Below are 144,179 nucleotides of genomic sequence, written 5' to 3'. Positions count from 1 at the left end.
GGGACACTTAGGGGTTCATTTACTAAGCTACACTAAAAAGTGGCCAGCACTGCTGTCAGCATGTGGGTTTACTGTGTGCTGTGATCACTTTTAGCGAGGAAGTAAAATGGCGGCATTTACTATATTACCCATTAATGGTCATGCACTAATTTCCCAATTATCACGTGGCCATTACCACAGGAGCCCTTACTGCCACCTATTTACTTGGCTGTGAGGGCTCCCACACTATTCCCACGGTAATTGGGGAGCACACAGCAATGTGCTCCACTATCTAATTAGCACTAGGAAAACCCACTCTCCGCCCATGGACATGCTTCCCATGCTGAAAAAATAATATTTTCCAGGCAGGATTAGTACGTGCTGTGTGACACAGTACCATGGGATGCCTCAGCATGTCCCATGATAGTAGGTAGCCACGCGCTAGTGCTACTGTGGCTTAGTAAAAGGGTCCCTCATTTATTTATTTGGATTTATTAACTGCCTTTATAAAGAGATTCACCCAAGGCTCTGTACAGCAGATACAGTTTGACATAACACAATTTTATTAATGGCAGAACAATAGTAAAATGACCAAATATGAGCACAAATACAATCAGGGGCCCTTTTACAAAGGCATGAAAGGGCCTATGTACATCCAGCGTGCGCCAAATCGGCTTTACCGCCTGGCTACCACATGCCCTGGGCAGTAATTCTGAATTTGGCACGCACCGAAAACACGTGGTAGAAAATATTTTCTATTTTCTACTGTGGGGTGCATGAGACCTTACCACTAGGTCAATGAGTGGTGGTAAGGTCTCAGGTCGAAAATGGACGCTTGCTAGTTTCAATGTTAGTGCACGTCCATTTTCCAGCTCCTTAAAAAAAGGCTCTTTTTTCCTAGGCACAGTAAAAAATGGCCCAGCATATATCCAAAAGATGCATTTGCACTACTGCAGGCCACTTTTTACCATGGCTTAGTAAACGGACCCCTCAATGAGGGAAACATATAGATTAACACAGCACAGTAGAACAATCACATAACAGAAATATAATGTCAGCAGTGTACAATTGATATATTATAATAGTCAGCAAGGAGAAAAATTCAAATAACACAGCTATGATACTTATGTTGTTAGCACAGTACAAATGAAACACCATAGGTATGCGTTAGAGTATTCAAATTGCATAGATATTATAACTCACATTTTTTAAAAAATGATAATTTTACCTGGGAGGGGACCCGGGTGATAGGGGCCATCTTTGGACCATTTTTGGCCCATAAATTTCATTGGTGGCTAGTGCTCAGACCTGTTCTGGGTCTGGTGGGTGTCTGGGGGTCTTCAGACTCAGCCTCATTCTGACCAAGAATGAAGGCTGGCAGGCAGGGCAAAATAGGAAAATGGGCAGTTTTCGGCTGACTACTGGAGCTCCGGCGGATGCGCTCCAGTAGGCCCAAAATGAAGCCAGGGCCTAAATTTGTTTGTCGATGCTAAGTTCTACCGCAGCTGATCATGCGTAGCCCCTGCTGATGCTGGGAATTCTCCCGGACCAGATTTAAGGATGGGGGGCAGCCAGAAGAAGGTCCTCTGACCCAGTTAAGATGTCTCCTAGGTTGCTTTTGAGGGGTTTTAATTTTTTTTAGTTTGTTTTAGGTCCTTGGGTGCCAGGGTCTTGGAGGTTATTTTAAAATTTTTCTTTGTGGTGGTCAGAGTTTTAGATGTCTCAGTGAGATGGGCCGTGGGGATTTTGGTCCTGGATAGGTTAATTTTAAAGCTAAAAATTAGTAATTTGGTTGTGGAGGGCTAGCATCCTTAAAAATGTGTGCTGTAGTATTTCATCGTTTGTGCTCATGAGAGGGGAATTTATTTTAATTCTCCTTGTGAACATCAAGGGGTTTCATGGGACATCCAGTAAAATATTTATTTTTAAAATCTAAAATTACAGTGACTTTAATATGGGTCTGAATTGGTTTTAAGTTAAATTGTATGATGTTTGACAATTATTTCTGTGGTAAAATAGGACCAAGTTTATTTTTTCATTATAGTCTACGGGATTTAGTGGATCCAAAATGGAGATTAGCCCTGTAACAACTGTGTTCCATTTTTGAAAAAAAAAAAATCTGAATGTTCCACGTGGGATCAGCTGATTGGTTAGAGGAGGTCAGGTGTTGGAAGCAAGATCACTGTCTCCTTAGTAATGAATGGCTTTACTGGCAGTTAAACAGAAGAGCTGAAGCCCTGGAAGGAGGTGGATGCATGAGAGAGAGCTCTGATGTCTGATACTATAGTTAAGGAAAAAGTGTTGGTGTTAAAGTAGAAAATGCTTGGTAGTGGGTTTAATTAATAGCATTGTGAGACTGGAGAGGTTTGGGGGAAGAATGTATGTTTAAAATATATTTTGGGTACTGAGCTTGCATGATCGGTGATTAAGAACTTGTAAAATAGCTATGTGTGGTGTTCTGTGAGAGGACCGTGGATTTTCAAGTCCTTTCAATATTCTAGTGAAGGAAGTTGTGATTGAAGGGAGCCTGTTTAGTGTGGGCCTGAATTGAATTGATAGGTACAGAGTGTTTGTGTCCATTACTGAAAGCGAATTCACACAAGTGCTCTTCTTTAGCACATGGGCTTATCAGTCTTAGTATAGGTTTTATTAGTCAAGGAAATTGGTTTGATTATTTTTTAATATTTAGCTGCCCCAACAGTGTTTTGAAAAAATAATACCTCAGATAGTGCTCCTGATCCAACGCTATAGATAGGAAGTCAGGATTTTGCTTCCTTTTTATTTGGTTAAAGCCCAGAGTCAAGCAAGCAAGCCTGAAGCTAAATGAAAAACAGTACTACACAAAGGAAAAGAACAATAGAAGGGAACTTTGATTTTACAGAGAGGGGTATACTTGCATGAGCTCAGAGTCCAAGTCTTGCGCTTACTTGGGATTTGAGGTGTGGGTGACTCTGGAAAACACAATTGAGGACAAAGGATCAATTCTTTGAAAAGAAAAACAAGAGTAGTTTGTAGAAAAGTAAACAAAATTTAGGTAAAGCTCAAAACAATTTTCTGATAGTTGTTCTTGAAAAAAAGTTATTTGCTTGTAGGAAAACTGTCCTGTTTGACCATGAAATAATAAGAATTTATAAGAGTACAGCTGTATTCCATTTCTGAGGTATAACAGTTAAGTTTAACAGTGTTGAGACTTACCAAAGTGATTTGTTACAGAAATTCCTGTTTTACAGAAAACTAACCAAGACCAAGCCTACCTACAATGGATGCTGCTGCTTGCACAGCATTATGGACCTAACTCAGCAGTTTGCATTTTAAACTAATTAAAGCTATTTCATGTCTCTTATATAAAAGCCAGTGAATAATGTATTCCAATAAACTAGATGTCCACAAACTAGTGCATGAATAACCTTTTGAAGAACAGTTTGATCTAAAATAAATTTTATTCAGCATATTTGTTTTAACTTTAAAAAAAATATTTTTGCACTACAGCTAGAATGTATTCATCATCTAAAATGACCTCCAGGATTTTTATAGAGCTGAGCTGACTACACTAATATTTGTGCAAACACATGTAAGGGAAGCAGGTAAAGAGGGTCCTGGTGTCTTAGAGAAAATAACAGCATTTGTTTTATCAGCATTAATCTTCAACCTATGTGGATCTTTTTCTAAGATGCACTAACAGACTTAGCACACGCTAATGATAAGCATACTCTAAATGCTATGAAGCCCATAGATATAAAATGGGCTTCTTAGCAATTAATATGCACTAATCTTTGGCAAGCGCTAAATCCATTAGTGCATGTCAGTAAAAGGACCCCTATATCATACTATACAGTGAGGGTCCCCGCATATACATGAATAAGCTATAAATGTAGTATTGTTTATGTTCATGCTTATATTTATTTTGGTACTTAATATACCACTTTTCAGTATGGGAATCAAAGCAGTGTACAATTAAAACCACAGAAGAATGAAGTCATGAAAGGAACTCAAATCGATAGGAGATAAAGAGAGCAATAGGAAAGAACAGAAACTAGGGAAAGAAGGGGGACTGGAGAGGAAAAAGAATACAAAGTATGCTGATACCCAGAGTCACTGCCTACTTCCAAACCCTCGGAGAAGGACTGGGAGGATAGAAAAGGTTTGAGAAGGGTTCTGAAAGCGGGATAGGACACATCAACTCTCATTTCAGATGGTAGGGAATTCCAAAGAGAAGGGACAAGACAGAAAAAGGTAGAGTGGTGTGTAGTGTAACCCCAAGGGGTTAAAAATAGATTTTATTTTATTTGTGAATGTTGAGAATTTGGGTGATGGGATTTTAGTTTTGTTTTTTTTTGTGGTTTTGGGTTCTGGGAATTTTATCAATATTTTCCAGGGGGGTTAAAATTGTAAAATAAAATTTTAAATAGTAGTTTCACAGGGGGGGGGGGGCTAAAAAGGGGTCTTTTGGAGGGTTTAAAATTATAACTTCAACAGTACAGGTTCAGGATGGGTTAACTTAAGTTTTGATATTTGTTTTAATTTAATCCGGGATTTTAAAAGGGGTTTTCTGGGAGATAATTGTGGGGCGGTCATTAAAAATAATTAAATTTAAACAGTAAAGCCATAGTAAGGCGGGCATGCTAGAGCAGATTTGATTCAGTGAATTTGGTGTGTTTGGTGTAAGTTTGGCTTTAAAATTTCAGTAAATAGTTTCTTTTCATTAATTCCTATAGAAAAGGAATAAATAAAATGGAGTTTCAGTTGGGTAAGGTAAAATTCCATGATGCAGTGAAAAAAAAAGTAGGGATCTAAAAAAAGCATTTTCATTGGATAAGAGAGGGTCAGGTGTCCAAGTGGAGCGACGGTTGGCTTGGCAACGGCTAGAAGGTCAGTTGCTGAGAGGAGTTGAAGCTGCTGGGGTGAGAGAGTGAACAGGGCTGAATGGCAGTGATCAAATAGGGAAAAGTAAGATTAAAATCTATTGAATGAAAGTATTGGGGGTTGGAAGGAATGTGTGACTTTAAAGGTAGCATTCTGAAAAAGAAAAAAAAAGAAGAGTAACTTATTGCATGGTGTGAGGAAGTTACAGTGTGCCTTGGTGGAACTTAATTGAAAGGGAAACAGTGACAAACATAGTTTCAGACTTGTTACTAAAACAATTGTGAAAAAAAATAGTTACTTTAATTTCAGTGTTAGAGGGGAAACTGTATGCCTGCTAATATTAAAGAGGACAGGGCATAGATCATATGGGGTTCTGTGAGATGGAATGTTGGGTGAAGTGCTGTTTGTGAAAGGCTGAGTGAGAAACAGTGCAGCAGTGTGATGTCCTGTTCACTCCTGTGAAGATAGGGAAACTAAAGTAAGTGCAGGCCTGGAAGATAAAAAAAATTTTAATTAAAAAAAAATTTCAATAGTTGACTTGCCCACAGTTTTTTCTATTGATTAATTTTAAATGGCATATAGAATATTGATTCTATACAAATAGGGAGATAGGGTGTTGCCTCCTGTTTTATTTTGTTAAGTGAGGTGTAGGACGAAGACGAAACACCTGAGGAGCAGGCTTCAGAGAAGTTTCCTGGGCCCCCACACAAGAAAGGCTTCGTTCTTCGCTGTCTAAGGGACCGAATAAAATCTTCCACAGCTAAGTGATTTTTGATTAATAGGAAAGAGATACTAATCTGATGAGTCATTGGAATCCAAAACCTGTACAGTGAAGATCCTGCAAGAACACAATTGATTCACAAAGAATCAGTTTTTTTTTTAAGACAAAGGTTAAAAGTTCAATGAGAATATAATTATTGGTTGTTGCTAAAGAGAAATATACTTATCTGATGCCCCTAGGGCACCCTATTGCTGTCCTGGGATGTCAGGGGGACCAGTCTACTAAAAATGCTGGCTCCTCCTACATCCCAATGGCTTGATTTTGTGAGTTTTGCACTTGGACAGTTTTTTTTTAAATGGACCAAAAAACAAAATGTCCAAATCACAAAACATTGTTCGGAACTATATTTTCAAAAACAAAAGATAGACATTTTTCTCTTTCGAAAATGACCTTCTCAATTACCTTCTCTGCTATTCAGATTTTAGACGTTTTTTGCAAAACGTCCAAAGTCAGACTTAGACGTCATATCGAAAATGCCCCTCTACATCAAATGCTTTGGAAAGATCTAACAAGGTCAACAGCACTTGTCTTGTCTTGATCTACTTTTGAAAAAAATAAATGTATTTACACTCAACAGTGTGGCCTCTGTAGAATGATCATTATGGAATCCCATTTGGTGGGGATGTAGAAAATTGGTGTTGTATTACTTTCTTTATTTCCATCTAAAGGTTGATTATTTAGTTGTCCCAACCTAATCAAATGCCTCAGTAAACAAGGTATTTCCAGTCAGTTATATGAGGGTGTAAAACATTTCTCCTATAGACTAACAAGCAAACTCTGAGCAGCTGGCTGCCATACATTTCTCAGATGGATACTCTCCATGAGCATGTTGCCTCCTCTTTACATCCCCCCCCCCCCCCATCCAGCCCCACCAGACTCCTAGCCAGAACCAGGACTCTATCTCTCTGATGACATCCCAGTACTTTCTCTGCCTACTTCTGTATCATCTTTCTGTTTTTCTCCATTCTTCAATTTCCCAAATTACTTCCATCTGCCTCCTCAGACCGGATTCCCTTGAAACTACACCTCCCAATCTTCTTTTTGGATTCCAATAACTCTTCTAGAGCCCCCTCTAGTGGCCAACTGCCATACATTCATGAATGGCATGTATGTTTACAGTAAGTAATTTACCGGCTAATATTCAGCATGAGTTAACCAACCAGGATTGGCTGCCGACCGGTTCACTCCTGTCTTGGTGGATAACCGGTCATTTTCAGCAGCATTTAACTGGTTATTGGCACTGAAAATGCCCAGTTAACACAGAAAATAAAACCGGTGATGTTAGGGGCATTCCGGTGCTGTTCCTCGGGTATGACCTGTTAAGTTCCAATATTCAGAATTTAACCAGCCAGGCCTAATGGGCAAATACGACTGTTTAAATAGCAGTCCTATCTTTACCCATTACGCTATGGCCGGTTAAGTCTGAATATTGGCTTAACCAGCATGCACTAGCCAGCATTGCAACAACTGGATATTCAATGCTGGTCACTGAAAACGGCCCAGCATTGAATATCCAGGTTGAACGCTGGCGAAAATGGGTGTATTTCCTATTCAGATTTGGTACGTTTAGCGCAAAACATCCAAAGTCTGACTTAGATTCACTATCAAAATTGCACCTCCATATCACTTGAGATCCTTGATAGGTATATATTACTATTCAGTCAAAACTACTGGCCACGTTTTTGTTTCTAATGTAGGCAACTTTGATTTCCTGCCTGCAATAATGAAGAACAGGATATGCAATAGCTTGTTACTTACCACACTACTTTGACATGTAACTTGGATCTCAATAAAAGCCAGGAAATTAAAAAAAAATTTTCATTTTAAATCAAATCTTTCAATAAACATATGAATATCACATTTAAAAGTATTTCTCTTTCCAAGAAAGGATCATATTGAAACATGTGGCTATTTCTAAAACGACACATCATTTGGTAAAGAACTTATATAAAGCAGTGTCAAATCCCATATTGGACCCAGCTGCTTCCTCACTTTTTGATGTAAGATTAGCTTCCTGCAGATATACATCAAACTAAATTCTTCCTAGTTTTCACAATAGTCCTCTCAGCAGAAACACAGTACTCTAGATGTGTGCTGTATTTATCATTCTTTAATAGCTTTCTAGAGTAAATCCTCTAGCCTAAACTTAAAAAGATGTAGTAACAAATGCAAGGACATCCCTGGACATATGCAAGCTGATATTCAAAAGGACCAATATATTTGCCAGCAGCATTACCCTTAAAACCTATTTGTTTGGATTAGCTTTTAAAGATGGAGGAGGATAAAGTGAGCACTGGAAGGTAGTACATTATGTTCTGTACTGGATGATTGACTAGAACTTTTAATCTTTTACTGTTACAGCAGATCTATACCAAATAGCATATTTTACAATCCAGCCAAATATGAATAATGTGTGCATAACGTAAGGTATTCTATAAGTTAAGCACATAAATTGGTGCCATGCTCATGGCCTGCCCATGTTCCATCCATGTATATGCACCCAGTGCCGGCCCAAGGCAAGATGCCTCCTGAAGCAGAGCTAAGATGCCGCCCCCCACCCCTAAGGCTGTGATGCTGCCCTCTAGGCCAAGATGCCACTCCCCACCCCATGCTGACATCCCTCCCCTTCCCAGCCTGAGATGCTGCCCCACTTCCTACCTCCAACCCGTTTACAGCATGTAACTGTTTTGTCACGCTCCAAACCTGGCAGCAATTTCCATATGGTACCCTGCCGCCGGCACCCGCCTCTTCCCTTTACTACGGCTGCCTGAGCCTGTGATGAAACAGGAAGTTACATCACAGAGGCGGCTGCAGTAAAGGGAAGAGGCGGGTGCCGGCGGCACAGCAGCATATGGGAATCGCTGCCTCTGCCAGCTTTGGAAAAGATATGGCTGTGGTCTACAAAATCCTGAGTGGTGTAGAACAGGTAAAAGTGAATCAAATTTTTCACTCTTTCAACAAGTACAAAGACCAGGGGACACTCAATGAAATCACACGGAAATACTTTTAAAACATAGGGGAAAATATTTTTTTTACTCAAAGAATAGTTATGCTCTGGAACTCATTTGCCAGAGGATGTAGTAACAGTGGTTTTAAAAGGTTTGGACAAGTTTCTGGAGGAAAGATCCATAGTCTGTTATTGAGATGGACATGGGGGAAGCCACTGCTTGCCCTGGGATTGGTAATATGGAATGTTGCTACTAATTGGATTTCTGCCAGGTACTCTTGACCTGGATTGGCCACAGTTGGAAGCAGGATACTGGGCTAGATAGAGCATTGGTCTGACCCAGTATGACTATTCTTATGTTCCTATGAAGTAATCTTTATAGAATAGCTCTTAGAGCAGATTCTCACATCCAACTTTAAGTGCGAGGACTTACACTACTACTACTACTACTACTTAACATTTCTAAAGCGCTACTAGGGTTACACAGCGCTGTACAATCTAACATAGAGGGACAGTCCCTGCTCAAAGAGCGTACAATCTAATAGACAAGTGAACGGTCAGTCCGATAGGGGCAGTCAAATTGGGGCAGTCTGGATTTACTGAACGGTAAGTGTTAGGTGCCCAACGCAGCATTGAAGAGGTGTGCACAATTTTTAGTGACTTTTATAGAATTCAGGGGTCATTAGGTAAATCTATAAAGTAGGTACCAACATTACATGTTGATTATGCAAGTAAATGATTAGAATAATAGCATATATGTACATATATGTACTGGATCAGACCAATGCACTGATGCACCAGCCTCTTAAACCCCACATTCTCAACCACCTGTAGGAGCTGGTCATTCAGGGCATCCATTTCCCCATGCATTTGTCCCTACCTTTGATTTTATGTGCTACTTACCCTAGGACAGAGATGCCAAACATCACCCTCCTCCTTATGTAACCACTACTAGGTTGAGGACCCTTTCAGCATCTACTTTCAGCAAGCAGGAAGCACAGCTTCAGGGATGAAACACTGTGTGTGTGTATGTGTTCTGAATCAGTAATTTACTTATATTGAAGAGGGGTAGCAGAGATAAAATAAAAGGATCCACAAATCAACAGAATATACAAAAATATTTTTAAACCCCCAATAAAACATTAATTTCAAAGTATTGTCCTGCTTCATAAAGGGTTTACAATATCAAATCAATGCCCACTCACATAACTTCTGAGTAATTATTTTACTTTTCCTAAGGTTTTGAAGACTCATTTGTTTTCTCATTGTAGTTAAATGATTTTTTTTTTTTATAGTTTTTATCCTTGGGGAGTTAATTCTTATAATTGTTATTCTTGATGATTGTATCAGTATCTTTTTAGTTGTATCCTGCCTTGAATCTCAAATGAGGGCGTTGGCAGGTTATAAATCCCTTATAACATAAAATAACAACTATAAAAAAAACAGCACAGTTACCTCTCAAAACGTCATATTAATCATATTAATCACTCATATTAAACTCTCCTGCACCCTCCCCCCCTAAAAAAAATATATGCACACAAGCCTCCACACAAACCTTGAACTTACAGGATGCAAATCTATAACTCAGTTCCTCAAGTTAGGTGCCTTGATGGCATGGCATTTCTTTAATGGCATCTTAGCAGCAAAATTCTCTTATACAATACTAGCATAGGTCATCATCAACACACCTACATTTAGGCACATGCAACAATTATGCCAGGCCCATGGCTGTCATCAGTTTGCATACCTAAGTGCATCATGTAATGCAAAAGTATTCTAGAAGGTGTGCACATAAGGAGGAGACATGCCCATGTCCTACCCACATGTACAGCCCCCAAGCAGTTATGCACTATACTACTTATGAGCTCCTTTACAGAATAGCGCTTAGTACACTTGGGTGCATAAGTACACGTTAATGCACCACTTACATGCACAAAGTGTGCATAGTTCCATGCACCCACAAACAAATCAAGAGGAAAACTATAAGTATCACCCATCAAGGTCCCACACCAAGCATGTAAAAACTCCTTATATCAAAGGCTCAACAGTGCACATGTTTCAACGCAATGCTATAACAGGGCATCTATAATTAGTGATACCAGGTGCCCTCTAGGCATCTATATATAGATGTACAGTTATAGAATTACCTCCATTGTGCTAGATCACACAAACAGCATGGTAGGAGGATCATACAGTGGACCTCTTCAACTAGTGGGGCTTGGGCAGCTCCCCCAGTGATTCAACCAGTTCCAAAATTTTGGAGTGGGCTTAAGCTCAAAGTGGGGTGGAGGGCCAAGGCCTCCTCACGGTTATGTCCCTGGGGGTGCTGGGTAGGGGTGTAATAGAATGAACTGAAACACTCCCTCTTACCCATCTTTGCTGTCACTGGTTGGTGTAAGTAAAATATTTTCTAGAATGGCCTTGGGATTGAGGTATGCCAGGGAGCAAAGCCATGAGGTAGAGTGGGGTGGGGTGGGACTGGGAGTATGTACTAAAATCTCCCTTTCAAAAATTGGGACCCCTTAGCAGCTCTGTGAATGGGAGAGCAAAGACCCAAGCACACATCATCATACTTCACTCCTTCACACCAGTCACAACTTGCCAGATCAATGTGATAAATAGATCAGAAATCTTTGCAATGTTGCTGAAAAGTGAGGTGCTGATGCTCAGAAGCAAATGCGGGCACTAGAGGCCATTAGTGCTGGACTAGCACCCATATTTGCTACTGCTGAATGCTCACTGAGCTGAGCGAGTGAGTGAAACAATGAGCTCACTGGCTCTGAGCACAATGAGCATGCAAATGCATGCTAATCAGGTCTCTCCCTATTCCTCCCCAATGCTCAGTGGACAGCATGCCAAACAAGGGCATCTTTCCACTGTCAACCCTATGCCAACTCAGAGCTGGTGTTACGGTTATGAGCCATGGAGAGGAATGGGGAGACTGGGAAGAGAGAGACAAAAGCACTGCCACTTCACGTTCGGGTGCAAGTGTAGTCTCTCAGGCCAAGATGCACTAAAGACTCGTTAAAGCCCTTTCCTTACCGATTCCCTTAGTGAATCGATAAGGAACGGGCATGCATCAAGGAATAGGAATGCAAATGAGCTGCTCGTTGTAGCTCACTTGCATTCTCTATTCCATCATTAAACAGTCGGCCAGTCGGCCGGTTGAGCATGCGCAGAGCAGCCAAGCGTTATGCTGGCTGCTCTGCACATGCCAAGGACGTCCTTTATGGACGTCCTTCACTATATATATAAAAAAAGATGAGCTGTGCCTATGGACATCCTTTATGGATGTCCTTCGCCCCCCCCCCCCCCCCCCGAGATTGCTACTGCTCCCCTCCCCCCTGCATTGAAATGACAGCTTCCCGCAGCCCCGCCCCCGCCGACCCCCTTGAGGTCGTCACCGCCACCACTCCCCCCTCCACCCGCCTCCCTCCGTCTGCCACTGGGCCGGGCCTTCAGAGCACCTCTCACCTCCGTGTGAAGGCGCTGCAGCAAGCAACAGCTGATCGCTTCCCTTCGGACTTCCCTCCTTTCCTCCCTGGCCCGCCCTCGTCTGACGTCCATAGGCACAGCTCGTCTTTTTTTTATATATATATAGTGAAGGACGTCCATAAAGGACATTCCTGACGAGCACTTTTTTCCCCAATTTTTTTTTGTAATAGACGTTTTTCAATCCCGCGCAGCCCCAACGATAGGTACAGACCTCTCGTTAGATTTTCCAACGTTAAGGCAATCGGAAAAGGTTAGTGCATCTCATTACAATAGGGTTTCTACACAATTTGCTCATCTACATTCCATTTTCGTTAGCTGCTACCGTTGTCAGATAAAGGCTCGGAAAAGCCTTTAGTGCATGCCAAGGTTTACTACTTGCTCGTTAATGGCTCATTAAATGCTCGTTAAGTTTAGTGCATCTGGCCCTCAGATCAGGCTGCCATTTGTTTTGTTGAGGAAAAGGATTTTTGCCAGCTGCAGACACTCATCCATTATGCTTTCTCTGGTTCATTTCAAGAACCTGGAACTCGGCTGCCCCACACTGCATCTGATGTCCTTGGATTTTTCTGTCCCTGGTTTTCCTGCTCTATTCTATACAATAGGCTCCAAGGTCACTGGCACTGGAAGGAGGAGCTCCTGCATACACTCCTCTGTTCAACTAGGCTTGTGTGCATGTGCTAGACACCCCCCCCCCCCCAACTTTCCAATGTTCGGTGCTAAGAGCGCACATAAAATTTGCATCCATTAGCGGTGAGCATTGGGAAGTTCTTTTGCCTTGCTGTAATTGGTGGTATTTTCTGGTACTGTTTTGTACAGTACTGGAATTTTGAGCACCTGGGCCTGAGTGATGGCCTGGGATCACTGTGAGTTACAATTTGTTGTAAAGTGCAAAATCTTGCTGCAAGTCAAATGGAGACTGGCACATACTGTTATTACCCAGTGTCAGTTCAGGTTGTGGAGGATTTGTGAAGGATATCTACAGTGTGCAGCTATCTTTTCATTCCTAGACTGATACTAACTGCCTGAGTCCTGCAGCAGATTCCAGCCCCAGATAGTAATCTCAATTTTACTTTGATATAGGCTAGTAGCTGGAAATGGCATTATTTGAACTGATAACATTAAGAGGGGCTTGGTGACCACTGGGGGAGTAAGGGGAGATCTGGTCAGTTCGGGCACCTTTTTGAGGCTTGGTCATAACAAAACATGGACCAAGTAATGTCGCCCAAGTACTCGTCAGGGACGCCCTTCTTTTTTCCATTATCGGTCGAGGACACCCATGTGTTAGGCATGCCCCAGTCCTGCCTTCACTATGCTTCCAACACGTCCCCGTGAACTTTGGTCGTCCCCGTGATGGAAAGCAGTTGAGGATGCCCAAAACTGGCTTTTGATTATGACGATTTGGGTGACCCTGGGAGAAGGACGCCCATCTCCCGATTTGTGTCGAAAGATGGGTGCCCTTCTCTTTCGAAAATAAGCCTGAAAGTACCTCATGAAAGACTCCAGAGGAAACTGGAGAGTTATGGGATAGGAGGTAGTGTCCTATTGTGGATTAAAAACTGGTTAAAAGATAGAAAACAGAGAGTAGGGTTAAATGGTCAGTATTCTCAATGGAGAGGGGTAGATAGTGAGGTTCCCCAGGGGTCTGTGCTGGGACCTCTGCTTGTTAACATTTATAAATGATCTAGAGATGGGTGTAACTAGTGAGGTAATTAAATTTGTTGACAACACAAAGTTATTCAAAGTTGTTAAATCACAAGAGGATTGTGAAAAATTACAAGAGGACCTTACGATACTGGGAGACTGAGCCTCTAAATGGTAGATGTCATTTAATGTGAACAAGTGCAAAGTGATGCACGTGGAAAACAGGAACCCAAATTATAGCTACGTAATATAAGTTTTCACATCAGAAGTCATCAACCAGGAAAGGGATCTAAGCGTTGTCGTTGGTGATACGTTGAAACCCTCTGCTCAGTGTGCGGCAGCGGTGGCTAAGAAAGCAAATAGAATAATAGGTATTATTAGGAAAGGAATGGAAAATAAAAATGAGGATGCTATAATGTCTTTTTATCACTCCATGGTGCGACCGCACCTTGAATACTGTGTGCAATTCTGGTCACCACATCTTTAAAAAGATATAGTGGAATTAGAAAAGGTACAGAGAAGGGCGACAAAAATGATAAAAGGGATGGAAAAGCTAAAGCGGCTACAGTTCTTCAGCTTGGAGAAAATATGGCTGAGGGGAGATGTGATAGAAGGCTATAAAATAATGAGTGGAGTGAAACAGGTAGACATGAATCACTTGTTTACTCTTTCCAAGGACTAGGGGGGCACGCAATGAAGCTATAAAGTAATAAATTTAAAAGAAATCAGAGAAAAGTTTTCTTCACTTAATGTGTAATTAAACTCTAGAATTTGTTGCCAGAGAATGTAGTAAAAGCAGTTAACTCAGTGGGGTTTAAAAAAGGTTTGGGTGGCTTCCTAAAGGAAAAATCCATAGACCATTATTTATATGGACTTCGGGAAAATCACTGCTTATTTCTAGGATAAGCAGCATAAAATGTATTGTACTTTTTGGGGATCTTGCCAGGTACTTGTGACCCGGATTGGCCACTGTTTGAAACAGGATGCTGGGCTTGATAGACCTTCAGTCTGTCCCAGTATGGCAATATTATGTACTTATGCACGCCCATGCTCTGTCCATGCCCCTCCCAGATTCACAGCCCCTTGCAATTGTGCACTATAGATTTTGTGTGTGCAATTTGTAGAATAATGACTATAGGCAGTTACGCGCGCATAACTACAAATTAATTCCAATTAGCACCGATTAACATCAATTATAACCAATAATTGGTTGCAATGCCAATTAGAAGTTAATTCTTATATTAAATAGTGAATGCAACTGACAGTATTCTACAACTTGCATGGGCAACTTTGCATCCTAAGCGTAAAATTGTACACACAGGTTTAAATAGAATTAGGGATTAAATGCTGAAGTATTTCCTAACACCTGTATGCATTAGTCATCTCATATTCCAAAGAATGTGAAAAGGAGCCAAGTCTGCAAGCTCTCACATTACATAAAGTGGTGGGGTTGCCATATTACTCCACTTTAAAGGTGGAGTAATAATAATAATAATAATTATTATTATTATTACTTATACACATTAGATAATGAAGATAGTTGTAGTCAGTGTGTTTTACCACTAGATGGTGCAGTGGAATAAGATGTGAAACTCTTGCTAAAATTTTCTGTGAATACAATCAGAGAATTCTGCACTATAGCACACTGAAAAGTGTACTTTTTGTTACCTTGAATTCCATGAATATGGTATTTTGAAACACAATATTCTGTTGGAGAGTGTTTATTATACTAGTCCAGATCTGCTAAGACTGAGCATTAATGTTTGCCTTTTGATTCTATTTCATTTATTCCAAGATTGCTTATCATACAAATATTGTGATAGAAGGGTCATCAAAGTAAAAAGTAGTATTTGAATAGACAAAAGTAGGTAAACAGTGTATCTGTATATTAAGATGAAAGTTTTAGTAAATGAGCTATAAATCACCTTTCATTGTGCTGTGCTATGAGAAATAATCTCACTGGGGCCACGCATTCTCCCCATGGAATGGAGGAGTAGCCTAGTGGTTAGTGCAGCGGACTTTGATCCTGGGGAACTGGGCTCAATTCCCACTGCAGCTCCTTGTGACTCTGGGCAAGTCACTTAACCCTCCATTGTCCCAGGTACAAATAAGTACCTGTATATAATGTAAACCACTTTGAATGTAGTTGGACAAACCACAGAAAGGCAGTATATTAAGTCCCATTCCCTTTCTCCCTTTCCCTTTCCCATATACATGTCTATATATACTAATACTTAAATTGTCACTAAAAGAGTCTTATTTAGGAGACATTAAGAGTTCCTGCATTATGGACACACTAACTAGTTAGTGCGCTGGTGACACCATAGTGCACCAAATCAAAAAACTTTTTTGTCTATAGAGAGAGAGAAAGAGGGCACTGTTCTGATAACCAATATTTTAAATAGTCTTTAAATAAATGAGCTCAACTGCCCAAGGTTGTACTCAGGCTAACTGCCTGCACTGACTTTTAACAACCTTAACTGGACGCCTATCATAGGCTCAGTCAAGTGAGGTGCAAAAACCACAGTGATAAACAACTCTCCCCAAAAAATGTGGAGAGAAAAACTCACTGTTGAAAAAAGCTACCTCCTTGATTCAAAAGTAACAAACATATCATAATATACCATAACAGTGTCCTTTTTACTCAGTCTGAAAAATTACCAAAAGTACATATTTTATCAGTTCCAAGGATAGAAGGGCATGCCCAAGTTAAACTTATCCAACGGGAAATCTTCCAATTGTCCAAATGATTCATCCGATTTGTTGAAATGAAGAGCCACCACTTGGAAATCCTATACTCCGACAAGGGCCTCCCTTCTTTCGTATCCTGCTTTAGGAGGAGGAACTGTAGGGCATCCAGGCCCATTCTCTGCCCCTGACACACCCTCTGAAATAAACAAATACTGTGTGCTTAAATGCAAATTCTATATAGTGCAACTAGAGTTGTGAGTGCGAATCTGGGCGTATTCTGATTTGCGCATACAACTCAATTGGTTAACAAGCCAATCAGCGCAGATAATTGGATTTTAACAAGCAATTATCAGCACTAATTGGTACTAATTAGAATTTATGCACTCTACTCGCTAAGCATATCCTATAAAGTAATCCACATAAATTCTACTGCGTGAATCTCAAAAGTGGGCGTGTCCATGGAAGGCACATGTGTGGGTCATGGGCATTCCTAAACTTTATGTGCAGTGTTACAGGCTAATTCATTTTGCTCATTGGTGTAAATGGCTGGTCTTAAATTTTAGTCATGTGGACAGTGCCACATGTATTCTATAAACTGTGCCTAGGTGCATAGGTGGTGTGTTTTCCATCCGTGCCAATTTTTTTGGCACCAGATATAGAATCAGATCCTTAGTGTGCAACAAATGTCAAAATTAACATGTAGCACATCCAGTGTTAGGCCATTTTTGCTGTGTTATCATGTGCTAAGCTTTCGTAAAAGGGCTCTTAGATTGTGAGCCCTCCAGGGACAGAAAAATACTTACTGTACCTACATGTACTTCACCTTGAGTTACAACTGAAAAAGGCACGAGCTAAATTCCAAATAATTAGGCAAAAATAATCCTAAGTACAGATGCACAGTGCTGGCATGTTTAAAAAAGAATCTTGGCATGAAGTTTAGAGGCTGACCCTATTTCAATTTTTGTTGTGGCACTGAAAACCAGACCAAAATCAGGTTCGGGTTTTGGCCAAAAATGCTAGTGCATTTTTGGCTGAAACCACAAATTCTTCCTCCTGCCCTGGACCTTCCTTCTAAAAGCCCTGGTTTTCTAGTGACCTCTTTGGAGTAGGAGTGATCCAGAGTCACTCTTGCTCCTGCCCTCTGCATAGTAAAATTGGCAGCTATGACTTCCCACTGTAGCCTTGTGAGACTGCAGTGGGAGATCACTGCCGCCATTTGGGGATTGGATCTGGCATTGGCAGGAACAATCTCCAATAGCTCTGCTCATGCCATTTCCAGTCTTAAAATGGCAGCCGTGATCTCCCACAGCAGTCTCATAGGATGTCAGAGATGCCAGTCCACAGGGACCATCTGGTGCTATGGGGCCCAAGACAGCTGCCTTGCTTTCTCCCTTAACGCTGGCCCTGCTCCCCCCTCACCCACCATGATTATTAAAATGACCCTGGTGTTTATTGGGGTCCCCTGACCCCTTGTCCAAGCCTCCCAGAGCTGTACCTTAAACAAGGTAGGCACGATGCCCACTTGCTCCAGCTTTGGGCCATCATCTCCAAAATGGCAGCCCCACAGAAGCTTACCATACCATACCAGCACCAAATCTAAGAACTAAAAATGCACAAATCCTCCCAGCATTACATCTTCAGTTGGGAAAAGAGTATAAGCTAGACTGATACAGATTCCTACTCACAATCTACATGTTAACAGAATCATTTACCTCATTTACACATGGAAAGCATAGGCTATCACCTCGTAAATGTAATCAGTTGGGTTGGTCGTGAGCCCTTGGGCCCTGGCCGAGGCCAGCAGGGCGCCGACCCAGGCCAAGGGGAGACCGACCCACCACCGCACACCCCAGCTACACAATACCCCCTAAGCTACCCCTCCCTACAGTCCCTCAGGAAGAAGGGAAATAGGCATACAGGCGGGCCTCGCGGCCGAACCGGAACTCACGCAGACAGAGCCACTCGTGCGAGCCTCACGGCTGAACTGGAAACCAATCACACACAGGGAGGGGTGAAAGAACCCAGAGGGCCCCAAGAGGCCAGACACGCGCTGAACACCAGCAATAGAGCAGCGGGGGAAACACAGGACCAGAGCGGCCCACGCCCACGCAGGGGACTAGCGCAGGACAGGGGAACTAACACAGCAACCCCCCCCCCCCACCAGGGTAGGAGCCCAGGCAGAAGCCAGAGGAACCAAACACAAAAGGAAGGCAGAAAGCCCTTGCCTCAAACCCACTGTAGACAGAGGCACACAGAACACAAAGGGTTAAGCTTGTAGAGCCAGCAGAGAGAGAGTGCCATAAATCAACAATCAATCAGAGAGAACGCTTCCCCTCCCGAGAGGGAGTGGGGCCCATCCAACAAACACACTGGCAGAGGCAGGAATACAATACACACAGTACACAAAGGGTTAAACTCACTGAGCCAGCAAGCCGGGACACTGGGAAGAGAAATCCTTAAAACAAACAAACAAAGGAGAACGCTCTCACTCAGCCCAGAGTCCCGGAGGCTGAGCAATGCCCAGCCCCCACTAAACAACCGAGCAGCTGACCCTGATTACAGAGCTACGTACACACACACACACAGCAGCAGCTAACCCAGAGGGAAGGAAAAGAATACTCTAAATCAACACAGATCCCTGTCAGAACCTAGAGCACGTTCTGAGAGAAACCTATCAGGCTTTCCTGTTACTACCAAGAAGTAACGCAAAAGCAGAGAAACTCCTCAGCTGCAGGCTAAAGTACTATCCCCTGACGTCAGCACAACCCCTGGCAGCCAATCAGAAGAGACATCCCCCCTCCCCCTCAGCCAAACCGGCAGAATCATAACAGTAAAATTAACAAAGTGCAAATTAGAAACAAATATAGCCTGGGTCTCACCCAGTTCTAGCTCTTGTCCCAGGCCCATAAAACAGTCACTGCTCATTCAGGCCATGCTTACCACACTCAAGCCTTCAGTCAAATTCCAGTTGAGCTGAGAGTGGGTCAATGGTCCAGAATAGTGATCCGGAGGTTTGGGAGACATTCAACCAGGCAGGATTCTGCCCCATTCTTCAGGCCAGGAACCACTCTGTACTTTGGGAGATTTTATAAACAAGCTTAACTTTTATTGAACTTGGTTGCGATAGGCAGTTAGCAACTTGAACTTTCCTTCAGTACAATCCAGAAGTTTCCAACTTTCAAACAGTTTTAGTGTCAAGACTATTGATATCTGTGGAACTCCATGGACCCTGCTCCTTTCTACAGGAATTCTTAAATCAGTCTATTTGAATATAGACAAATATTCCTGTCCATGCCTATCCTGGTAGCCAGGTGTCAATTTACAAAGGCTATATTTCTCCTATTCCAAATCTCTCCTCTTCCATCAGGTACAGAACCCTTTAGGGCTGTCCTCCTTCGCGAGTGCACCTTGCTGGGTCACACCCCAGCCTTGAGAGCGGAAGAAAAATGGCCTCTGTGTTATCAGCTCTCTTCATAAGAACATAAGAATAAACCTTTTTTAAACACAGACATGCTAACTGCTGTTACCACATCCTCTGGCAGTGAGTTCCAAAACTTAACTATTCGTTGAGTGAAAAATTATTTCCTCTTATTCATTTTATAAGTATTACCATGTAACTTCATTGAGTGTTTTTTAGTCTTTGTACTTTTTGAAAGAGTAAAAAATTGATTCACTTCTGCTTGTCCTATACCATTCAGAATTTTGTAGACCTCAATCATATCTCCCCTCAGTTGTCTCTTTTCCCAAGCTGAAGAGCCCTAACCTCTTTAGCTGTTCCTCATATGAGAGGCGTTCCATGTCCTTTATCATTTTGGTTGCTCTTCTTTGAACCTATTCTAATTCCACTATATCTTTTTGAGATAAGGCAACCAGAACTGAACGCAATACTCAAGGTGAGATCGCACTATTGAGCAATACAGAGGCATTATAGTATTCTCAATCTAGTTTGCCATCCCTTTCCTAACAATTCCTAGCATCCTGTTTGCTATTTTGGCCACCATTACACATTAGGTAGAAGATTTCAACATATTGTCTACAACACCACCTAGATTTTTTTTCTTGGATGCTGACTCCAAAGGTGGACCCTAGCATCAGGTAACTATGATTCAGATTATTCTTCCTAATGTGCATCATTTTGCATTTGTCCACATTAAATTTCATCTGCAATGTGGATGCCCAGTCTTCGAGTTTCCTAAGGTCTTCCTGCAATTTTTCACAGTTCACATATGTTTTAACAACCTTGAATAGTTTTGTGTCATATGCAAATTTAATTACCTCACTTATTGTTATGATTTCCAGATTATTTATAACTACATTAAATTGCACTGATCCCAGTACACATCCTTGTAAAATTCCACTATTCACCCTCCTCTGTCTTTTAGGTTTACCAAGACTTCTTTCAGTTCCTCCACATCATCACCCTTGAAACCATTTCTGGTACAGATAGATCTCTTGCATCTTCTTCTGTAAAAGTTGAAGCAAAGAATTCATTCAGTTGCTCTGCTATGGCCTGATGTTACGTTCCTCACCTGATTCCAGGCCTGCGCGTCTGATTCGCTGGCGAGGTGCGGTCCGGCAGAGCTAGCCGGCTTTTTGATGTTTCTCCAGGATGGGTCGGTTTCAGTTTCCCAAGTCTGGCAGCCGTCATCCGGCTTAGAGCACAGGCAGCGGCCATCTTGGCTAGCTCAGGAGGGGGCGGCCATCTTGTATAAATGAGATCAGGAAGGAACTCCATATTTGGTCTTGGGAGGATCTCCTATGGGGGCAGCCATGTTGGCTTCACCTGAGTGTGGTTTGCTCTGATTTCCTCACTATTTAAAGCACTGCCTCCAGGCCTTCATTGCTTCGGCCTCATTTGTTCTGAGGAGTTGCTGTCGGAGTGCTTTTCACCGACTTCCTTCTGTTCCTGTTTTTCCTGTGTACCAGACCTTGGCTAGTTATCTCGGATTTCGCTTGTTTGCTGCCTGCCTTGACTCTGGACTGATTTGACTATTTCTTTGCCTGTTGGAGTACTGGTTCTGGACAGTGTCTGTTTCCTGCTATCCTGGTCAGCGGCTGTGCAACCCCGCCGGTTTCTGAAGTCCTGGTGGCCGCCTGCAGCTGGGGGCTCAACTCCCGGTGAACGGTGGTCGCTTCCCAGGTAAAGCTAGGGGTTGTCTGGCTGCCTGACCGAGTGCGGTGTCACTCCATCTCTGCCGTGCTCAGTCGGGGCACAGGGGCTCACCACTACCGGGTCATAACACCTGATACTCCCTGGGTGCCCCTTTTGATCCTTTATGATCTTCACCCACCCCCAGTATCCATCTCCCTAAACCAGCTCCTTTTGGTTCACTTCCTGATGACATCACTACTCCTGAAGCCTTTTCATCAGCCATTATCTGCTTGACTGCTACACATCAAGTACACTTGTGGTACCTGTATCTTTGCTCCACCATTTGTGAATATCATTGGTACAATCAAGGCAGAAGGAGTAATTGTGACTTCCGGGTTGCTTCCCGATGACATCACCCACCTGAATTTAAATACAGCCACTTCTGAGACCTTGCACCAAAAGGGCATGCCAAAGGGGCATACATGCCCCTTCATGTGCAACTGAGGCAGAGCTCAGGTCTATGGATTTCTGGTAGTTTCTATGGATTTCTGGTAGTTTTTGTTGTATCCCAGATTCTATTTTTAACTTGTATTTTAGAAATTTATTAACCATGTTTTGGTTTAGATTATTTTTAATTATATTGCTACTTGTTAGGGAGGGGGAATGGACTGATTTCACTATCTCATTTTTAAATTCTGCCTATTTTATTTTTGTGAACATTAGGCGGATGCTATCTCTCATTGACTACAAATTGGACTCCCAAAGAAAATATTCTCGATTGTGCATATTATATGCAGAGGGAGATTCCAGTAGTTACTAGGGCCCAAAAAATTTAGAAAGCCACTTTTTGTCAGACTTCATTCTAAGCAAAGTATTTGAGTTTAAAGTCCCAATTACAGACTTAACCTTAAATTCGTATACTCCAATTCCTTGGGCTTATGTCAAAGCTTGATCAGCTGCATATAAGACCAAGATACTTAGGGATCTAATACAGATAAATTGGCTTTTTGTTTTCTTTTCAGAAACTTGATTTCCCATCTCTGAGTATCCCAAGTTAAAACTGTTGTGTCCTTGAGGGCATAGAACTTTATATCTACATAGAGCTGGTCGCTGAGGAGGAGGTTTAGTGTTGACATATAAATTATTTTTTAAGGTTTGTCTTTTAGATTCTATTAAAACCCTCTCATTGGAAATCTTAGCATGTGAAATCATTGATAATTCATTTCAGGGTTCCCTGTGTTGTCCTTCCCCAAGGAAGTGGCATAATGCTGAGAATGAGTTTTTAGAATTTGTTGCAAAATATACTTTAAATTCTGCTTTCACCCTTCTAGTTGAGAATATTAATCTACATTTAGAGGACCTTGCGGATACTCAAGTGGATAATGTTTTTTTTTAATCCCTAGTGTTAGGCCTTTCCTCATTAGCCCTACTCATGAAAAGGAGCATCAACTTCATCTTTTGACATCTACAATTAATTTTGACTGTTGTTGTAATCTAATTTTTAATAGGGAAACTAGAGTACCTTGGTTGGACCACTTTTTGTTGGATTTCTCTCTATCCTGGAAAGTACAAACAAGGAAAAAAACAGTTGGTAGTACTATTTGTCAATATAAAGATATGATTGGTTCTGTCATTTTTTGGGAAAAGGTTGATCAACGTCTATCCTTTGATATTAGCATTGAAAATCTTGTGAATGGTTGGAAACAAATTGGTAAGGATATCTCGAATAAGGTGTCTCCTCTCAAACCAAAGACAGGATTCAGAGAAAAGTTGATAGATGATTTGACCTAGAGCTATTTATTTTAAAATAAGTTTGTAGAACATTGGAGAGAATTTGGAGGCATCATTCCTTTATAGAAAATAAAACTAATTGGTGTGAAAAAATTCATGCCTATAAATGACTGTTGGCCAGTAAGACATGAGAATATTGCTTTAAAATTGTGGTGTATGAACATCCTGATTTTAAAAGTTTGTTTTCTCTGTTAGATCAATTAACCAATCTAGATCATTTTACTAATAGAGTAGATTTCAATTTACCATCAGTCTCTGATTTGGCCTTGTATTTAGCAATCAGAGAAGAACTTTCACAGATTGATATTCTGCCTATCAATGGGAATACTCAATTCCCTGATATCCCAGCAGATAGACTCGCATCAATTTGATAGGATATGTTTATTAGACGCTAAATGTTTGTTTCTGAAATATGCTAAAACTTTCTGTAGCTTAGATGTATGTCCACCTTATTTGGCTAAAGTTGCCTCACCAAACGTTTTGCATTTCTTAACAGATCGACCTAATTTTTATTTGGACACAGGCATATTCCCTGTTTCTGGAGTGATACTGTTCTCACCCCAATTCCAAATAATCTAATGATAAGTTTATTGGAAGTGAATAATTACCGCCCTATTGCCTCCATTCCCCTCTTTATAAAGGTGATAGAGGTATTTGTTAAGGAACAAATGGAGATTTACCTAACCCAACATGATCTTCTTCATTTTACACAATCAAGATTTAGAAAAAATCATAGCACGGAAACCGTAGTAGGCTCCTGGGTGGCATATGGGAAACAGTTGTTGTGTAAAGGCCAGTGTGTGATAGTGCTACAGTTTGATCTTTCCAGTGCATTTGACCTGGTTGATTTGGAACTGAAGACAAAAATATTCTATCAGTTCGGTATTGATGGTCAGGTATTGAATTGACTCCAGGGCTTTTTTTCTAATCATTTTTATGCGGTGGGTACAATTTTGTCTGAAAAGTGGAAGGTGTTCTGTGGAGTCCCACAGGGCTCTCTCCTTTCATCTCTACTTTTGAATTTGCTTATGCAATCTCTTGGTATGGTATTGGACTAATATGGCCTAACAGATTTTATTTATGCAGATGACATTATTGTCATTTTACTTTTGTCTTCATGTTGGCCAGAAACTTTGGAACACATTCAAGAGTGCATGAAATTAATAGAAAGTTGGATAATGATTTACCAGCTTAAAATTAATAACAAGAACTGAGCATTTGGAATGTATAAAGGTTGAGGATCTAGGGAAATGACTTGAAAACAATTAACGAAATAACGAGCTTTCATAAATCGCTGAAAACCTACCTCTTCACCAAAGCTTACCATGAGAATCCATAACTAACCACAACACTTCACCACTCCTCCCTTACTATAACTGCCTTCTTTCCACAATTGCTTGATTAGATCGACTTGTTAGCCTTGTTACTCTTAATATATTTGTAACACCAATTGTATTTCTTTACCCTGAAATGGCGATGCCATAAGGTCTTTGTAAGCCACATTGAGCCTGCAAATAGGTGGGAAAATGTGGGTTACAAGTGCAATAAATAAATAAGTGTATCTTTATGGAGGAAGGGGTTCTTGGGAACCCTGGACTGTGATTATATTTTAATTCCATCACCCCCTTTACGATATGCTCCCTGAGATGAATTGGCCACACATTAGTGGCCCGATGCTCCCAAGAAGCAGAATAACACAGCTTATGAGGTAGATCACAAGTTGTGCTATTCCTTTACCACAGGATTCTCTAACCTGCATGCTATATTAAAGCAGATTAGTGATTCCTGTGGTAAACTAAGCTGCTGTAAAATTTGAGATTTACATAGCTTGGTAACTGCCCCCCTAAGTTTTGCATTAGAATAAATTAGAAGATATGTACCATTTCCAGTCATGCCTGATCAAAATCAAAGAGACTTCCAACAACAATTTGTTATAAATGGTACAACATCACATCATATGTTTAAAATTGCAGTGGGGATGTAGGAACAAAAGAAGCACAGATGAGGGAAAAATGTTTGCAGATTTCATTTAAAATCCATATCAATGTGCCATTTATACAGACAGGCGAACATGTTTATTTGCTGACTTACTGAGGACTGTAGCTGTGAAAGAGCAATCTTTTAAAATCTGTTTACCCTGATCATTTTAGATGAGGTCAGTTTAGGTTATGTTGCAAACCAGTCATGGGATTGAATAGTATGTTCTGTGAAATCATACAGTGAACTTGCCAGGAAAACTCCATCTCTCTTAAAGGGTCATTTTGAAAGCAATTTCTAGGGATAAAGCAAAGCAAAAAATTCTCAGTTCACTTTCAGTTCATTTGGAATTTTTTCCTGATTGTTAGACTTCTCTTCAGTTTAGTATAGTTTAGTTAGGTCTTTTCTTTTTAAGTTCAACAAACAACAACCAGATAGGATACAAGAAGACAATAAAAGGATTAAGGAGACACAAGAAAAGTACAACAGTTGTTACAGCAAGTGTTGCACTCTGCTAAAAACTGTCAAGAAGTAATGGAGAATGAGTTCCAAGCACAGGATCCATGGTAAAGTCCAGGACCAAAGACCAAATAGTGTGATAATTCTTTAGATTGTTACATTGTTCCACTCTCCGATGCTCATATTGTGCAATTGTACTAACATAGTTCCACCAATGAAACACTGATATGTTTGCAGTAGTCTTCCAATGAAGTAGCACAGATAAGTACATAAGTACTGCCACACTGGGACAGACCAAAGGTCCATCAAGCCCAGAATCCTGTTTCCAATAGTGGCCATTCCAGGTCACAAATACCTGGCAAGATCCCTGAAAAGCTCAATACATTTTATGATGCTTATTTCAGAAATAAGCAGTGGATTTTCCCAAGTCAATTTAATAATGGTCTTTGGACTTTTCCTTTAGGAAGCCGGCCAGACCCTTTTTAAACCCCGCTAAGCTAATCGACTTTACCAGATTCTCTGGCAACAAATTCCAGAGTTTAATTACACGTTGAGTAAAGAAAAATTTTCTCCAATTCGTATTAAATTTACTACTTTGTAGATTCATCGCATGCCCCCTAGTCCTAGTATTTTTGGAAAGAGCAAACGATTCACGTCTACCTGTTTCACTCCACTCATTATTTTATAGACCTCTATCATATCTCCCCTCTGCCGTCTCTTCTCCAAGCTGAAGAGCCCTAGATGCTTTAGCCTTTCCTCATAGGGAAGTTGTCCCATCCTCTTTATCATTTTCGTTGCCCTTCTCCGCACCTTTTCTAATTCCACTATATGTTTTTTGAGATGCAGCGACCAGAATTGAACACAATATTCGAGGTGCGGTCACACCATGGACTGATACAAAGGCATTATAACATCCTCACTTTGTTTTCCAGATTTAAGTGATAGCCATAAGAATGTCAAGCGGAGTTTGTTTTGCATCAGAGAGGATATCTATATGGAAAACAGAATGAAAAGTACAATGGAATATCAAGGCATAAAATCTAGCAGATTATAGCCCAAGTATCAATCAAAAAAAAGAGCATATAAGAGGACAAATAGCATATGTTAAAAAGTGCCTGGACTTTGATTACATCTCCAACAAAGAGTCGAAGAGGATCTTTTAGTTGCATGGTTTTTCAAATGTGTCCAGATAGCGCTATGAAGAATAAAGTATAGAGATTGAAGAATAAAAGCAGAGCAAACTTGCCTACTGCATTTCTTCCAGAGATGATCCCACTGAACAGCAGTAAGAGAGAGTCCGTCTCCCACAGCGACCGAATCAACAGTGGAGTTTTACAATGAGAGGAAACAAGATGTATATACATTTTAGATGCAAGATGGGATACCATGAGAGAACACAAACTTGGGGGAGAGGAGAGAGACATGGGAGGTAGCAAGAATGTATATGGGGGCGAGAGGAGGGAGAGTGATCAAGAGAAGGACAGCAAAGTATTGTGAGGTAAGAATAAGAATAATAATGGGGAAATGGGGTAGGGTGGGAAGGGAGAGAAAAGCAAGAGTGGGAAGAGAAGACAAAGCAAAATGGGGAGAGAGAGAAGGGGAGAGCAAAGATAGGATATGGTAAGGAGTTAGAGCCAGCTCTACTATTGATTAATTTTATTTTTCATACATAGCCCTGCTTTTCTGCAAAACCTTTCAGCCTTTCTTGACTTGTGCAATTGAGGCCCCACAATATATGTTTTTCTTTCTGCACGTGGTCCCACACACCCCACAGGTTGTTCGTGGAAGGAGTGTGTAGGAGATAAGGAAAAGAATCAAGTGAGAAGTGAAAGAAAGGACAAGGGTGGCGAGAGGAGCAAAATGATAGTGCAGGAGAAAAGAAATGATGTAAGGAAAGCAATTAGGAAAAATAGGAAGATGAGACAAGAAGTTAAAAGGAAAAAACGTGCAGGAGAAAATATTGAAGCATCCACTGCTGAAGAAGTGATAAAGGTGAAAGAGAGAGACTAAAGTTAGAAAAAAAGAAAAAAAAGGACATCAGCAAGAGAGAAAATGAAGGATCAGAGAAAGGGGAGCATTAAAAAAAAAAAGGGGGGGGGTTGAACCAGAAAATCAAGCCAGAGACATTGAGGACCGGAAACATTATATGTTACAGAACAGTAATTAACAAAAAAGTAGTTTCCTGTGAGAAAGGGCTGAAGGGAATGGGAAAATCTATGCTACTCAGCCCTGTTTCCTCCTCCCCCCCCCCCCCCCCTTCATCCTCCCCGTCTGAGTCATCTGCTGCCTGCTTTGTTAGTAGGCTGTATGGAAGGAGTAGTGAGCAGCTCCATCCCCCTCTCTCCTCTGTTTCTGCCCCCCCCCCCCCCCCCCCCCCACCAAACCATGTGAGTCACCATTTCCCATCCTCTAGCTCTTTTGAACATTAGCTTGTCAGGGAAAAGTCTACAGTGCAAATTAAGCACATGCTTTTGTTTGCACAAATTTGCTGGCTTTTCTTTCCCTCTCAGAGGTTACAGAAAATAAAATAAGTTAATAAGAGATGCATTTCAAATTGGGCTCAATACATTTCTTCAATCAACTTCCTCTAAGTGTGTCTAGTTCTTAAATCTGTCTGGCTATAATATCCAGTTAAATTGTCAGTTCCAACACCAATACAACCAGGGATTATTGTTTAAATTACTGTCCTAGAAGAAGTAGTGAATGGTACTTTTTTGAGGGTAATTTTAAATAGGTCATCAAAATTCATGAGAGAGCCTATAAAGCAGGTTATGTCGATATGTACTGACATGCTATAAAGGGCATGTGCTTGAGCATATACTTTATAAAATAGGCGGGTACGTGGGCACACGTATACACCAGTTGCATCAAGTACATGTACTTCCACATATGTGTGCACATGTCCATGATGTGTGTACTGACATGGCAGGTGAGGAGACATTCACAAAATGTCTGTCAAGAAGCTCTACTTTGGTCCCCAGGATACCCTTTTCCATGCCAAGATGATGTTAGGCTAAAGAATCGCCTCTTCCTGGTGCTTCTCAAACAATGAGATTTTCCTGATCAAAGAGTGATTTTGAACTTGCAGTGTGGACATTGTATAAAAAGAATGTTTTTTTTAAGTGAAGTCAATCACATCAAGTTAAATAAACCTGCATCAGATAAGAATGAGCTGTCTATCTTTGGTGCCTGTGAACTTATACAGACAGAGTGCAGTAATTATGGGGACATATTTGAAACCCAAAAAACAAAGGAGTTTCCCTTCTGAACTGTATAGGCTGAAAAGTTCACTCCACTCACTAGCCGCAAATTTGTGCATAGCTCCCCTAGTACATGTCAGTGTAGGTGAAAGGTTGCTACAAAAGGTCACTAGCATTTTATGCCTTAGAAGGTTCTCTCATGAAAAAAGTGATCACATTCAGCTCCCTGGTACAGAGGCTTTGATGAGCAAGAGGAGGGCCTAGAAAAGTGGGAAGCTGAGACTGAGATGCCAAGAGTCAGCCATCTCAAATAGTGAGATTTACCATGCCAAGGAATGAGATTGAAGGCCAAAGAGTGAGATTTTTCAGACAGTGCATCCAGGGTATAAATCAGAATGTTTTAATGGTAGCATTGCTTTGCAAATGAATCAAAGCAGCATTAACTAATAGTTACAAATATGTACATCGGTTTCAGAGTATATATACTTGCAGCAAAGGGAAAAGGGACAGGGCAAGGGGAAGCAGTAGGCAGGAAGGTGTGCTAGGATTTCTTCCTATTGGTTAGACGACTTGATTTATGTCTCTAAGGCTTCCCTTTCATGAAAGCAGTGATCAAGATCAGTGAACTGGTACTGAAGCTCTGATGAGTGAGAAATGGGCACAAAGAGTGTGAGAGTCAGACAGCTTTCGAATAAGTGTGACACACTCCTAAAGAGTGAGACTTGGAGGCATATTTTCAAAGCATGTAGACTTACAAAGTTACATAGTGGCTCTTTTTGAAAGCCCTTAGACTTACAAAGCTCCATAGGTTACTATGGAGCTTTGTAAGACTAAGTGCTTTGAAAGTGAGCCCCTTGGTATCTCTGGTGAGATAGGCTTCTAACCTGTTTTATACTCTTATGAGTGATATAGGCCATCTGATTGTGCAGGATAAAAATATTGTAAATAAATAAATGATTGGATTGTACCATGGATGTGCAGGAGAAGGTACATAAAAAGGTGGAGCAATGAGGGCACCTGGAACTTTAAACATGAAAGGGCCAACACCTGACGAGCCCAGCAGTGAATATATGGCTTTCAATGGCAGATGCACTTTGGTCCTCAAGCGGACATGCCATGATAAATTGATTAGTCTATAAGATGCAACCTGCCTCTGTCATTTTTTGTTATAGCAGACTAGCCTTTGAAAAATCATATTACATAACATCAACATACACACACAGCACATACCTTTTAAGTTACATAGAATACAGTTTGCAACATTATTGCACAATTATGCCTTGGCCCAATAAAATATCAGACATGTCAAGTCACATAGATTTGCCCCCCCCCCCTTCTCCAGCTCACACGCCATAGCCCCCTTCCTTTCCTCCAGCATTGGCTCTTCACTCTCGCAGTATCTGTCACTCACTTCCCTCCCCCCCCCCCCCGGGTTCAGCATTTCTCACTCCCCCCACTCCCTGGGGATCCTTTAAACATGCCCTCAGTTGTCAGCACCAACACCAGCAGCACTGAAAACAGATTGCCTGTGGGTGGTCTCCAGGGCCTTCCCTTCTTCCAATCCTACCCCTCAGAAAAGGTGGGACAAGCAGAAGGAAGGTCCTGTGGACTGGTCACATGCAGCATGTTTTCAGTGCTCCTGCTGCTGCCAGTGCCAGCAATTAAGGGCAAGTTTAAAGAACACCAGGGAAGAGGAAGGGGGAAAGTGAGTGAGATATGCTGAACCGAGGTAGAGGGGAGGAGGGAAATGAGCGAGAGATACCAAACCAAAAGACGGAGGAGGGAGGAAGCAAGTGAGTGAGAGATGCCAAAACAAGGGTGGGGGTGGGGCCAAGTGAAGAGAGAGCTGCCATACCTCTGGGAAGGGAAGGGAAGGGAAAGAGCTTCCACACCACTGGAGAGAAAGGAAGAGACAGTTAAATGATGTGGGATCTGCAGAGGAAGAGAGAAAGATACTGGACCTGCAGGGGAGGAGGGAGGGGAAATGATAATATGACCTGCAGGGGAAGGAAAAAGAGGGAGAGATAGTGGACCTGCAGGTGTGCGTGTGGGGGGGAGGGGTAGGAACATTTGCTGAATTCCTAGGGAGGAAGGCAGGAGGAAGGAAGAGAGGGAGAGATGCTGGACATGAGGAAGGATGGGGACACAGAGGCACGATGCCAGACAGGTAGGGGGTGGTTAGGGATACATAGGGGCAATGTTGGACCCATGGGTAGATAGGGACACTGAGCGCTGAGAAATGTCAAATGGATAATGAGACCCTAGCAAGAGAATTAAGAGAAGACAGAGGAAAGCAGATACCAGAGGCTGAGTCAAACACAATTAGAAAAATAAAATGACCAGACAACAAAAGGAGTTTTATTTTCTATATATTGATTAGAATATGTCACTTTTTGGAGTGTATATCTGCCACAACTGGTTTTAGTCATGGCATTTTTCAGCATAGTGGTGGTAAATCTCCAGCTTTGAGACAGGCACCATTAGAATCTCTGTGATGTGCGTTTGACACCCCCTGAAAGCATCACTAGGATATCCAACACCTAGACATGGTCTCAAGGGTAGCCTTGCCACTCATTCAGATTGCTTAATTACAGCCCTATAAAGATCACACCATCACTCTCTCTCTCTCTCTCTCTCTCTCTCTCTCTCTCTCAGATACCTGCACCTGTATGGGGCTGCCTGGTTAGAAGAGTCTGTAAGGAAATGCAAGATGAAGCAGATGTGTTCTAATCCCGTGCTAAAAGTGTGTGTTTTCCTTTGCCAATCTATGCATATGCAAGCAGTCTGCAGTCTATAAATGTCAGGACAGACCCAAATGTGCTACAAAACTAAGAGTGTTCATCCTGTATCCATGGCAACAATGTATAATAATGCAAATACACTAGTAAAGGTTGCTGGGGGAATGAAGGAGCATCTCCTCTCAGGCCAAAGCTGGACAATTGTCGTAGAATAGGACATTAAAAAAAAAAAAGAGTCCCTGCAAGATGAGTATAACACCTGCCTTTACTGGCCTTCCACTCCAAACATGAATATGAGCTAAAGCATCCTAACATATAAAAACTAACATACCAGCCACGTGACATGCAATGAACAATATCGAAATCAATCACAATTACTCACAGATATAGATGCAGTCCTTGGGCTGGCTACCTGCCTCTTTGAAAGTCCACTTTTCTCCTGCAGAACCTCCTTTAAGCTTTTGATGGAACTTTATGGGGCTTCAATCCTCCAATGACACATGCCAGGTGACAGCAGATCCTCACTCTTTCCTTCAGCCTTAACTTCTCCTCAGCTTCCCTTGGATTTCTACTCCCTAAATGCATCACTCTGCACTTCTTTGCATTGAATTTTAATTGCCAAACATTAAACCATTCTTCTAATTTTTGCAGATCCTTTTTCATGATTTCAACTGCCTCCAGGATGTCCACTCTGTTATAAATCTGGTATCATCTGCAAAAAGGCAAACCTTACCTTTTAACCCTTCGGTGATGTTGCTCACAAACATATCAAACAGAATCAGCCCCAGCACTGATCCCTGAGGCACTCCACTACTCACCTTTCCTTCCTCCGAGTGAATTCCATTAACCACCATCCTCTGACGCCTGTCTGTCAACCAGTTCCTAATCCAGTTCACCACTTTAGGTCCTAACTTCAGCCTGTCAAGTTTATTCAAGAGCCTTCTATGAAGAATCATTTTAAAGACTTTGCTAAAATCTAAGTAGATTACATTTAGCGCACGTCCACGATCCAGTTCTCTGGTCACTCAGTCAAAGAATTCAATCAGATTCATCTGGCATGATTTACCTTTGGTAAAAACCATGTTGTCTTGGATCTTGTAACCTATTGGATTCCAGGAAATTCACTATCCTTTCCTTCAGCATCACTTCCATTACTTTTGCAATAACCGAAGTAAGGTTTACCGGCCTGTAGTTTCCAGCTTCTTCTCTGTCACCACTTTTGTGAATAGGGACCACATCCACTCTTCTCCAAGTATCAAACAAATCTTTAAGAGGACCTGCCAGAACCTCTCTGAGCTCCCTCAATATCCTGGGATGGATCCCGTCCAGTCCCATGGCTTTGCCCACCTTTAAATTTTCAAGATATTTATAAACACTTTCTTCCGTGAACGGTGCTATATCCACTCCATTCTCATATGTAGCTTTGCCAGTCAATCATGGTTCTTCTCCAGGATTTTCTTCCATGAACACAGAACAGAAGTATTTGTTTAGAACATTTGCTTTTTCCTCATCATTATCCACATAGCAATTCACAGAATCTTTCAGTCTCACAATCCCATTTTTTGTCTTCCTCCTTTCACTAATATACCTAAATAAATTGTTGTCGCCCCTCCTTACAGTTCTAGCCATTTGTTCTTCCACTTGCATTTTTGCCAGACATATATCTCTCTTGGCTTCTTTCAGTTTCATCCAGTATTCCTCTCTGTGTTCTTCTTCTTGAGTTTTCCTGTATTTCATGAATGCCAACTCTTTATCCTTTATTTTCTCAGCCATTTGCTTGGATAACCATAAAGGTTTCTTTTTTCTCGTGCTTTTATTTACTCTCCTTACATAAAGGTTAGTAGCCATATTTATAGCTCCTTTCCGCCTAGACCACTGTCTTTCTACTTCTCATATATGCCCCCAGCCCATCAGCTCTTTCTTCTGGAATTTCCCCATTTTACTAAAATCAGCATGTTTGAGATCCAGGATTTTGAGTTTTGAGTGCCTGCCCTCCCCTTTATATATTATATTATATCAAACTAAACATTTTGATGATCACTGATGCCCACTTTCCCCATTTATGAGCACCAGATCCAGCATCGCTCCCTCCCTCATGGATTCTGTCACCATTTGTCTGAGAAGAGCACTTTGAAAGGCATCCACGATCTCTCTACTTCTTTCTGATTCTGCAGATAGAACTTTCCAATCCGCATCCGGCAGGTTGAAATCTCCCAGCAAGAACATCTCTCTTTTCTTTCCCAACTTTTGGATATCTGTAACCAGATCTTTATCTAGTTCCTCTGATTGTGTCGGAGGTCTTTAGACAACACCCACATGGACAGAGGTTCCATCATCTTTTTTCAAGGTGATCCACATCGCTTCTTTCTTTCCCCATGCCCCTGGCATTTCAGTCACTGTGATATCATTTCTCATATACAGAGCTACTCTTTCACCTTTACAACCATCTCTATCCTTCCTAAACAGATTGTAGCCTGGTATGTTTGTATCCCATTCATGAAAATCCAGTGGCATTCCTACGGGGGCTGACACCCGGGGCGGATCGCTGATGCGCCCCCCCCCCCGGAACAGCGCAACACCCCACGGGCGAACCCCCCCCGATCCCCCGATGAAACCCCCCCCCCGGGTGCACGCCGCTGGGGGGGGGGTGCCGCGCACCTGCCGGCTCTTCGTTTTCATGCTCCCTCTGGCCCGGAACAGGAAGTAACCTGTTCCGGGGCAGAGGGAGCATAAAAACGAAGAGCCAACAGGCGCACGGCACCCCCCCCAGTGGCGTGCACCTGGGGCGGACCGCCCCCACCGCCCCCCCCCCCCCTTGGTACGCCACTGTGAAAATCATTGACCCATGTCTCCATGATAGCAACAATGTCTATTAGGGCTTGCAGATCATGAACTTTGTTGCTTAGACTGTGAGCATTTGTGGTTATCTCTTTCCAGCTACATTTCAGTGACAGTCTCATCTTCTGTTTAGTTTTTTGTTTGGTCTCACTTCCTGCTGTGTTGGTAAGAAGTAATTTGCTAAGACTGTAGTTGTTTTCATTGCTTTCTTTTCTACTTCTCTTTAGCGAGGGTGACCACTGGAAGTGACCTGCCTCCATATGCCACCCCACCTTCTAGTTTAAACTCCTAGAAATATATTGTCTGAATTTCTAACCAAGGATTTTTTTCCTGCCACAGTGAGATGTAGCCCATTATTACAATACAGTCATTTGTTTTTCCATGTATTGCTCCAGCCTCCTATGTACCTAAAACCTTTTTGATGACACCAGGCTTTCAGCCATCTATTGAAATTCTTGGTATTTTGTAAACTTTTCTCTCCCTTTCCAAAAGTAAGCAGTACTTCAGAAAAAGTTACAGTTTGTAACAAAGGTTTTAACCCCTCCCCCAGTTCCTGAAAAGCTCTCTGTGCTGCAAGTGGGGTATTATTAGCCAGGTCATTTGTTCCCAGGTGGATAACAACATCAGTGTTAGACTCCTTAGTTTCTTCTCTGATTATAGTCAGTATTTGCCTAGTACTCCTGATAGCTGAGGAGCCTGGAAGGCATTTCACTTTGCTGGACCCCTTGAACTGTGTTCCAAAGCTAATGCCTCTGACAATGGAATCCCCTAGCAGCAACAGTTTTCTGGTATGAGATTCTTTATTAGTGCTTTTGGGGTGCCTTTTCTCTTTAGACACCTTCATTGCTTTTTGATCTACCTCAGTTCTATTTTCTGTAGCATCACAGTGCTGTAAAGGAACAAAAGAATTCTGTAGGGGCAACAATTATGAGGGTGGATGCTTGTGTGAAACATGTCGTAATCTACCTGAGCCTACTGTGATCCATCTATTCTTAGGTGGTTTTATTCTTTGAGGCAGTGGTGAGAAATTGGTATGATTCTGTACAACGATAGAAGCTGCTTTAATCGCATCCAATTCCTGCTTACCTTTGCTGAGCTTCTGTTTTATAGTAGCAAATGGAAGACAGATAGGGCAAGCCTGAAGCCTCCAGATGGTGTGCCTTAGAACTAAACCACCACAATTATTACATAGAATAAAAGTAATCTTGATTGGTTAGAATGTGTATGAACAGGTATTACTATGATAGGCTTAACAGTCTGCAAGATTGCCTGTGTATGACTGATGAGTAATGTTAATGATTTTTTGAGTTGTCTATATATGAGTAGAAAACCCTGGAAGGGTGGGTGAGATTATAAGTCCAGGTAAGTCAGCCAAATCCTCTATCAAAAAGTTCTCTAGGAGGGGCAATAAATGACACAGTTTGATAAATTAAATTCAGTTTGATAAAACAATCAAATTCAGCTAGAAACTCACTTTTCTTCTTTAAATCTAAATATTCCCAAGAGTTATAGCAGTTTCACCAAGGTAAATGGACCAGTTGTAGGACTAAAGCTGTTTTTTTTAACCTAGGACTGACAATGGAAAATAAACCTGGCAGAACTAGTCCACAGTATAGTAGCCAAAGTTAGCAGGGTGAAGTACAAGAGACAGTTTGAAAAGCCTATCCTCTCTACTCAGTGCTTTTTTTGTAGAAAAAAAGGTGCCGGTACTCATTATGGGCGGGGTCACCACATATGGCTCCACCCCTATGATAGCCACACCCACATTAACCACACCTCCTATACCAGCCATGGTGCAGATAAACAGACATCATTGAAAATATTACAGTACTATAGGAGAAAAAAATAACGTGATTTTTTTTTCATTATAAATAATCTCTGTAAGCTCTTACAGCTCCAGTATACCCAGTGCAAAATAAGACAGCCAATGTAAATTCTCAAATTGGACATATTACAAACACTAAAATGAAAATAAAATGATTTTTTTCTACCTTTGTTGTCTGGTGACTGTTTTTCTTTCCATATTGGTCCAAGTCTGTGATTCTTTTTTCCTTTGTTTTCGCTTAACTCTTCTGTGCCATTTGTCATTCTTGTCTCCTTTTTCTTTGCTTTCTTCAATATTTTTCAGGCTCTCTCTCTGTCCAGATTTAATTCATTCTTACTATCCATTCTTTAATTTCCTTCATCTACCTGTGGCTTTTCATCTTTTCCTCACCCTTGTTCTCCCCATGCCCCTTCCTCTTATTCTCCAGTCTTTCTCTATTCCCCTTTTCCATCCAGCAGCTCTGCTTTCTCTCCCCATCCTTCCAGTGTCTCCCCTATTTCTTTCTGCATTCTTCCATCCAGCGTCTTCCGTCTTTCTCTCCCTATCCTTCCGTTTTCCCTCTCTCTCTCCCCATCCTTCCATCTGTTTTTCCCTCTCTCTCTCTCTCTCTCCCCATCCTTCCATCTGTTTTTCCCCCTCTCTCTCACCATCCTTCCATCTATTTTCCCTCTCTCTTTCCCCATCCTTCCATCTGTTTTTCCCTCTCTCCCCAATCCTTCCATCTGTGTTTTTCCCTCTCTCTCCCTATCCTTCCATCTGTTTTTCCCTCTCTCCCCAATCCTTCCATCTGTTTTTCCCTCTCTCTCCCTATCCTTCCATCTGTTTTTCCCCTCTCTCCCCAATCCTTCCATCTGTTTTTCCCTCTCTCTCCCCATCCTTCCATCTGTTTTCCCCTCTCTCTCCCCAATCCTTCCCTCTGTTGTTTTCCCTCTTTCTCTCTCTCCCCAATCCTTCCCTGTTGTTTTCCCTCTTTCTCTCTCTCTCCCCATCCTTCCATCTGTTTTTCCCCTCTCTCCCCAATCCTTCCATCTGTTTTTCCCCTCTCTCCCCAATCCTTCCATCTGTTTTTCCCTCTCTCTCCCCATCCTTCCATCTGTTTTCCCTCTCTCCCCATCCTTCCATCTGTTTTCCCCTCTCTCTCCCCAGTCCTTCCCTCTGTTGTTTTTCCTCTTTCTCTCTCTCCCCAATCCTTCCCTCTGTTGTTTTCCCTCTTTCTCTCTCTCCCCAATCCTTCCCTCTGTTGCTTTCCCCCCCTCTCTCTCTCCCCAATCCTTCCCTCTGTTTTCCCTCTTTCTCTCTCTCCCCAATCCGTCCCTCTGTTGTTTTCCCTCTTTCTCTCTCTCCCCAATCCGTCCCTCTATTGTTTTCCCTCTTTCTCTCTCTCCCCAATCCTTTCCTCTGTTGTTTTCCCTCTTTCTCTCTCTCCCCAATCCGTCCCTCTATTGTTTTCCCTCTTTCTCTCTCTCCCCAATCCTTCCCTCTGTTGTTTTTCCTCTTTCTCTCTCTCCCCAATCCTTCCCTCTGTTGTTTTCCCTCTTTCTCTCTCTCCCCAATCCTTCCCTCTGTTGTTTTCCCTCTTTCTCTCTCTCTCCCCAATCCTTCCCTCTGTTGTTTTCCCTCTCTCTCTCTCCAATCCTTCCCTCTGTTGTTTTCCCTCTTTCTCTCTCTCCCCAATCCTTCCCTCTGTTGGTTTCACTCTCCCTGCCAAGTTTCCCGTGAAAGGCGCGAAGTCGCGACGCACGCGGCACCAGCCCCTATTTCCGGCCGCTGCTGCTTCTCCTGTTGAGCAGCAGCGGCCGCTAGACAAAGAAAAAGAAGATTTTAAAAAAAACTTCAAACCTGGCTGAAACGCGGCACCCCGGCACTGTAGACAGCCATTAGGCATTGGCTGTTGCCCTGCAGCCGCTCCTCCTCTTGCCTCTACGTCACTGCCCCTGGAGGAAGACCCCGGAGGAGCGCAGTGACGTAGAGGCAAGAGGAGGAGCGGCTGCGGGGCAACAGCCAATGCCTAATGGCTGTCTACAGTGCCGGGGTGCCGCGTTTCAGCCAGGTTTGAAGTTTTTTTAAAAATCTTTTTCTTTGTGTAGCGGCCGCTGCTGCTCAACAGGAGAAGCAGCAGCGACCGGAAATGGGGGCTGGCACTGCGTGTGGGACATGGACTCACGGGGCGGGGGGAGCAAAAAAAAAAGGTGCCGGTACGCCGTACCGTTGCGTACCGGCACAAAAAAAGCACTGTCTCTACTAATCAGAGCAAGGCAGAAAGGGAGAGAAAGATTTTTTTTGTTTTGTTTTTGTCTTTTTGGGGGGTCTGGGTTAGAAGGCACAGATGTATACCACAATACAGATTCATAGGACAAATTAATTAAGCAATAAGCAATACAGTCTAGAGAATAGATATATCAGGTAGTTATCTTGTAACCAGAAAGTTGAGAAATTAAGAATAAAATATCATAAAACACTTAACAGTATTATGGTTGAGGACCAGAATGTTTTGCTACATCTGCAGTTATGTGGTGTTATGTACATCGGTCTCCACTCCTTCTGCCTTGTCCACAGCCTGTTCCACATTTAGGGAACCCCTAGTTCTATAAATACCAGATGCAGATAGCTCTAGGGGGCATGATGAAATCCAATCATGCATTCGGAAAGACCCCTCCAATGTGACAACAATGGTCCTAAAGGCAACCCCTACACCCTGGCTCACTTCTGCCCTTGTTAACAAGAACCATGCAGGGGGACGGTGGTATAGAAGAAGAAAAAGTACACTGCCAGCTGCAAGTTGAGGCTTCCATCTGGCCTTGCTGTTAGGTGTCAGACATAGCCATCAAGCAGTGGCAAACCTACAATTAGTTATCAAGGATCAATATACCATTAATAAAAAAGAGCTTATCTCAAGTGAACAGTGGTATATACAATGTAGTATAGAAGTGCAAGAACACAATAGAGTTCTTCGAATAGTTTTTCAAAAATAGGAAGGGAAAAAACCTCATAATGACCTGAATCCACAATCACTCCTGTTGCGTTGCAACCATTTTAACATATGGTCAGTCCATAAATAATCATAGGTCAAAAAAACATCCCAAAATAATATGTCATTTAGTGGATCAAAAAAACTTAACAACCTCTGAGCACCTCTTTGAGAGTTAGCGAAGGAAGTTACTGCACAGTGACAAAAGGTGATGACTCAGCAAACTGGCAAGTCAATTTTATTTATTTATTTGTTACATTTGTATCCCACATTTTCCCATCTATTTGTAGGCTTAATGTGGCTTACGTGGTGAAGTTGTGGTAAGATAACGTTCATGTGGTATAGCCACATAAGGGAATCGTACTCGGAAGGGTTATGCTATGTCCATTTCTTTTTTTTTTTTTCATTGCAGAGATCAGGCATTTATATTGGATTGGTAGGGTATGCCTTTTTAAACAGGTAAGTCTTTAGTGTTCTCCGGAAGTGTAGATGGTCGTACGTGGTTTCAAGGCTTTTGGTAGTGCGTTCCACAGTTGTGCACTTATGTAGGAAAAACTGGATGCATAAGTTGATTTGTATCTGCGTCCTTTGCGGCTTGGGTAGTGCAGCTTTAGGTACGTTCATGATGATTCAAATATGTTTCTAGTTGGTAGGTCGATCAAGCCTGTCATGTATCCTGGGGCTTCACCGTAGATTATTTTGTGAACCATAGTGCAGATTTTGAAAGCAATGCGTTCTTTGATTGGGAGCCAGTGTAACTTTTCGCGGAGGGGTTTTGCACTTTCAAATCGCGTTTTCCCGAAGATGAGCCTGGCTGCCGTGTTTTGAGCTGTCTGAAGTTTCTTTAAGATTTGTTCTTTGCATCCTGCATAAATTCCATTGCAGTAGTCTAAATGGCTTAGTACCATTGATTGTATCAAGTTGCGAAATGTTTCCCTCAGGAAGAATTGTTTCACGCGCTTGAGTTTCCACATTGAGTGGAACATTTTCTTTGTTGTGGTTTTCACTTGGCTCTCTAGTGTTAGGTTGCGGTCCGTTCCAGCTTTTGGTTCCAGTCCAGCTAAGCCAAGGCTGTTCTTGCAGTTTGGGTGGGTTTCCTGCTGTTGCTGGTCTCTGGCAGCAGCCCAAGGGCTCACTACTCCGGATCACCCCCAGTGGCGTGACAATACTACATTGTATATACCATTGTTCACTTGAGATAAACCTACAATTAGGTCAACTGAGGCAGGGGCCTCAGGCGGCACTCTTTATGGAGCGGCATCTCCCCCCCCCCCTTAACTTCCTTACCCAGCCTACTTTTTTTTTTTCAAAGTCGGCAGCAATCCCCATATGCTGCCCTCCCACCGGTACCAGTGTTTCCTCTGTACTACAGGTTGCCTCTCTGATGTAACTTCCTGTTTCCTAGGAGGTGTGCCGCAGTAAAGAGGAGACGCCAGTGCCAGTGGCAAGCAGCATATGGGGATCACTGCCACTGCTGACTTTCCAAAACAACAACAAAAAAAGTATGTAGGCTTGGGGAAAGGGGATGAGGAAGGAAGGAAGGACGGGGTGAGTTGCCAGACCGTGGCAGGGGGAGAGAGTTGGCAGAGAGAATGTGGAAAGATGTTGGACTCGGGGGGGGGGGGGGGTGCGATGCCAGAGGGGTGCGGGGCACCATCTCATCCCTGCCTCAAGTGGCAGATTTCCTTGGTCTGCCCCTGCCATTAAGTGTTGTCTCTCCCTATTGACATATTTGGTGGTCAGTGCCTTCTAAGCAGTACTGATTACTAGGTTTGTCCCAAAAAAACAAGAAAGCGGATGATCTGCAAGATCCAATATGGAACAAACAGCAGATCACTGAAGCAAGTCCATAAATGTGTTTATTTACTACAATTCTCAGATAAAAAACCTAAAAGCCCAACACACCCATGTTTTGCCTATGAAAGGGCTGAGTCGGGGGGCTCACAACGAATGTTAATAAATACATAAACATATACTGTATGTTAGTAAAAATGATAAAAACCAAACTGAATCATTATAGCACATATAATAAAAACATAAGTAGTAGAACTTATCCAAGCTCCAACTAAATATCTAATATAATAATTCGCACCTCCAATGTTCTGAAGCTGACTCCGTGGCAGCGTGGCAGTGAAGCCGTGTAGTGTTCGTAGGGTTAGTAATCGCCCCGCCCTCGAGGGAACTCTGTATAGTTGCCAGCCCCCGCACCTCCCTCCCTCTCTCTCTCTGCCCTCCAAGCACGACCTGTCCTCCAGCGGCCACTCGCCTTCTGAGGGCGGGACCAGAGGCAGAGCTGAGACACATGTGATGGCAGTGTGAAGCAGCGCTCGCCTTCACTGTGGACGCCGCACCCCAAGGTAAGAATTTTTAAAATAAAGCCAGCACTTAGGAAGGCGAGGGGCTGCCGAAGGACAGGTCATGCTTGTAGGGCAGAGAGAGAGAGGGAGGGAGGGAGGTGTGGGGGCGTGGACCTCGGAGGGAGGGGGCATCCTGCAAGTCGAAGGGGAGGGGGGTCATCCTGGAACTCGAAGGGGAGGGAGGGAGGCACAGGGGTGTAGAACTCGAATGAGAATGGGGGGCATGGAACTCAGAGGGGAGGGAGGGGGTCCTGGAACTCAAAAGGGAGAGGAGGGGGGATCCTGGAACTTGAAGTGGAGGGGAGGGATCCTGGAACTCGAAGGGGAGGGAGGGGGTCCTAGAACTCAAAGGGAAAGGGTCCTGGAACTCAAAGGGGAAGGGGAGAGGGGAGGGGGGAGGGGGCCTGGGACTCAGAGGGGAGAGGGATGGAGGGAGGGGGGCCCTTGGTATGGGTGGATGGAGGAGAGGACAGGGGAGAATGCAGAGTTGATGCACATGTATTTTAGCTTTATAAACCACCTTGACCTGTTGTCAGAGGAGGCAGTATAGCAAAATTCCGCTAAATGGCATAGGAAACTAAACAAAACTAAACATTTTTGGCTGCCAATTCCTACCAGTTACAGCTGTGCTTAATGACAGCACTCATTCAATAAAGCACAAGGTACAATATTAAATATACACCACTGTTCCACCACCACACAGTGCATATCAACCCTGCTGACTATACAATTGCTATCTCAGCACCCACCACATTGATATGAACATCCAAATTCTAGCTCCCATCACACTCAGTGTCTCAGAGGCCTCTCACTTATGACCAATGGACAATGGGAAGCGAAAGCTCATCCTAGAAAAATCTCTTTATTGTGAAATACAGACAAGCTATCATATTACAGTGTTGTTAGAATCAGTAGCCTAGGTCTGGCACAGACTGCAGCTATTAGAGTCAGCACACATTTAGTTTTTAAAATGCTTGACCCAAGCATTTGGCCCTCCATATATACAAATCACTTACAACACTCAGTGTACAAATTGTAGGTCAGAATAGGAGAAGAAGGTTTATGGTGTTTGGTAAGCAAGAGTAGCCACAGAACAGAAGTTCTAGCCTTGGCCCATGGGATGTTAGGGCTGGCACATTAAATGCAGTATGTTGCAATGAATGTAATAAATGAGTGGTGTGATAAGGAATAATAGAGCTACTGAGACACCTAAATAGAAATCCTGATGTATAGTTGTTAGGATCTTAAAAGTATGACATGAGATGCCAGTGCCCTTCCTAAAATAAGAGGCAGAATTTTTGTACTGATGCACTTGTGCCATTGTATATATAAGCACCCATTTCACCTCCTTACAAAATCATGCTTACAGTGATTGTTGTCATGTGGAGGGGCATAATCGAATGGGGCGCCCAGGTTTTCCTGGGGACGTCCTCACAGGACGGCTCTGTGAAGGGGCGGGGAAACCTGTATTATCGAAACAAGATGGGCGGCCATCTTTCATTTCGATAATTTGGTCGGGATGTCCAAATCTCAACATTTAGGTCAACCTTAGAGATGGTCGTCCTTAGGTCGTCCTTAGAGATGGTCATCCCCAGTTTTCGGAGATAATGGAAACCGAGGATGCCCATCTCAGAAACGACCAAATCCAAGCCATTTGGTCATGGGAGGAGCCAGCATTTGTAGTGCACTGATCCCCTCACATGCCAGGACACCAACCGGGCACCCTAGGGGGCACTGCAGTGGACTTCATAAATTGCTCCCAGGTACATAACTCCCTTACCTTGTGTGCTGAGCCCTCCAAACTCCCCACAACTGTACACCACTAAGGGGTAAAGGTGGGCACCTACTTGTGGGTACAGTGGGTTTCTGGTGGGTTTTGAAGGGCTCACATTTACCACCACAAGTGTAACAGGTAGGGAGGGCTGGGCCTGGGTCCGCCTGCCTGAAGTGCACTGCACCCACTAAAACTGCTCCTGCATACTAAAACTGCTCCTGCATACTGCTGTCATGGAGCTGGGTATGACATTTGAGGCTGGTATAGAGGCTGGGAAAAAAAATTGTAAGTTTTTTTAGGGTGGGAGGGGGTTGGTAACCACTGGGGGAGTAAGGGGAGGTCATCCCCGATTCTATCTGGTCGTCATCTGGTCAGTTCGGGCACCTTTTTGAGGCTTGGTCGCAAGAAAACATGGACCAAGTCGGCCAAGTGCTCGTCAGGGATGCCCTTCTTTTTTCCATTATTGGCTGAGAACGCCCATCCCTTAAGCATGCCCCAGTCCCACCTTCGCTACGCTGCTGACACGCCCCCGGGAACTTTGGTCATCCCCGTGACGGAAAGCAGTTGAGGGCGCCCAAAATCGGCTTTCGAATATGCCGATTTGGGCGACCCTGAGAGAAGGACGCCCATCTCCCGATTTGTGTCGGAAGATGGGCGCCCTTCTCTTTTGAAAATAAGCCTGATAGGCACCTATATAACAATTCTTCGCACCTATCTACATTAGCAGCATGTTGTTAATGCTTTAAAGGTATAAAAACAAAAATTAAAGCATATTTCTTGCATCTCATATTCCTTGAAGAATTCTCAATTTCTGTGTAACTGATTTCTTTCTGAATTAGCCTAACATAGGTTCATAGTTCCACATAGAGAAACACATTAAAACTAAAGATTTCCTTTTCTAAAATATGTATATTCAACCAATAAAACTGAAAGAGACTAGTATTTGTTGAATTAGCCTGAGGAAGATCAAGTTTACAATCTGGCTCTTAGAATAAATTTACTGTTCTCTAGTCACTACAGTACCATGGCAACCACTGCATCATATCCTATATATACACACCCCTACACCCACAAACATACTATTCAAAACAACACAAGCATTGTAATATACTTTCTTACCCTGCTTAACCCATAAAACACTTGTTCAGAAAAGATACACAAGACAGAGGTAAGGGGCCAAAATAAGAAAGAGAACAAAAACAAAAAAAAAATAAGGCAAGAAAAAAAAAAAAACAGAGAAAAGATTGTGAAGAGGATACAGAATGAACAGAAGCTAACGAGAGAAGCCTTCTATAAACTGGAAAAGCTTGGACTGCTTGAAGACTCGGATCGTTTTTTTGACACTTTGGAGACCATGCATTTCAGAATGTTAGCAGCAGCACCATTTTAGTTTGGTATCACTGCTAGCAGGAGAGAAACCAACTCCCTCTACCAGTGAAGATTTCTGAAAGATCTCTTGAGTGATTCAGTCTTGGAAGCACCACTGTTACTTTTGGAGAGGGGCTATTCTCTGTACTGAATTATTGTTTCACCTTGAGCCGTTTAGTTATGGAAATCTGAGTTGCTTAGTGAGGCAAATTTAATATGGCCACTCTTTAAAATACTTGTGTCAACAACATCCAAAGCTGAAAGATTAACTAACTTGACTTAAAGCTCTTCATTCTCATTGCGAATCATAAAGACTTAAATTCAATTAATGGAGGGAAAAGACCTCAAAAGTCAGAGCTCAGCAGCAAGTATGATCTGTTAGTGCCAGTACATCATAGACTCCGGTATTATCATTGATCAAAAAACCTCCAAATTCTTCAATTAAGTCAATTTTGTATTATCAATTATTAGTTTCTTCAATTTTTATATATTTTTAATATTTTCAAAAACTGTACCGTGATTTACTACTTATAGTTCATCACTTTCAACGACACTCCTTGGCTACACTTCGAACAGGAGCAAACAAATAGATATGAAGACACTTATCTTTACTTTTCCCAATGGGGCTCTCCATTTCACTCTTTGTAAAACTTCATTAGGGGACAAAGTGCTTCTCGCTCAACACCATTCATCATTCCTTCTTCAGCATCATTGCCCCGTTTCACTTTCCTTTAGAGCTGAACCCTGGTGCCCTTAAAACTCATCTCTTCGAATTGTCTTTCCAAAAACATAGCCCTGTCCCTTACTTTGCGACTGTTCTATTGGTCAGTTGTAGCATACTGTCATGTGTTATTGCCACACCCACCTACCCTCTTAGATGTTTAGTGATTGCATTGTGACAAAATTCCTAGTATTATGAAGGTCATTTTACCCTATTACTTGTAATAATCGGTTTGATAATGAACTATGTTTACACTGGAATCCCAATTTAAGATTTTAGGTGTGATTTTTATTATTACAAAGGTATTTAGATTACTAAGGGGTCCTTTAGCCAAGATACTGTAAAAGGATCTATGTGGTGGCACTGGCGTTTGGGTTTGCCACATGCCAAGGCCCCCTTTTACCTCAGCAGGTAAAAGGCCTTTAAAAAAAAGGATATGGCCATGTGGTAAGTTAACCACTTGCCGTGCAGTCATTTCCTGGGAGAGTCCTTACCATCACCTATTTAGGAGGCAGTAAGGGCTCCCACACTAACCTAGTGGTAACCGGGCAGCTCACAGCACTGCCCGATTACTGCAAGGAAAGCCCCGGTGCTAAAAATTTTAAAATATTTTTGAAGTTCTGAAAATGGCATGTGGTGGGGCAGGCACGGTAAGGGCTCCTGCAGTAGCTCTGCGGTAGTGCCAGATCGGCTTGTGGCAAGCCCACAGCGGGCTTGCCATGCTTTAGTAAAAGGGCCCCTAAGAAAGTTACATACAGTTAAGGCTAGCTTTGTTCAAGCTTCTTTCCTGCTCATAATTTAAACTTTTGGCCCACGTGGAGGGGCATAATCGAATGGGGCGCCCACGTTTTCCTGAGGACGTCCTCGTAGGACGTCCCAGCGAAGGGGTGAGGAAACCCGTATTATCAAAACAAGATAGGTGGCTATCTTTTATTTCGATAATACGGTCGGGGATGCCCAAATCTCAACATTTGGGTCAACCTTAGAGATGGTCGTCCCTAGAGATGGTCATCCCTGGTTTTCGGCAATAATGGAAACCGAGGACGCCCATCTCAGAAATGACCATATCCAAGCCCTTTGGTCATGGGAGGAGCCTGCATTCATAGTGCACTGGTCCCCCTCACATGCCAGGACACCAACCGGGCACCCTAGGGGGCACTGCAGTGGACTTCATAAATTGCTCCCAGGTGCTTAGGTCCCTTACCTTGTGTGCTGAGCCCCCCAAAACCCACTCTCCACAACTGTACACCACTACCATAGCCCTTATGGGTGAAGGTGGGCACCTACATGTGGGTACAGTGGGTTTCTGGTGGGTTTTGAAGGGCTCACATTTATCACCACAAGTGTAACAGGTAGGGGGGGATGGGCCTGGGTCCACCTGCCTGAAGTGCACTGCACCCACTAAAACTGCTCCAGGGACCTGCATACTGCTGTCATGGAGCTGAGTATGGCATTTGAGGCTGGCATAGAGGCTGGAAAAAATATTTTAAAAAAAATTTTTTTAGGGTGGGAGGGGGTTAGTGACCACTGGTGGAGTAATGGGAGATCATCCCTGATTCCCTCCGGTCGTCATCTGGTCATTTAGGGCACATTTTTGTGGCTTTGTCGTAAAAGAAAAGAACCAAGTAAACTCGGCCAAGTGTTCGTCAGGGACGCCCTTCTTTCTTCAATTATCGGCCGAGGACGCCTATGTGTTAAGCACGCCCCAGTCCCGCCTTCGCTATGCTTCCGACACGCCCCCTTGAACTTTGGTCATCCCCACGACGAAAAGCAGTTGAGGATGCCCAAAATCGGCTTTCGACCCTGAGAGAAGGACGCCCATCTCCCGATTTGTGTAGAAAGGTGGGCGCCCTTCTCTTTCGAAAATAAGCCTGATTGTCTATAAATAGTTACACCTTGGAGCAAAGTATTTGGTTAAAAAATCCAGAGTCTACAAAATATGGTGGCATAACTTTTTTTATAAATCTTCTAAATTTGAAAGAATTACTCCTTTATTTTTAAATTACATTAGCTTCCAGTAAAAGCACTAATAATTTTCAGTTTATGTATTTTAATTTATCTGATTAGTCAAGGAAATTTAGGCTTATTCTATAAAGTACGCCTAAATTAAGATGTACTTTATAGAATACGCTTAGGCGAATTTCATTTCAGTGTCGATTTTTTTAGGCATGATATATAAAATCTAGTCCTATATGTGTTCATATCTGCAATGAACCAAACTCCCGCACTAGATTTAGGCACAGTATATAGAATACGATTAGTTGATATCCCAGCACCTAGAACTACACACATCTATTTACACCAAGGGAAATGTGGCGTAATTACCGGCGTGTAGATTTAGGCACAGAGGGGTATATACTATAACAGTACATGTACATTTTGGAATGCCCATGAAATGACCATTTCACCACCCATAACCATGCCCCTTTTTGACCCCACACATTAGAATTTAGGTGCTCTGTGTTACAGGATACGCATAGTTATGCGTGTACATTCTAATTATTGATAATTAGTATTCATTATTGCTTGTTAAGTGCTGTTAAAAATGCTAATTGACTTGTTAAGCCAATTAAGATACACACTTGGATTTTGGAGTAGAACGCTAGACGTGATATACACAATCCAGCGGTAAATGCCCATTTCTAAAAATGACCCTTCATATGTTGACTGCCACCACTGAATGCATTAAATTATAAACACAACAAGGAATGCTTCTGGCCCTGCTAGATTTTATATGCATAGTGAGTTGTTCTCATACAATTTAGCCACTTTGAGAGGTGGTAAATTCAAACTTGTGGGTCTATACAACTAGTTTCAAAAATTAACTGAACAAATCCTTTCAATAAATTGAGAAACCTTCTGGATGTTTTTAAATCAGGATTTCAAATATATCATGTCATGGAAAATGTTAACCCCCTGTTTACAATGCTGTGCTAGCGACTTTCGGTTCGCTGATGCCAATACAACCCATTCACTTTGAATGGGTTGTGTTGGCATTGCCACCTGGCTTTGTAAACAGGGGATTAGTGTCTTTTTGTTATAACCTTCAATTGCAGTTACTGTAGATCATGGAGGAGTGCCTTGCTGATCCTGTTGGATCTTTATCTGCATTTGACGAGGCAATCCATGAGCTGTTATTAAAGCAGAAGGAGATGGTAGGAATATTATTATTTAGATTTGGGTTACATCTTTTCCAGTTGTAGCTCAAGGTGAGTTATATTCAGATAGAGAAGGTAGTTCCCTGTCCCTCAAGGGCTCACTGAGGCAATGGATGATGACTTGTCCAAAATCACAAGGAACCGCAATGGGATTCCCTGTTTCTCAGCCCTCTGCTCTAACCACTCAGATCCTTGGATGCTTACTTGTAGGATTCCCCAGGGTGTTGGTCTGCCCCCTTTCCTATTAAATTTGTGTATTTAGCAATAATGTTAGAGCATTCAGATCAGATACCACCTATTTTCTGATGATGTTTAGATCTGGATTCTGTGTTTGTTATATAGGAACCAAAATAGGAAGGAAGAAACCCCTAAGTAAAAAAATACCTGTCATATGTGGGCCTTTTTTTTCCTAAAAAATGTTAGGCACTGTCACGAAATGCCTAGCCATTTGCCTGGGGTTACCTCACAGCCACTTAGAGGGTCTATCCCCAGCACAGCTCAGGTCCACCTGCACCTACCGCTTGTGCTCTACACTAGCACCTTTCTCCCACCAACTGGGTCACAACCACCTCTGGGCGAGTTTCCCACTCTCAAATTATCCCCAGTGATTTCTATGTTACTAGAGGGCACACTCCCAGTGGTCCCACAGTTCCCAGAAAGCACTTACAGACCCAACACACAAACCACCAGGATTCTTTCAGTCCAGACAAGCAGAGTCAACAAACTGAAAATTATTCATTGTCTTAAAAATTAGAAAAATGAACAGAATAAGTTCAATCAGCAAGCAATAACAGGTAACTGAAATATGGATCAATTATAACATTAACTAAACATTTGTTTACTTTCTAAAAAGTACCTGGGGAGATCAGAAAATATGCTGCTCACAGATTATCAAATAGAACTGATCACAGGGCCTCAGCAAAGAGGTCTGTCTCTCTCTTCTTCCTGGCTATGACTGTGGAAAAAACCAGTAAAATCCAAATGAAACTGAGCTCCTAGGCCAATCAGAGTCCAGAACAACAAGTTTGAAAGTATACTGCAGACTACCTTTACACAAGGCTTAAACAAAGAAAACTGACTTGGTTCTGAAGCAAACATAAACATACACCACCTGCTGGCCAAACTAGAGAAATACACTTCAGGAAATAAGGCAGTTTTACTGGCTTAAAAAAACCACTCTTCTGTCTCACCTCCCTCCTCAAGAGAGAGACCCCAGACTGCGGCCTCTACAGACTGCTGATTGGGTGTTGATAGTCTAGTGTCAGGGTGGTTCTGGCTCTTCCTTTCTGTTCACTGCCTTTTCGGTGCTGTATGGTGAAGTTGTACATTTGCATGGACCGGCTCAACCGGAGTAGTTTCCCATTCTCTCCTGAGACTCTCTTAAGCCAGACCAATAAATTGTGATCTGTGATGACAATAAAGTCTTGCCCATACAGATATGGTTTAAATTCTTGAGGGCCCACACTAAGGGTAGACACTCTTTTTCATAGGCTATCTCTCTGTCAAGGAGCTTGTGACTCAGATACACAATGGGGTGCTCCTCCTCTCTGCTATTCACTTGACTGAGTACAGCCCCAGTGCCATATGACGAAGTTCAGTCTGTACCACCAATCTTTGCGGGTAATCAGGTGCAACTAGTACTGGATCAGTAGTTAATGCTGTCTTTAATTTTTGGAAGGTCGTGTCACATTCTGACAACCAGGTAATGATTCGGGGTAGTCTCTTTTTAGTCAAGTCAATCAGGGGCTTGACTATAGCACTGTAGTGTGGCACAAACTTTCTGTAATACCCCGCTGTTCCAAGGAAGGCCAATACTGAAAATTAGCATGTGTTAAACACTAGAGACACCCATAAGTGTCTCTGTTTAGCGTGTGCTAAAAACGCTAGCGCACCTTAGTAAACAGGGTCCTTAGTATACAGCTCATTACAACACACATTTATAAAAACATATAACCAAAACAGTCCAACAGAAAAATTTAGACACAATACTCCCCTCCAAAAATATTCCCAGATCAGCTTCTGTTCCATCCACCTACATAAAATACAACTTCTTCAGCAGAGTACCTCCTCTGCCTCCATAACAGATTTCCCAACGGGCGACTTATAAAAACCTGAGGGCTGGATGCACAGAACTCCCGATTCCCCCAACCTAAAAAAATCTCTGGTAGTCCAATGAACCCATCCCAACCCCTAACCTTTAAAAAAAATCCCCAGTGGTCTGGTGGACCCCTCCAGAGCCCCCCCCCCAAAATAGCCTGGTGGTCCAGCAGGCCAACTGACAAAATCTGACCTCCCCTCCCCTCCCAAAAAATACTCTGGTGGTCCAGCAAGCCCACTGACCCTCTAGTGAACACTAGCTTTGGTGGTCTAGTGAAATCTCACTTCCCCCAGACCCCTCCATATACCTTTCATTGGAGGCAGGAGGAATGCCTACTATCTTCTACCTCTGGGCCCACCCTCATCAAAATGGTGGTACCCAGCTCGTGTCTGGTGTGTTCTTTCTGCCTCCAATGAAAGGTATTTGGAGGGGTTTGGGGGTGGGAGTTCACTGGGGGTCAGTGGGCCCGCCAGACAGCCATGGTATTTTTTGTGGGGGGGGAATCGAGAGGTCAAGTTTGTGGGCCCACTGGACAACCAGGGTATTTGGGGGGGGGGGGGGGTCAGGATTTCAGGTTAGTGAGCCTGCTGGATCACCAGTCTATTTTTCAGGGATGAGAGGATTGGCAGGGGTCCACTAACCACTGGGGATTTTTTTTTTTAGGTTGAGGGAGGCTTGGGCTCAGGAAAAGGCTTGGGGGTACAGAACTGAGGCGTGCTGCCATGTTGACGTTCTTGTCAGTGCCTTAGCCAATCAGTGCTCAGGTGTTAGCATGGGACACTCTGAGTAATGAAAGGAATTGCTAATGAGCTTATTTTAATACTAGCAAGCTCATTAGCATAGGACTTTCGGTCACTGCTTCCGTACACAGTAAAACAGTGACTGAAAGCCTTTGTGCATTACCCACAAAATAATGTTTCATTTAGACTGGCTAAAACCAGTCTAAATAAAGCATCGCAAGCCCAGTTTGCTTTGAGCATTGGGCCCTGAGTCCTCAGGGTCTAGGCCCTAGAGCAATTGACTGGGTAAGAAACTGGTTGAATGGGAGATAACTAGGGTAGTGGGGAATGGAGTTCAGTCTGCAGAGAAATGTATTATCAGTGGTGTGCTGCTGATGTACCACAGGGATCGGTCCTTGGTCCAGTTATTCACAACATGTTTGTAAAAATTGTTGCAAACGCACTGTTCTGAAAGGTTTGCCTTTTTGCTGATGATACTAAAATCTGGAATGCAATAAACACCCTGGAAAGTGTAGATAATATAAGGCGGATAGCAAAGCTTGAGGAATGATCTAGAATATATCAGCTAAGATTTAAAGCTAAAAAATTCAGAGTAATGCATTTGATTACAAAAACCCAAGGGAGCAGTACATTACAGGATCTGAGTAATTCTGTGCACAAAACAAGAGTAGGATTGGCAGCAAAGATTTCTGATGATCTTAAGTTGGCCAAACTGCTTGAAAAGGTAATGTCAAAAGCCAGAGAGAGAGTAATGGTTAGCAGGGAAAAAGTGAGGATAGTGCCTCTGTATAAATCTCTGGTGAGACCTCATTTGGAGTACTCATTTTCATTTCCAATTCCGAAAATTGTACCTTCAAAAGGATACAAGCAGGTGGGTGGCTACTAAAATAAGCAGGTGGGTGGCTACTAAAATGGTTGGTGATCTTCATCATAAGGCATATGGTTAAATATCTTTTACATTGTCTGTAGTGAGCTCCGTCAAAAAGGCGGTAAATAAATCCTAATAAAAAACTTAAATAAATATCTAAATATGTACAGTTTGGAAGAAACACGATCTACAAAATATATGGTAGAATATTTAAATACCTCCATGGTGAAGTTGTGCCGACATCATTATAAGGACACTTTGCTGTTCTTTTTACTGCTGTTAGCACAAAACACTTTTATTGCTTCTGGTAATCTGTACTTTAAATGCTTGGGCCAGGGATGGTAAACTCCATCCCCAGTGACATCAGTGTCTCTGACTGCCAAGCGATTGAAAACAAGACATGCCTGACTGCTGCTTTTGGAGGTTAAACTGTGCTGATCTCATTAATAGAAAGCTTTGCTGCTCTTTTAACCTCTGCTGCTGCTGCTATTCTGCACTTTTAACATTGCTGCTAGCACTTTGCACTTTAAATGCCCAAGAACAGTGAGCCCCTTTCCCAATGAGATTGGCTGCTTTTTACTACCAAGTGATTTAAAACAAGGTGTGCCTCTGGCACACTGATTAAGGGGTTCAATTAAGGGGCTTGCCCTTTTGCTTGCCCCTTTGTGCATCACTTTAGGGCTATTGGAAAAAAAAGAAACTGGAGTTCAATGCTTCAGCTGGTGTTTGGCTTTTATTGTGATGTATGTATGCAATGGAAACAATGAAGAGATTAATAGTTCATCTATTTCAGTTCTTATAAGGAATGAGTGATATAAGGCTACTCATATTTTCAGTTTGCATAAGAGTTTTAAAAGTAGCTAATGAGCTTGTAAGAGATCCTAATGTGGAGTGACTTCAGCCATCTACTTTTTCTTTCTGTTTTCCATATGTGAATCCTCATTCAGTTGAAAATAAGACAGAGGTTTGCATGATTTATTAAGTGATGAAGCTCCTGATGTTCTATGTGTAATTGAATCCTGTCATTATGAGGCCGATATTGGTATTTTAATTTAAATCATATAGCACAGCCAGGTTATGAAGATTGACCAGCAGCAAATTCATAGAAAGGGTAGGAGGGCTCCCTGTCAACTTGGAGTATCTGGGTATATTGAGATTTTTAAATTTACACGTGAGTCAGCTGGCAAACAGGTGAGGATCTCTTTTACAGAATTTATGCAATAGAATTGGGGGGGGGGGGGTATTTAGTTTTGTATTTATTTATAAGGATTTATTTTGTGCTTTTTGAAGACATTCATCCAAGTCAGTGTACAGCAAGAATAATCAGGACATAAGCAATAGACAATTACAGCAATACATATATTTAAATAACAATATACAGTACATTATGGCATAATATACATTTACAATAAACACAATACACATTAAAACATTTTAATAGACAGCATAGGGTGTAGGGAGGTGGAACATATAGAGGGGCATATTCAATATGACGTCTAAGTCCGACGTTGGACATTTTACAAAAAAAAATCCAAAGTCTAAATAGGAAAGAAGGTCATTTTCAAAAAAGAAAAACGTCTATCTTTTGTTTACAAAAATACAAGGTTTTGTGATTTGGACATTTTGTTTTTTGGTCCATTTTCAAACAAAAAACGTCCAAGTGCAAAACACACAAAATCAAGCCATTGGGATGTAGGAGGAGCCAGCATTTTTAGTAGACTGGCCCCCCTGACATCCCAGGAAAGCAATAGGGCACCCTAGGGGACACTGCAGTGGACTTCATAAAATGCACTCAGGTACATATCTCACCATTGCTCTCTTATCTTGTCTGCTGAGCCCCCCAAACCCCACTACCCCTAACTGTACATCACTACCATAGCCCTTACGGGTGGAGGGGGCACCTATGTGTAGGTACAGTGGGTTTCTGATGAGTTTTGGCGGGCTCACAGTTTCCTCCACAAGTGTAACAGGTAGGGGGAGAGATATGGGCTTGGGTCCACCTGTCTACAGTGCACTGCACCCACCACTAGACTATTCCAGGGACTTGGATGCTGTTCTAATGGACCTGAGTATAGTGGCTGGCAAGTAATGTTTTTAATCACATTTTTTGGGGTGGGAGGGAGCTAGTGACCACTGGGGGGAGTAAGAGGAAGTCACCCCTGATTCCCTCCAGTGGTCATCTGGTCATTTTTGTGCCTTCTTCATTATAAAAACAGGTCTAGCTCAAAATGTTTTAGGGTTAGACTTGGACGGTTTTGTCCTGTTCCATGCCCCCAATGACATGCCCCCTTGTGATTTGAATGCACTTCTGATGGACTTCATGGAAAAACATCTTCATAGAAAAAAAATACCAATTTGGACGTTTTTGTGAGAAAAACGTCCAAAGCAGATTTAAGCCACTTTTTGGATGTTTTTCTCTTTTGAAAATGAGCCCAATAGACATGTAATATAGAGTAACAGGAGTTAAACAGAAAATAAGTGTGACTAACCTAAGGAAAATTGCAGATGAAAGTCAGAAAAAGTGCATGAAAATGATCTCTGCTACAGCACAGACATGGATAAGTCCTGCTACAGTATGGGCAGATGATGTTAGTCCTTGTGTGAGTGAGAGCTAGTTAGTTGCCTCTCTCACTGAAGGCTTGGGAGAAGAACCAGGCTTTTGCCTGCTTCCTGAAGTAGAGATAGTCTTGTGTTAGATAAAGACTTTCAGGGAGTGCATTCAACAGTGTACAGGCTACTCCAGGAGAAGGCTCATTGGCAGGTATCACATTTGGGTGATTTCCTTTGGAGAAGGTTGTTTTACAATTCTCTGGGGTGTATCTTGTCACCACTGTATGTATGTATGTTTCCTGGACAGCATGGTTTATTCCAAAGAGCACTAGTAGAAACCACTGTATTGTCATGTAATATACATGAGCTTCATTCTATAACTGGATAGGGATGGGCTGGAGTGTAAATTTTAAGGAGCTTCGATGTTAGCTTCAGAACTTAGTACAAGAACAGTACTGGGCAGACTTCTACGGTCTGTGCCCTGAGAAAGGCAAGGACAAATCAAACTCGGGTACACATATAAAGTAACAAATACCATGTAAAATGAGTTTATCTTGTTGGGCAGACTGGATGGACCGTACAGGTCTTTATCTGCCGTCGTTTACTATGTTACTATCCACCTTATTTTCGAAGGAGAAGGGCGCCTATCTTTCGACACAAATCAGGAGATGGGCGCCCTTCTCGCAAGGCCGCCCAAATCGGCATAATGGAAAGCCGATATTTTACACCCTCGACAGCTTTCCGTCATGGGGATGACCAAGGTTTACAGGGGTGTGTCGGCAGGGTAGCGACAGCGGGACTGGGGTGTGATTAGGATATGGGCGTCCTTGGCCGAAAATGGAAAAAAGAAGGGCAGCCCTGACGAGCACTTCACCAACTTTACTTGGTCCATTTTTTTTCATGACCAAGCCGTGAAAAGATGCTCGAACTGAGCAGATGACCACCGGAGGTCACTAACCCCCTCCCACCATAAAATACAGGTTAAAGATACTTTTTTGCCAGCCTCTATGCCAGCCTCAAATGCCATACTCAGGTCCATCGCAGCACTATACAGGTCCCTGGAGCAGTTGTAGTGGGTGCACTGCACTTCAGGCAGGCGGACCTGGGGGGGGAGGGTTGGGGGGGCTCAGCACCCAAAGTAAGGGAGCTATGCACCTGGGAGGAATTTCTGAAGTCCACTGCAGTGCCCCCTAGGGTGCCCGGTTGGTGTCCTGGCATGTGAGGGGGACCAGTGCACTACAAATGCTGGCTCCTCCCACAACCAAATGGCTTTGATTTGGCCGTTTTTTAGATGGGCATCCTTAGTTTCCATTATTGGCGAAAACCAAGGTTGGCCATCTCTAAGGTCGGCCCAAATGTTGAGATTTGGGCGTCCCCGACTGTATTATCGAACCAAAAGATGACCGCCCATCTTGTTTCGATAATACGGTCAGGGACGCCCCTTTACGGGGCCATCCTTAGAGATGGACGCCCTTAGAGATGGGCGCCCCGTTCGATTATGACCCTCCACGTAAATCTGTTAGTGCACTTTAGTAAAAGGCCCCCACAGATACATATTTGATGCCTATTTTATAAAAGCAACTTAATTGCTTATGCATCATTATACAATTGCTTCACCAAAAATAAAATGCAAACATTTACATGTGCTTCCAGACAGGCAACACTGGTTCATCTAAATTTACATGAGTATGTGCATATATATATATATATTATTTAAATCAGGTATCTCACAGCATCTTTGGACCTCCAGGCCAGAGAACACATATGAGTATACAGAGCAAAGGACCCTGCTATACATTGGTAGAATGCACTTTCTGCACATATACCACCAGACTCGGGTTGCCAACTACTGTAGATCCAGATTTGCCTGACAAGGTTGATCCAATCCTGGCCTTACCCCATTGCACGCAGGGACTCGTGGCTCTGATTTCTCCATTGGATTCCCAAGGAAAAGCAAGGCTGCTGCATATGCCTTGTAGCACTATAGAAATGATAAATAGTAGCAGTAGTACAAGTCCCTGCATACATTCGGGTAAGCCCAGGACTGGATCAATCCTGTCCAGCAAATCTGGATCTAGTTGGTACCCCTACACCAGACAATTTTACATGCAAAAACTGCTTATAAAATTACCCCCAAAGGGGGCATGAGTCTTATCATGGAGCATGCAGTCCTACAGGTATTTTAAGCCTGTGCAACTGCAAGCTCCTTTTCCAAGGGAAACTCCTCACAATATTTCTCTTTGAGAATGAATCCAGCCTGTATAAACCGGATTATGTTTATATTTGCAGTATCCTATTACACTTCCATGGAACAGATACAAAATATGCGAAGCACCAAGATTTGAAAATAAAATCCCATATATATTTCCATTCTCCATCCATTATGGGTAAAAGTCAGAGCAGTCATACTTGTACCTTTATTATGGGGGGAGGGGCAGTTTTCAAAACATGTTTGTACATGGATAAACTGACGTTCACCCATGTTAAAACTTCTGTCGTACCAAACTATCCTGCTCATCACTTCTATATAACCTCACTAAATCACTTCAGTTTTGTAGATCTCTCTTCTCTTAATCGAAACTACCAACAGATCAGTCGCTACCTTAAAAATGTAGTACATCACATGTGGCGACTGCCCTTTTTTTTTTTTTTTTTTCATGTTTCCACTGCTTTTCTGACTTCCTTTTGTGGTAGCTGGAGACTGCGCATCTGGATCTCTAAACATACAAAGGAATTGCTAAAGCAAGCAGAAAAAAAAGCAAACGGAGTGGAGAGTCCAGAACTCAGGATAAGAGGCTGGGACTGGTGCAGCCAAAGCTGTAATTTTATCATTTAAGAAGGAAATGTTCTTTTGTTACAGGTTTTAAAAAGATACACCAAGATGAGGACTTATGCTATCATTCAACTTTTGGGCTTCATTTTTCAGCTATCTTTCCTCTATGTATTTGTTTTTCACCAAGCTTCATCTGCGCCGTCACCTATCATTAAATTTCCTGGAGACATCTCCCCGAAAACAGACAAGGAGTTGGCCGTGGTGAGTTCCTCTGCTCGCTTTCTTTCTTTCTTTCACTGTTAATATGCATTACTGGATGCTTCTTTGTTTTACAGGAGGATAAGAAAAGCTAACGTTCTTTCCAGAGTCCCTCGGGATCAGAAGTGGCTAGAGTGGGTATCAGTTTTCAAAAGGGAAATAAACTGGATGAATGTAGGCTTGAGCAAGGAATATTTTTCTTTATATTTTAAAAGCTGGCTAGTGAAATAGCATACAAATATTAATGTGGTGGTGATCCATGTTTTTAAACAATAGTTCACTTTTCAGTAAACAGAAAAGGGACTTTAAACAGGTTTTAGGGAATACAGTAAGCTTAATATTGTATATGGAAAATGCAGAACACTTTGGGCAGTTATTTTCGATGTGATTCTGTTGCTTTAATTACATTTTAATCTCACTTGACTTTAAATACAGGATTAATTTTGTTTCAGCATGTTATTTAGGTTTGGTAAAATGCAACTTTTATAAAAATAGAATAAAATATTAAAAATTACAATATAGTGTTTCACAGCATCCATAGTAAATGTTACGTCTGTCTGTAATATTATGCGATCCTGAACCATAAGTCTATGTAACTTGAATCACTCACTGATTAAAACCCTACAGTTCCTAGACATTTGTCTTTCTATGTTTTACATGAACATTCGTTTTGCATGTCTCTGGATTCTAAAAATATTATTTAGTATAACTGGGTTTTTTACCTTTAAGCAATACCTAAACAAATTTTACGGGTGCCCTCAAGAAAGATGCAACTTATTTGTGCTGAAAGATACCTTGAAGCAAATGCAGAAGTTTTTCAAGCTACCTGAAACTGGTGAACTAGATCAAAATACGCTGGAAATAATGAAGAAACCTCGTTGTGGTAATCCAGATGTGGCCAATTACAACTTCTTTGCCAGGAAGCCCAAATGGGAAAAAAATCAGATTACATACAGGTAACCTACTTTGTCAGACCGTACTTAGGATTCGCAGTCGAAACGTTCTATGTTTTCAGTGGTTTTATTTCTGAAAAAAGGCAGAAGGCGTCATCTGTTTGCATGGGTTGCCCAATGCATACAAGACTAGAGGTCAGCCAATTGTGAACTAAATTAGTCATGCACGTCCGTTCTTGCAGTAACTGTAGCTAGAACAGAACACCATGACATATCCATGGCATGACTTCTAGTGGATGATTTCAGTCTGGTTCTTTGAATGTTAAGGGGCATCTTTACTGAAATGTGCTAAGCAGTTAGCAAGGGTTTAAGCACACACTAACTGTAAGTGCAGGCCTGTACTAATGGCTACAGTGTGCTCAAAACAGCTAGTGTGATAAATATCCCATGTTAATTGCTTAATGCAAGATGGGTCAGGGACTGGGTGGGGTACGAGCAGAGAATGGATGTGGACTGCATGTTGCAATAAGCTCACAGTAAGTAGCATGCACATTGGGGCCCTTTTACAGAGTGGCGGTAAACCCAACGTGGGTTTACCGCTCACTCTTCCGGGACTACCACCGGTCCAATGTGGCCACCGGTGCTAGTTCCACCCTGAGTGCACGCCATTGCCAAAGGAAAAAGAAAACCCCAGAAATGGCTTGTGCGGTGATAACATGGTGGTACTCGAGCATCACTGTGTGCTGCCCAGTTACTGCTCAGTTAGCACGGGAGCCCTTATTGCCACCTCAGTGGGTGCCAGTAAGGGCTCCTTGCACATGGCCATGTGGTAAGAGTTCTCTTACCGCATGGCCATGTATTTCTGGGGGCTTTTTTTTACCCGTTGTGGTAAAAAGGGCCCTGGTGTGTGGGGAAAATGGCCCCTGCCTCTAGCACAGGGCCCTTTTTCCCACAGCTTGGTAAAAGGACCCCTATGTGTCAAATGTTCAGTTAGCGTGGGTGCACCTAGGTTTGGCAATATGGAACTTGTCTGTGCAGAAACTGCAGAAGGAATGCTGGACACATCCCAAATAATTACCTTTGGGATCCTTTTACAAAGGTGCGCTAGCGTTTTTAGCGCGTGCTACATGCTAGAGATGCTAATATATTCCTATGTCACCTCAATATTTTCAGCACCCAAATAATTTCAAACAGGAGGGGGTAAGCATATATCACACCAATGTACCCAGCTCCCTACATACTACTCATTCCCAACAGTAACAGAAAATTGTTATTGGATCAGTCAGAATCACATGGTACCACCACATTGGCATTATACTTAAGCCAAATCACTGATCTGGGTGGGCATGTAATCGTCATCGATCCAACTTTGCAATTTTATGTTTTTTTTGTACTTTTTTATATACATTTTTCCATATATATGTGTTCAATTTCCTACATGGAGAACCACAAAAATACTTAGCTCCATCTAGGTTGTCTTTTACACCCCAGTGTTCCATTTGATAATCCAAAACCCATCAGGAGCCTTTTCTTGTCCAATTAGTAAGGAGACTTTTCTTGCCGACACAAATTCATGTTTCGCGGAGGGCTGTATCTAGGTCCATCTCCACACAAGTTCTTGTCGTCGCGACAGAATACTGTCATATATGTGCATTAAATATCAATATTTTGTCTATGCACTATTCTATAAAAAAGTGCCTAAAAGTGATGGCGCATAGCATGAGTGTGGATGTTCACATGGGCATGAGTCTGGAAGGAGTGTAGGTGAGGTGCAAAGTTACACACTTGGATTCTAGAATAAAGCTCTGCCATCCTTTCTGTAATGATATTGGATAAGGTCATCCACAGTATGATGGAGGTCTCCCTGACAGTGGTGTAGCGAAAGTGCCGATTTACGTTGGGCCTGAGCCCAAGAAGAGTGGGCCTGAATATTCATCTCTTCCTCACCTGCCTGCCTGCCTTCCCAGTGCTGCCAGAACCCAAAAGAAAAGAAATACCTGAGCTGGTGGGGATCCGCTAGCCCAGCCAGCCAAAGACTTCCTCCCAGCAGAAAGAGCACTTACACCCTGGGCTGCCACCAGCAGTGTCCCAGAGTTGCTGACACAGCCAGCCTCTGCACATGCATGCAAACCGAACATGCACGAGGTGTGAGGTGCTAGCAGCTTGGGAACACTGCAATTGACTGCACAGAGTATAAGGGCGCTTTCTGCTGAGAGGAGGCCTTCAGCTGGCATGGTGGGGCTTGCAGATCCCCGCCAGCCACGCCAAGGAACACTGGTTTTGGGTGAGCCTGAACCCAAAATGGGTGGGCCCTAGCCCACCGAGGCCCACCTGTGGCTATGCTGCTGCTCCCTAAGCAGCTGTATTTTGCAACTTAAGTGTAATCATTTACATTAGCTCTGTGGCTGATGTAAATCATTGTGCCTTATTTTTAGGTGCAGGTTTGACATGTCATGCTGGTTTTCTGTACAGAAAAGAGCACACATCCTTGTCTTTACAGAATAGGCTACAAGTAGGCATGTTATAGGCACATAAATGTAGGTGCCCCATTATACAAAAAATCAGCACCAAAAAAAGCACTATTCTATAAACCTCAAAGTTCAGCATGGTTTATAAAATAGCATTTCGCTTAGTTCAATTTGAACTGACACGTGTGCTCACCACAAAAAGATCTTTTTCAAGACCATTCTACATTTCACCACATCAGGACACTAGATGTTTATTTGCTCTCCGTTTCATACAGACTCCTGATGAAGACCTAATGGCCGAAACACAACATTGTGTCGAGTCCTTTACCAATAAACAATTTGAACCAAGATTGAGTCATTGCAGTTTCTGGCAACCGTGGTCCATCTCCCACCCCTTTCTTTTATAAAATAGTGCTCACATCCAGAAATTAAGCCTAACTTTAGGCGTGGCCATTTGCACCAACTGAAACATTGTGCAAATGAATGCGCCTGAATTAAGTGCAGATCCCCATTATTCTGTAACAATATGCATAAATTTCAGGAACGCACCCATTATGACCATGACCCACCTGTTTCCGCACCCCCTTTTTCAGATCACTAGTAAATTTTATGAGCGGATCCCATGCCTAAATTTACAAACGTAAATGTCAATTAAGTCTAATTAGTACAATAAATTGCTTGTTAAAAAGCTAATTATTGGTGCTAATTAGCTCCTTATTCAATTAAATTGCATGCACAAATTGGGCACAAGTTTTGGCAACTTTTATAGAGTTAGGGGGTTAGTGCTTGAATAAGCAAGTAGTAACTGTTTGTGCATGGCCCTGGTAAGCATTACTACACAGGAAGGACAGTGTATTCTAATTCTCATGCTAGCTGTATACCAGGGCCACTGAGAGGGGGTGCAAGATTCCCTGGGCCCAGCCTCCAAGGTGGGCTTGGCAGCGGTGCCACTGTATTGGCATGATTTCCGTGGCAGAAAGGCAGAAGGCTCAAGCAGGCTGTCGCTGCATTGGTCTCCTGCTCATGTGTGTACCGGCCAGGTTAGCATGTTAACACATTAAGTCTTTTGACCGCCACAAGTCCTTCCTCCTGCCTCATCCCGCCTCCTCCTGACATCATGTACTTCCTGTTTCTGCCGCAGGAGGGGAGGGGGGACACGTCTGATGCAGCAGAAAAGGAATAATCTGCAGAGGCAGAGGAATTAAAGTGTTACCAAACTAACTCTTACCTGGGTCCCAGCCGGCCGACGGTACACACGAGCACAGGAGGAGAGAAGACAGACAAGATGATTGTCAGCCAAGGGAGGATTGTTAGGCAGCACTTAGGAGCCAAGCCAACGTTAGGAGCCAAGCCAACTCCAAGTCCAAAGCTCCTTCTCACAGCAGACAGCATGATGCTTCCTTTCCCTCTTGGGCAACAACAGAGCAGAGGCATGCAGCTGCTAGTGCCATCATCAAGTTTGTCCTCCAGAGCAAGACAAGACTACAAGTTATACTGCACGCAGGCTAGAAAGTAGAAAATCTATTGAATTTAATGGCAACATAAGTACATTATGTCAGTAGCCTGCCTCTAAGTATATAATTATTACAGTATATTAAATTTTATATAGTATCAAAATTTTTACTTTTGACTAATGATGTGGGGGTGGGGTGGGGATGTGGAGTAGGGTGGGGATGCAGGTGGAGGCAAGGGGGTGGGGATGAGGATGCAGGGGGTGTGGGGTATAGAGGGTAGGGGTGCAGGTGTGTGGGGGCCCCTTAAGATTGTTTGCCCTAGGCCCAACTTTCTCTCTTGGCAGCCCTGCTGTATACCATGGTATGGGGTGGGAAATGGGTGGTTTTGGACAGTGAATAGATGTATACGTATCATATGGAATCTTTCTGTGTGGTAACTGTATGGGAACATGATGGAAATGATCCAAACAACTAACACATTTTACCACATTTTAGTAAAAAGACCATATTATGGCAGTCTAAATACAGATGCATAGATGATTTGAACCAAAAGAAAATTTACTAATTCAAAGAGAAAAAAGACAATTAAACCAACTAAGGACAAATTAGAAAGTGATCCAGTATTATCTGCTCATATTAAAATGTTTGTTTCAGAAAATTAGCCTGAATCCAAAAGTAAAAGGATTCAATAACTGGAATGTTGCCTAGTTTGATGAAACTTAATCTAGCTTTGCAATGCCAACATTTTGTGGAAATGTTGCAACAATTTCCAGGTTTGTTTTTGAATAAAAACTGAACATTTTGCTCAGATGTAAAATGTGACTTCCCTTTTGAACTAGAATTCAATAGATGGAATTAGTGGAGATGTCTATGCAATAAAGAGATAATTGTGCAAGATATTGCATTCCAGGGGGTGGATTTTGGGTAGAGATTACACTTCTGCACACATTTCATAAAACACTTGCCTAAGAGTGCAAAATAAACTGACAAATAATGTGTGCTTAAGAACAGGCGTAAATGTGCATGGGTGTTTTCTGTGAGGTAAAATTAAAACAGAAAATGATAGAAACAGAGATAATAACAATAGATAAAGACCGCAACACCCTATCCAGGCTGCCCATCCAAGCCATCTGCTATCCCTTCCTCTCTCTTAAAGATCCTATATTCTTGTCCAAAGCTTGCTTGAATTCAGATACTATCTTCGTCTCCACCATCTCCACCAACTAACATCCAGACATCCACCACCCTTTCCGTAAAGAAGTATTTCCTTAGATTATTTCCTTTCACCTTCGTCCTATGACCCTCATTCCAAAGCTTCATTTAAGTTGAAAGAAACTGGCCTCAGAGCTATTTAAATGAATCTTTCATATCTCCCCTCATCTGCCTTTCTTCCACAGTATACATATGGAAGCCTTAAGTCTGTCCCCATATGAATTCCAGCTAGAAGCTGCCTAGTAAGTCAGTGAAGACTGCAAAGGACGCAAAGCCTTTACTTTACGAACAAGATTTCTAGTAACTCTTCCATGATTCCTATTTTTTAAATCAAAATGGTTATTTAAATAACCCAGGGAATCCCCATGAAAAGCTTTAAAGGTTAGAACCAGAACCTTAAACTTTAATCTAGCCTCCACTGTCAACCAGTGCAACTGTAACATAAAAGGGGAAATAGAATCATATTTATTTGCCGAAAAAATAACTCGAACTGCGGCATTTTGCACTCTCTGCAACTTCATTATTAAAGATTTTGTATAGCTGATATAGATAGAGTTACAGTAATCTAATAATGACAATATTAATGACTACACCACTAAGTGAAAATTACTGATTCAAAGTATTTACGGATGACCTGAAGTTTTTTTTTTAAGTAGGAAAAAAGATTTGCTAACCACCTTATTAATACGAGTGTTAAAAGAAAGTTGTCTATCTAATTCCACACCTAAATCAAGGTTTAAATCAAAATTACCAAGCTTAATAATACAATTATCTTTCAAAAAGGTCAAAGGACCAATCCAGAGAAACATAGTTTCTTCTTTATTTAATTTCAACTTAAATGAGCGTAGCATATCAACCACCTGTAGACAGCGCAACACGTTGGCCTCATGAGATAAATTACCTGGGGTAAAAGGTATCGGCATTGTGATATCACCCTCATATATATAAAACTGCAGCTGAAGTGAGTCTAAATAGTCTTCTAAGGGTTGCATTAAGATGTTAAGCAATGATGGTGAAAGAGGAGACCCTTGGGGTACTCCACACACTGCAAGGGTCAGAAAGTTCATCTTGCATATTTACCTTATATGATCTGGTTAAAAAAACTCTGAAACCAGGATAAAATAAGACCTTGAATCCTTAAAGAGACACGGAGAGAGAGAGAGAGCAAGACACCGTGATCCACTAGGTCAAAAGCACTGAACAAGTCAAATTGAACTTTGATGGAACTTTGACCTTGACTCAGTAGTTTCTGACCAGATGTCACCGAAGAGCAGACCACGGTCTCAGTGCTAAAGCCCTGATGAAAACCTGATTGAGACCCATGCAATAATTGAAATTTATCCTAAAAGAGATTCAACTTTTCAGTAACCCATTCCTCCTTCACCAGTCTATAATTTGTCAGATCTGATACACTACCTTTAGAATTCTTTAATATTGGGGTCAAAACAATACCACCTAGCGAAGGAGGAAATCTATCTAGTTGAAACTGCGTATTTAACCAGTTAGAAAACATATAAAACTAAGGCTAGAAAACCTCATAAGTTTAGAAGGGCAAATATCTAGAGAACAATGAGATGATGCAAACTTTTTCAATAATCTAGTGATGTTTGTAACTGTTATTGTTCCAAAAAGTTCCCATAACCAGTCAGATGGTATACCTATATCCTTATTATTAAAATAGTGTTCCATGTCTTGTGTATCAGGTAAACTATTGTGAATAGAACATATATTTTCCTTAAAATAAACAGCCAATTCAGAGGAAGATGGAAGACCAGTTACAACATTATCAGTACAGTCAGTACCTGAAGAAAGTGAATAAACTAATTAAAGCAATTTAGATATATCCAGTCTATCTCGTACTACTAATTTAGAAAACTACTAACTTTTTGTTTTAACAAAGGTTGTCTATACAAATTAATTTTCAGTCTCTAATTTTGCCTATTATGTGTAGTAGGATTTTTCTTCCATAACCTCTCTAACTTTCTACTCTCTCTCTTTATTAACAGAAGTTCCTTTGTAAACCATTTATCTGATTTCCTAGCAATGTTACATTTACTCCCTTGTGTTGTAGTGTCAGATATGAGACCACACTAGGGGTGGCAAGTACCACAGGGCTGCTGCAGTAGTCCAGTGGTACTTCCTGTTTAGCGAGCAGTAAGCCTGCATTTTGCTTACCAACGCTTAGTAAAAGGGGCCCTAATTGTGGCAGTATTTAGGGCTTTTGTATTTTTAATTTTTTGTAGATCCCATGCTAATCTTTCCATTAGTGCATGGAACTTGCAAAACATTTGTCAGGTTAGTGAGTTCTTGTACCAAGTAGAACGCATACGGGTGCAGGAAAGAAGAGGACCTAGGTTCTGACTTGGTGGTCAGCAACCCTGAGGCTTCACCTACGGTGACCGCCGTTCCTCAGAGGTTGAGCCCCTAGGTGCGGCCAGCCGGCAGGGCTTAGAAGAGCGATGGCTGGAGAGCAGGGCCCAAGACTAGGTCGGACAGGTGGGCAGCAGGCACAGAGAGGTCCAGGTACAGCTGAAGTCAAACATGCAGGCAGGCAGCATGCACAGAGAGGTCCAGGTACAAGCCGAGGTCAAAACAGGCAGGCAGCAGGCATAGAGAGGTCCAGGTACAAGCCGAGGTCAAAAACAGGCAGGCAGCAGACACAGAGAGGTCCAGGTACAACTGAGTTAAAAACAGGCAAGCAGCAGACACAGAGAGGTCCAGGTACAAACCGAGGTCAGAACAGGCAGGCAGCAGGCACAGAGAGGTCCAGGTACAAGCTGAGGTCCAGTAAAGAGATAAGCAGAGAAAAATACAGAATGCCAAACAAGGAAACAACTACCAAAGTAGAAGCCGAAGCTCTGAGGAAGGGAAGAGCTCAACAGAAATAGTGCTGGCGTGTGACGTCAGCTGGAAACAGATGGGAGGGAGAGCAGCCATAAGATAGAGAAAAGTAAAAGGTACAGGCAAGCAACCAATGGAAAAAGAGCAGAGAGAGCAAGACATAGCCCACAGGTAGAAAGGCAGGGAGAGGGAGACCCCAGGAAGCTACTCATGGGAATGGCAAATCCCCATGGAGCAGAGAGGCGGGTCAGATCCCGGCCACATTGGGAGTCACCCAACCAGCACGCGCAGGAGGGCGGAGAGAAGCGCTGAAGGAGAAGAGGACAGCGTGACTTGGGGGCGCCGGTAGTGTGCACGTGCTGGCAAAGATGGGCAGAAACCGAGCTGCCGGAGGGAGCACCAACCCATTACTGGCGAGGTGAGGGGCGTGACAAAATTAACATGGGAGCAATTACTGCCTCCTATTTAGAATGGTACTAAGTGCTCCCACATTTACTCAGCACTAGGTTTCAAGTTTGTTAAAATTTTGATATACCGCCAATGGGCAAAGGCCTTGACCTTGCCCAAGGGTGGTATATCAAAAGTTAAAATCAAGCATGGAGAATAGGAGAGAAAAGAATAGACAGGACTAAGTGATAGGGAGAAAGAAGATGGAACTCAGGGGGTCTTTTACTAAAGCTTATCTCGAGTTATCTGCAACAGGGCCCATTTTATTCCTATGGCCCCTGCTGCAGATAACTCAAGCTAAGCTTTAGTTAAAGACCCCTCAATTTGATATAGGACAGGAAAGAGCAGTGTTAACATTTAAGCAGAGAGCTGATGCATGCAGTCCCACAGAGTGCACAGCAGCTGACATCTAATGTGTGACAGTGCTCGGAACTAAGAATAGATTGTGAGAGTTAAAGATTATAGGCTTTTCTGAAGAGGAAAGCTGTAAGGGTGGGGCGGAAGTCAGTATAGGAAGTCATTAGTGTTAATTGAAGAGGTAGGGCATTTCAAAGAGTGGGACCTATAACACTGAAGGCATTAGTTCAAATAGAATCATAGCATATTTGCCAAAGAAAAGAGACATGTAGTAAATTGGACTGAGATGATCGCAGGGTCCTAGAGGGAATATAGGGAATTAGGTATCGAGAGAGATAATGCGGTGAACCTGAGTGGTGAATTTTGTGAATCAATATAAGGGTTTTAAAAGTAATTCGATGTGAGCTAGGGAACCAGTGCTCCTCTCTGAGAAGAGGTGTGGCATGGCTATATTTCTTTGAACCTGTCAGTAGTTTTATGGCTGTATTCTGTACCAATTGAAGTCGGAGTTGTTCAGAGAGATTTATCCCGTGACTATTGCAGTAATCAAGATTAGTAATAACAAGAGAGTGAATACATAATTGAAGTGCTTGTTTTGTGAAGAAATGGCATATGAAAACAATCATTTTAAGTTTATAGAAACAGCATTGTACAACGGCTGAAACGTGAGTATGATAGGAAAGAGTTGGATCAAATGTGATTCCAAGAATTTTTAGAGTGGGTTGGAAAAGTACTGGGAATCCAGCTATGTTAATAGAAGGATTAAGGCTGGTGCACATTAATGCCAGTGCGATAGCTGGTTAACACTTCTATACCCATTCTCCTCCAATGACATGTCCCCTCCCAAACTTGCTGTTTAAAAAAATGTTGCGGATACTACATTTTTAAAAAACGTTTACACAGGAGCACTATTATACATTTGCTCCCTTTTTGAAACATCTATATGGAAATCACAAGTAGTATTCACCACCCAATGTAAACCTCCCATTGATGCATCTGTAACAATGCCATGGGCTTACTCTGCATCTGTCTGCAAATATCAGGGTACCATTATGGATAGTCGGTATTTAATTAGCATTTCTCAAGGACTTGTCTGAGAAGAGGAACACCGTTGAACCTTGTAATCTCTTTGCTTCTTGAATATGGTCAAAAATTCTGTAATGTGACTTTTTGTCCAAGCTTAGGATAGTTTTTTTTTATTATTTTATGTATTACATTTTCAAATATTACATTCATATTTATATAAATGCTGGAAATTAGAAACATTTTAATCGTACAAACAAAATTCTTCCTTCCTCTATTTAAACAAATAGGGGAAAGACACCAAGAAATTTCTTTAAATATATTGACCTCAATTATTGTGGGGTACAAGATATAAGAAAATAATATGAAAATTACAGAAAATATATATAATCAAACAGAAAGGAGAGCAATCTCGGCTTGCTAGTAGGCTTTAACAGCATTTCCTCTGAGGCTATTCAGGTTGAACATTCCCTTTTTCTTTACAAATTATATATTCTTGCATTTTCCTTAGATCAAGAAATATATATTTCACACTATTTATAAACATCTACATGAATATTTCAAGACATATGTACCACCTAAGGCTAGAATTTTTGGCTTTAAAGTCAAACTTTTGCCTTCTTTTTTGCGCATCTCTATTTAGATCAGGAAATATTTGAACTTTCTCACCAAGAAATTTAGCATTCATATGTCTAAAATATAATCTAAATATATTATATCTGTCTGGTTCAAAAGCAAATGATACCAAAAGAGTTAAATGTTGGGTAATAACTTCTAGAGAACTTTCCAGGAAGTCAGTAATATTAAGTTCAGGTTGGGGTTCTACAACTGGAGATTTAGCCCCTTGGATATATTGAGCTCTAATAATAGGTGGAAAACCTTCCACAGGAATAGTCAATACTTCTCCAAAGTATCTTTTAAGCATATCAGTTGGTGGAATCAAGGGTGCTTTTGGAAAATTGAGGAACCTTAAATTATTACTTCTGCCTTGATTATCAAGATACTCTTAATTTCTTTACCAGAATATCTCTGTCCTTTATCACTGTCCCAGTCAAATTTTTAACTTCTCCTTTATATTTAAATGTATATCTATTTTTAGTCAGCAAAACAGTTTTGGACATGTTAGCAGCTGTAAATGTGTGCAGTAGGGATGTGCAAAACTTTTCAGTTTGTTTTCAGATTTTTTAGCATTATCTTCCTATGAATAATACCACTTCTGAAGGTTAACAAGTTGCTGTATTCAATTTATATGATAATGAGGTACTTTATCATTAGAAATCCTCTTGGAGTCCCAGAAATATCAAATACCTGCATGGCTGTAAGGTAAGCAGAAGGATTGAAAATAGCCCCAAAACTCCAGTGTAGATGCAGTGGAGTGAGTAATGCAATTATTTTGACAGAAAAACAAGAAATATTTATGTCTCTGAATTCCAGCTGTTTCTTTTTCTTTTCTAAGGATTTTGGGTTACACACCTGACTTGGATTCTGAAACTGTGGATGATGCCTTTGCACGTGCCTTTAAAGTATGGAGTGATGTCACACCACTGGAATTTAGCAGACTCAGTGAAGGGGATGCAGATATTATGATCAATTTTGGGCGCTGGGGTAAATTAATTGATTTCTTATATTGTTTATATTATCATTTATTCATTGAATCATAACGCTATTCAAATAATCGTGATTATCAACCTCAATAGAAGAACATTTAATAAGGAATGTCGTAATGTGATTCTTCAATGTACCGCTTTTTGGAGTTGTCAGTCAGGATTATATACACGTCCTATGTTGGTAAGCCCATATTTGAGGGTCTTCTGTAAAATTCTCATGGGAAATTAATCCTAATCCTCGTCCTCCACATCAGCTCTCATCCTATTTATGCAGGTCATACTGTGATATCTCCAATCTAATTTCTGTTCCTCTCCTCCCCCCTTCTTCCCTGCCTTTCTCTTGTGCTCTGTGGAATGCCCGCTCTGTCTGTAACAAACTTTTCTATATCCATGACCTCTTTATCTCTCGTACTCTCCATCTGCTTGCCCTAACTGAAACTTGGCTTTACCCTGGAGACACTGCTTCAGTCGCGGCCCTAAGCCATGGAGGTTATCTTTTCTCCCATACTCCTCGCCCCGTTGGCCGTGGAGGTGGTGTCGGGCTACTACTTTCACCCTCTTGTAGATTTCAACCTCTTCTTCCACCTCAGTCTCACTGCTTTTCTTCCTTTGAAGTCCACTCCATCTGTCTATTCGCTCCTCTGCCTCTCTGAGTAGCAGTCATTTATCGACCCCCTGATAAGTCCCTTTCTTCCTTTCTCACTGACTTTGATGCCTGGCTTTCCTTCTTTCTTGAACCGTCATCTCCTTCCCTCATTCTTGGGGATTTTAACATTCATGGTAATGATTCCTCTGACTCTTATGCTTCTCAGTCCTTTGCTTTAACATCCTCTTTCAATCTTCAACTGTGCTCCACTGCCCCCACTCACCAGAATGGCCTCTTCTCAAACTGCTCACTCTCCAGTTTCTGTGCGTCAACTCTTCCCCTCTCTGACCATCATCTGATAACTTTCACACTTAAACACCCTCCTCCCAAGTCCCATCCAATCTTAACCAATATATTTGGGAATCTTCAGGCTATTAACCCTTCTACTCTGTCCTCCAGTGTTTCAAATCTCTTTTCTACCACTATGTTATCCAAGTCTGTCAAGGAGGCTCTCTCTTCCTATAATACTATTCTCTCCTCTGCTCTGGATACTTTCGCTCCTCCCATTCCCCGTTCTGCAAAAATATCAAACCTCAGCCTTGGCTGACCTCTAGAATCTGCTACCTATGTTCCTGTGCCCGCTCTGCCGAACACCTTTGGCTGAAATCCTGTGCCCATGCTGACTTCATACATTTCAAATTCTTGCTGACCTCCTTCCAGTCTGCTCTTTTACTTGCCAAACAGGACTATTACATCCAGTTGACAAATTCTCTTGGCTCAACCCTCGACGTCTCTTTGCCACACTGAACTCTCTCCTCAAAGTGCCTTCACCTCCAACTTCCCCTTCACTTTCTCCCCAGACTCTGGCTGAGTACTTTCATGATAAGGTTCACAAGATTAAACTTGAATTCTCAACCAGGTCACCTCCACCTCTCCTTCCCTTAGTCCATTCTCGCAACCCTCCAACCCCTGCCTCCTTTTCTTCGTTTTTTGAAATCACTGAAGAGGAAACTACACATCTTCTTTCCTCCTCGAAACTAACTACCTGTTCCTCTAATCTTATTCCCACCCATCTACTTAACATTATCTCTCCTACTGTCATCCCCTTTATCTGTCATATCCTCAATCTTTCACTTTCCACTGCGACTGTTCCTGATGCCTTCAAACACGCCGTAGTCACACCACTCCTTAAAAAACCTTCATTGGACCCTACCTGTTCTTCTAACTATCACCCATTCTCCCTCCTCCCTTCCCTATCCAAGATACTTGAACATGCTGTTCACCACCATTGCCTTGACTTTCTTTCATCTCAAGCTAGTCTTGATCCACTTCAATCTGGCTTTTGCCCCCTTCATTCAACTGAAACAGTGCTTGCTAAAGTCTCCAATGACCTGTTCCTGGCCAGATCCAAAGGTCTGTATTCTATCCTCATCCTTCTCGATCTATCTGCTGCTTTTGACACTGTTGATCACAGCCTACTCCTTCATACGCTGTCCTCACTTGGATTTCAGGGCTCTGTTCTTTCCTGGTTTTCTTCTTATCTTTCCCAGCAAACATTTAGTGTATACTCTTGTGGATCCTCCTCTATTTCTATCCCACTGTCAGTTGGTGTACCTCAGGGATCTCTCCTGGGACCTCTTCGTTTCTCCATCTATACTTCTTCCCTTGGTACTCTAATCTCATCCCATGGTTTTCAGTATCATCTTTGCGCTGATGATTCCCAGATCTATCTCTCCACACCAGAAATCTCAGCAGGAATCCAGGCCAATGTATCAGCCTGCCTGTCTGACATTGCTGCCTTGATGTCTCACCACCAACTGAAACTAAAAATGACCAAGACTGAGCTTCTTATCTTTCCCCCTAAACCAACCTCTCCCCTTCCCCAGTTCTCTATTTCTGTAGATAACACTCTCATCCTTCCTGACTCATCAGCTCATAACCTTGGAGTCATCTTCGACTCCTCCCTCTCCTTCACTGCACATATTCAGCACACTGCTAAGATCTGTCGTTTCTTTCTCTATAATATCACCAAAATTCACCCTTTCCTTTCTGAGCACACTACCAGAACCCTCATCCACACTCTTATCACCTCTCACTTAGACTATTGCAACTTGCTTCTCACAGGCTCCCACTTAGCCATCTCTCTCCTCTTCAATCTGTCCAAAATTCTGCTGCACAACTAATATTCCGCCAGTGTCGCTATGCTCATATTAGCCCTCTCCTCAAGTCACTTCACTGGCTCCCTATCCATTTCCACATTCAGTTCAAACTCCTCTTATTGACTTATAAGTGCATTCACTCTACAGCTCCTCAGTACCTCTCCATTCTCATCTCTCCCTACATTCCTCCCCGGGAACTCCATTCACTGGGTAAATCTCTCTTATCTGCACCCTTCTCCTCCACCGCTATCTCCAGACTCTGTTCCTTTTATCTTGCTGCACCATATGCCTGGAATAGACTTCCTGAGCCGGTATGTCAAGCTCCATCTCTGGCCGTCTTCAAATCTAGGCTAAAAGCCCACCTTTTTTGATGCTGCTTTTAACTCCTAACCCTTATTCACTTGTTCATAACCCTTATTTTATCATCCTCACTTTTAATATTCCCTTATCTCTTGTTTGTCCTGTTTGTCTGTCCTAATTAGATTGTAAGCTCTATCGAACAGGGACTGTCTTTTCATGTTCAAGTGTACAGCGCTGCGTGCGTCTAGTAGCACTATAGAAATGATAAGTAGTAGTAGTAGTAGTAGAAATAGAGCTGAAGAAAAAGTCTATAATGACAATTCTATAAATTGGTGCCAAGATTTAGGCGCCCCAACTGCCATGTGCTTAGCACCAATTCTTTAATGGCATCTTGGCACCAAGATGCTGTTATAGAGTACTAGTGTAAGTCGGCATTGGCCACCCACAGTTTCCCATGAAATGCGCATAACCTGTAGTATTCTATAAGGTATACTTAGAGACCCACCCCCATGACCCGTCCATGCTCCGCCCACATGTACACCCCCTTTGAACTTAAGGTCTAAGCAATTTTGGCACATATGTTATAGAATAGCACTTATGTGCATAAATGCCAATTAGTGGTACCAATCACATATGTAAGTGCTAGTATTCTATAACTTATATGCATGGTTGGTGCCTATTGTTAGGTGTCAACATATAGAATTGCCCTTTAAGTCCTTACAAGGTGCTATTCTACATACAGAAACTGGAATTCTTCTAACTTGACGTTCATGGAGAAAGCTCATCTTCCATCCATTATATTTAAGATCATTTACACCTTATTCACGAACAAGTTGTGACCCAGCCATAATTCTAGATCTCAAAGAGCAAAGATCTTGTCTAGGAAAGTTCTAAACCACAACATGCTACTGCAGGCAATTTGAGGATTTTACAGGGTTAGACGTCTGAACCACTCTCTTAATATTGTTATATAGATTTGATTTGTTCTTATTGTATAATTCATAGTAACAGAAAACTCATAATTCTATAAACCAAAGAACTACACTACTACTGCTACTACTACTTATCATTTCTGTAGCACTACTAGACATAGGCAGTGCTGTACACTAAACACATAAGAGACAGTCCCTGTTCAACTGAGCTTATATATATTCAAATAAGGGATTAGGGAATTACTTATTGTGGGAATGATTAAAGCAGACATGGGTACTGAACAGGTGAATAGGAGTTAGGAGTGGGCTTTTAGCTTAGATTTGAATACAGAGATGAAGCTTATTACAGAAATAATAGTGAGAAGCAGTGAAATGCCTTTTTTGTTGGGGGGGGGGGGGGGAACCCAAGCACTGTCCCCAATCCCTGTACCCCCCTTTCAGAGGGGGTGGAAGCTGGTAGGCTTTGAGCCTGCTCAGATGTTTGGGATCCCATGCCAGCTGGCTGTGATGCTTCTGTAGCATCACCGTTCCAGTGGAGGAAGGTAATGAGCTCAACAGCTGTTCAGGTAGAGACCAGGGGAAGAAGGATGCAGAAAGATCCAGGTGTCCATGGAGAAGGAGAGGGAGAGGGAAGGGAAAAATAGAAATGTTGGACACCACCAGGGGAGGGGGAGAGAGAAATGCCAGACACCATGGGGAAAGGAAATGAACACCTTCTGGGAAAGAAATTTTGAGGGTACCACAGCACCTGTGGCTTCCCCCCATTCTGATGCCTATGATAATAGTCAACTACATGAGACCCTGTTTTCAAAAGGTTGAAATACCGTTTTGTGAAACCATTTTTATGAAAACAGGAACCCGGCTCTATGAAGGTAATTTTATAACTTGGTACCTTTTTGCAGTCTCTTTTATACAGACACATATCTACCCATGTGTCTTTTGTAAAATACTAGAACTTCTGCAGAATGCGGACCTAGATTGTGGGTGCTGATGCTTATGCCTGCTCAAGAGCGGCTGTAAATGTTAGCACATTAAACATATACATACATGTACAATATGACGCCGATCATCTGGACTCTCCTCAGCAGGGGGTGGTTCAGATAATCATAAATACGGATGATTGGACAAACCATTATCTCTTTGCACTTGCAGCTGTTTTCCTCATGACATGGAGACTCTGTAGGTTTTTCTTGGCCTTAATTCCACTTGGCCTTTCTACAGAACGGATGAACTGCCCATAGCTATGAAAAATTAAAATTGCTCACCAGAAGGATACTGCACTGTCTGGAACTGGATAGAAAGAAGGTGAAGATCCGCTGGGTAGCGCATGCCTTATATTGATGTGCATGGCACATAGGCACTTGTGGCAGAGTGGAGCTTCGCAGGACCTTCTTTCTATCCACCTCCAGGTGGTACTGTAACCTTCTGGTGAGCAATTTTAATTTTTCAACTATCTGTGCGAAATGGAGGCAGGGGGATGGTGTGCTGCTACTGAGTGGGCCTGTTCCCACTCTGGCCCACATCCGGATAATCAGTGTTTGGATAATCAATGTCATACTGTATATGTTATCAAATATGCTTCTAAACTATGACCACCCATGCTCCACCCAAACTGCCCCTGAAAATGCCTGCTCAACAAGTGCATACAAATTTGCATCATGCGTACTTTTAGCTGCAACTGAGTTTTATAAGAGGCCTTTTACACTCATAAAACAGCATTTCCCCCCGAATTCCATATAGCGTGACTATATATGCAAATCTGGTTGTATTCTGGATTTGTGTGCACAACTTAATTAGTTAACAAGCCAATCAGCACCAATAATTGCCAATTAACAAACAATTATTGATACTAATTGGCATTAATTAGAATTTATGTGCACAACTGTCTAAGCCTAATCTGTAACGTGATGTGCGTAAATTCTAAGTCACATAGTTGAAAAGGGGGTGTGGCCATGGGTATGGAATGGGCGGGTTGTGTACGTTTCTAAAATCCATGTGTATTGTTACAGAATGCACCCAATCTGTGCCTAATTTAGGCGTTGGCATTTACACCAAGTTTTACTTGATGTAACTGCCCGTGACTAAATTTAGTCATGCACATGGATGCTCAGCGTATTCTATAAACTGCATGGAAATTTAGGCGTACTTTATAGAGTATGCCTAGGTGGGGGGTTTTCGGTGCTGATTTTTTTAGGTGTGATATAAAGAATCTAGCCCTTTATGTGTGAAAAAAAGTTTATAAAATTACTGTGTCATTCAGCAACTTCAAAACATAAAGAGTGTGAGCAAGCTGAATAACTGGTAATGGTATCCAGATGGGGGGGGGGGGGGGGGATCTGCCATAGTAATATGAGAACATTTAACTTTCTTCTTTTGGCTATAATATGCACATCCTAGAAACTCAATAAAGTTCATGCATATGGCAACACACTGCATGAGAAAACCAACACTTAAGCAATTTATGTAATTAAACATATTCAGTCTTTCCTCTGTTGTAAGTTTGTATATTATTTTCATTCACACTGAACGTCAGCTTTTATATTCTTTTCCTGTTTTGGCTTGGTTGCAGAACATGGTGATGGTTATCCATTTGATGGAAAAGACGGGCTCTTGGCACATGCCTTTGCACCAGGACAAGGAATTGGAGGGGACTCTCATTTTGATGATGATGAACACTGGACCCTAGGAGAGGGTCAAGGTACAGTATGGACTTGGTTTTTTTAGCATTGCACTTTCTATAAAATAATAATGCTATGGCCAATATTCAGCCAGTGACAGCATTTTTATGTCCACCACATTAATGCTTACCACAGCTTAGTAAAAGGGCCCCTAAGTGCCTGCTTTGCCCAAGCTTCATCCCAGACTACCCCAGAACCAACTGAACAGTGGTGTGGCAGTCAGAATCAATATTCAACAGCACTTCCTGCTTACGTCCCAGTGAATATTGGTGGATGGACATCTCATCAGCGGAGTTTAACCAGGCAGGAGCCTCTCCTGCCTGGTTAAACCTTTTTTTAAATATTGGACCCAAAGTGGTAGTGACAGTGGTTAGTGTATCTGGGTTTAAAAAAGGTTTGGACAAGTTCCTGGAGGAAAACTCAATAGTCTGCAATTGAGACAGACATGGAGAAGCTACTGCTTGCCCTGGGATTGGTAGCATGGAAGATTGCTACCATTTTGGTTTCTCTCAGGTACTTGTGACCAGGATTGGCCACTGTTGGAAACAGGATATTGGGCTAGACAGATCATAGGTCTGACCCAGTATGGCTATTCTTAACAAGAATGGACTTTTCCTCCAGGAACTTGTCCAAAACTTTTTTAAACCCAGATATGCTAACCACCATTACCACATCCTCCTAAAATGAGTTCCAGAGCTTAGCTATTCTTTGAGTGAAAAAATATTTCTTCCTATTTGTTTTAAAAGTATTTCCATGCAATTTCATTGAGAGTCCCCCTGGTCTTTGTACTTTTTGAATGAGCGAAAAATCGATTCACCTCCACCTGCTTCATACCACTCAGGATTTTGTAGACCTCAATCATATCTCCACTCAGCCATCTCTTTTCCAAGCTGAAGAGCCCTAATCTCTTTAGCCTTTCCTCATATCATTTTTGCCTATCTTTTTTGAATCTTTTCTAATTCCGCTATATCTTTTTTGAGATACGGCAACCAGAATTGAACACAGTACTCAAGGTGAGGTTGCACCATGGAGCGATACAGAGGCATTATAAATTTTTTGGTCATAGTTTGCATCCCTTTTCTAATAATAATAACAAAATACATCATGGAACACAACATAATTCTCCCGAGTACGACGCCCCTATGTGGCCATGCCACATGATCCTTATCCTATCTCATGTGACTATACCACATTAACCTTATCTTATCTCTACATCATTCTGTATTTGTTTACACCGGAGTCTGCAATCGCTTCTCCGGCACTATGTAAGCCACATTGAGCCTGCAAATAGGTGGGAAAATGTGGGATACAAATGTAGCAAATAAAATAAATAAATAAATAATTTGTAGCATTCTGTTTGCTTTTTTGGCCACCGCTGCACACCTAGGTCTTATTCTTGAGTGCTGACTCCTATAGTGGGCCCTAGCATCAGATAACCTGTGTGGGAATGAAGTGACATATAAACTTAAGAATACAAAAGAAAAGGAAAAGAAACTGTCAAGAAATTAATTTTCCTTTTAAAACCTCAACCAACATTTTTTCAATAAAATGATTTCTAAATCAAAAATGTTAAGCTATAAACCTGATGCTAAAACGATGTACTATTTGCTTTTTTTTTCCACAGTTGTTAAAGTAAAATATGGAAATGCAGATGGTGAATTCTGCAAATTTCCATTTTTCTTCAATGATAAAGAATACAATAGTTGCACGGACTCAGGACGCAGTGATGGCTTTCTCTGGTGCTCAACAACATATAACTTTGATGCTGATGGAAAATATGGATTCTGTCCTCATGAATGTAAGTTGTCTCTTTCCCAGTTTGGTTACAAAGCAGTACAGTAAAAAGTGTCTGTATTTTTCTATATTTGAAGCTTTAGCAGTTGATAGAGATACAGTGGTGGAAATAAGTATTTGATCCCTTGCTGATTTTGTAAGTTTGCCCACTGACAAAGACATGAGCAGCCCATAATTGAAGGGTAGGTTATTGGTAACAGTGAGAGATAGCACATCACAAATTAAATCCGGAAAATCACATTGTGGAAAGTATATGAATTTATTTGCATTCTGCAGAGGGAAATAAGTATTTGATCCCCCACCAACCAGTAAGAGATCTGGCCCCTACAGACCAGGTAGATTCTCCAAATCAACTCGTTACCTGCATGACAGACAGCTGTCGGCAATGGTCACCTGTATGAAAGACACCTGTCCACAGACTCAGTGAATCAGTCAGATTCTAACCTCTACAAAATGGCCAAGAGCAAGGAGCTGTCTAAGGATGTCAGGGACAAGATCATACACCTGCACAAGGCTGGAATGGGCTACAAAACCATCAGTAAGACGCTGGGCGAGAAGGAGACAACTGTTGGTGCCATAGTAAGAAAATGGAAGAAGTACAAAATGACTGTCAATCGACAAAGATCTGGGGCTCCACGCAAAATCTCACCTCGTGGGGTATCCTTGATCATGAGGAAGGTTAGAAATCAGCCTACAACTACAAGGGGGGAACTTGTCAATGATCTCAAGGCAGCTGGGACCACTGTCACCACGAAAACCATTGGTAACACATTACGACATAACGGATTGCAATCCTGCAGTGCCCGCAAGGTCCCCCTGCTCCGGAAGGCACATGTGACGGCCCGTCTGAAGTTTGCCAGTGAACACCTGGATGATGCCGAGAGTGATTGGGAGAAGGTGCTGTGGTCAGATGAGACAAAAATTGAGCTCTTTGGCATGAACTCAACTCGCCGTGTTTGGAGGAAGAGAAATGCTGCCTATGACCCAAAGAACACCGTCCCCACTGTCAAGCATGGAGGCGGAAATGTTATGTTTTGGGGGTGTTTCTCTGCTAAGGGCACAGGACTACTTCACCGCATCAATGGGAGAATGGATGGGGCCATGTACCGTACAATTCTGAGTGACAACCTCCTTCCCTCCGCCAGGGCCTTAAAAATGGGTCGTGGCTGGGTCTTCCAGCACGACAATGACCCAAAACATACAGCCAAGGCAACAAAGGAGTAGCTCAGGAAGAAGCACATTAGGGTCATGGAGTGGCCTAGCCAGTCACCAGACCTTAATCCCATTGAAAACTTATGGAGGGAGCTGAAGCTGCGAGTTGCCAAGCGACAGCCCAGAACTCTTAATGATTTAGAGATGATCTGCAAAGAGGAGTGGACCAAAATTCCTCCTGACATGTGTGCAAACCTCATCATCAACTACAGAAGACGTCTGACCGCTGTGCTTGCCAACAAGGGTTTTGCCACCAAGTATTAGGTCTTGTTTGCCAGAGGGATTAAATACTTATTTCCCTCTGCAGAATGCAAATAAATTCATATACTTTCCACAATGTGATTTTCCGGATTTAATTTGTGATGTGCTATCTCTCACTGTTACCAATAACCTACCCTTCAATTATGGGCTGCTCATGTCTTTGTCAGTGGGCAAACTTACAAAATCAGCAAGGGATCAAATACTTATTTCCACCACTGTACATTACCTGTGGGCTCACTTTCAAGAGAAAAATGTCCAAGAAGTGGCATAAATCTGGATTTGAACGTTTTTCTCCCATCAGCCCCACCTGACTCCAAGGCCTGACATAATGAGAACCGTGACCTACCAAGTCATAGCCAGCCCTCCACACTCAAACACCTAAACTCCTTTACAAATTTCCACCCCCCCCCCCCCCAGCTCCCAGGTAATAGTCCTCCATACACCCTTAGTCCATCCCCACCCCTTGCCAAGAAAACCCTGCCTCCATAAGACAATTGCAAGGGGGTCTCTTTGAAGGAGGCGCCAACCCAGCTGGCAGTGGAGAGGGACTGCTGCTACCATGGATTACCTGATATCTCTGAGGACCCCCAGATAGGGCACATGGAGTTGAGGGTGGGTGGGAGGGAGGGTAAGAAGGGGGGAATGTTTCTGAATGGTGGGATGAAGTTGGACTAGAGGGGGTTTGGGAAACTGTTACTGAGGCCCTGGTGGCCCCAAATTTGAAAGAGGGGGTCAACTATAAGATGGAAAGTAAGGGTTCTGGCTTGGGGAAGGGAACCTAATGCATTTCTCGGGATGGGTAGGCCAACAGGAAATGGATCGGGAGAGCGGTACTGAGTTGGAGGGGTGGGGGTTGGGAGCACTGCCATGGTCTGGTATTTATTTCTGCTATTGGCCAACACTGCATTACATGTAGTACCTGGTAGTGCAGGTTCTCCCACACAATCAGGCACTGCACGTAATGCTGTGCCTCCACAGTAACCATTTGCCCTGTGCAGTAAAGGTAAGGAAGATGATGGCCACTCCCTGTGCATTTACCTCAGAGCCCTTGCACTTACTGCATGGTTATTTGTGCATTACCTGTGCAATAAGTGCAAAAGTTACTGCTGTTATTAGAAGGGCCCCTTATTGTAAAGCTATAAATGCACAAAAGGAATTTCCCAAGCCTCAATAAATAGAAGGTTTTCTTTATTTCTTCATTACAGTACCATTTCCCCCACATCTACTATAATAAAACGCACCCTGAACGTTCTGAGGACAAAGGTTTCTGAACTCACAGCACAGGTTCGTAAGTTCATGGTGGTGAAGCCATCCCACTATGACTCGGAGCCCCGCCCTCACGTCAAACGGCATGACGTGAGTTCAGAACCTTAGCAAAAAGAACCTTCAGGGAGCGTTTAAAAATAAAAAAAAAGTCTAGGAAAAACAAAAAACAAACAAGCAAGCAGGGGGAGCAGTACCGCGTGTTTCCCTACTCCTCCCCCAGGATGTGCAACACCCACCCCCTGCACCGCACACCCCCACAAAGCCACACACAGACACGACAAACCGCAAAAAAAAAAAAACCCAGCCAACACATGCTGCAGGTGCAACAAACACACCCGCGCCCCCCCCCCCCCAAGGCCACCCACGAAAATCCAGCAAAAAAAAAAAAACCACACAACACAATCCACATGAAGGAACCCCAACCCCTACCCACCCACCGACGTGTACCTTTGGCGCCGGTGCCGGCAAACTCGAAGCCCCACAAGAACACATCTGGCGTGATCTGCAGGCAGGGCTTATGTGCGTCTGATGTCATGCACGTGCACGACGTAAGACGTACATAACCCCGCCCTGCACAGCCTACATGCAGAACATCAAGCGGCACTCAGCAGAGCCCACGACGAAGGACTTCTGCTGGCGGGATTTTGGGTACCCCGCCAGCAAAACTAACACACGGTAGGCTGGAATGGTGGCGGGAGGGGGGAGCAACGTGCGGCGGTGGCGGGTGCATCACGTGGAGGAAGCAGAGACGGAACACAACAAACAACCCCAGAAAGCAGCCTCCGCTTCTTTCGAAATTCAACACAAGACAATCCCCCACCCAAAATGAAAGAAAAAAAACACACACTATCACAACAGGCACCGCTCCCTGAAACCCCAGCCCCCACCCCCCACACACAATCAATCACTCATCTGGCAGCGGACCCAGAACCCACCACCCAAAAAAAAAACAAAACACTTACTCTCAATTGGCCACAACTCATCAACGCACCCCCCCCCCCAACAGACACACACACACACTCATTCACTCTGTAATCTGGCAGCACTTCCTCAAACCCCTGCCCCCACACACACACACACTCTGTCACTCATCTGGCAGCGCTTCCTGAAACCCCTGCCCCACCCACACACACACTCACTTAATAATCTGGCAGCCGTCCCTAAACCTCCCCCCCCCCACACACACACTCACTCTCTCTTCTGCAAGTGCTTCATGAACCCACACCACAAACACACACACACTCACATTCACACTGTGTCTCACATACGCACTTGCACACACTCTCATTCTCACACATACACTCACACCTACACTCTCTCTCTTACACACACACACACACTCGCATGTTCACTCTCTCTCACACACACACTCACTCTCACATACACTCTCCCAAACATACACACTCCGAAGACAACCTTGCTAGCGCCCGTTTCATATGTGTCAGAAACGGGCCTTTTTTACTAGTTATATAATAGTTTCACACATGAAACTAGGGAACGTAATGTCCTTATAATCCAGATATAAATGGCTGTAACATAGCTGTATTTAGGTTTAGATAAACAGTTTCTCATATTGTTTCAAACTACCCCAGCATGCATTTCTTATTGTTTCTTAGTATTTCAATATTATTATAATATGTGTGAGATAGGAATTAAAATAATCCTTTCAAGCACCAACATTTGTTACCATTCAATGCCTATGTCTTCCTGGTAATCTGAATGTTAATGTTTTGAAGCTGAATTAATGGTTCCAGTATCTTTGTCGGTGATGTAATTATGTTGCAAGGGCCTTGAATAGCAGGCTGCAGATGTTTCTCATTAAAAGCATTGTTATTCCTATACGCCATTTTATAAAGGCTCACTGCTTTTGCAGCATTAAGGGCAATTTCTGAGTTCTGAATTAGAATTTTAATTGCTGGTGTCAGGCATGTTATTTCTAAATGTGATTTTATGGAGACTATTTTAAATCCTACCAGGTGAAAGGTTCATGGGTACTTTAGCCCTAAGGGTTTTATGCTAGTTTTCAAAGGAAACGTATGACTACACTTTCCCTGTGAAGATGGAAAAGTACAGTACAGATACCCTTCAGTTTATTCTGTGGATAGTCTTTCGGTGGGAAGTGGTGCTCATAAAATGGAAAATGCAAAACTTATTGTTTCCTACCTAGACCTAACCCTGCCCCTTAGCCCACCTCTTTTCACCCATATAAAAGTGCATGTAAGATTGATCCTTACTGCTCATGTCACTGAACTACATTAAATGGACATTAGTGCACACTGTTAGTACACGGCCATACTAACAGTTAAAACGGTGGGTTGACACGTAGGTGCTTATTTTCAAAGCTCTATTCCTGTTTTGGATGTGTGAAAATTGGCATTTAGATGTCCATATTGCATGGATGTCAAAATCCCTATTTTACAAAGGCTGGATATGGATGTCCAACATTGCAGAATGTCCATACAGTAAAGAGGTGTGGCCTGAGCATGTTTTGGGTGGGACTAGAGAGAGCCCAAAATATGGACATCCAAGTGCAATTACAGAGGGGGAAGGGACATCCGTGTCTAGGTGGGGGTGGGGGCATGCTGCAGGGGGGTGCAGGGAGCAGCTGCACGGCTGTCGACTCTGCCGGTTCCCTGCTCCCTCTGATGTTACTTCCTGTTCCATGGCACGGAACTGGTGGAGCCAACAGCCACGCGGCTGCTCCCAGCACCCTCAGGAGGTAAGAGCAATGCACCCGGTGGGGGGGGGGAAGGGGTTGGAGGTTATGCGCTGTGGGGGTGCTGCACCCAAGGCGGGGGTTGCATCTGGAGGGGGGGCTGCACTGCACCTGGGGGTGTGTGCAGTGGCGATCTGCCCCGGGTGGCAGCCAACCAAGGAACACCACTGCCTGGTACAGGCATGTCCAAGTTACAGAAAGGTGCTCTGGTTGAGCAGCTGTCTACTGGAAGGATTAAGACATCACACTTCCTTAATCCCCCAGTGGTTGCTGTCCTCTTCCCTCTCCCCTGAGAGTGAAATTGGCAAGGGATACCAGGAACTACGGGCATTCTTAAGAGAGCAACAAGCAAGTCTGAAGAGTAGCCTAGTGGTAGTGCATTAGATGGCACATCAAAGGACCAAGTTCAAATTCCACTTCAACTCTCTTATGTTTTTTTAATAATTGTGAACTCTCTAGGGACAGAAAACTACCTACTGTACCTAAATATATATGACAACTGCAAGCCTGAAGGCTAGTGAAGTGGTGCAAATTCAGATACACTATCAGGCTTATTTTCGAAAGAGAAGGACGCCCATCTTTCGACACAAATCGGGAGATGGGCGTCCTTCTCTCAGGGTCACCCAAATCGGCATAATCGAAAGCCAATTTTGGGCGTCCCCAACTGCTTCCCTTCGCAGGGACGACCAAAGTTCCTGGGAGTGTGTCAGAGGCGTAGCGAAGGCAGGACTGGGGTGTGCCTAACAGATGGGCGTCCTCGAGCAATAATGGAAAAAAGGACCGCCCTGACAAGCACTTGGCCGACTTTACTTGGTCCATTTTTTCTTACGACCAAGCCTCAAAAAGGTGCCTGAACTGACCAGATGACCACCGGAGGGAATTGGGGATGACCTCCCCTGACTCCCCCAGTGGTGACTAACCCCCTCCCACCCTGAAAAAAACAATTTTAAAAACTTTTTTTGCCAGCCTCAAATATCATACTCATGTCCATCGCAGCAGTATGCAGGTCCATGGGGGGGGGGGGGGGGGGGGGAAGGCATGTGTGTGTGTGTCAGCGGAGGCATAGCAAAGGCGTGGATATCCTTCTTTCAAACATTTTGGATGTCCTGAATTGCCCCCACACACACAGGGACGGCCAAATTTCAAGGGAGTGGAGTGGAGGAGTGGCCTAATGGTTAGAGCACTGGTCTTGCAATGTAGAAGTGGCCAGTTCAAATCCCACCGCTGCTACTTGTGATCCAAAATCTAAATAAATAAAGGGGGTGACAGAGGCATAGCAAAGGCATTGATGTCCTTCTCACAGAAACATCCACATTTTGGACGTCCTCAACTGCCCGTCACAGAGGCATAGCAAAGGCGCCTAACATTTGGATGTCCTTCACCCATACTCAAAAAAAAAAAAAGACGTCCCTGATGAGCCCTTACTACTACTACTTATCATTTCTAAAGCTCTACTAGACGTACACAGCGCTGTACACTTTAACATGAAGAGACATTCCCTGCTCGACAGAGCTTACAATCTAATTAGGACAGACAAACAGGACAAACAAGAGATAATTGGATGTTTTCACCTGGATTTGTATTTTTTTAAGGTTGTAGACAGCTCTTATACACGCAGCTTGTCTGCGTGTATGAAGCCATCTTTGGCATGCGCAGAGCAGCCATACATAATGCGTGGCTGTGCTGCACTAGCTTTCCCTCCTTAGGAAGGAAATCATGTGCAAATGAGCTAACCCCCCCCCCCCCCAAACCCCACTATCCACAACTGTACAACACTACCATAGCCCTTAAAGGGTAAATGGGGGCATCTGTATGTGGGTACAGTGGGTTTCGGGTGGGTTTTGGAGGGCTCCCATTTACCACCACAAATGTAACAGGTGGGGGGGGGGGGATGGGCCTGGGTCCGCCTGCCTGAAGTGCACTGCAGTACCCACTAAAAACAGCTCCAGAGACCTGCATAGTGCTGTGATGGAGTTGGGTATGACATTTGAGGCTGGCATAGAGGCTGGCAAAAAATATTTGTAATGTTTATTTTTTGGGTGGGAGGGGGTTAGTGACCACTGGGAGAGTAAGGGGAGGTGATCCCCGATTCCCTCCAGTGGTCATCTGGTCAGTTTGGGCACCTTTTCAAAGCTTGGTCGTGAACAAAAAGGGACCAAGTAAAGTCGGCCAAATGCTCGTCAGGGCCGCCCTTCTTTTTCCCATTATCGGCCGAGGATGGCCATCTCTCAACCATTCCCCCGTCCCACCTTCGGTACACTGCTGACAAGCCCCCTTGAACTTTGGCCGTCCCTGCGATGGAAAGCAGTTGAGGCTGGTCAAAATCGGCTTTCAATTGTACCGATTTGGCCGCCCTTAGGAGAAGGGCGCCCATCTCCCGATTTGTGTCGGAAGATGGCCGCCCTTCTCCTTTGAAAATAAGCTGGATAGTGACATAGTAGATGGTGGCAGATAAAGACCTATATGGTCCATCCAGTCTGCTCAAACAAGATAAACTCATAGCATTAGGCATAATGCTAAACTGCATATGCATACTTGATCGTGATTTGTCCATGCCATTTTCAGGGCACAGACCGTAGAAGTCTTCCTGCAACTGGCCTTGTTCTCAAACTACTGAAGCTGTCATTGAAACCCCACTCTAGCCCATCCAAATCTGTACTTTGGGGAGGAAGGGGGTCACTCAATTTTATTTGGCCACAATCATGGGGTCACAGCCACAAAAAGATTGGGAAGCACTGCTGTAAGCATGTTGCAGGAATTGAGATAGGAATTTGTGATACTTCAGGAGTCAGACAGCACACACCAGAATGAGGGAGAAATCTTCTTTATTTGCCAGCAAACAAAGCAGGACATCAGTTCTAGCTCTCTTCTCTTCTGTCTGTTCCTTCTGCTCTCTTTCTTTCCTGTTGTCTTCCAGCTTTCTTTCAGCTCTCCTTCCTTTCTTCTGACGTAAACTGCTTCTGCTCCTACTTAAATACTGTTCTATCCCCCTCCTAGCCTTGCCCCCCCTTACTCTCCAATTGGTTAAGGAATAGATTGGTTACCTGGCCTCAACCAATCATTACTTTAAAAATATCAGTTACATAGGTTCCAGACATCCTAAACTGACCTGTGACCTGGGGCCCCTTACACCAGACATTTGGTCTCCAGAACTCTTGCATGTTCATTATGATTGATTTCTCATCTATAGCTTAAACTGGGTTCCCTTAGAGACCAAGAGGCCCAATCTAACATTGGTTATTCTCATATTCCTAATCAGCTTCATACTACCTGCTAGCTGAACTCTGGCATTCATTAAAGGGGTCAAAAGCCAATCTTACTTAATGGCATTCAGGACCATTTCTACATTTACCTACAATTAATCAAGGAGAAGAGAGCTGACTAGTCCTGACCTCGTTCACCTATCAGCTTATACATTGAACCAGCCAGAACTGCAGATAAGTCAAAACACATGTTTGACCTCTTCACTGCAGTCCTTGCTTGACCTCTTAAACAGCAGACAAAGAGTAATACAGAATTTAACAGACATTCTACACAGACACAAAACTTATTAATTTACACAGAATACAGCATATTCTAAAATAAGCATCCTTATAAGACATATTCTAAATATCAAAAACTTGTAAATACTAATCTATTGCCTCTCTCTCTAAATAGTATTTTCTTCTAAGCATTTTAAACTAATCCTAAACAAACTGCCTGCAATATGCCGGCTCATAATAGAATACATATGTGTTTGCTTAGCAATCCATCAATCACAAGGGTCTTTCTGACCTTTCTAACCCAGCCCGGCAAACGCTAGACTTCTAGTAATTAATTCCAGCCTGCATTCCTTTATCTTGCTTGCAAGGTAAAAAGCTAGAATTCAAACACCACTTTTAAACCCCAGATTTTAACAGAATTAACCCTTAATATGATTTCTCAGAATTATTCTTTGCCCATGGCTGCCTCAAGCAGATTTTAGTTTCTTGTTATCTCTGGAGCTTTTCCAGGAACCTGTATAGATGATACCTTGGCCTGGTCACCCTGCTGGATATACACAACTGAGTCCAGCTTCTCTTTCACTTCTTTTGTCCTGAGAGTGTGTGCAACAGATTCCCAATTGCCACTGTCCCAGTCACAGCATAAAACTTCAGTGGCTGCTATCACTATAAATGCTCCTAGATTGTCCTGACAAGGGTAGCCAGGTTTCTATCTTCTATAGTTGCTTGGTCGTAGATGGCTAGGGCCTTTAGGCTGAGTGGCTCTCTTCCCACATCAGGGAGGCAAAGAGCCAATGACAGATTTTAACTGAGAGAAGGTTTTATACTCCATGAATCCCTCCAGTACACATTTTCTTCACTTATTATAATAGCACACTTTGGAAAATCCTTCACTCTAGCAATCGGTGATGTCATTAGGAGAACCAATGGGAGACTCTGCAAGTATCCTTAAAACAAGACATTATGGTCTCTATATATTGTTTTTCACAGTGAAAGGGTGGGAGAATTTTCCTTCCCACTAACCTCTCCTACACAGTTATTTAGCTTTACCATGCTACCATATGGATGTGCATGGCCCAAACATTTTTAGTTCATTTCAGAATTTTTGGAAATGTTCTTGATTTGTAACTGGGTTTTTTTGTTTGTTTGTTTGTTTGTTTGTTTGTGTCACATATTTGGTTTCATTTAAAAGATGATAATGCACAATAGAACTTTATAGTGCATGGAAATCAATTGTATGCACAATAATTAATAGAGTAATGTCTGATTAACTGATTCTGCTCTCACTAAATATTTGAGTGCTATCCCTACCATACTGTGAAACAGCCTAGATTTAGTTGTTATTAGCTTTACAATAAATAAGAGGGAAATTTTATAAATGTTTTTCTGCGTGTAAAGCCTGTTTTACATGAGAAAAGTGCTTTTATAAAATTGCTGAGTGAATAAGCATCTAAAAAGTACACACACAGAAAGATTCTATATGAGATGCCTGAAAATTCTGCATGGTAAAAAAATATATATATATGCCTAGGCGTATTCTCTAAAGTACACCTACATTTTTAAAAATAGGCTTAAATTTCCACGTGGTATACAGAATACGCCAAGCGCCTCTCCACTTGATCAAACTTGGTCACGTCCATTTAGGTCATGTTTAACTTGACATAAATCCCGATGCCTAAATTAGGCACAGAGTGGGTGTATTCTATAATGCACATAGATTTTAGAAATGTCCATGCCACGCCCATGGCCACACCCCCTATGTGAGTTAGAATTTACGCACACTACTTTACAGAATACACTTAGTGAGTTGTGCGCATAAATCTTAGTTAATTCCAATTAGTGCTGATAATTTGTTATGATTGGGGTCAGAACCCCTCTCAAACTTACCTCTTTTCTGGGGGTCAGCTTCTTAGCTGGCTTCTGTTTCTTTTCTCTGTCCTTTCTGAGCTGGCTCTGTCTCTCTGTGCTGGCAGCTTCCAGCAGCATGGGGTTAATGGTTTTACTTTACTACAGCTGTGTGGGTGGACTGAGTTAGCTCTACCTCTCTTTGGGTGTACTGGCTTCAAGTGCTTCACGGTGTTGAATTGGTGTGGGTTGGGCCTCTCTGGGTCAGTGTGCTTTTGCCTAGGTCTAGGGAGTGTGACATCATCAGGGAGGGCCTTGATAAGGAAGTGGTGTTGTTTCCTTCAGAGCCTTTGCAACGGTTGCGTTTGCTTCTGGCTACTTGCTTTAGGTCCAGGTTAGTTTAGTGCAGTGTGCACTTGTGACTTGTGTGTTTGACTTCCCTGTTTTTCCCTTTTGTTAAGGTGAGTAGCACTGCTGTTGTTGCAGTGCTGGAGTTTGGTGCTGGCTGGGAGCACCCTTGTTAGTAAGTGCTTAGGAAGCACCTTTTGTTGTTTGGGTATTTGGCTTTCCTGCTTGTTTCCTTGTGTCTTCCCCGCTTTTCCTCATGACCTGTGTTTAGCTGCTGTAGCTTGGTGCTTAGGAAGCACTGGGGTGAGAACCCGTGTTTAGCTGCTGCAGCTTGGTGCTTAGGAAGCACCAGTGTTAGGTCTGGCGTTTGTCTTCCCTTCCTTTTCCCTTGTGGCTTCCCTGCACTTCTGTTAGTGTAGGGCGTAGGGGCACCCCTGTTAGTTTCTGTTAGGAACACTGCTGTTAGTGGAGGGCTTAGGAGCTTTTCTGTTGGGGCCAGGCTTAGGAACACTTTTGGTCAGTTTAGGAGTTAGGCGCACTTCAGTTACAGCTTGTTCTAGTCCTGGTCCCTGTGTCGTCCAGTAAGTCCTGCTGGCTACTCGAACCCAGGAGCTCAACTCCTGGGGGGCTTAGTAGCTAAGTGCAGGTGAAGCTGTGTGGACCAGTCCGGTGTGCTCCAGTCCAGTGTTCCAGTCCTGTGTCCTCCAGTCCGGGGAATTCCAGTCCAGTGTTCCAGTCCGTGTGTTCCGGCTCGCTGGGCGGTGTCTGCAGTCCCTGCCAGTGTCGGTGTGCTTGCCCAGCGTTGGTTGGTGGGTTTTGCCTGCTGCTGTCACTCCTCGTCAGCAGCCCAAGGGCTCACGTTTGCTCCAGAGCCCAGCCCCGCGGGCTCTGAACCTGAGAACTTGACATAATTGCTTGTTACAATCCAGTTGACAGCACTGATTAGCTAGTTAAACAATTAAGTTACACAGATTGTTATAGAATATGCTTCGATATCCACAGGGAAATTAAGGCACAATATATAGAATGTGGGGGTCTGTTCGTATTGTAGGCATTTATGTTGGCTTTTGGAGGAAAACTGATGGAGTGTTCACATCTAGGCAAAACACACAGTGGATCCAAAAAAGTCCTCTCACAATGAGTGTCTTCCTGAACAAGGTCTTTATTGACAGTAGCTACTGTCAATAAAGACCTTGTTCAGGAAGACACTCATTGTGAGAGGACTTTTTTGGATCCACTGTGTGTTTTGCCTTTCATTGGTTTTCCTGTGGAGAGTTCACCTTCTGTGGGTGTTCACATCTAGTGCATCTTCTTGATGATGATTCTCACAGGTATGTCACTCTAATAAAGGATCAGGATAAAGCTATAGAGCAGTGGTATGAAAATGCAAGGCATAGAGTTCATGCACACTACATCTATTATATGCAAATCTATATCGTACATATTCATTGGGGTCAGTCTGAAAACCCAACACATTTATGTACCTTGCGGGTTGAAAGTGAATAGCTGTGATACTTAGGCATTGGTCAGATTTAAACTTTCTAGAGTTAAACGTGAAAAAGACTGAAGCAGACTGTGGAATGATGATGATTGAATACTCACTCTCCAAAATCAGGGATGACACCTTATTTTGTACCATAGTATTTTATTATAGTTTGGTATTGTTCGTCACTCAGTGTTCCATTGGTATGAGATATGAGTGAAAAGACTAACGGGCCCTTTTACCAAACTGTGGTAAGGAGTGGCTTTAGGGCATCCATACGTGGGTCATTCCCATGCACTAGGGAGCCCTTGCGGCAACGGGCTTGCTGCGTGACAATCTGGAACTACCACTGGCCCAACGCAGGTGCTGGCTGTAGTTCCAACCCCAGCACATGCCATTTCTGGTGCTAGTGGAAATATTTTAAAAATATGTCTGTAGGTAAATATGTTACCGGCAGGTTAGCATGGGAGCCCTTACTGCTACCTCAATTGATGGCGGTAAGTGCTTTCCCCTGAAATGGCTGCACAGCCATTTCTTTTTTCAGCCGTTTTACCCACTGCTGTAAAAAGTGCCCTGGTGCACTGCAATATCAACTGCCACCACCTGCAGCTTAGCAAAAGAGCCCCTAAAGCCTTTGAGTAGCCTAGTGGTTAGTGCAGCAAACTGGGTTCAATTCCCAGTGCAGCTCCTTGTAACTAGGCAAGTCACCTAACCCTCCATTGCCCCAGGTACAAATAAGTACCTGTATATGCTTTGTAAACCACTTTGAATGTAGTTGCAAAAACCAAAGAATATCAAGTCCCCTATCCCTTTTTTACCACAGGGGTAAAATGTCTGATATTTCTATTTTCTGTATTATTGGCCATGTTCTAATTTTCCCATTAGTACCTGAGCCCCTACCATCACATATTTTGTAGATGGAAAGAAAATTATGGGGAAATCAATCCATGAATTTGTCTCAATGCTTTTCTGTCATTAAAAGGTCTTCTCTCATTAAAGGAGGTAAAGAGATTTTGATAGCAGATTGAATTTTTTACATTGTTATTATTGTCATTCTCATTACTTTTGACTATTATCATTATTATTATTCTGTCTGCAGTGCTTTTCACACTGTCAGGAAATGCAAATGGAGATCCATGTAAATTCCCATTCAAGTTTCAAGGCACTTCATATAACAGTTGTACAACAGAGGGAAGGACAGATGGATATCGGTGGTGTGCAACCACTGAAGATTATGATCAAGATAAGAAGTATGGATTCTGCCCAGAAACAGGTATCAACGATACTGACTTTGTAAATGTAATACATTTAAATACTGAAGTATGAACATTACTAGACTTGAAATATAATTTATACATATTAATTTATGCATATTAATCCATGAACAGTAATTCTGCCTATTTTTACTATAAAAGTATGTTTTACAATTGCAAATGGTTTTCAGTGGAAATTAGCTTAAAGCAATTAAAGTTGGGTTAAATTAATGTTCCATAGTTTCTTTTCTGTCACTGGTATTCTAGTTTCAATGAATCTTTTGTTAAGCATAATTTTATGCAGTATAGAAAAAATTACTGAATAACATTTACTCATCGGTGAAACGGTAAATTTTAACTCAAAAGTGTTTGCACACAGTTTCAATGTTACCTTTAATGATACATAATTTTGTTTTATGTATTTCTTATTCTTAATGTATATGCCAATTTTGTATGTCAGCAAGTGGAATAGTGGCTCATTGCATATGGAGTCTTTTGTAAAATATCTCTATGGCTGAGGGAGACATACATGTAGGTTGCAGCACATTCAGTAGGAACATTCATTTTACAAAGGAACACATTCTAAAAAAAAGAACTGTATCACTCAGACTTTTGAACATATAATTATCAGTGCTTCAGTGGTGGCCCTACCATTAGGCCACCTGTGTTGGGGGCCTCAGTTAGCACTGTTCAAGGAGTAGTATATCCCCCCACACTGGCCGTGGTCTGGCATCTCTCCCCTTCCTTCTTCAATCCCCTTCACAAAGTTTACCTTTGATTATTAAAAGTCGGCAGCGGCAGCGATTCCCATTGGCTGCCCTTCCGCCGCCACTGGCCTCTTTACTGCAGCTGCTTGTGATATAACTTCCTGTTTCTTCAGAGGAGGGCCACAGTAGAGAAAAGAGGATGGTTCCAGCGGCAGGGTAGCCTATGGGAATCGCTGCCGTCGCCATCTTTTGAAAAACAAAGGTAGGCTCAGGGAAGGGGGGAGATACCATACCATGGCCAGGGGTGTGCCATCTCAGCACTCGCCTCAGGCAGCAAGATGCCTGGGCCGCCCCTCAGCACTTGTACATGTAAACAGTGATTTTTTTTATTTAATTAACTTTTTATTTAACAGCATTTCCATCCTTCACATACAATGAATGCATGTGGAGGATAATTACTACTACTTTACTACTTAACATTTCTAGAGCGCTACTAGGATTACGCAGCGCTGTACAGTTTAACAAAGAAGGACAGTCCCTGCTCAAAGGAGCTTACAATCTAACAGACGAAATGTCAAGTTGGGGCAGTCTAGATTTCCTGAGTATGGTATGGTATGGTGGTTAGGTGCTGAAGGCGATATCGAAGAGGTGGGCTTTGAGCAAGGATTTGAAGATGGGCAAGGAGGGGGCCTGGCGATTGGGCTCAGGGAGTTTATTCCAAGCGTGGGGTGAGGCGAGGCAGAAAGGGCGGAGCCTGGAGTTGGCGGTGGTGAAGAAGGGTACTGAAAGGAGGGATTTGTCTTGAGAGCGGAGGTTACGAGTAGGCACGTAGGGGGAGATGAGGGTAGAGAGGTAGGGAGGGGCTGCGGATCGAGTGCATTTGTAGGTTAGTAGGAGATTCTATACATGTGGAGCCTATTTCAATAAAGGAAAGTAGGTGCCTACTTTCCTTTATAGAACAGTAGCATAGCAGAACAAATACTTGCAATTTTAGAACTGACAGCTTACACTGCTATAGGCCTCCTTATGGGGGACTTGTGGGCCCCAGGGTGCCAATTAGCTAAGGCAGGAGGGCTCAAAATAGTCACATTTTTATATCTTGAGTGTACAAGGGTAATTTTATAACAAGTCTTCTAGGTTCATTGGGCAGGAAGGTACATATTTCAGCCTATTTTATGAAGATACATAAGTGCCTATCAGGCTTACTTTCGAAAGAGAAGGACGCCCGTGTTTCGACACAAATCGCAAGATGGGCGTTCTCACAGGGTCGCACAAATCGGTATAATGGAAAGCAGAATTTGGGCGTCCCCAACTGCTTTCCGTCGCGGGAATGACCAAAGTTCCCGGGGGCGTGTCGGAGGCGTAGCGAAGGCAAGACGTGGGTGTGCCTAACACATGGGTGTCCTCGACCCATAATGGAAAAAAAAAAGGGCGTCCCTGACGAACACTTAGATGACTTTACCTGGTCCTTTTTTTCTTACGACCAAGCCACAAAAAGGTTCTTGAACTGACCAGATGACCACTGGAGAAAATCGGGGGTGATCTCCCCTTACTGCCCCAGTGGTCACTAACCCCCTCCCACCCTAAAAAAAATTTTTTAAAATATTTTTTCCAGCCTCTATGCCAGCCTCAAATATCATACCCAGCTCCATGACAGCAGTATGCAGGTCCCTGGAGCAATTTTAGTGGGTGCAGTGCACTTCAGGCAGGCAGACCCATGCCCCCCCCCCCCCACCTGTTACACTTGTGGTGTAGGTGCCCCCCTTCACCCATAAGGGCTATGGTAGTGGTGTACACTTGTGGGAAGTGGGTTTTGAGGGCTCAGCACACAAGGTAAGGGAGCTATGTACCTGGGAGCTTTTTCTGAAGTCCACTGCAGTGCCCCCTAGGGTGCCCGGTTGGTGTCCTGGCATGTGAGGGGGACCAGTGCACTATGAATGCTGGCTCCTCCCATGACCAAATGGCTTTCATTTGGTCGTTTCTGAGATGGGCGTCCTTAGTTTCCATTATCACCGAAAATCAGAAATGACCAAGTCTAAGGATGATTATCTCTAGGGACGACCTAAATGTTAAGATTTGGGCGTCCCCGACCGTATTATCGAAATGAAAGATGGACGCCCATCTTGTTTCGATAATACAGGTTTCCCCGCCCCTTCGCTGGGACGTCCTGCAAGGATGTCCTCAGGAAAACTTGGGCGCCCCTTTCGATTATGCCCCTCCACCTATCTTTATAAAATACTAGCACAAAATCCTGCAGAAATTGCACATATAGTAAAGGCATGGACATTTACATCTGCTCAAGAGCAGAGGCAAACGGGCCTACCTGGCAGCACTCTTGTAGTGTGTGTTTGGGGGGGGCAGAGGGAAATGATCAAAAGTAATGCCTGCTCACTCCTGCACAACGAAACTGCCTCTTCAAAATGGAGTCTGTCTTGCCCGGTGAAATCACTTTGAGTACTGGGTGGTATGTGCAAAAATTGTAGCTCCGCTCATGTTCCACCCAACTTCCTCTCTTAAGCATGCCTGTTCTGCAAATGAGCACCTACTTGTACTGTACATAGTTTTAGGTACGATCTAATTTTATAAGATGCCCTTTACATGCGAAAAGGTTTATAAAATTACCCCAATGTTTATTTTAATATTTTTGGTGAGATCAAAGATACTTTACTCCTGCTCTATTAACAATTGCTATTGCCTATCTACAATCACAGTATACGTATCCTCACGTGAAACAACAGTTTATAAGATAACATTTCAGTGCACTATTGTAACATTTCATAAAGTTTTCTGACTTGTTTAAACATGTAATTTTGCTAGTCCTGCACTGTTCCTCTAAGCTGAGCAGGAGTCTTCCAACTGCATTGCTGCCAGTGGGGGGGTGGTACTCAGTGATGATCCTAGGTCGGCTGCCACCCAGGGTGGATCGCCGCTGTACACCCCCCCCCCCCCCCCCATGGTGCAGCACGACCCCCCCCCCCCCCCAGGTGCATTCTTGGCTACTGGGAGCAGCCACGCGGCTGTTGGCTCTGCTGGCTCCCTGCTCCCTCTGCCCTGGAACAAGAAGTAACCTGTTCCGGGGTAGAGGGAGCAGGGAACCAGCAGAGCCGACAGGCATGTGGCTGCTCTGTGCACCCAGGGTGGACCGCCCCCTCCGCCTCGCCCTCGGTACGCCACTGGTGGTACTTCAGTATTGTGTTTGCATTCAGTAGGGACAGGCAGATTCCCAGGAGTCCTGCAGAACTTGCCTATCCCTCTCTATCGAAAATGTGATAGTGAAACTGCATCACCCACTGGTAGGACTGTTGTTGGAGGACTCCTGCTAAGCTTAGAGGAAGCAATGTTGTAAATAATAGTGTCACCGTGGTAACTTTGTTTCCTCCTTACCCTTTTCAAGCCATGTCAACGGTGGGAGGAAATTCTGAAGGTTCTCCTTGTGTCTTTCCTTTCACCTTCCTTGGTAACAAATATGACTCCTGCACAAGTGCTGGAAGAAGTGATGGCAAGATGTGGTGTGCTTCATCAAGCAGTTACGATGATGACCGCAAATGGGGTTTCTGCCCAGATCAAGGTACAGTATCATTTTGAAGTATTAGAAATCTTTGTTTGAAATCTGTTGACATTTTAGAACTTAGAAACTCTCTCCTTCATTTTGGGCTCTTCTGGTTGCTATGATTTTAATTTCCCTTCTGCTTTATGCTGATCCTAGTCATTCATTCTGCTATTAATCCATATATCTAAATTTATGAACTGCATCATCCTTGATGGTCAATGCAAATTATAAAGTAGATATCACTAAATATTACTAATAAAATACATACAATGTTAATCCAGTTTTTAATATCAAATGTTAGTAATGTTATGCATTTAAAATAATCTGATTTGTGACATCACAATAACTTAAGAGCTCTGAATTCACCCAGTTTACATCTCAAAAGATTAATCACCATAGAACTGCCTAAAGAACCACACCTCTGTACCCTTTCTAAAGTATAATCTTGTTGAGAACATATTTCTGCAGGAAGCAGCTTCCAGAACTTGAACACAGCCACAGAAAGAGAGTGTTCTCTCATCCAAGCCAAACATGCCTCAGTCCTGTTAGGGATAACCAATAGTCCTTATGAAACTGATCTTAATTCCTATTTTGGCACATAACAGGAGAACAAGAACTGATTCAGCAGTGGAGGTTGTCCATAATAGCTCAGCATGGATTTAACATGCCTCTGTGCAAAGAACTTAAAAGATTTTGGTACATACAAGCTACTCATTATGAAGAAAATAATATTTTAAGAGAGATTTTTCCTTTTAAGGGAGGAATGCATAGCAGTATATAATTTTTTTGTTCTACTGACTTGTGGAAAACAATTACATTAGCTGATTTTTAAGTTGTCTATGTCAAAGTGCTGATTCAATTTAAATTATTCTATTGCTTTCTCAACAGCTTTTTCAGTAAAAAGTGCCTATAGAAGTAATTTTTACCTCCTAAGGTCCAACATGTTACCACACATTAACAAGGTTCAAGATTGCATTTATTTGATTGTCCACTTAGGGTCAGACCATCAAAGGGATTACGTTCATTAATATTAAATGAGGAAAAGAAAAAAAATTACAATCTGATAGAAGTAGTACAAAATATAAAACAACATAGAACATCATGAAACTTCTGGTTTCCAATAGACTCCGGGATCCAAAGCAGTCCACTTCCCTAATTAGGCCTTACTCATATAGTACAAACTGAGCAAATAAGACGGGTCTTCAACATAACTTTAAATCAAGAAAGAGTACCCTCTGTATATAGTGAAAGAGGGAGGGCATCCAATAGTGTAGATCCCGCTACACTGAACATCAATGTTAGATATGTGCTTAAAGGTACGTCTCAGAGTGCAGGAACAGCCAACAGGTTTTATTGGCTGGAGAGCAAGGCTTAGATGGCGGTATAGTTGGTATCCAGGCAGAGGTCCAGGCAGGCGGCCAGCTAGGCATAGTCAGTGTCCAGGTACAGGTCCAGTCAGGTGGCAGGCAAGGTATAGTCAGGGTCCAAGCAGATGTTCAGGCAAGTGGCAGGCAAGGGGTAGTTGGTGTCCAGGCAGGCAGAAGACATGGCGTAGTTGGAGTCCAGGCAGAGGTTCAGGCAGGCAGCAGGCAAGGTATAGTCAGTTTCCAGGCAGAGGTTCAGGCAGGTGGCAGGCAAGGTATAGTCAGTTTCCAGGCAAAGGTTCAGACAGGCGGCAGACAAGACATAGTTGAAGTCTAAGCAGATGTTCAGGCAGGTGGCAAGCAAGACGTAGTTGGAGTCCAGGCAGAGGTTCAGGCAGGTTTTTGTGATCAGTGATAACAGTAAAGGGGTGAGTTGCTCCTTCCAAGAGATGTCTCTGCTCTTCTAAAGCTAATTTCAAGGCTAAGAACTCACAGTCTCTGATAGTGTCATTTCATTCTCTGGGCAAACATTTTTTTAGAGGAGTAGAAGCAGGGATATAATTGTCCTCCCAGCAATGCTTGGGAGAGAACAGCACCAGCCCCCACCAAGGAGGCATCCACCTTGAGAATGAATGGTAACAGGGGATCTGGTCATCAAAGTACTGCAGCAATAAGAAAGGCTCTCTTCAGCTGCTCAAAGGCATGGCAGGCCAATAGTGGCCAATGAGTGAAATTGGCCCTGTTTTTAGTCAGAGCAGTAAGATGAGCAGTGATGACAGAATAATGATTGATCAACTGTCTTTAATTATTGGCAATTCCAAGAAAGCATTGGAGAGCCTAAAGTCCAGTGGGACATTGCCAATTTTGAATGGCCTGAAATTTGTTTGGATCTATCTGTAAGTTGGAGGCCAAGATGAAGTAACCTAAGAAGGGTATGGTTTCCTGGTGGACTGCACAATTTTCTACTTTTGCGTATAGGTGGTTATTCCTAAGTCATTGAAAGACAGTGTGTACATATGCAGGAGGTTCTGAAGCAGAGGTAGAGAATATAAGAATATCGTCAAGATGCACGAGGACATAGGAATATAGCAGGTCCCTGAAGATATCGTTCACAAAATGTTGAAATACAGCAAGCACATTATATAGACCAAAGGGCATCACTAGATATTCATAGTGTTGCGCATGTTAAAGGCTGTTTTCCACTCGCTGCCATCTCTAATTCTCACCAAGTTGTAGGTTCCTCATAAATCCAACTTAGTAAAGATGACTGCTTCTTATAGTCGATTGAAGAGCTCACGGATAAGTGAAAAGGGATACTGATTTTTGATAGTAATCATGTTGAGACCCCAATAGTCGATGCAGGGATGGAGGTCTCCATCTTTTTTAGTAACAAAGAAGAACCCTGCACCTGGAGGAGAGGTGGACGGATGAATAAATCCTTTTCACAAGTTTTCCTTGTAGTCGGTCATGGCTTGTGTCTCTGGACATGAGATGGTATAGACCCGCTTTCAAGGGGGTTTTTTTTCCTGGCAGAAGATCAATTGCACAACCAAATTCATGGTAGGGCACGATGTCCACCTGCTGCTTACTAAAGACATCGGCGAAGTCTTGGTATACGGCAGGAAGACCAGATTGTATCTGCAGTTGCAGGAAACATGACTGACCCCAAGCCAGGATGTCATTAGAACGTCAGTCAATGTATGGAAGGCCTAAGACCAGAGGATGTATCAACTTTGCGAATACAAGGAACTGAAGATGCTCATGGTGCAAAGCTCCCAACTGAAGCATCAAAGGAGTTGCAGTAACAGTAATAGTTCTTAGCGCCAATTTTTTCCAGTGCCATTCATAGAATCCTTCAACCTCATTTGTGCATTGAGATGATAAAATAATCTATAATCTAGCACTTACATGTGTGAATATCATATTCATGCACGCACGGTGAGAGCACAAGTTGTGTACCATGAGACTACAATAGAATATTCACAGGGGGAGGTGCATGGGTGTGTCAAATAATTCCATTCTTAGGTTATAGAATACTTACCTGCTTATAATCGAACGAGAAAAACGCCCAAGTTCCGACCTAAATCGGGAGATGGACGTTTATCTCACAAAAACGAATAACGCGGTATAATCGAAAGCCGACCTTGGACGATTTCAACTGCACTCCGTCGCGGATGCGGACAAAGTTGATGGGGGCGTGTCGAAGGCGTGGTGAAGGCGGAACTGGGGCGTGGTTATCGGGCAATCAGAGATGGGCGCCTTTCGCCGATAATGGAAAAAAAATAGCGAGAATTTAGGGCACTTTTCCTGGACCCTGTTTTTCCACGAATAAGGCCCGAAAAAGTGCCCTAAATGACCAGATGACCACTGGAGGGAATCGGGGATGACCTCCCCTGACTCCCCCAGTGGTCACAAACCCCCTCCCACCACAAAAAATGATGATTCACAACTTTTTATTTTCACCCTCAAATGTCATACCCACCTCCCTGGCAGCAGTATGCAGGTCACTGGAGCAGTTATTAGGGGGTGCAGTGGACTTCAGACAGGTGGACCCAGGCCCATCCCCCCCTACCTGTTACAATTGTGCTGCTTAATGCTTAGTCGTCCAACCCCCCCCCCAAACCCACTGTACCCACATGTAGGTGCCTCCCTTCACCCCTTAGGGCTATAGTAATGGTGTAGACTTGTGGGCAGTGGGTTTTGAGGGGGATTTGGGGGGCTCAACACACAAGGGAAGGGTGCTATGCACCTGGGAGCTCCTTTACCTTTTTTTTTTGTTTTTGTAAAAGTGCCCCCTAGGGTGCCCGGTTGGTGTCCTGGCATGTTAGGGGGACCAGTGCACTACGACTCCTGGCCCCTCCCACGAACAAATGCCTTGGATTTATTCGCTTTTGAGCTGGGCGATTTCATTTTCCATTATCGCTGAAAAGCAAAAACGCCCAGCTCACAACTTGGCGAATAAAACATGGACGTCTATTTTTTTCGAAAATACAGTTCGGCCCGCCCCTTCACGGACCCGTTCTCGGAGATAAACGCCCATGGAGATAGGCGTTTCCGTTCAATTATGCCCCTCTTAGTGCACACATTTATTCCTGACATAGACATGGTGTAACCAAGTGCACTTAAATGTTGACATGTAAACGCTGACTTACATTAGTATACTATAATGGAATTTGGGCACCCAGATGCTGTTAATAGAATTTGTGCTCAGTGCATTGTATTTTGGCACCTAACTTTTGACGCCCTTTATAGAATTTCTCCCTTCTGCACTTTGGTAAAAGGCCACCTGAGTGGGTTTTTCTGAGCTGGGACTAAATGCAAGGGAATGCATTGCTATAAAGGACACTCCTTTCCTATAGCAAAATGGTAAAGATCATTATAAAGAACAAAAGTACAGAGCATATTCAAAAGCTCTGGATTAATGAGACAAAGCCAACATGAATTTAGTGAAGGGAAATCTTGCTTCACCAATCTACTACATTTCTTTGAAGTGGTGAACAAACACCAGTTGATATCGTGTATCAGGTTTTTTAAAAGGCATTTGACAAAGTACCTCATGAAAGACTCCAGAGGAAATTGGAGTATCATGGGATAGGAGGTAGTGTTCTATTGTGGATTAAAAACTGGTTAAAAGATAGGAAACAGAGAGTAGGATTAAATGGTCAGTATTCTCAATAGAGAAGGGTAGATAGTGGCGTTCCCCATGGGTCTGTGCTGGGACCGCTGCTTTTTACCATATTTACAAATGATCTAGAGATGGAAGAAACTAGTGAGGTAATTAAATTTGCTGACGCCATAAAGTTATTCAAAGTTGTTAAATCGCAAGAGGATTGTGAAAAATTACAAGAGGACCTTACGAGACTGGGAGACTGGACATCCAAATGGCAGAAGACGTTTAATGTGAGCAAGTGCAAAGTGATGCATGTGGGAAAGAGAAACCCAGACTATAGTTACATGATGCAAGGTTCCACATTAGGAGTCACCGACCAGGAAAGGGTTCTGGGTGTCATCATTGATGATACATTGAAACCCTTTGCTCAGTGCAGCAGCAGCCAAAAAAGCAAACAGAACATTAGCTATTGTTAGGAAAGGAATGAGGATGTTATAATGTCTTTGTATTGTTCTATAGTGTGACCACACCTCAAATACTGTGTGCAATTCTGGTCATCGCATCTCAAAAAATATATAGTGGAATTAGAAAAGATACAGAGAAGAGCAACGAAAATGATAAAGGGGATAGGATGATTTCCCTATGAGGAAAGGCTAAAGTGAGTAGGGCTCTTCAGCTTGGAGAAAAGACTGCTGAGGGGAGATATGATAGAGATCTATAAAATAGTAAGTGGAGTGGAATGGGTGGACGTGAATAGTTTGTTCACTCTTTCTAAAAATACTAGGACTAGGGGGGCATGCAGTGAAGCTACAAAGTAGTAAATTTAAAACAAATAGGAGAAAATATTTCTTCACTCAATGTGTAATTAAACTCTGGAATTCGTTGCCAGAGAATGTGGTAAAAGCAGTTAGCTTAGCAGGGTTTAAAAAAAGGTTTGGATAGCTTCCTAAAATAAAAGATGGACTTGGGGAAAATCCACTGCTTATATCTAGGATAAGCACATAAAATGTATTGTACTGTTTTGGGATCTTGCCAGGTACTTGTAACCTGGATTGGCCACTGTTGGAGACAGGATACCGGGCTTGATGGACCTTCGGTCTGTCCTAGTATGGCAATTCTTATGTTCTTTTCTAACTATGATCTGTACTACATAGCCAATGGCTTCATGAAACACACATAGACTTTTTCTCTGTTCAGGTTACAGCCTTTTCCTGGTTGCTGCTCATGAGTTTGGCCATGCATTGGGATTGGAACATTCAGATGATCCAGGAGCTCTAATGGCCCCAATCTATACTTTTACCAAAAACTTCAGGCTTTCACAGGATGACGTAAATGGAATCCAGGAACTTTATGGTAATATCTTTATGTTTTCTCATCATAAGTATTACTTCATTAGGCATATGTGTTAATTGAAATCCATTTTGTTTTCAAGGTTTCCCAAATAAGAGCTGGTCTGCATGAAGGTCTTCTAATGTGTTGTTTCAGGGTGATACCATTGCAGTGTGTCAATATGGATCTATAAACAAAAAGAAAAGAAAAACTGGAAAATGCAGTGATTCTTTATCGAACAAACTAGTACATTTTGGACTACATTCAATAAATATATGCCAAGCGCTTTTCTATAAATGGCACTCCAAGTTGGGCACCATTTACAGAATAGCACACATCAGTGGGATCTGCACCCAACTTTGCACACGAGGATTTACACCAACTGAAACCTGGTATAAATCTTCGTAAGTAACCCCACTGTTCACTAAGCTGCACTAGCGGCTGCCGTGTGGCAATGCCAACACAGCCCATTCAAAGTGAATAGGCTGTGTTGGCATTAGGGAAGGAGGGGGGAAGGGAAATGGGACTTGATATACCATCTTTCTGTGGTTTTTGCAACTACATTCAAAGCGGTTTACATAGTATATACAAGTACTTATGTGTACCTGGGGCAATGGAGGGTTAAGTGATTTGCCCAGAGCCACAAGGAGCTGCAGCGGGAATTGAACCCAGTTCCCCAGGATCAAAGTCTGCTGCACTAACCACTGGGCTTAGTAAACAGGGGGGTAGGAAGTTAGGTGCAGATCCCCCAAATTCAGTAATACCGCATGCATCTTTAGTGAAGCCCTGACCCACCCATGCCCCTCTCATGGCCACACACCATTTTAAATTGCATGCTAAAACGTGTGCACATCTTTACAGAATAGCACATAGCAAGATGCACACGTGAATCCTAATTGGAGCCAATTAACTGCAATAATTGGTCATTGCTAGTTATTGGCTCAATACTCAATTAAATTTCACGCACATATATAAAATATATAGAATCCAGGGGGTTTTGACTAGCTTCTGGAAGCCAAAGCCTTCTTCCTCTGGTCGAGATCTTATTTTCCATTTTCTTGATGTATGTTTATTTATCAATTTTTAAAGTGACTATTATGTCTAAGAAACTACTTTATCCAAGTGTGGCCCTAGAAGTTCCCTATGCAGTGGCATGTTACTTGAAGTTGTACAGCCTATTGTGAAAGAGCTGTATATAGCAGAAGACACACTTCAAATGTATGCAGCATGCCTATAAAAGTGGTTTCCTTTAAGAATATTAACTTCCAGTTGCTGTAAAACATGCCCTGTCCTATTAACTCTGTCAAAGCTAATGTGGCTAGCATTTGAAGCATCTAAGTCTTTTTATAGTTGTGTAGGTACAGAAGTGGACATCTTAGCTGTTATTTAAGACTTGGTGAGTGCTGAGCCTTTTATAACATACATACATACAGTGCCACCAAAGATGTATGTATATATGATGTGACCAGTGGCATAGCCACATGAGGGGCCATGGGGGTATGGGCCCCCCCAAAATGGGTTCAGGGCCCCCCAAGATCCGTTGGTTTGGCTGGTGGTGGTCCCCAAGCCCCAGCAGCAGAAGCTTTCCTGCTATGATATTTGCTGCCACGCTGTCTGTTCTGCTTCCCCCCCCCCCCCTCCCCTGTGCACATGCTCATTTGTAGTGAAATTCAGCATGCACGAGCTTCACACATGCTCAATTTCACTAAAAATGAGCATGTGTGCCAGAGTAGGAAAGCAGAAAAGTCAGCGAGGTGGTAAATATCACAGCGGAAAGGTTATGCTGGCGGGGCTTGGGGACCCCTGCCAGTCCAGGTTTGTGAGGTTATGGAATGGGTCGAGAATGGCAGGGAGGTGGAGTAAAATGTGCCCCCCCCCCCCCCCCCCCCACTTTGGGCTCATGCCTCCTCCCGAATTGAGATCTGGCTATGCCTCTGGATGTGACACAAGAGATAAGGCCATTATATAAATATACACTGACGAGTGGTTTCACAAAGGGGCATAAACATGCATGTACCTCTATAATCAGCAGTGCTGGCAAAATACACATTTATATTTCTGAAATGACTATTCTACAACATAAATGTGTGTGTGGCAGCACAAACACATTTATGTGCTGGTTTTCAACCTGTGGACATTTTTGATGAGTTTTTTTTTCTAAATGGATTTGTATGCTGCCCATACTCGATGCATATATGTTTTTAAAATGCTAGTGAAACTTGAGACATCTTGACCTGAATGTCTCAATTCTGACTTCTATGACCTGTCTAAAATAAGGCTGAAAATTGGCCCTTATCTGCCATCATGTTCTAGGTTTCTATGTTTCTAAAATGGCGTACCATAGGAAGCACTGAGGAGTCATGTGGTAACTACCAAATGTGCACGCTAAAAAAAATTTTGTATTTTTTTTTAGGCGGTGTCAGGGGCAGCGAGTAGGCATTTCTGTGCTAAACCAGTTAGCACAGCTACATTACAACACGATAACTGGCTAGTGCATGGATACTGCCTACAAATACTGGAGTGGAGGAGTGGCCTAATGGTTAGTGCAGTGGGTTGCAGACCTGGGGAACCGGTTCAATTCCTGCTGCTGCCTGATAGTTGGCAGTGGGTTGAGATTCTGGGGAACCAGGTTCAATTCCCTCTGCAGCTTCGTGTGACCCTGGGCAAGTCACTGAGCTCTCCATTGCCCCAGGTATAATATATAACTTAGATTATGAGCCCATTAGGAACACTGCAAAGTACCTGTAATAGAAATTATAAACCACATAGTTGTCTCAAGGATCATTTGCTGATATCAAGTGCTGAAAATAAATAAATAAATAAACATGGATGGTGGTAAGTGTACATCAGGGGCGTAGCCAGTGGTGTGCTGGTAAATTTTTAACAACAGGCTCTCTCCCCAGTCCACCTCTGCGCCCCCCCCCCCCCCCCCCGTCCACCTCTGCGCTCCCTCCCGTCCACTTCTGTGCCCTCTGTCTACTTCTTCACGTCCCCCCCCCCCCCCCCCCCCCACCCAATTGCAGAGCTGGCTATTCCCAGGGAGAGAGTTAGCTGGTAAAAGTTTACCAACAGGCTCTCTCTCTGGGCATAGCCAGCCCTGCAATTTGGGTGGGGGGCGGGGGGGGGGACACAACACATTTCTCCCCCCCCCCCCTACTCGTGCAGGCATGCTACACATATGCTTATTTATTCAATATCACAATTCTTCATGTACAGCCACAAAACAACCTTTTAGGGTGGATAGTGTTCACAATGAGCTCCTTCTATTACCGACCAGACAGAGATAAGTTTTCTGTTTTCGCACAGTGTAAGTTATCACAAGAAAAAAAATATAAGAAAACCAATATGGGCTGCATTAGGGGCTTATGGCCCATTTATGTTTAAACAAAAGAAATCTGCATGAAACAAAATATTTATTTTTATTTTGACTAATAAAACCACTTGCCCCTGAAACATGTTCAAAACAGAATAATCCATTTGTGTATCTAAAAGATAAACTTCTACAAAACAGATTAAGATCTCATTCCATATGCCCCAATGAAAGGAGAGTTTAATTCTACCGCCATTTAATTTCAATATATATTCCATCATCTTTATAACACCAGGCATCCCAAGGTAGATTACAACAACAGTTAAGATGAACCCATCAGGAAACAGGATATCCTCACTGAAATTTGGCCATCTGTATTGTATACAGTGTATTTAATTATTATTATTATTATTATTATTTTTAGTGTAAAAAATGTGCACAAAATACAGTTTAAAATTGCTGTGTCTTCCAGCTACAATAATTTTTAAAGATTTTTTAGTAATATTCAATTGTTATTATCTTATGGGAAGCTTTCAAACAAGTTAAAAAGTTGTCCAATAAGTAAAAAAAAAAACCCAAAAACTTTAGACCTCTGCCTTTTTTTTTTTTTAATATTCTATTTATTGATTTTCCATTACATTTACATCATAAACATAAATGGCATTACAAAAGTCTAGTTTTCATAGACATATATCCAAAAAGGAAAGAAATAAAGAAAAAAAGAAAAAAGGAAAAAAGATATATTATATTAGACCACATATTTGTTGATCCAAGGTATAGGTATACATTTAAATTCAAAATATATAAGAAAATTTAACAGGAAAGGGCAAGAACACAAGTCAGGGCAGCCGATAATTACAATTTAAGTTAACGCCAAATTACTCTTTGCTAGCAATGTATGTTTTAAGTTTTTCAGGTTCGAAAAAAATATAATTAGTTGATTGTAAGGAAATACAACATTTACATGGAAATTTAAGATTAAAGGTCCCACCTAATTGTATGACCCTTGTTTTTAATAATAAAAAATCTCTCCTTTTTCTTTGTGTCTCTCGAGAGAGATCAGGAAATACCTGGATTTTCGAACCCAAAAAGGGTGTGGAAATATGGCGGAAAAACAACCTAAAGATATTGTTACGGTCCAGTTCCAGAGCAAAAGCTACCAGGAGTGTCATCCTCTCTGTGATAACCTCCATTGAATTTTCAAGGAACTGAGTTAAATTTAGTTGAGGAGAGGAAATTATCCCCTTACCTGCCCCAGAGATGTAAAGAACTCGAGTTAATGGAGGAAAAGCTTCTGAGGGAATCCCCAGAATTTCAGTAAAATATTTTTTTAACATCTCTTTGGCGGGAATTAATGGGGACTTGGGGAAATTCAAAAACCGGAGGTTATTTCTCCTCTGCTGATTCTCCATATATTCAATTTTTTTCCTTTGAACGTTATTATCCTTCATTAAAGCTTGAATAAAGTTCTTGTTAGAGTTTACCTCAGTTTCAATGGAGTCCACCCTAGATGTTTGCTCGGTTACCTTTCCGGATATATCAGTCTGAGCCTGTGACAATTTCTCTAAAGAACCTGCTACCTGGAGTAGCGTGGCGTTCAATCCTTGAATTGCCTCCCAAATGGAGTCCATGGTGATAACCGCTGGTTTCACTATCTCCTGATTTCCCACAGAGGATTCGTCCCGATTCCATACAGGCTGAGAGGCCTTCGGCGTCAAGCCTGCCTGCTGTGATGTTCCAATCGGAGATGAAGTAGCCACGGGGTCTCCACCGCCAGCCGCAGGGGTAACACTTCCGGATACCACCGTCGGCTGGTTCGCCGTAGCCAACAGAATTCCTCCGGGTCTCAAGGGGGTTATCCTCAGAGGGGGGCTCAATGACACTCCCTCTGTGCTGAGGTCCAAGATCTCCGTTGGACCGCTCGAAGCGCCGGCTTGAGTCCTCTGAACTACCAGACCCGATTGCTCTAGCGTCATTTGACGAGCGGCTAGGGGATTCGCCTGACCCGTGGAGCAGGGTGTTCCAAGCTTCCCCTTTCTCTTACCCATTGTGAAATAGGTAAGTTCTCAGCTAGAAATTTCGCATCGGGCAGCAGGAGCTGCCGTTCATGCGACCTTCACAATCGCCATCTTGGATCCGGAGCCACAGACCTCTGCCTTTTAAGGCACTACTCCTATCCAACTGAAGCAGCTTTAGACAAACAATAAAAAACGACAATGTGGATGCAGCAGCTCATAAGTTTGCTTGCTTTGGGGGAGTGGAAACAGAGATTAACCAAACTGGCTTCCTTGCTTACCTCGGCGTCTCATCACTTCAAACCCTCCTTGGTCCCGATGGTGTCCTTTGCCTGCTGCGTCCTGTCTACGCAGAAACAGCAAGTTGAATCAGAGTAGGCGGGACGTGGCAGCAGAAGGACCCCGACGCCGGCATCCTGTCTTAACTACTGCCTGCTGCAGGTACGGTAACGGAACTGTTCGGTTCGGAGGATGGTGGAGGTGGCGGCGCCGGTGGCGGTGGGGTAAAGGTTGAGGGGGGAGCAGCGGCTGGGGAGGGGAGAGAGGTTGAGGGAGGGAGCGGAATCAGCGGATGTTGAAAATCTTCAACGCATGGGGCGGGAAGGGCAACGATCAGCCTAGCAGCCAGCAGGGCTCTCCTCTGTCCTCTATGGCACCTGAATTCTCAGGAGGACAGTGGCGGGGCAGCCAAGCTGAGGTTAGAGTCAGATGTATCTGTTTTTTACCATTTGCCTGTGTTTGGGCATGCGTGCCTCCAGCCTTCCATTGCAAATAGTGGGGGGAAAAAACCCCTTCACATCCCGGCTGAGAGCACAACAACCGACTCGCAAAATTGTTCAAAAACGAACAACCGGCTCTGCAGAGCCGATGCGAGCCGGCTCCAGCACACCACTGGGCGTAGCTATGTGGGGCCACAAGGGCCTGGGCCTCCGTAGATTTGGGACTGGACCCCCCTGCCAATGACCCTCTCAACCCCCCCTCCCGCTGCCAACCCACCGTCGCCTACCTTTGCTGGCAGGGGACCCCAACCCCTGCCAGCCGAGGTCCTCTTCTTCCTTCGTTCTGTTTCTGAGTCTGACGTCCTGCACATTGTACAGGCAGGACATCAGACTCACAGAAACAGAACGAAGCCTTGCAGATTGCAAGGCTTCGTTCTGTTCTGTTTCTGAGTGTGACATCCTGACGTCAGACTCAGGAACAGAACGAAGGAAGAAGAGGACCTTGGCTGGTGGGGGTTGGGGTCCCCCGCCAGGAAAGATAGGCGACGGCGGGGGAGGGTTGGCGGCGGGAGGGGGGGTCAAGAGGGTCGTCGGCAGGGGGGGGGGTCAAAGTTGTTGTTGGTGGCAGCGGGGGGGGGGGGGGGTCGGCAACGGCGGGGGGGGGGGGGTGGCGGCGCCGGGGGGGCTAAAATGTGCCCCCTCACATTGGCTTCTGGACCCCTCTCCCACTGAAGTCTGGTTACACCCCTGGTGCACACACATTAATTTTACAAAATGGTCATGTGGTAATGCCATTAGCTTGTGGTCATTAACACAAAAAAACAGAAGAAAAGCTAGTTTAATGGCCTTTAGCGCACAAGAAAGACCCATGAAAGGCTTAATAAAAGGGCCCCTTAGTAAACAAATCTAATTTAGTAGACCGAATAGAATTTATTGGTATTTATCTGACATCATTTACTATATTATGATATACACTAGCAGGGATGAGAGTGAAGTGAAGAAAGTGGCTTTACACACCAACATTGGCAGAAGGGATAGAGAATAAGCATGTGACACAAGATCATTGTAAGAGGATGATTTTCAAAAGATCTAGCCGCCCGACTTGCAAACTTCATCACCCAGATTTCCCAAATTAAATATTTGCATCTTCATTTTCAAAGGGAAACCCTACACAAGAGATCTAGAGAAAAGAGATAAAATATTAAAAATAGGAAAAAAAACTGTTTTGCCAATGAACCAGCCACAACCTCTGTTCCCTTCCTCTATAAGTTTCAAAATTTGGATGATTCTTTACAGGCTTTCAGTTTGCCCAATTCAATTTTAAGTAGAGGAGTGTGGTAGCCGCGTTAGTCCACTCTTAAGGTTATCAATAGAAATCAAACAAAATAAAACATGGAAATAAAAAAGGTATCATCTTATTTTCTTTTCCATGTTTTATTTTGTTTGATTTCTATTGATAACCCAATTCAATTAAAAGTACATTTCAGAGGAACAGAACTTTCACAGCTAAGTGAGTCTCGATTTTTAACCACTGATACAGATGTACAATGCTGGAAAGCTCTTGTGGGAAAAACAATCATAATTTTTGCTATTCTTTTTTATTTGTAGTCATTCTCTTTTTTTGGACATTACATTCTCTGTTTCAGGTGGTTCCTCCGAAGGGCCTGGTCCAGGTCCTGGTCCAGTTCCAACATTAGGACCAGTCACTCCAGAACTGTGCACCAAAGATATTGTGTTTGATGGTGTTGCACAAATTAGAGGAGAAATATTCTTCTTTAAAGACAGGTAAAGTGTAATACTGCCATCAGGTGTCTTATCTTTCTTCAGTGAGAGCACTGAGGGGCCCTTTTACAAAGTGGCGGTCACCCCAACATGGGCGTACCACACGCTGTCCCAGAACTACTGCTGGCACAACGCGGCCAGCAGCAGTAGTTCCAGCTCCAGCATGAACATTTCCAGCGCACTGTAAAAAAATATTTTTCTAGTGTGGCGCTAACCTGGCGGTAATCAGACAACGCTGTGCACTGCCCAGATAATGGTGGGTTACCGAGGGAGCTGTTACTGCCACCCACTTCCACAGGGCCCTTTTTCCCGCAGCTTAGTAAAAGGACCCCTGAGTTGACTGATGCACGTGGGCAACAATATAAAGGGGCCAGTATATTTGAAACATAATCCCTCCCCCTAATTCCCTTTCTAAAATACCTCACCACATATCCAATTACCTTTCCATAGTACCCCACAGCCCCCATACCTCTCACTTCCCCCATCTCAGATGGCTTAACAAGTATTGCACATAGCATAGGGCAGTGGTTCCAAAACTTGGTCCTGAGTGCACCCCAGCCAATCAGGTTTTCAGGATATCCATGATGAATATTCATGAGAGAGATTTGCAAGCAGTGGAGGCAGTGCAAGTAAATCACTCTCATTAATATTCTTTGTGGATATCCTGAAAACCTGACTGGCTGGGGTGCACCCAGGACCAGGTTTGGGAACCACTGGCCTAGGGTAAACATTTTTGCTTTCTAAATTGCTGCCAGCTTGGACTGAAAGAGTGAAAACATTTCTGCAGAATCCACCTAAGCACTCAGAAAAGTCAATATTGTTGTTGGCCTTTTTGTTTTAGGTTTTTTTTTTTCCCTTGTACTAAAATGTACCACAACCTAGAATGGCTGAAATCATTTTGCAATAGGTCCAACAAACACAAAATCATAGATGTAATGTGCAAAATTGCCATTCCCCAACCTAATGAATAGAGGCACTGAAGGTTTCTAAATATGCACATCATATGCAACAATTAATGTGGCCATACACTTTTCTACATGTTATTGCTCTTGGAATTGGAAACACAAGTGCCCCTGATTTAGAAGCTTGACCCCTAACAGTAATATAATGTAAGCCACATTGAGCCTGCAAATGGGTGGGAAAATGTGGGGTACAAATGTTGCAAATAAATAAATAATACTGGAAGATTACCGTTAAGAGTCGACCAATGTCATTTTGAACCCAGGACTTGATGGGGCAGGAGTGACAGGGATCATTCCTGCCTGCTGCTAGACACCAGAGAAAACTGGGTAGGTGTCAGGGAGGGTTCTGTGGGGATTGTTTTTAATGTCAGGGGTGAAGGTCTTGAATTGTATCAGAGAGATTGGGAGATGAGATAATTTATCCTATCTCTAGTCCTTTTAAGAGATTGTGGGTTCAGCTTGGGACCTGCTATCTTTATTACTGTAGGCTAGTGAACTCCCACAATAAATGTCTTATTTTACTGCAGTTTAGTAACTTTAAGATGTATAAGTGCTGCTGAAAAACCTTATAACTCTTTTTAGAAGTTATACAATGACTACATTACAGATTATTTACCTCATTATGTTCAGCTGTGAGGTATAGTCTTGCCACTTACACTACAGAAGCATGTCTAATTGATTTTTCAAAACAGCAAGACAAATATTTCATCCCAATGCAGTTAAAGTGAATGATTCCCGAGTAAAGGAAGGTATCTACACTTTTCCTCTGTTGGAGTTTGTGTATGCATCATGTGCCTGCCCAGAAATGATGAGAAACAGATGTGCCAATGAATGAGTCCACTGTAAATCTTTTGCAATTTTCTTTTCCTTCAGATTCATATGGAGGACTGTAAACCCTCGAAATAAACCCACAGGTCCTCTTCTTGTGGCTACCTTCTGGCCCGAAGTGCCAGAAAAAATTGATGCTATCTATGAGGATCCCCAGGAAGAGAAAACAGTAATTTTTGCAGGTAAAACTTTTGCAGTAAAACGTTTTTTAAAAAATTGGTTTGTTCTTACTGAAAGGTTTTTGTATTTTTTTTATTGTAAGCAGAGACCTCCAGTATTAAAGAGATTTCAGCATCCTGTGCAGAATATCTGAATGCTTAAATCTTGTAGTTGGTAGTTTTGAAAAGGGATCCAACTGCTTAACCATAGAAATAGGCAACTAGATTCTTTCTTTGAAAATAGTACTGCACGATACTGGCATATATGTGCTTTAAATGAAGACATTTCCAAGGGCATTACTTGGTCTGTGCGGGGAGGGGGGGCAGACTGTGGATAAAACTATATGAATATAATGGGCCTGACATTCAAAGTGATTTAAGCAGGTGAAAGAGGCACCTGCCTGCTTAAATCACGCTCAGTGGCTGAACAGAGGCACTGTGGCTGAATATTGGTACTAACTGGCTATGTTGAAAGTGGGCCAATTATAGAATATGCTTAGTCGGCACTGATTTCAGCGCCAATCTTTTAGGTGCCATATATAGAATCTCCTCCTAAGCACTAACGGGCAACATTCAGCAGGAGATGACCAGGAATCTCCCGCTGAATATTGCCAGTTAAGTGTCATTTAACCATTCAGGAGCCATTCCTGGCTGGTTAAATGGATTTAAATATTGGGGGGAGTAACTTTTCTAGACTATAGGGTAGTTTTATAGCAGGCTGCCTAGGCTGAGAGGGCAAGAAGGAGCCTATTATGGGGATATTTTACAAAGACACATAGACCCTTTGGCATGAATTCAGTAAATGGCACTCAAAATTTGTCTCCGAAAAAAAAATCAGCATTCCGAGATGGGCGCTTCTTTATAGAATAGCGAGAAGCACCAGGATCTGCGCTCAACTTTGGGCATGAGGATTTACACCGACTGAAACCAGGTGTAAATCCCAGCATGCAAGTTGGGTGCTGATCCACAGTATTCTATAATAGTGTGTTTATATTATGGGAATGCCCCTGACCCTCCCATGTCCCTCCTGTGGTAACGCCCCCTTTGCAGATCCTCATGGAAACTCCTAGGCGTTATTCTACAAATGGGCACATAAGTGTGTTTTTGCACAGATCTGCCATTGCTGCCTCGTTTAGGTGCCTTGCATCCAATAAAATACTTTTCTGTGCTGAAAATTCATATATAGAATTTCCCCATCTGTGTCTATGTAAAATAATAGTAGAAATCCTACACAATTGTGGCTATAATGCACTTGCATACATATACTTCACCCTGAAAGCAGGCATAAATGTGTATGTAAAAGCTGTACAACCATGTATATTTTATAAAGAATGTGCATATTTCCTGAGGCTGCTTGCGCTCCGTCCAAGGACAGGCTTACTTGCCTATCCTGTAAAAGCATATGCTATCGTGTCATGTATCCCCCGGATAATTTTATGAAAGTCTTTTCTATACTGAAAAAAAGTCTTTATAAAATTACCCACCAAGAACTGTATATGTGAGTACTCTTATACCCAAGGACCTTAAAGGATTTCTAAAAAAAGAAATTATTTACATATAAATATGTATCTGTCTCCACATTTTATTTAATTTCAGCATTTATATCCCACTTTAATCATCAGCTTCTTTTCCCCTCACATTGCGCATGCTCAATTTCATCAAAACCCCTGAGTGCCCTAAGCACATGCTTATTTTGCTTAATGGTTAATCCAGGGCTAATGAGGATGCCTAAATTCTAGGTATCCATTGTTACACCAGAAATAGACTTGGTGTAACCTCAGGCAACCAAATGTGGCAAAGGGATGTGTATCTTACAGTATTCTGTAAATTGTATGCATAAGTGCAGCCCCACCCATGCTCCGCTGCTGCTTTTAACTCCTAACCCTTATTCACTTGTTCAGAACCCTTATTTTATCATCCTCACTTTAATATTCCCTTATCTCTTGTTTGTTCTGTCTGTCCTAATTAGATTGTAAGCTTTGTCAAGCAGGGACTGTCTCTTCATGTTCAAGTGTATAGTGCTGCGTACGTCTAGTAGCGCTTTAGAAATGATAAGTAGTAGCTCCTGAGTATGCCTCCCTTGCATTTAGGCATCATCCTACTTAGGTGTGCCTTTACAGAATAGCATTTAGAGGACTGATGACATTTACTCACACATTTATGCACTCATGTGCACATTAAAGTCAGTGTTCTCTACATTTACACATGTAGGGCCAGATTCTATTTAAAGTGCCTAAAAAATCTCCATGGTAAACATTTCCGCCCAAGAGTATTCTATAAGCAGCACCTAGATTTAGGCATGATATATAGAATATGCTTAGTTGATATTGTAGCCCCTAAAACTATGAACGTCCATTTACACCAACAAAAATGTGTCATAAATCCCTGCATGTAGATTTACATGCCCTGGGTCATATTCTATAACTACGTACGTAAATTTTGGAATACCCACAAAATGCTCATTTTCCCGCCCATAATCACGCCCCTTTTGAACTGCACGCATTAGAATTTAGACGCAGTATGTTACTGAATATGCTTGGGGATTTGTGCATGTAAATACTAATTAGTGCTTGTTAAGAGCCCCTTTTACAAAGGCACACTAGCGTTTTTAGCATACTCTAAAAATAAGTGTGTGCTAAATGCTAGAGACACTCATATATTCCAGTGGGCATCTCTAGCGTTTAGCGCACACTAAAAATGCTAGTGCACCTTTGTAAAAGACCCCTAAGTGCTGTTATCAATGCTGATTAGCTTGTTAAGCCAATTAAGTTACGCATGTTGTTATGGAATTTGCTTAGATTTTGGCGTGGAACGCTAGGCGTGCTATATAGAATCCAGGAGGTAATATGTGCATAATGTAAATGCCCTGTTTTAGAATAAGTTTCCTAAATGTGCAATTTAAGATACTGCCTCATTACATTACATTATTTATTTATTAGGCTTTAGTTATTGCATTTAATGAATTAATTATTAAATGTATTATAAATAATTAAATTAATAATATGATAATTATTAATTATATAATTATATAATAATTTAAATAGCACATGTTTGTTTACTAAGCCACATGGCAATGCCAACACAGCCCATTGGACTGTGTTTGCATTAGCGCATGGCTTAGTAGACATGGGGGATAATATTATAATTATGTAATAATAATAATTATTATTAATTAAGTTGTACTAAAATTAGGATGGCCTTATGTGTAAATGAGGGAGAATTAAAGATTAAGCTTTATTAGATGTACAGAAAACAGTCTGTAATGCTCTCTCTAGCTGATGTTTTCATGGGCACAGTAAAGTCAACACCTCTCTCAACCAGATGTTAAATTCTTACCATGCATGGCTAGTCTTTAAATTCTTTTTGCAAGCTGGTTCAGAATGAAAAGTTTAATCAGTATTAGAGGGGGAGATATTCCCCCCTCTGTACTGCTAACAGATCTTCTCCCAATTGGCAGCCCTATCTTCCTTACCCCCCCCCCCCCTCAATTGCAGGTATGCAGTCCCCTCCCCCCCCCCCCAAACCAAAAAATGCCCTTCTGGAGAACTCCTCTTACCACCTCCTCCTCCCTCAAAACAGCTCTCAAATCACAGGTTTCCTCTGAGTGCATTATACTCCTGCCAGTGGAAAGTCCTGAGCCATGCTCAGTTCCCCTCTAGATCTTTCTGTAATGAACATACCATTCCAGAGGGAACCCACAGTTCACAGACAGGAAGGACTGTGGACATCTACCCACATCACCATTCACCACATTGCAAGCAGTATGGCTTTGATATCTCTCCTGCCTGCAAAAGCATGCAACATGCATGTTAAGCTTGTTCTCTCTCACACAGTGACAGATTTTTCAATGTCTTATTGCACCGACCTCTGTTTTGATAAGTCTTCAATATATTTAGATTTCTGGGTCCTTTCTGGTTTTCTAATTTTCATAACTTTATAAGACCAAGCAAATAGAACTGTGTTCCTGTAGCTAACAAATATGGATATTATTATACATTTCATTTCACATCAAATTATATGTCTGCTGTAGTACATTTTTTAAGAAAGGACGCCAGTAATAAATTACAGATGTCCTGATGTCAATTGGTAGAAATTACATCATAAAATAATTTTAAAAGAACAGTCAAAACATATAAATACTCCACAAAAAACATTTGTGTATTGGATTGGCACTGTGGCTTGGGCCACAGCATTGTGTGCTGCAAAGCAGGAAACTCAAGCATGTCTGCCTTGTCCAACTTGGATTAGGAATATCACAGAGACAAAAAGGCTCATTTTCAAAGCACATAGACTTACAAAGGTGAGCACCAAAATGTTTTATCCAAGGGAAACAGGGATGGAAGCTAGCGCTACTGTTTGTCCTGACCGTAAAGAACAGAGCCAAGGGATTGGCTTGGAATAAGTATCCTTCCTACTCTTGGGGCCAGTGACAGCTTCTAATATTGGATGATGGGGGTCGGGGGAGGGGAGGGTGGTTGTGATAACTAGAAAGGAGAAATACAAAAAAAAAGCACAAAGGGCCGTTCAAGCGTGGATAGTCGAGCTCCTTATTGGACCCAATGGCACCCTGTGAAAAGAAACCGGTAAAAAAAAAACAGACAAAAGAAACCAGACAAAAGAGTTCCAAACAAAAAAAGTTCCCGACATAAAAGTCCCTGACAAAATAGACTCCTGACAAAAGGGTCTGATGAAATAGATTTACTGAGAAAGTCCATGGCTTGTCACTTGAAAGTCCTGGCACCTGCCTACAGCTTGACTTCATTATCCACACTTGGTATCTAGTGAAAATCATAAATCTGCTTGACAAGATAATACAGCTTGATTATGGAGGTTTCCCTGCCCTGTTTTGTGTAGAGTCTATTTTGTCTTGGGGTTTTTGGGGGAGTTTTTTTTTTTGCCATGGTCTGTTTTGGTTTTACTCTGTTTTGTTAGGGGTTTTTTGTCGGGTTTTTTTTGTCATGGTCTATTATGCCGGGGTGCCGGACCCAACACAGGGCGTGTTTTGGCATTAAATATCTGCGTCAGGGGATGATAGAGTCAGTCTATCTAAATTGCATTAAAAACATGTAATTAGCAAACTGAAACTGGTTAGTTTCACTCACAAAAACTCAGAACTTGTCATAGCATACCGAAGTCCAAATTATCAGGTCCAGTAAAGTGCTCTTGACTTGGTGCTTTTTTTGTATTTCTATTGTTGTGTGTACTTCGACCCTCTCTTCAAACAACTAGCAAGGAAAATTTATCATTACATTTTCTGTACTGGATGATATTCGGCTCACGGAGGTCAGCGATTTCAAAGCTGCTGACAGCTGCAAACTGAATTGGACCTGGACTTTAACTTTAACCTTCTTCATAGTCGCCTAATAAACTCCAGCGCAACTCAATCCCAGACTTCTGTTATTTCCAGAGGTAGCGTTACCATATTTGTCATGACACATGACACAAAATAAAATTCAGCCCACCCCACCATGCCCTTTATGCCCTCGCACCGCAGTGTCACCTTGACACCCCCCAAGAAAGCTAGATTCTATAAGTAGCAAAAATACTGGTAAAGTAACAGAAATGCATTTTCTTCCATGCGAAATACAAAATAAACATGACATGCTCATGAAATGCGTAGACATGTACATTTCATGAGCATGTTCCTCTTTTCTTTCCCTCCCATCCATATGCAGCATATCCCCCTCTCCTCACCATCCCCTTCTATGTTTTCCCTCCATCTTCCCACCCACTCTTTATGTCCCCTCCCCAATCTTTTTTCTAGCATCCCTCCACCCACCTTTTTTTACAGCTCCCGTCCTCCCTTTCTCCACCCACATGACTCCATCCTCATCCTATCCCCTCCCATCCCATCCCATCTCGTACCTTATCATGCCTGAGGGTCTAATGACCTCTTCAGGGCAGCCCCCTCTTTCCTGCCTGGCGCTGCCACAGACCACTTTTGCTGCTGGCACCAATTCAAAATGGCTGCTGAGAGTTCTAGCGGTGACTTCACAAGACTTCTGCAGCAGTCTTACAAGGCTACCATTGGAACTGTCGGCAGCCATTTTGAAGTGGCCTGTTGGCACTGCTTCAAAATGGCTGCTGAGAGTTCCAGCAGTGACCTCACAAGACTTCTGCGGAAGTCTCACGAGGCCACCACTGGAACTGTCGGCAGCCATTTTGAAGTGACGTCAGCAGCAAGAGCAGTCTGTGGCAGCCCCAGGCAGGAAAAAGGGGTATGTATGAAAGGGGACCCTGAGGCCCGCTAAGACAGCCTGCCCACCCACTAGCCTGCCCACAAACCCGGAAAAGCTGGCAGGCTGGCAAAACCCACCCATACGCCCCCGTAATGTCCTCAAAAAGAGGACATGTCCGAGTAAAGCCGGACATATGGTGACCCTACCCAGAGGGAACACCTTTTCCAACATACTCCTCAGGTATATTTACAGGGGCACTTTCTTTCAGGGGCTATATACATATTCACATGGCTCTTGCCCTTGCTGTCCCGTAGAGAGATTTTATTTCCACGCCTCCTCGCCAGTGGCATAGCTATGGGGTCCTTGGGGGCCTTTGCCCCCCCCCTCCCCCAATTTGGATCTGGGGCCCCTGGTTTGGCTGGCGGAGGTCCCCAACCCCAGCCAGAGAAGATTTTCTCCAGCACTGCTCCCCACCGGCATTGCCTGCCCTGTTTCCCCTAACGTCGTGTGCATGCAGCTGGGGCTGGGTTCAAGTGGGCAATGAGTGAGCATGCCTACTATGCAAGTAATTGCTTGCTTTTTGATGAGAGGCCTTTCTGTACATATATCAGCATTGTACATGTGGAAAAGGTTTATAAACTTACCTCTCTACTATTGATTGTCATTCTTATGTAAGTGTATATAGTATGGGGTGGAAAGCCCGCATCCCGATAGGATGGGTCGCAGTTGCCTGGGTGCATTGAGTTCATAACTTGAGAGTATAGAAAAGAAACATATGAGTATCATTTTTAAACATGTAATGGAACTACTGTAGATACTTAATCTAAGAATACATCTATATTGTTGATTTCAAGTGAATTTAATAGGGCATATATCGTTTTTATTTAGGAAATGAATACTGGGTTTATTCAGCAAGCACTTTGGAAAGAGGATACCCGAAGAGGCTCTCCAGTCTTGAGTTACCTTCTGATGTACAACACGTTGATGCAGCTTTTAACTGGAAAAAAAACAAAAAGACATACATTTTCTCAGGAGATAAGTTCTGGAGGTAAGATAATTCCTTCAGGATTTACAACAAGTTGTTGGAGGAAATACCCATAATAGAAGTCACACCCTGGATCTGATGCTGCAGTTTGCCCCAGAAATGATTTAGGGGTCTGTTTACTAAGCCATGCTAGTGGCTTCCGCACGGCATTGCTGACACAGCCCATTCAAAGTGAATGGGCTGTGTCGGCACTAGCGCACAGCCAGCCGCACTAGCGGCTTAGTAAACCCAGCGTTAGAGGCTGTAGAATTGGGCTCTGCTTCCATTGCCCTGTTCAAACCATTTTCTAACTAAATTTGTGCTAACTATCCTGACCTTTAGTAAGCATTTGAGGAAGGGGAAGGAGAGCCAGCTGAGATGGAAGATTGATTAGGATTTTTTTAGTCAGGTAGGTCTGGAAGAGGAGATGAACAGAAGGAGGAGAGCTAAGACTCCCTCATTTGGTGAGTTGGCTTGTGAATAAATGGAATAGGGTTATGACAGAGTCTGAATCAAGTGGCTCTAAGAAAGGTTCAATTAAAAAAAAAAAAGGATATACAAAGCTCCCTGATTTACAGGTAGCTTAAGGATGATGAAACATGAAATTTAGGAAGAACCTAGTAGATCTGGAGGCATTATAGGACAGAAATACTGGCAAAGTATAATTTCCGGCAGTCAACTATTTCATCAGCTATGCATGAAAGGGCATTTGTTGAAGATGGTATAAATGTGATAAATTAAGGCTAATTTGGAGATTAAAGTATTTGATTCTCCAGGGCAATCTGAGAATGGTAAACCAATCTTTGGTTTGGGTAAGTTTGGATTATTGCAATGGACTCCCTCAAAAGTACATCAAGGTTTGTAGATTAATAAAATTATAGCTGCGTGATTTCTGACAGCATATAATTGCAGAGAACATATCACCTCATACTTGGAAAGATTGCGATGGTTACATGTTAATGTGAACCACTATGAACGCTTGAGGTAATGGCAGGTTATAAATGTACAAAACTTATAAAACTTAGCCACTCAATATCCACCTGGCAGTGGTAAGCATTTCTTTAAATTTTGACTGCTGCCAGCTGAATTAAACCCAGATTTTCAGTGTCAGCCCCTATCTGGGTACAAGCACTGAACATTCAGGTATTAGGCAACCTGCTTGGGAGTTACCCAGATATCACCAGGATTCAAAAGCAATACCTGGATAGCTACCCAATTAACTTAAAACAGCCTTTTTGCTGTCCTGAGTTAACCAGATATTTGTCCAGGTACCACCACTGAATATCAGCAGTGCCCAGGTTACTTCTGGCTCTGCCCCAACTCTACTCTGGACCACCTTGGCACTAACCAGATAATACTGTGCTGCTCTGGTTTCAATACATGCTACCATACACTTCTTATAGACACCGTTTTTTCATTTAACTCATTTTTTTAAATAAAATTTTTATATACTATTAAACTGTGGATTGTGAGATAGTGTAAATCTAATATTTTAGTGCTCAGTAAAACTCATATTGCTCCAGCTGGTCTACTGATTAGCTATATGCAGTACTCAACATCACAGCACTACAGCCCTACCTCCCTCCTTATGCGTACTCTTCTCAAAAGCAAAAAGTAATCACTTATCTTAGGGCTGGAGTTTCATGATTTCTGCTGTGTGCGGGTATGGCTCAACCTCCGGAGCAACAATGGAAATGCACTCGTGCTCGTGATGTGTAAGTGAATTCTTTATTTCTTTCCTCCTCCGTATCAGCTGTGATATTCTATCTCTATGCCGTTCTCGTTCTCAACACAAGCTGTGTTTTGCGATACTGTCACGTCATCAGGAGAACTTATGGTGTCTGTCTCGGAGTCCTTTTCCTTTTTATATGATGGTCTAGAATATAAATGTGCATTATTGTTATTTCCATATTCATTATGTGAAAATCTTATAATACTCAAATCACTAACAGAGTGACCATATCTTAAACATTTTTCATTATTTTCATTTGTGAATCAATCTCATGCATCTATGGTGCTCCTGATCAGTAGACCAGCTGATCAGGACCCTTTTTACTGCAGCGGGTAAAAAGCCCCCCACAAAAAGCCATGTGGTAAGATAACCCTTACCGCCTAGCCAGGCAGCAGGGAGCACTTACCTTCACCCATTGAGAAGGCGGTAAGGGCTCCCGCTGTAACCCAGCAGTAACCAGGCAGCACGTGGCAATGCCCAGTTACTGCTGGGTTAACGGCATGCTAGAGAAACAAAAGAATTCCGGAGCGCCGGAAATGGTGCAAGCTCCAGCCGGAACTACCGCTGGTGGCTACGTTGGGCTGGCGGTAGTTCCGATTTAGCATGTGGTAAGGCCAAATTGGGCTTACCATTGCTTTGTAAAGGACCCTCTTAGTATTACACATACATCGAAAACAAAGCCTGCAAGCTATTTGCAAACAATGAACAGAGCTCCTAAATTATTTTAGCAAAATTAGCCTCAGCTCCAAAACACTACTGTAAATGCAAAATAATCAAAAGGAGACTTAAAGGCCCTTTTACCAAGCTGTGGGAAAAAGGACCCTGTGCTGGTGGTGAGGGTCATTTTTCCTGCAAGCCAGGGCCCTTTTTACTGCAGTCAGTAAAAAAGACCCCAGGCACATATGGCCATGCGATGGGTAGCCATTACCACCACCTACTGAGGTGGCGATAAGGGCTCCTGCGGTAACCCGGCAGTAACTGGGCAGCACACGGTGATGCTCAATTACTGACGGGTTATTACTGTGCAAGCCATTTCCAGGAGTTTTCTTTTCTCCCAGAAATGGTGTGCGCTCAGGGTGGGACTACCGCTGATGGCCACATTGGGCCGGGAGTAGTGCTGAAAGAGCAAGCGGTAAGCCCTCGTTGGGCTTACCTCCACTCCATAAAAGGGCCCTTTATTCCTATCACAGGCTAGCAACACCCAGAAAAAAAGAGTGGCAGAAACTCTCCTAGAGAGAAAAAAATCCCAATCTGAAAAACCAGGTGAAGCAACAAACCAGCTCAAATTATTCACATGATTGCATGAAGTATTCAGTTCTACTAGCAGGAAAAAAAAAACCCTAATGTGCACAAAAAAACGCTTGAGAGAGCAACATTTATCTTAGTACTCCAGCGTCCCAAAATGTCAGTGATTCCCAAAAGCAAATCTTGTATCAACCGAGGATTGTAATCCACAATTCACTTGTAGCTTCATCCAAAATAGATCCCCAACAAGAGTCTAATAGTCGCTAGTAGAACTGAATGCTTCTTGCAATCATGTGAATAATTTGAGCTGGTTTGTTGCTCCACCTGTTTTTTTTTTTTTTTGATTATTCACCTCAGGGTTCAAAATAAACAGCCTATAATATCCAATTTCCTTACTTTCACTTTTGTGAAGAATAATGTCATCCACCTGTCTCCAGTCCTCCAGTTTATATTTCATGCTATTTGAATAAAAAGACAAATCAAAATATTTTAATAGAATCCCACAAAACATCCCAGATGAACCAGATTACACTCTTACAAAAAAGCTCCAGATGTTGCAGAACACAGCAAATAAACTGATTGTACCTTTTTTGTCTATAAATTGCGTGACACCATTTTTAGGGGTTCTTTTATTAAAGTGCGCCAAAAAATGGCTTGCAGTAGTGTAGGCACGGGTTTTGGGCACGCGCCAATCCATTTTTCAGTGCACCCAAAAACAGGCCTTTTAAAAACTTTTTGCTGAAAATGGACGTGCGGAAAAAGTCAAAATTGCCGCTTGTCCATTTTGGGTGGTGGAAACGAAAACAGTAACGGAATTCAAACATGCGTGGGATAAACATAAAGGAATCCTGTTCAGAAGGAATGGATCCTAAGGAGCTTAGCCGAGATTGGGTGGCAGAGCCGGTGGCGGGAGGCGGGGATGGTGCTGGGCAGACTTATACGGTCTGTGCCAGAGCCGGTGGTGGGAGGCGGGACTGGTGGTTGGGAGGCGGGGATAGTGCTGGGCAGACTTATACAGTCTGTGCCAGAACCGGTGGTGGGAGGCGGGGCTGGTGGTTGGGAGGCGGGGCTGGTGGTTGGGAGGCGGGGATAGTGCTGGGCAGACTTATACGGTCTGTGCCCTGAAAAGGACAGGTACAAATCAAGGTAAGGTATACACAAAAAGTAGCACATGTGAGTTTATCTTGTTGGGCAGACTGGATGGACCATGCAGGTGTTTTTTTGCCGTCATCTACTATGTTACTATGATACCTTACTGCCAGCCATTAACCTAGCGGTAAAGTCTCACGTGGTAACAGGGTGGTAATGACCTACATGTGCCAAATGCCACTTGGCCCGCGTAGCTGATGCACGCCAGAAAATAAAAAATATTTTTGGTGCGCGCTTAGCAGACACGCGCCAAAAATGAAATTACTGCAAGGGCCATACAGTAGCCGTTCGGTAACTCCATTTTGGCACACGTTGGGTGCACGTAGATGCTTACACAGCTTAGTAAAAGGGCCCCTTGGTGTCTCTTCATTGGCTACCAATAAGAGCTCAAAAAGAATTTAAAGTTGTTTGCCTAGCACCTGAGCTTCTTTCTAATCTGGTCTTCTCTCAACATACATTTGTTGAGATTAAAAGATGCTTTAATTTTACGCTTTCCGTCATTTAAAACAGTATGCTTTAAAGAATTCTTGAACAATTCTTTTCAAGCAGTCCAGATATAGAATGCACTATCCACCTTAATAGAACATTTTACTACTTTACCTTTCGTAAACAACTAAAAACGTATCTATTTCAAAAATATTTCTGTTAGTTTTATATCAACCCAGTCCTCAAGACATACCAAGATATCCACAATTTCCATTCACTTCCTCCACTGTATGCAAATCCATCTCATGCATATTCATTGTGGGTATCCTGAAAACCTGACTGCCTAGGTGCGTCCTGAGGACTGGTTTGAGAACCCCTGTCTTACTGTAAACTGCTTTGGACCAACTATTGGCATTATGTAATCTATAAGAGACTAGATTAGATTAGATTATGCAACACCTGTAAATTCTAAAAAAAAAAATCTTCAAAGGTTTAAAAAGTCAGGCTAGCTTTTCTCTAATAAGTTTATTTGTCTTGTGTTAAGTCCCAATGCCTTGCTAAGGAGCAACAAGTTACTATGAATACTTGCCCCCATCCCTTGTGCCATTTTTTAAATTGGGCCAGCTGACCCCAGGTCCTTCTTTTCCTCTCACAAGTGGGGCAAAGGAGCATCTAGGGTCAATGGTACCAGTTTAAAACATGATTCCAGTATTTCAGAAGCAAATAGGAATTTCTTCTGCCCCCATCAGGAGAGGATGCAGGGTGGGAGATGAGTTTTCAGAAGGGGAATACCTGTTATGAAATGGTGATTTGGAAGGCCAGGGAAGAGGCTTACCAGTAGCCTAGTTTTCTTGTTCATTTTTGGTCTGGGTCAAGGACCAAAAATAACCTTTTTGACAGGGAGGGTAGAGGGGCCTTTATAAGCCCTAAGGCCCCATTATAATATGGTGGCCCTGGAATGGGGACCCACAAACATACTCTGATCTGGCTGGGAATACTCAGCTTTCCCAGCCATGGTGATATGTGGCACTTACTAAAACGTAGCACTCGGGTACCACAGTTTAGTAAATTCTGTGAGAACTTTTCTAAGGTAAAATATTGTTTTAATATGCCATTTTGCTGCAACTAAGTAAATAGAAGCCAAAAGAATGTATCTTTGGGCCTTATTCAAAAAGAGTATTTTGTTTTGTTTTGTAAGCACAGAATGGAAAATGACATTTTTGACTAAGGCTCTTTAGTTGGGTGTTATTGCCTATCAATTTAAATGAAGGAACGTTGGAAAGACAAGTAGTTATAATGCTGTAATCTCTCTCAATTAGATTAAATATGAGTTTTCATTAATATTTCAGGTTTAATAATTTCATGTGTTTACAGTATATACCCTTACTTTGGTTACTTTCCATTTTGTGCCTGTGGATTATTGTCCTTTGTTCCCTCGACATGGTTTTGATAATCTGCATCCTTAGGCCGCTTAATGTAATATATCTTTCATATTTCAAATAGTATTTCCATCATGCTTCTTTCCCAAGTACTAAAATACTTATCTGTTTCTAAAGATAATAATAAAACAGTTGAAACAATACAACTCTATTGAACCTAAACAGCACACAGAAACAGACAATTTTGTTGTTTTCTTCAGTGGTGAATAACTAATAATGGGATTTACACAGCATCTAACAGTCATTCACACCGCAGGCACAATTCCAACAAATTTATCACAAAGAAACCATGACCCACTGAATATCAAATTTCACATAAAATCATAGATCAAAATTTTATCAGCAATTTTTTTAGTAAATAAATTCAGCACAACTTTTCAAAATTTTTGCATATAAACAACAAACATAAACCCCAAATAGCCAGTCACTGACAAGCCAGCCAATGAACTCAGTACCCAACAAGGGGCCTGCGGTGCTTCAGGGCCCAAACTTGCAATCCACTCAAGGCAGTGACGCACTTAAGCTTGTTAAATTCCCTCTTTTGATAGACACATAACCCACAGTCTCATATATCATCCCTTTCTCATGCCCACCTTCGACCAACCACCCAAAACCTGACTCCTCCCTAAAGCAATCTTCCCACAACCATCCAACCACCCAGAGCCCATGAAAGGGAATGGCTGAGAGGGGCAAAAAATCCTCAGAAGAACCAACACCTCCTTTCCCTCCCTGCCTACCCGCCCAAAAATAAAAGCCTGCAGAACATTTCTGATGCTCCAGACCCCCATTGGTCCAGCTGCCACTCCCCCACCATCAATCTACATTCTCCCTGCTGACTGCCCTTTCTTTTGGCCAATCCTAACATCATCAGCTCTTTTAATCATCCACCTTGATTTAACTCCCTCCATGCCAGCAAGCTCAGCCATGTTAAATTGCTCAATACTAGCTGTTTTTGAGCCCATTATTACATTAAAACAAGACTCCTAAGATTGCTGGGTAATCTTAAGCGCTGTTAGGGATGTGAATGTAGAGATGTTTGTTAGCATGTCAAAATTGTTAGTATTTAGTATTTGTTCATATTGTTCTAACATAATAAATCTATTTGAACTAAAAAAAACAAAAACTTCTAAGCACATATCAATTTCCTTCAAAGCACATCTTAAATTCTAGCAGGAACAGCAGGAGTCAGGACGAAGCTGGGGAAGAAGATGGGGTCAGCTTGGGAGCCTGTTGCTCTGTCAAGCACATTTTGCAAGCACTGTGGGCTTGTGGCCTGTTATTTTTTGTCTGTTTCTATACATCTTCTTATACAAAAACATGCATTAGCCCTACCCACAGTACAAATGGAACTAAATTACAGTTATCTGTAGCTCCTGCCTCAGGGTGGTCCTCATGTCTCCTGTGTTCGAGAAGGGCCACTTAGGGCAATTTCACCCACTAAAATGTCCTGGAAATGATGTTAGAGGGTTTTCTGCAGCAAGAGGGATTCCTTGCAGACTGAAATGCACAAAAAAAAAAAAAAAAATCAAGAAACCTGGGATGGTTACAAACTCTGAAATTTTACCTTAGTTTTTAATCATTAATGCTCAAGTCCATTAATGGTTCAGTACAATTACTATGGCTGGCTTCTTTCACTCACTGAAGGATAGAGTTTAACAGATTTAGGATCTACAAAAAGAAGTTCATAAAGGGGACAGGCTAATGATCCTACCTTCTCAAAAACTAACTACAAAATCTATACCTTCACCTAGGGTGTACTATAGCAGCATGATACACACTACTCGCGTTGTTACTTTCATGTGAAAGGAAGGTAGGATCCATTCCATTTAAACACAAAGGAAGGGATCCACGGAATCTTAGCAGAGATTGGGTAGCAACGCCAGTAATTGGGAAGCAAAACCAGTGCTGGGCAGACTTCTACGGTCTTTGCCCTGATCGTAACTGAATAGATATGGATGGGCTGGAGTGTAGATTTTAAGGGATTTTGACATTAGCTTCAGAACTTAGTACATGAACAGTGCTGGGCAGACTTCTACGGTCTGTGCCCTGAGAAAAGCAAGGACAAATCAAACTCGGGTATACATATAAAGTATTACATACCATGTAAAATGAGTTTATCTTATTGGGCAGACTGGATGGACTGAAAGGTCTTTATCTGCCGTCATTTACTATGTTACTATGAGGGGAATAATCGAACGGCGCCGGTAAAATAGATTGCCAGCAATCTATTTTGGCAGCGCCGCAAACAGCTGGCCGGAACTGTATTATCAAAAAAATTGGCCGGCCATCTTTTCTTTCGATAATACGGTTTGGACCGGCCAAATGCCAGAGTTCACAGGGTTTGAGATGGCCGCTTTTGTTTTTCAGCGATAATGGAAACTAAAAGCAGCCATCTCAACCCCGGCTAAATCCAAGGCATTTGGTCATGGGAGGAGCCAGCATTTGTACTGCACTGGCCCCCCTGACATGCCAGGACACCAACCGGGCACCCTAGGGGGCACTTCTAAAAATTAAAAAAATATATACAAATAGCTCCCAGGTGCATAGCTCCCTTACCTTGGATGCTGAGCCCCCCAAATCCCCCCTAAAACCCACTCCCCACAACTCTACACCACTACCATAGCCCTTATGGGTGAAGGGGGGCACCTACATGTGGGTAGAGTGGGTTTTGGGGGGGGGTTGGAGGGTTCAACGCTTACAACCACAAGTGTAACAGGTAGGGGGGATGGGCCTGGGTCCGCCTGCCTGAAGTCCACTGCAACCAACAAAAACTGTTCCAGGGACCTGCATACTGCTGTCAGGGAGCTAGGTATGACATTTAAGGCTGGCAAAAACAGGTTTTTATTTTTTTAGTGTGGGAGGGGGTTGGTGACCACTGGGGGAGTATGGGGAGGTCATCCTCCATATCCTTCGGTGGTCACCTGGTGAGTTGGGGCACCTTTTTGAGGCTTGGTCGTGAAAATAAAAGGACCAAGTAAAAGCGGCGAAATATTCATTAACGCCGCTTTTGTTTTTTCCATTATGCGCTGAAGCCGGCCATCTGGTAGCCACGCCCATGTCCTGCCTTAGCTACGCTGCTGACACGCCCCCTTGAACTTTCGCCGGCTCGGCGACGGGAAAGCGGTGATGGTCACCTTTCGATTATACCAATTTCGCCGCTTTTGAGAGATCGCCGGCCATCTCCCGATTTATGTCGGAAGATCGCCGACGATCACTTTCGAAAATGAGCTGGTATGTAACTATTTTTCTTGGCTAGACTATCTGTGGGTACCTTGCATATATATTAGTGGTATACATTTATTTGGAAAAAAACAATAGTAAATTGTGACAAACGAGGCCATTGCTGGTTCAGTCCTTTCCAAACTGAATTGGTGAGGGTGCCTAAATAAGCCAGAAATCATTTATGTCCATTCATTTTCAGTGCTATTACAGCCTCACCCCATGCTTGGAATAAACTCCCTGAGCCTATTCGCCAGGCCCCCTCCCTGCCCATCTTCAAATCCTTACTCAAATCCCACCTCTTCAATGTTGCCTTCGGCACCTAACCACTATACCTCTATTCAGGAAATCTTGACTGCCCCAACTTGACATTTCATCCTTTAGATTGTAAGCTCCTTTGAGCAGGGACTGTCCTTCTTTGCTAAACTGTACAGCGCTGCGTAACCCTAGTAGTGCTCTAGAAATGTTAAGTAGTAGTAGTATGATGTTGGGAAAACAGCCAGTTTACTTGGCAAGACATGGTGAAGCCACCTTGGGAAGGGAGAAGAAAGAAACAGGAATTTATATTTATGTGACTTGCAGTGTGAAAAGAACTTCAAATCTTCTGAAAGGAAAGAAAAACTTAAAGAGAGAAAGTGTCCGCACTGGTGGCACCAGCTGTGGGCAGGATCCACTTAATTCTCTTTTCCTTTGTTCTTTCTATCCTTATATTGACTTTCACCACTATAAAGTGTGAACCAAACATATATTCTCCGAGGACAAGCAGGCTGCTTGTTCTCACTGATGGGTGACGTCCACGGCAGCCCCTCCAATCGGAAACTTCACTAGCAAAGTCCTTTGCTAGCCCTCGCGCGCCCGCGCGCACCGCGCATGCGCGGCCGTCTTCCCGCCCGAAACCGGCTCGAGCCGGCCAGTCTTCTTTTGTCCGCACTCGGTACGGTCGTGTTTTCGCCGTGTCGAGCCCCGGAAAGTCGACCTCGCGCGTCCAATTTGTTTTGAACGTGTTTTTTTCCTTCGGGAAAGCTTTGTCCTAGTCGGGAAGTGCTCCGGAAACCCCCCGCCGGGTTTCGTGTAAATCCTCCCCGTACTTCCAGCTTTTTTGCCCCGGTAAGTTTTCTTTCGTCGTCGGGGTAGGCCTCTTTTCGGCCTCGGTCGAGATTTTTTCTCCCTCTAAATTTGGTGCTTCAAATTTCGCCATTTCGGCTTTTGATTTCGCCGGCGTGATTTTTCCGCCCATGACATCGAAGCCTTCCAGCGGCTTCAAGAAGTGCACCCAGTGCGCCCGGGTTATCTCGCTCACTGATCGACACTCGTCGTGTCTTCAGTGTCTGGGGGCCGAGCACCGCCCTCAGAACTGCAGTCTGTGTTCCCTGCTTCAAAGGCGGACTCAGGTAGCGAGACTAGCCCAGTGGAACGTGTTGTTCTCGGGCTCTTCGTCGGCATCGGCACCGGGATCTTCGAGTGCATCGACGTCGTCAGCGTCCAGACCTTCTTCCTCGGCCGCCCCTGCATCGAGTGCATCGAGGCATCGGGCCTCTGCATCGGCGCCGAGACATCGGATAGCTGCATCGACGTCGGTGGTACCAGGACCTCGTCTGCTGATGTCGTCGGACGGTGGTGCATCGGGTGGAGTGCAGGTGAGGGCTGTCCATTCCCCTGCTGGTGGCGGTGAGCCCTCGGGTGGGTCTCCGCCTACCCTGAGGGCTCCTGCGGTACAGCCCCCCCGAGATCGACCTTCTTCAGTCTCGGCCCCGAGGAAGCGACGGATGGATTCGACGTCCTCCTCGTCGGTGCCGGGGAGCTCCGGTGACATGCTTCGGAAGAAATCGAAGAAGCATCGACACCGGTCTCCTCCCCGTGTCGGCACCGAGAGCTCTGGGTCGCCGAGGGATTCGGCACCCAGCAGGCATCGGCACCGAGAGGACCGCTCACCCTCTGTTCAGGAGGTGTCGATGCGCTCCGCTCTGGACAGCCCGGAACAGCCTCCACGCCCGGAACAGGTACTGACGTCGACGCCTGCATCGACCTCTCAGCCTTTCTCTGCAGCCGCTCTAAACGAGAGCCTCCGGGCCGTTCTCCCAGAGATTCTGGGAGAGCTGTTGCGCCCTACCCCTCCGGTACCGGCGGTGCTTGCGCCACCGGTACCGTCGAGCGTGGCGCCGGCTGGCCCATCGCCCAGGTTGAGGTCCCCGACGTCGGTACCGCGTGCGGTACCGACCGCGGCCACCTCCCAGGAAGGCTCCCCGACTACGTCGGCGGAGGGAGCTTCGCCGATGCGGGCGAGGGAGTCTACCTCTCGACGCCCCCATCGTGGACGGGGTTCCACGGAGTCGAGCAGGGCGAGGTTGCAGACACAGGTCCGTGAACTTGTGTCTGACACCGAGGGTGAGGCCTCGTGGGAGGAAGAGGAAGATCCCAGATATTTCTCTGACGAGGAGTCTGAGGGTCTTCCGTCTGATCCCACTCCCTCTCCTGAGAGACAGCTTTCTCCTCCCGAGAGTCTGTCTTTTGCCTCCTTTGTCCGGGAGATGTCTACGGCCATCCCCTTCCCGGTGGTTGTGGAGGACGAGCCCAGGGCTGAAATGTTTGAGCTCCTGGACTATCCTTCTCCACCTAAGGAAGCGTCCACTGTTCCCTTGCACCATGTCCTGAAGAAGACATTGCTTGCGAACTGGACCAAGCCATTAACTAATCCCCACATTCCCAAGAAGATCGAGTCCCAGTACCGGATCCATGGGGACCCAGAGCTGATGCGCACTCAGTTGCCTCATGACTCTGGAGTTGTGGATTTGGCCCTAAAGAAGGCTAAGAGTTCTAGGGAACATGCTTCGGCGCCCCCGGGCAAGGACGCTAGAACCTTAGACTCCTTTGGGAGGAAGGCCTACCATTCCTCTATGCTCGTGTCCAAGATCCAGTCTTACCAGCTCTACACGAGCATACACATGCGGAATAATGTGCGGCAGTTGGCGGGCTTGGTTGATGCTCTTCCCCCTGAGCAAGCCAAGCCTTTTCAGGAGGTGGTCAGGCAGCTGAAGGCGTGCAGAAAATTCCTGGCCAGAGGAGTTTATGACACTTTTGATGTTGCGTCCAGGGCCGCTGCTCAAGGTGTGGTGATGCGCAGGCTCTCATGGCTGCGTGCCGCCGACCTGGAGAATAGAATCCAGCAGCGGATTGCGGACTCGCCTTGCCGTGCGGATAACATTTTTGGCGAAAAAGTCGAGCAGGTGGTAGAGTCTCTCCACCAGCGGGACACCGCATTCGACAAGTTCGCCCGCCGGCAGCCTTCAGCTTCTACCTCTACAGGTAGACGATTTTTCGGGGGAAGGAAGACTGTTCCCTATACTTCTGGCAAGCGTAGGTACAATCCTCCTTCCCGACAGCCTGCGGCCCAGGCTAAGCCCCAGCGCGCCCGCTCTCGTCAGCAGCGTGCGAATCAGCAAGGCCCCGCGGCTCCCCAGCAAAAGCAAGGGGCGAGCTTTTGACTGGCTCCAGCAGAGCATAGCCGACATCCAAGTGTCAGTGCCGGGCGACCTGCCTGTCGGAGGGAGGTTGAAAGCTTTTCACCAAAGGTGGCCTCTCATAACCTCCGATCAGTGGGTTCTCCAAATAGTCCGGCAAGGATACACCCTCAATTTGGCCTCACAACCTCCAAATTGTCCACCGGGAGCTCAGTCCTACAGCTTCCAGCACAAGCAGGTACTTGCAGAGGAACTCTCCGCCCTTCTCAGCGCCAATGCGGTCGAGCCCGTGCCATCCGGGCAAGAAGGGCTGGGGTTCTATTCCAGGTACTTCCTTGTGGAAAAGAAAACAGGGGGGATGCGTCCCATCCTAGACCTAAGGGCCCTGAACAAATATCTCGTAAAAGAAAAGTTCAGGATGCTTTCCCTGGGCACCCTTCTCCCCATGATTCAGCAAAACGATTGGCTATGCTCTCTGGACTTGAAGGATGCCTACACACACATCCCGATACTGCCAGCTCACAGACAGTATCTGCGATTTCAGCTGGGCGCACGCCACTTCCAGTACTGTGTGCTACCCTTTGGGCTCGCCTCTGCGCCCAGGGTGTTCACAAAGTGCCTAGCTGTGGTAGCAGCGGCGCTTCGCAGGCTGGGGGTGCACGTGTTCCCATATCTCGACGATTGGCTGGTGAAGAACACATCCGAGGCAGGAGCCCTGCAGTCCATGCAGATGACTATTCGCCTCCTGGAGCTACTGGGGTTTGTGATAAATTACCCAAAGTCCCATCTTCTCCCAGTGCAGAAACTCGAATTCATCGGAGCCCTGCTGGATTCTCGGACGGCTCGCGCCTATCTCCCAGAGGCGAGGGCCAACAACTTGTTGTCCCTCGTCTCGCGGGTGCGAGCGTCCCAGCAGATCACAGCTCGGCAGATGTTGAGATTGCTGGGCCACATGGCTTCCACAGTTCATGTGACTCCCATGGCCCGCCTTCACATGAGATCTGCTCAATGGACCCTAGCCTCCCAGTGGTATCAGGCCGCCGGGGGTCTAGAGGACGTGATCCACCTGTCCACGAGTTTTCTCGAATCCCTGTATTGGTGGACGATTTGCTCCAATTTGACTCTGGGACGTCCCTTCCAAATTCCTCAGCCTCAAAAAGTGCTGACCACGGATGCGTCTCTCCTGGGATGGGGAGCTCATGTCGATGGGCTTCACACCCAAGGAAGGTGGTCCCTCCAAGAAAGCGATCTACAGATCAATCTTCTGGAGTTGCGAGCGATCTGGAACGCTCTGAAGGCTTTCAGAGATCGGCTGTCCCACCAAATTATCCAAATTCAGACAGACAATCAGGTTGCCATGTACTATGTCAACAAGCAGGGGGGCACCGGATCTCGCCCCCTGTGTCAGGAAGCCGTCAGCATGTGGCTCTGGGCTCGCCGTCAAGGCATGGTGCTCCAAGCCACATATCTGGCAGGCGTAAACAACAGTCTGGCCGACAGGTTGAGCAGGATTATGCAACCTCACGAGTGGTCGCTCAATTCCCGTGTGGTGCGACAGATCTTCCAGGCGTGGGGCACCCCCCTGGTGGATCTCTTCGCATCTCAAGTGAACCACAAGGTCCCTCAGTTCTGTTCCAGGCTTCAGGCCCACGGCAGACTGGCGTCGGATGCCTTCCTCCTGGATTGGGGGGAAGGTCTGCTGTATGCTTATCCTCCCATTCCTCTGGTGGGGAAGACTTTGTTGAAACTCAAGCAAGACCGAGGCACCATGATTCTGATTGCTCCCTTTTGGCCGCGTCAGATCTGGTTCCCTCTTCTTCTGGAGTTATCCTCCGAAGAACCGTGGAGATTGGAGTGTTTTCCGACCCTCATCACGCAGGACGAAGGGGCTCTTCTGCATCCCAACCTCCAGTCCCTGGCTCTCACGGCCTGGATGTTGAGGGCGTAGACTTTGCCTCTTTGGGTCTGCCAGAGGGTGTCTCCCGCATCTTGCTTGCTTCCAGGAAAGACTCCACTAAGAAAAGTTACTTCTTTCATTGGAGGAGGTTTGCCGTCTGGTGTGACAGCAAGGCCCTAGATCCTCGCTCTTGTCCTACACAGACCCTGCTTGAATACCTTCTCCACTTGTCTGAGTCTGGTCTGAAGACCAACTCCGTAAGGGTTCACCTTAGTGCAATCAGTGCATACCATTACCAAGTGGAAGGTAAGCCGATCTCAGGACAGCCTTTAGTTGTTCGCTTCATGAGAGGTTTGCTTTTGTCAAAGCCCCCTGTCAAGCCTCCTACAGTGTCATGGGATCTCAATGTCGTTCTCACCCAGCTGATGAAACCTCCTTTCGAGCCACTGAATTCCTGCCATCCGAAGTACTTGACCTGGAAGGTCATTTTCTTGGTGGCAGTTACCTCGGCTCGTAGAGTCAGTGAGCTTCAGGCCCTGGTAGCCCAGGCCCCTTACACCAAATTTCATCACAACAGAGTAGTCCTCCGCACTCACCCTAAGTTTCTGCCAAAGGTTGTGTCGGAGTTCCATCTGAACCAGTCAATTGTCTTGCCAACATTCTTTCCCCGTCCTCATTCCTGCCCTGCTGAACGTCAGCTGCACACATTGGACTGCAAGAGAGCATTGGCCTTCTATCTGGAGCGGACACAGCCCCACAGACAGTCCGCCCAATTGTTTGTTTCTTTTGATCCCAACAAGAGGGGAGTGGCTGTAGGGAAACGCACCATATCCAATTGGCTAGCAGATTGCATTTCCTTCACTTACGCCCAGGCTGGGCTGGCTCTTGAGGGTCATGTCACGGCTCATAATGTTAGAGCCATGGCAGCGTCGGTAGCCCACTTGAAGTCAGCCACCATGGAGGAAATTTGCAAAGCTGCGACGTGGTCATCTGTCCACACATTCACATCTCATTACTGCCTGCAGCAGGATACCCGACGCGACAGTCGGTTCGGGCAGTCAGTTCTTCAGAACCTGTTTGGGCTTTAGGATCCAACTCCACCCCCCGAGGGCCCTGTTTGTTCTGTTCCAGGCTACACTCTCAGTTAGTTGGTAAATTTTTTAGGTCAATCTCAGTTATGTCCTCGCCGTTGCGAGGCCCAATTGACCAATGTTGTTGTTTTGAGTGAGCCTGGGGGCTAGGGATACCCCATCAGTGAGAACAAGCAGCCTGCTTGTCCTCGGAGAAAGCGAATGCTACATACCTGTAGAAGGTATTCTCCGAGGACAGCAGGCTGATTGTTCTCACAAACCCGCCCGCCTCCCCTTTGGAGTTGTGTCTTCCCTTGAAGTGTATTGTCTTGCTACATACTGGACTGGCCGGCTCGAGCCGGTTTCGGGCGGGAAGACGGCCGCGCATGCGCGGTGCGCGCGGGCGCGCGAGGGCTAGCAAAGGACTTTGCTAGTGAAGTTTCCGATTGGAGGGGCTGCCGTGGACGTCACCCATCAGTGAGAACAATCAGCCTGCTGTCCTCGGAGAATACCTTCTACAGGTATGTAGCATTCGCTCATCACTGATTGCCACATGATCACCCACTGTGACAGAAACACTCTCCACATTTGTAAGCATGAGATCCATGGTTTCTTTTTTTTATCAGTCACTGAAACAGTTCTTACTATAGAGAATCCAGGATCTCTCTACTTCTAAATGATACCATAACTAGGATGTCCCAATCAACCTCTGGTAAATTGAAATCACCTGGCAATAGTACTTTCCCTTTCGTAACTATTTTGTGAAAGTCTTCAATTAGATCTCCATTTCTTCTGCCTGAGAAGAGGTCCGTATATTACACCAGTATAAATAAAGGTCTCATTCCCTTTTTCAAGATTAACTTACAGTACTTCCTCCTTACCTTGTAAGCTCTACAGTTCTGTTGTTTAATATTGGTCATTTTTATATAGAACAATATTATTGGTGAATGATACTCATTTCAAATGACAGCTTATCCATAGTACTGATGCCAATTAGAATTCTGATCTACCCATTGAACTCCCAGTGGCGTAGCAAGGGGGGGCGGAGGGGACGGTCCGCCCCGGGTGTCAGCACAAGGGGGGGTGATCCGCCGCTCCCAGGCACCCCCCGCACCCAAAATCCCCCCCATAGGCGCCTCGTATAACAGTCCTTCCTTCCCGCCCAGGGCAGCCCTCCTCCTCCTCTCCGCACCCCCCCCCCCCCCCCGTGTCATAACCCTTTTACTTCCCGTGGTGGCAGCGACGTCAGTTACTTTACGAAGAAGACACCAAAAGCTCCCCTCCGGCTACAGCTTCTCCCTTCACTAGTTCGCTCTGCACACAGTGAGTGCCCCGCCTTAGCAGAAACAGGAAATGCATCATCGCGAAGGCGGGGCACTTACTGTGTGCAGAGCGAACTAGCGAAGGGAGAAGCTGGAGCCGGAGGGGAGCTTTTGATGTCTTCTTCGTAAAGTAACTGACGTCGCTGCCACCACGGGAAGTAAAAGGGTTATGACACGGGGGGGGGGGATGCGGAGGATGCGAAGAGGAGGAGGAGGAGGAGGGCTGCCCTGGGCGGGAAGGAAGGACTCAGAGGGACAGGGACTGTTAAAGAGAGCAGAGAGGAGGAGGGCTGCCATGGGTGGGAAGGAAGGAACGGAGAGGGCAGGGGAGAGAGGAGAATGCTGGACATGGATGGGAGGGGAAAGCAGGGGAGAGAACAGATTGCTGGACATGGAGGAGAGAAGGGGAGGGCATGGGGGAGAGAAGAGATCGCTGGAGGGGAGGGCAGGGGAGGAGAATTGCTGGAGGGGAGGGCAGGGGAGGAGAATTGGTGGACGTGGGTGGATGGATGGAGGGGAGGGCAGGAAGGAACGGAGAGGAGGGCTATGGGGGAGCTGAGGGAGGGCAGGGAGAATCGCTGGACATGGATGGGAGGGGAAAGCAGGGGGAGAGAAGAGATCACTGGAGAGGAGGGGAGGGCAGGGGAGAGAGGAGAATTGCTGGTGGATGGATGGAGGGGGCAGGGGAGAGAGGAAATTTGCTGGATATGGATGGATGGAGGAGGGTAGAGGAGAGGAGAATTGCTGAACATGGATGAATGAATGGGGGCAGGGGAGAGAGGAAATTTGAAGGATATGGGTGGATGGAGGAGACGGCAGGAGAGAATGGAGAGTTCCTGGACATAGATGGAGAATTGCTGGATATGGATGGATGAATGGGGGCAGGGGAGAGAGGAAATTTGCTTGATATAGGTGAATGGAGGAGAGTGCAGGGGAGAATGGAGAGTTGTTGGACATGGGTGGATGGAGGGGAGGAAAGTCAGGAAGGAAATGCACATGGATGGAAGAGAGGAGAGATGGAAGGGGCAGGGAGAGAGGGCAGACATTGGATGGAGAGGACAGGAGAAAGAGGGCAGACACTGGATGGCAGGGAGAGAGAGAGAAGGCAGATGCTGGATGGAAGGAAGACAGTGAAAAGAAGATGAGGAAAGCAGAAACCAGAGACAATAAACTGTAAATATATACAGTGGGGGAAATAAGTATTTGATCCCTTGCTGATTTTGTAAGTTTGCCCACTGACAAAGACATGAGCAGCCCATAATTGAAGGGTAGGTTATTGGTAACAGTGAGAGATAGCACATCACAAATTAAATCCGGAAAATCACATTGTGGAAAGTATATGAATTTATTTGCATTCTGCAGAGGGAAATAAGTATTTAATCCCTCTGGCAAACAAGACCTAATACTTGGTGGCAAAACCCTTGTTGGCAAGCACAGCGGTCAGACGTCTTCTGTAGTTGATGATGAGGTTTGCACACATGTCAGGAGGAATTTTGGTCCACTCCTCTTTGCAGATCATCTCTAAATCATTAAGAGTTCTGGGCTGTCGCTTGGCAACTCGCAGCTTCAGCTCCCTCCATAAGTTTTCAATGGGATTAAGGTCTGGTGACTGGCTAGGCCACTCCATGACCCTAATGTGCTTCTTCCTGAGCCACTCCTTTGTTGCCTTGGCTGTATGTTTTGAGTCATTGTCGTGCTGGAAGACCCAGCCACGACCCATTTTTAAGGCCCTGGCGGAGGGAAGGAGGTTGTCACTCAGAATTGTACGGTACATGGCCCCATCCATTCTCCCATTGATGCAGTGAAGTAGTCCTGTGCCCTTAGCAGAGAAACACCCCCAAAACATAACATTTCCACCTCCATGCTTGACAGTGGGGACGGTGTTCTTTGGGTCATAGGCAGCATTTCTCTTCCTCCAAACACGGCGAGTTGAGTTCATGCCAAAGAGCTCAATTTTTGTCTCATCTGACCACAGCACCTTCTCCCAATCACTCTCGGCATCATCCAGGTGTTCACTGGCAAACTTCAGACGGGCCGTCACATGTGCCTTCCGGAGCAGGGGGACCTTGCGGGCACTGCAGGATTGCAATCCGTTATGTCGTAATGTGTTACCAATGGTTTTCGTGGTGACAGTGGTCCCAGCTGCCTTGAGATCATTGACAAGTTCCCCCCTTGTAGTTGTAGGCTGATTTCTAACCTTCCTCATGATCAAGGATACCCCACGAGGTGAGATTTTGCGTGGAGCCCCAGATCTTTGTCGATTGACAGTCATTTTGTACTTCTTCCATTTTCTTACTATGGCACCAACAGTTGTCTCTTCTCGCCCAGCGTCTTACTGATGGTTTTGTAGCCCATTCCAGCCTTGTGCAGGTGTATGATCTTGTCCCTGACATCCTTAGACAGCTCCTTGCTCTTGGCCATTTTGTAGAGGTTAGAGTCTGACTGATTCACTGAGTCTGTGGACAGGTGTAGAATTGGAAAAGGTACAGCGAAGGGCGACGAAAATGATAGTGGGGATGGGACGACTTTCCTATGAAGAGAGGCTGAGAAGGCTAGGGCTTTTCAGCTTGGAGAAGAGACGGCTGAGGGGAGATATGATAGAAGTGTATAAAATAATGAGTGGAATGGATCGGGTGGATGTGAAGCGACTGTTCACGCTATCCAAAAATACTAGGACTAGAGGGCATGAGTTGAAGCTACAGTGTGGTAAATTTAAAACGAATCGGAGAAAATTTTTCTTCACCCAACGTGTAATTAGACTCTGGAATTCATTGCCGGAGAACGTGGTACGGGCGGTTAGCTTGACGGAGTTTAAAAAGGGGTTAGATAGATTCCTAAAGGACAAGTCCATAGACCGCTATTAAATGGACTGGAAAAATTCCTCATTTTTAGGTATAACTTGTCTGGAATGTTTTTACGTTTGGGGAGCGTGCCAGGTGCCCTTGACCTGGATTGGCCACTGTCGGTGACAGGATGCTGGGCTAGATGGACCTTTGGTCTTTCCCAGTATGGCACTACTTATGTACTTATGTGTCTTTCATACAGGTGACCATTGCCGACAGCTGTCTGTCATGCAGGTAACGAGTTGATTTGGAGCATCTACCTGGTCTGTAGGGGCCAGATCTCTTACTGGTTGGTGGGGGATCAAATACTTATTTCCCTCTGCAGAATGCAAATACATTCATATACTTTCCACAATGTGATTTTCCGGATTTAATTTGTGATGTGCTATCTCTCACTGTTACCAATAACCTACCCTTCAATTATGGGCTGCTCATGTCTTTGTCAGTGGGCAAACTTACAAAATCAGCAAGGGATCAAATACTTATTTCCCCCACTGTATTTTTATTATTTTGCTTTAGGATATAGTATTGTAGCTGTGTTAATAAATGTTTATAAATAGAACATGTAAATAAGGTAATCTTTATTGGACTAATTTTAATATATTTTGACTAACTTTCGGAGAACAAAACCCCCTTCCTCAGGTCAGTATAGGATATTGTAAAAGCACTATACTGATCTGAGGAAGGAGGTTTTGGCCTCTGAAAGCTGAATGTATTAGTCCAATAAAATGGTATTATTTTATTTTCTGTTTCTGTGGTGTTACATTGTATGCTCAGTCTGGCCTCTTAGGGGTTCAGTTTAATTTTTGTCTAAATAGAAAGTTTGATTACTTATTCTATAGTGGTTTAGGGTTTATCTGTGTTTGTGAAAAAGACACGGCTTTCAGTTGGCATTGACTGTGCAGGATCGACGATCTGTACTATTCTGTCTGGTTACGTTTTACAATAGGTGAATTGATGTTCTAGTGCTCACTGTAGTGTTTAAGATGCTTTCCTTTTCCTTATGTGACTCATAGAAATTACTGCTTATGGTATGGTAAAATTGTTCTAGAGATCCTGAGTGTTTTGTATTCTCGGTATGCCTAGTACTGGATTTTGGAGGGGGGTGTTAAAAAATGACCGGCCCCGGGTGTCAACTACCCTAGCTACGCCACTGTGAACCCCAACATCAAACCATTGGAATAACTCTTCCCCCAAAACCAATATTTTCATCCTTATGTTATGAGGTGTTCCTGCTACTGTTTGTGCTATTTAACTCTCTCCTAGTACCTTGAGGTGTTCCTGTAGGTGTTGGAACTGTTTTGCCCTTCTCCTGACGCCTTGGAGTTTTCATGACGCTGTTTGTGCTTTTTGGCCTTCTCCCAGTGCCATGAGTTGTTTCTGTCACTCTTGGTGCTGATTTTGCCCCTCTTTCAGTGCCTTAGGTGGTTCATGCAAACGTTGTGATACCTTTTGCCCCATTTTTGTTTTCTTGGGGCATTTATTACCCCTGTTTGTGCCACTTTGCCCGTTTAGAGTGGTTTGGGTTGTTTATACCACTTTTAGTGCCTGTTGCGCCTCTTTTGGTGCTGTGGGGTGTTCCTTGCACCCTTGGAGTACAGTTGCTTCTGTTGTTGATGCTGCCAGGAGGTTTTAAACAAGTGTCATTAAAAACTAAGGAGCCCTTTTACTATGCTGTGGTAAATGGGGCTCTGTGGTGACCTCGGCATGTGGATTTGCTGTGTGCCGAGGCCCCTTTTACCAACGTGGGTTTTTTGTGAAAACAAGGAAATGGCTGTATACTTACCATACAGCCATTTTCTGGGTGAGCCCTTACCGTGCTGCCTGATTACTGCCGGGTAAGCCTCTAGCAGAAAAATAAAGAATGATTTCTGGTGTGCAGTGGGGGTGACACCACCAGCAGCTCCCACAGTGAGCCGGTGGTAGTGCCAGATTGGCATGTGACAAAGTGGCAATAGCTCTACCGCCACTTTGTAAAAGGGCCCCTGAGAGAAAACCCCACAGAGTCCAAAATTGTTTTCCTTGTTGACTTTAATGGAACTGAATGAAACAAAAGACTTTTGGGATCCACAAACCAATGCAGGAGTAATTGTTCAAACAATGAACTGAAATGAAAAATCACATCCCTTTTATGCAGAGAAACCTAACGGGAGGAAACGCGTTATTAAATGTTTGTCAGTAATAGCATTTTAAAACTGATCATTGTCTGCAGGTATAATGAAGTAAAGAAGAAAATGGACCCTGGTTTCCCTAAATTAATTGCTGATGCTTGGAATGGAGTTCCAGATAACTTAGATGCAGTGCTGGATCATAATGGAAGTGGTAAGCAAATGTGATGCAACTCCAGATGGCATTTACTTTTAAGTGTGGCTTACTCTTGTCTGCTTCCTGGAGACATATATCTTTAGTGGTCATTTAGCAGACAAGCAACTTCTCATTACTCTTGGCTGTTTGCCTTAAGAAATAAATTGTATCAGTGAAAAATACCACCTCTTCAAAGGGATTCCTTAAAATAAATTATTTAGGAAACTTTATCTTTAACCTTTTTAAAACGAATAATGCCCACTTTTATGTAGACATTTTTTTTTTTAAACAGCATGTGTTTTTACAAATTTATGCTTTTTTTCTACAGGCTACAGCTACTTTTTTAAGGATTGGTATTACCTCAAACTGGAAGATCAAAGCTTGAAAATAGTTAAAGTTGGTAATGTGAAAAATGACTGGCTGGGTTGCTGAGCTGTATGAAATATTAATAACTAATATTTACTTCATGTTTTACACAATATACCTTATCTGTAATTAGAAATAGATAGAATTGCTAATTAATGGACCAGTCTGGTACTGGTACCTGGTTAGAAAGTACCAGTACTGTACAGTATCTTTCATGAAATAATTTAAAATAGGGTACGTTCCTAAGAAGAGACTTTTTTCTGTCAATTTTACAAAACTTTTTACTGCCCATACTAATGGAAGAAATTGTATTTACAATCCTAGGATGCTTTATAAATAAAGTCAACTAAGCCATGGATAACCATGGCAAAAAGCCCTTGAACTATTAGGTCCACTGTACTGTGCTAGCCATGACAGAGCCAGTATTCTCTTTCCTTCTGTTTCTCTCCACATCTGAAGCCCAAGATATGGCTCATCCTGGTCCATCTCACTTGCTGTAGATTTCTGCCCTTGTTTTCCATTTATTTCCATAGAAATAAAGAGAAATTGTTGAAGGCACAGGCTGCCTAAAGATTTGATTTGTGTCAATACATTATAGAATCATGGCATGAAGCTGTATTATAATATTGTTTGAAAGTTCTTGTATTAAAAAAAAACCAGTTCAGTTAAATTAGAAGTTTACTTAATTCGCTATGCTACTAAAATGTTTTCTTCATGCACAAAATGGTTTCAGGTTTCTACAGGCACAGTAACATATAAAAATCAAGAATAGCAGCAGTCAAAATATTCTTATCTTGGTATTTTCTGAATTTTTGTTTCAATTTATTCTAGTTTTTCAATGAATACTGTACATTATTTCATATAAAAGAATACACACATTGAATGTCAACAATAAAAATGTACCAATAAAAAATACATGTTAAATTCAATGTAATCATTTTCTTATAAGCTATTCATTTTCTAAGGTGTTGTGACCAAGTGTTCAAAATCAGATATTACAGCTGAGATGAAAATTCATTACTCCAGATTAGGAGGCTGAATACTTGAAGTACTTTTCTTCTGTCAGATGCATGTTATTTATTTTGAACAGAGGAGTAGTCCTTTAGTTGGACCTCTTTACTGAAAACCTGGAAAGTCAGAATTCAAATATTATTGATGTTCCTTGTGATCTTGGGTAAAGTAACTTAGGGCCCTGTTTACTAAGCCATGCTATAGGCGCGCTAGCGTTTTTAGCTCTCGCTAAAAATTAGCGCATGCTAATGCTAGAGATGCCCATAGGAATATATAATAACATTGTAGGTGACGGCAGAAAAAGACCTATACGGTCCATCCAGTCTGCCTAACAAGATAAACTCATATGTGGTACTTTATATGTATATCTGACCTTGATTTGTATCTGCCATTTTCAGGGCACAGACCATAGAAGTCTGCCCAGCCCTAGCCCTGCCTCCCAACCACTAGCCCCACCTCCTAACCACCGGTGCTGCCACCCAATCTCTGCTAAGCTTCTGAGGATCCATTTCTTCTGAACAGGATTCCTTTATGTTTATCCCACGCATTTTTGAATTGTGTTACCGTTTTCATCTCCACCATCTCCCTCGGGAG

At 43.4% G+C, this 144,179-nt stretch overlaps 1 protein-coding gene across 1 annotated transcript; it reads left to right on the top strand.

Annotated features, from left to right (window-relative positions):
- Positions 1–57,600: 57,600 nt before the first annotated feature.
- MMP2 (matrix metallopeptidase 2) lies at positions 57,601–143,503 on the top strand. The gene is made up of 13 exons (XM_030204313.1): positions 57,601–57,953; positions 58,680–58,906; positions 70,102–70,250; positions 76,799–76,927; positions 78,532–78,705; positions 92,414–92,587; positions 96,669–96,842; positions 102,996–103,151; positions 110,818–110,956; positions 112,789–112,925; positions 119,969–120,128; positions 142,117–142,226; positions 142,537–143,503. Exons 1-13 carry the CDS (start codon positions 57,801–57,803, stop codon positions 142,638–142,640), a joined length of 1,986 nt encoding a protein of 661 aa, XP_030060173.1. The 5' UTR covers positions 57,601–57,800; the 3' UTR covers positions 142,641–143,503.
- The last annotated feature ends 676 nt before the right edge of the window (positions 143,504–144,179 follow it).

The sequence above is a fragment of the Microcaecilia unicolor genome, chromosome 5 (genome assembly GCF_901765095.1).
Source record: "Microcaecilia unicolor chromosome 5, aMicUni1.1, whole genome shotgun sequence".
In the NCBI taxonomy this organism is placed as follows: Eukaryota; Metazoa; Chordata; class Amphibia; order Gymnophiona; family Siphonopidae; genus Microcaecilia; species Microcaecilia unicolor.
Note: the sequence above shows the minus strand (reverse complement) of the source record. Positions and strands in the feature narration are given on the sequence as shown.

Excerpts from the sequence above, each read along its gene's own strand:
- MMP2 (XM_030204313.1), top strand. The coding sequence starts at position 57,801 with ATGAGGACTTATGCTATCATTCAACTTTTGGGCTTCATTTTTCAGCTA. Across the intron at positions 58,907-70,101 it reads AAAAATCAGATTACATACAG|GATTTTGGGTTACACACCTG; the intron begins GTAACCTACTTT and ends TTCTTTTCTAAG. Across the intron at positions 70,251-76,798 it reads GATCAATTTTGGGCGCTGGG|AACATGGTGATGGTTATCCA; the intron begins GTAAATTAATTG and ends GCTTGGTTGCAG.